The sequence below is a fragment of the Pelobates fuscus genome, chromosome 3, assembly GCF_036172605.1.
Source record: "Pelobates fuscus isolate aPelFus1 chromosome 3, aPelFus1.pri, whole genome shotgun sequence".
NCBI classification, from domain to species: Eukaryota; Metazoa; Chordata; class Amphibia; order Anura; family Pelobatidae; genus Pelobates; species Pelobates fuscus.
In genome coordinates this window covers 193,180,767-193,324,945 of record NC_086319.1, presented here as the reverse complement: position 1 = coordinate 193,324,945, position 144,179 = coordinate 193,180,767, and positions in this window count along the sequence as shown.

The window sequence follows — 144,179 nt, the reverse complement described above, 5'->3', positions numbered from 1 at the left end:
CTGAGATGCCAGATGAGTCCCCACAGTGCGATCGCCATCGTGGGATTGCCGGCAAACATGTAAGTATTATGGACGGTGGGGACGTTCTATGCTGATGGCATAGAACGCCTGCTGTCCTTAAGGGATTCATTTAATTATAATAAAGGTAATGATAATATAGGGTAATTATATACAATAATCATATTGAATTTGTAGAGTAATTGCAAAATAGTAACAAATAATCAAAATCACATAGGGAACCTGGTAACTTGCTTTATTTGACTTTATTTGACTTTAATTTGAAGTTCTGCTAACCTGGAGCTTAGATGCCCTAAACATTAGCTTGCTACTTATTCTGCAGAGCCCCATTGCTAAGTAGGCTATTAAAGGTTAAAGGCACCATAACCACTAGAGCTCTCTGTAGTGATTATGGTGTCAGGCATGGGGGTAACTAGAAATCTCAGTGCTAAGCCTCAGTGCTTGAATCTGTTAAGGTCCCTCCCACTATAGAGCAGAAGTGGCCAATAGGTGGATCCTCAGCTGCTGTACCAATCCCAAGATGCTTTGCCTGCTGTGGATCTGCTATTTAGCCATCTTTGCAGGGTTCTGTTTGTAAACAATATCTGTGAATGGAGGCATGCTTTTGTATGGACTATATTTGTGCATAATGTTAATGTTTGAGTGTAGGGGGTCTGTTTGTGTGTAGTGTTGGTATTTAAATGCAGGGGGAGGGTGTAGTGTTGGTGTATAAATGCAATGTTTTTAATGTAGTTTTAGTGTATGAATGCAGGACTGTGTTTGTGTGTACTGTTGTTGTTTGAATGTAGGACTGTTTGCCACAAACACACAGGGGCACATTGCCATACACAGAAACACCAATATACTGCCACACACTGATGCCCACGGACACATATACACATGGATACACTCCAAGAGATACACACACAGATTGACACAAATACACAGTTACATTGACACATACTGACATCCATGCATAGATTTATAAACACCAACATACACAAACACTGACACACCTGTACAGGGCCGATGCAAGGATTTTTGCTGCCCTAGGCAAAAGTAAATTTTGCCGCCCCCCCCCCCCATGTGACATCACAATGCCCCACCCATATGATCTGCCATGTTAACTAACGCCAGTGCTGCAGTGCCGCCGTGTTTACATTAAAAGGCCTGCAGGGACAGGCTATAGACACCAGAACTACTACATTAAGCTGCAGTGGTTCTGGGGACTATAGTGTTTATTTAATGTGAGGTAAATTAGAGATTAGTGCCACGAATAATATACTAGATTGCCTACTTACAACCAGATGAGGATGATGATGGGCTCTAGCTGCAGTCTTGCTCCACTGGTCTGGTGTAGAACCGGCTCTCTGGAGGCTGTTTGTAACTGTGGTCACAAAAATCAATGTTCTGGGAGAACAAGAAGCAGCTCAATTTTTTGGGGCCCTTTACACAGCTCAAGGTCTGGGTCCCAGGGTCCACCTTCATGTTCCACCAATGAGTTTTTTAACAGGGGGTGGAGTGTGTAGGGGATGTCCTGATATGTGTATAAGAAATGCATTGTGTGAATCTGTGTTTGTATGTGTAAGGGCTGCAAGGTATGTTTCTGTGTATGCACGGGATGCATTGAGTGTGTGTAAGGGGTGCATTAAGTGTGTGTAAGGGATGCATTGTGTGTAAGGGTTCCATTGCTTGTGTGTGCGTATCTGTGTAATGCATTGCGTGTTTTTCTGTGTGCAAGGGGTGCATTGTCTTTGTGTGTAAGGGGTGCATTGTGTGTGATTGTGTGTGTGTGTGTGTGTGTGTGTGATGGATGTAAATCTCTCCCCCCTCCCTTGTCACTCTCTTCTCCCCCCTCTCCCTCCCTTGTCATTCTCTTCTCCCCCCTCCCTTGTCCCTCTCTTCTCCCCCCTCCCTTGTCACACTCCCCCCTCCCGTATCACTCTCTTCCTCCCCTCCATTGTCACACTCTTCCCCCCTCCCTTGTCACTCTCTTCTCCCCTCCCCACTCTCATTCCCCCTCCCTCCCTTGTCACACTCAATTTCTTTCTCCCCCCCGTCAATTTCCCTCCCTGTAAATTTCTTTCTACCCCCTGTCAATTTCTCCCCCACCCGTCAATTTCTTTCTCCCCCCTTCCCTACCTCTGTTGTAGCGTGGCTGAGCTCTGTATGGTTTGCGGGTACAGGGAGCTTTTGTTTCTGTACCCGGCCGGAATAAAAGGAAGTGCACACTCAGTCAGCCCCTCTCCTCATGCTGCGCCCGGGTGGTGCGCCCTCATGGATGGACGCACCAGCCTGGGCAAAGCTGCAGCGCACCAGACTGGGCAAAGCTGACACACATGCAGATCACCCACATGCTTGTCAACTACCCTGACACCTTAATAACAATTCACACCTCAGGGTTCTAAGTGTTCGTCTGGGTGGCCGCTATTCATATGCACAAACACGTGGTGGTGGATAACTTGTTTGCATGAACACAGGCAGCGGTGTTTGGTCGTCGTGTTCATGGAACTCAAATCAGACACTGGAATTCGCGAATACCACTGAACTTCCATAATCGCCCGCGTTCGTTTCCTTGCATCTTAGAAGAGCTCTGTTCGATGAAATAGTTCATTTGGATTAGGTGATCAAGCTCCATGTTACAACACTGTACTATGTTCGGTAGTTTGTTCATTTTTATACTCCTGAAATTTGACTTCCATGGAGAATCCGAACCACTGAACCGATCTGAGTGATTTTTGTATGTGTTGGTCACTCAGATCGTGGCTATCCAAGGATATTACTCTGGTGGGGTTTCCATGTATTTTGGGGGTACTGTTGGGGTGTTTGAGAAGTGTATGTTTTTTCTGTACCTGGAGATAATTGAGTTTGTACAGTTCCTGACTCAATTATCTTTCAAGCTCAGGCTGTTTGTATTATTTATGTGACTGTGCTTCCATTAAATAGATCACTTCCCAGCATTAAGTCTCAGCTAATGTGTGTGGGGGAATGCTATACTCTGCTACAAGAGTTCTAGCCACTGGGAGCTGGATCCTGGACCCTGGTCCATGGTGGGAAGAGGAGGCGAGACTCCAGCCAAGCTGCGGCGGCTAGGGTCTGGAAGTACTTATATTGTCCCAGCAAAGTGCTTATGGTAGCTTGGTGATAACTAGGAAGCACGTTTGGTGGAGGTACCCAGGTGGGGTACCAGGCGGTCCGCGACAGTAGATATGTGCTTTGGGTCATTATTCTGTTGTAGCAGTAAATATGCTCTAATCAAGCACCATCCATAAGGCATGGCATTACAAAATCGAGCGATAGCCTGTCTTTTTTACAATGTACAAATCTTCCACTTTATCACCATCAAAGCACCCCCAGGTCATCATATTGCCTCCACCATGATTGAAAGACTCCTCCAGCATGTTTTTATTTGGTTTGCATCTCAAACATTTTCTTTGTATAAAAATGCTTAAGGTCTCTAGTTTCACAAGTTAGCATAGTTTTGCAAATTATTCTGTTCCTCTAATTACAGCTAGACTATCTCTCCAGGAATGTTCAGCATCTGTTAATTATCACGTTGTAATGCTTTTACAACAGCCTTAGGCATTAATTGGGCTTCCTCTTTGCTAATATCCGTACAGCTCCAACAAAATGGCAATAGCAAAGTAGAAATGGAAGCAACTCTATCTCTATAAGAAGAAAGAGCTTTCTGCTGCTCTTTCTTATATGATACCCAGCTGTGCTGTCTTCCTCAACATAATTCCATTAGGCAAATGAGGCTGTAATTATCACTCACTGTATGGAATATTCTTGCTAATGGAGAACATCTGTGAATAATAACAATGAAATTGGAACCTGAAGTGAGCATCACAAGAACTATTCATCGCCTGAGGTTTTTTCAGCAGAACACAGCACACTAACGCATTGATTCAATGTCACATTGAGCAGACCATTTTCTCAATGATTGTTTTGTACCTGGCTGCAAAGAGTTTCAAAAGCTTTTGTATCATCAAAGAGAGAAATGGTTACTTGAAACTGTAGAACGGTCCATGTTCCAGCTTTTATCAACTTGTAGAGATGCTATAATCTAAGTGTGCTGAGCAGCAAATTATAGGGTACTCAAATTGCCCCCATTGGCACCAATACATTCTGGAAATATATCAGCTATTCTTGGCTTCTGCTTCAGCTGCAAGTTCATTGCACATTAATGATATTCACAGAGAGAAATTGTGTCCATGATACATATCATGTTGGAATCTCTACTTACAGTGGCATTTTGTCAGTGAATATATTTCACCATCAACCCCATAATTGGTAAAAAAAAACAAAACAAAAAAAAACAACAACACAATTTTAGCATAGAAAACACGTCCTCTCAGCATTATCATGGAGCTGCTTAAACTGGTAGCTAAGGCTCAGATATGGAGCAGTGTGTAGTGGGGGCAGGGATATGGCATTTCATATCACTGGTAACTGTCTCTCGAACTTCTCTTCCGCCCTAGATTGCAATCTGTAATAAATGGCATCTGAGGTAGGACTGCCCGAAGGGAAGTAAAGGTTACGGACAAGGGATATTTATGAATTTTACTGTGGTGGTAAGAGGTTGGGCACCTGCATTTTTTAGTGTCTGACTCTGCGTGTGTATTTGACTTTATGTCAGTTTGACAGTGTATGTGTATCTATATATGGCTGTGTGTCTATTCGACACTGTGTACCTATTGTGTGAGAATGAGTATGTTTGGTTGTGTAATAAGTTGAAACAAAAAATGTGGATGAGATCTAAAATCCCAACCACAAACGATGCCGCAACACCAAGTTTTGTAGTATCGTTGGTATCAGCTAGATTCTTAGTGCATAGATAAGAATCCTGAGATCATATGGTTAATGGGGTTTAGATCCTGGTGCTGGACTTTTCCCAATCATAGAAAATATCTTACAATATAAATACAATAGTCCACACTATGTCAGCCCTGGTCACATCCACAGAGCTGATCAGCAACAATTCTCTTCAGCTATTATATTTAAGTACAATTGACTTTCTCACCACTCCACAAATTTCCAACTACTTTAAATTAATATAGTAAACAGTGATTGGAATGCTGCCTAAATTACAAACAACCCTGAAACTCTGTACAAGATATAATGCAACAGTGACAACGTTTTAAGGTTGTTGGTTTTTTTTGTTTTTTTTTGCACATCCTTCATTAAATGCAATTATTTTGTATACAGTTCTGTTAGAAAATGGCATTTATCTGCCTGTCCATGGCTAATATGGATTGCGTTAAAGATTACCTCTGAAATCATTGCCTTTTCCAGAATTGCTCTTTAAAACAGATACATGAAAGCAGAATACAAATGAATCTTTGGGAGTGTTGTCGTCAGCCTGCAGCAGCAGCAGGATCACTTAATGCTCTAATACGTTTTGCATTATCTTAACAGTTGTAAACTGAATACAGAGTACATGCACATTTAATTTGTAAAAATACTTAGTTATTATTCACCCAGCACTTGGCTTCTTCCCATAAATAACTGAGCGACAATGTTATCATTTTATATGCCAGACTCATACAAGTCTTCATTATGGAAGTAATCTCTTGACTATCTGGATTAAAAGAATTGAATTATTGGCACCACTCTGAGACATGACTATGTAGTGGAAAGATAAAATATACTATATTTGTCTGTTTGATTGGAACACACGTAATGCCAACCATTTAACACTGGTTTATTGAACTGAAGTAGATTTACAAAGAAAATAAAGCCTAATATGCATTTCACACAGATGCTTGGTACTTATAGCAGAACTCTAAAACATGGACATTCCAGACTTGATTTCGATAGTTCTGGCAAATGTCATCTAACAACAGATGTAGTACTACATATTGAATACTCCTTCTTAAAAAGATACAAACTATCAGTGAACTAATCCGAAATGTTACAAAATGATTTATATTGATTTATTATATTTATCATTAATTATTTTTTACCTCTTAAATAATTTTTATGGCTGGTTTTACTTCCCCTGTTTTTAACTTTCAAATTATTTGCATCCTGGAGGAAAGTACCTCAACAAATCTAATGAGACCTCTCCTTGGACCTGTCTACAGATAAGTAATAGGCCTTAAAAGTTGATGATTTCACAACTCAAAGCTGGCATATACCATCCTGTTCAGATATTGAGAATTTAGAATTTGATATAAATTTATATTTTTTAATAAATCAGAATAAAAAAAAATCAAACATTTTGACGACCATTACTAACAAAATTAATTCTGCTCTAAAAATACCATGGGCATGTTATAATATGGAGCAAATACATCTTTACACAAAACACTTCTTATCAGAGGCTTACAGGCAAGGTTATCTAAAGATGGTTCTTGATTTTTATAGATTAAGAAATAATCAAATTATTCCTTTTATTAAAATGGCTGCACAAAAAAAAATTCTACAGAGCTATGTAGCAGGGGAATAACAGAAACAAAATTACATTTTGTAAACAACTGCTAAAGGTTAAAACATTTTTGCATATATTTTTTTCAGACTTATAAGATTACATTGCTTGAGCAACCTAGTGCAGCACGAGTTTTAAATTCATTCTTCTTAGTAAAGCCCTTTAACCCCTTAAGGACACATGACGTGTGTGACATGTCATGATTCCATTTTATTCCAGAAGCTTGGTCCTTAAGGGGTTAAACACACTCATCCATACATATTTACATACACATATCCTTTAAGAAAAGAACCAGGTCCCCTTAAACTAGACTGTGACTCGATATTGCACTAATTTCTGTTCCAGTTTCTTGTCTTCTGTAAAACAATGTGTATTATGTCATTAAGGTCAGATGCTTAGTGAGTGATAAGGCCAAATGAGTTTTCAGCTTGGTCACATTAAGCAAACATCAGTCATTGTGTGTTCTCATGTAAGGAAGGTGAGGCACTTAAAATGTCATCCATTCCATCATCTCACTAACAGACACTTGATCTTCAGCTTCTCATATTTATCTGAAAATTACTGCTTGAGATGAGTTAACATTCCATAAATTGATTTAACAAATATGAGAAGGAAATACCTTAAAGTAGTAAAGTAGTACTGTCTCATATTTACCTATTAGACTAGATGCTTGAATTTACAGATGCTAGTATCTTAATACATTTTTTTTAAATCAATTTCTGCAAATTATATCCATTTTTTAGCTCCGCCCCCTGCATACTGAAGTGTGGGTAGCACGTGAGTGTGTAGTGTGGAGGTGTTGGAGAGGTTTTGGAACCATTTGCAGCAAGTTGTGGAGCCATTTGCAGCAAGTTGTGGAGCCTTTTGAAGCCACTTGCAGCAAGTTGTGGAGCCTTTTGGAGCCATTTACAGCAAGTTGTGGAGCCTTTTGTAGCCATTTGCAGCAGGTTTTGGAGCCTTTTGGAGCCATTTGCAGCAGGTTTTGGAGCCTTTTGGAGCCATTTGCAGCAGGTTTTGGAGCCTTTTTGGTGCATCTCAAGAAGTGGAAAGGTAGGGAGCTGAGCTTAGTTGTTTGCATGCCTTTTACTGTGTGTTCTGCTCTCTGGGGATGATTCCCATGCCAGCTCATGTGCTGTGCATGCCTGTTACAGCTCATCTTCTGTGCATGGCTTTTACTGTGGTTTCCATGCCAGCTCATGTGCTTTGCATGCCCGTTACAGCTCATGTGCTGTGCATGCCTTTTACTGTGGTTTCCATGCCAGCTCATGTGCTGTGCATGCCTTTTACTGTGTGTTTTGCATTGTGGGGTTGTTTTCCATGCCAGCTCATGTGTGTGTAAAGCATTTTTTTTTGCATACTTAGTGACAGTGGTGTCATGGCACCCAAGAAAGCAGCGGAAGCTGCAAAGAGGAAGAAGGAGATGATTCTGCTTGAGGACAGGAAAGAAATCATCATGAAGCATGAAGGAGGAATGCGATTGACTGACCTTGCCAAAGAGTAGGGAAGGAGTGCATCCACAATCAGTACAATCCTAAAAATTAAAGAGAAGATTACTGGGATAGATGCAGCCAAGGGAGTCACCAGGGTCTCCAAGCAACGGCCACCTGTTCTGGAGGAGGTTGAGAAGTTGCTCCTTCTCTGGATTGAACAGAAGCAGCATGCAGGGGACTCAGTGACCAAGGCGATCATCTGCGAAAAAGCCAAACCTTGCACGCTGACCTCCTCAAACAACAGCCAGGAACGTCAGCAGATGCAGAAGGCTTCAAGGTCAGCAGGGGGTGGTTCGAAAGGTTCAAGACCAGATCTGGCATCCACAGTGTGGTCAGGCATGGAGAGGCTGCAAGTTCCGATGTTGCTGCAGCTGAGGAATTTGCTACGGAGTTCCTGGAGGTCATAGTTTCAGAGGGCTACCTTCCTTAGCAGGTCTTCAACTGCGACGAGACTGGACTCTTCTGGCAGAGGATGCCAAAGCGTACCTTCATCACAGAAGAGGAGACCTCATTGCCTGGCCACAAGCCGATGGAGGACCGTCTCACCCTCCTGTTCTGCGCCAACGCCAGTGGGGACCTTAAGATCAAGCCCCTGCTTGTCTACCATTCAGAGAACCCACGGGCCTTCAAGAAACTCAAGGTGAACAAGGAGCAGTTGAGCGTTTTGTGGCAGTCTAACCCAAAGGCTGGGGTCACACGCCTCTTGTTGGTGAAGTGGGTCAATGAGGTTTTTGGTCCTGCTGTGAAGAAGTACCTTGTGGACAATAACCTGCCACTCAAGGCCATGCTGCTCATGGACAATGCTCCTGCCCATCCTCCAGGCATCAAGGAAGACTTGCTTGAGGACTTTAATTTCATCAAGGTCATGTTCCTTCCGCCTAACACCACCCCACTACTCCAGCCAATGGACCAGCAGGTCATCTCCAATTTTAAAAAACTCTACACAAGGGAGCTTTTCCGGCGATGCTTTGAGATGACAGATCACTCAAGACTTACCCTCCATGAATTTTGGAGAGAGCATTTTGACATTGTGAGCTGTCTGCAGATTATCACCATTGCCTGGGCTGGGGTCAGCCAGACAAACCTAAATTCTGCTTGGCGCAACCTGTGGCCAGACTGTGTTGTAAAACCTGCCTCCAGTGCTTCTGCACCTGCACCAGAATCAACAGTGTTGGAAATTGTTTCCTTGGGGAGGACCATGGGCCTGGAGGTGACTGAGGAGGATGTCTACGAGCTGGTGGAGGAACACGACTGTGACCTAACCACCGAGGAGCTGGTGGAATTGCAGAAGGAGGCGATGGAGGAGCAGATCGCATTTGAGGAGGAGGAGGAAATGAGTGAGGAACCGCTCTCTTCCACGGAACTCAAGGAGGCATGCCAAATGTGGGTAGACCTACAGACTTTTGTACAGCAGTACCACCCAGATAAGGCTCTAGCCCACAGACTTGTGAGCAGTTTTGACACAGATATCATGTCCCCTTTACGAGGGATGCTTAAAAGGTGCCAGAGGCAGCAGACAATGGAAAGGTTCCTACAAAAACAGCCTAGACATGAAGAAGAACCTGCTTGCGTTAGTGCTGCCCAATTGCCCTCGTCCTCCTCATCTTCCAAAAAATGTTGAAATTGTTTTGCAATTTTCCATGTTTTCCCTGTTGACGTGTGATTTATGTACAGTTGAAGTGTACTGTACCATGTTACCAACAGTCTGCCATGTTTTAAAAGTTGATGTGTGATTTAAAACGTAAAGTTGGATGTTTGAAATGTTATTGCTTGATTAATCATGTCCCTGTACCGTAGTGATGTACCGAACTGTCCGCCGGCGAACAGTTCCCGGCGAACTTAGCTTGTTCGCGTTCGCCGCGGCGGGCGGACACATGCGCAGTTCGATCCGCCCCCTATTCGTCATCATTGGCCAAACTTTGACCCTGTGCCTCTCGGTCAGCAGACACATTCCAGCCAATCAGCAGCACTCCCTCCCTTCCACACCCTCCAACCTCCCTCCCAGCATCCATTTTCGATTCATTCTGAAGCTGCATGCTTAGTGAGAGGAGGGAAAGTTTAGCTGCTGCTGATTAGATAGGGAAATTGATAGCTAGGCTAGGGTATTCAGTGTCCACTACAATCCTGAAGGACTCATCTGATCTCTGCTGTAAGGACAGCATCCCAAAAAGCCCTTTTTAGGACTAGAACATCAGGCTGCTTTTTTTTTTTCCTGTGTAATGTAATTGCAGGTGCCTGCCTGCCAGCTTCTGTGTGAGGTTCACATTGGATACTGTGCCCACTTGCCCAGTGCCACCACTCATATCTGTTTTTACAATAGGTTAAGCTTTAGATTTAAAATATTTTTTTTTTCACTGTAATAGAAGAGCAGTTGCCTGCCTGCCAGCTTCTGTGTCAGGTTGGATGCCTTGCCCATTTGCACAGTCAGTGCCACCACTCATATCTGTTTTTACAATAGGTTAAGCTTTAGATTTAAAAGAAATAATTTGTTTTCACTGTAATAGAAGAGCAGTTGCCTGCCTGCCAGCTTCTGTGTCAGGTTGGATGCCTTGCCCATTTGCACAGTCAGTGCCACCACTCATATCTGTTTTTACAATAGGTTAAGCTTTAGATTTAAAATATTTTTTTTTTCACTGTAATAGAAGAGCAGTTGCCTGCCTGCCAGCTTCTGTGTCAGGTTGGATGCCTTGCCCATTTGCACAGTCAGTGCCACCACTCATATCTGTTTTTACAATAGGTTAAGCTTTAGATTTAAAATAAATAATTTGTTTTCACTGTAATAGAAGAGCAGTTGCCTGCCTGCCAGCTTCTGTGTGAGGTTCACATTGGATACTGTGCCCACTTGCCCAGTGCCACCACTCATATCTGTTTTTACAATAGCTTAAGCTTTAGATTTAAAAGAAATATTTTTTTTTCACTGTAATAGAAGAGCAGTTAGTTGCCTGCAAGCGTCTGGGTGTCAGGCCTACTTCAGCGTGTGCTCTGCAGACCTGTGCCAGCGTGCTTAGACAGTTGCCAATCATATCTGGTGTCTCTTTAGCGTGCTTTTACAAAGAAAAAAGGTTTCCAGTGTAAGCTAATAGCAGCCAGTCAGTGTCCTTCAAGCAGCTCTGTCAGGCCTTCCTTCAGCGTGTGCCCTGCACAACCCTGCCAGCGTACTTTGACAGTTGCCACTCATATCTGGTGTCTCTCTAGCGTGCTTTTACAAAGAAAAAAGGTTTCCAGTGTAAGCTAATAGCAGCCAGTCAGTGTCCTTCAAGCGGCTCTGTCAGGCCTTCCTTCAGCATGTGCCCTGCACAACACTGCCAGCGTGCTTTGACAGTTGCCAATCATATCTGGTGTCTCTTTAGCGTGCTTTTACAAAGAAAAAAGGTTTCCAGTGTAAGCTAATAGCAGCCAGTCAGTGTCCTTCAAGCGGCTCTGTCAGGCCTTCCTTCAGCGTGTGCCCTGCACAACCCTGCCAGCGTACTTTGACAGTTGCCACTCATATCTGGTGTCTCTATAGCGTGCTTTTAAAACCAAAATTTTGTTTCCACTGTAATAGAAGAGCAGTTGCCTGCCTGCCAGCTTCTGTGTGAGGTTCACAGTGGATACTGTGCCCTCTTGCCCAGTGCCACCACTCATATCTGTTTTTACAATAGCTTAAGCTTTAGATTTAAAATAAATAAAAAAATTTCACTGTAATAGTAGAGCAGTTAGTTGTCTGCAAGCGTCTGGGTGTCAGGCCTCCTTCAGCGTGTGCTCTGCAGACCTGTGCCAGCGTGCTTTGACAGTTGGCAATCATATCTGGTGTCTCTTTAGCGTGCTTTTACAAAGAAAAAAGGTTTCCAGTGTAAGCTAATAGCAGCCAGTCAGTGTCCTTCAAGCGGCTATGTCAGGCCTTCCTTCAGCGTGTGCCCTGCACAACCCTGCCAGCGTACTTTGACAGTTGCCACTCATATCTGGTGTCTCTATAGCGTGCTTTTACAAATAAAAAGGTTTCCAGTGTAAGCTAATAGCAGCCAGTCAGTGTCCTTCAAGCGGCTCTGTCAGGCCTTCCTTCAGCGTGTGCTCTCCAGAACTGTTCCAGTGCACATTGCCAATCATATCTGGTGTCTCTATAGCGTGCTTTTAAAACCAATTTTTTTTTCCACTGTAATAGAAGAGCAGTTGCCTGCCTGCCAGCTTCTGTGTGAGGTTCACAGTGGATACTGTGCCCACTTGCCCAGTGCCACCACTCATATCTGTTTTTACAATAGCTTAAGCTTTAGATTAAAAAAAAAAAAAAAATTCACTGTAATAGAAGAGCAGTTATTTGTCTGCAAGCGTCTGGGTGTCAGGCCTCCTTCAGCGTGTGCTCTGCAGACCTGTGCCAGTGTACTTTGACAGTTGCCACTCATATCTGGTGTCTCTGTAGCGTGCTTTTACAAAGAAAAAAGGTTTCCAGTGTAAGCTAATAGCAGCCAGTCAGTGTCCTTCAAGCGGCTCTGTCAGGCCTATAGTGTGTGCACTCCAGAACTGTTCCAGTGCACATTGCCAATCATATCTGGTGTCTCTATAGCGTGCTTTTAAAACCAAAATCTTTTTTCCACTGTAATAGAAGAGCAGTTGCCTGCCTGCCAGCTTCTGTGTGAGGTTCACAGTGGATACTGTGCCCTCTTGCCCAGTGCCACTACTCATATCTGTTTTTTCAATAGCTTAAGCTTTAGATTTAAAAAAAATAATGTTTTTTCACTGTAATAGAAGAGCAGTTAGTTGTCTGCAAGCGTCTGGGTGTCAGGCCTCCTTCAGCGTGTGCTCTGCAGACCTGTGCCAGCGTTCTTTGACAGTTGCCACTCATATCCGGTGTCTCTGTAGCATGCTTTTACAAAGAAAAAAGGTTTCCAGTGTAAGCTAATAGCAGCCAGTCAGTGTCCTTCAAGCGGCTCTGTCAGTCCTTCCTTTAGCGTGTGCTCTCCAGAACTGTTCCAGTGCACATTGCCAATCATATCTGGTGTCTCTATAGCGTGCTTTTAAAACCATTTTTTTCCCACTGCAATAGAAGAGCAGTTGTCTGCCTGCCAGCTACTGTGTGAGGTTCACAGTGGATACTGTGCCCTCTTGCCCAGTGCCACCACTCATATCTGTTTTTACAATAGCTTAAGCTTTAGATTTAAAATAAATAATTTTTTTTCACTGTAATAGAAGAGCAGTTAGTTGTCTGCAAGCGTCTGGGTGTCAGGCCTACTTCAGCGTGTGCTCTGCAGACCTGTGCCAGCGTGCTTTGACAGTTGCTAATCATATCTGGTGTCTCTTTAGCGTGCTTTTACAAAGAAAAAAGGTTTCCAGTGTAAGCTAATAGCAGCCAATCAGTGTCTGTCAAGCGGCTCTGTCAGGCCTTCCTTCAGCGTGTGCCCTGCACAACACTGCCAGCATGCTTTGACAGTTGCCAATCATATCTGGTGTCTCTTTAGCGTGCTTTTAAAACCAAAATTTGTTTTTCACTGTTATAGATTGAATAGCAGTTACTTGTCTTCAAGCGGGTGTGTCAGGCCTACAGTGTGTGCTCTGCAGAACTGTTCAAGTGCACATTGCCAATCATATCTGGTGTCTCTATAGCGTGCTTTTACAAAGAAAAAAGGTTTCTAGTGTAAGCTAATAGCAGCCAGTCAGTGTCCTTCAAGCGGCTCTGTCAGTCCTTCCTTCAGCGTGTGCTCTCCAGAACTGTTCCAGTGCACATTGCCAATCATATCTGGTGTCTCTATAGCGTGCTTTTAAAACCAAAATTAGTTTTTCACTGTTATAGATTGAATAGCAGTTACTTGTCTTCAAGCGGGTGTGTCAGGCCTACAGTGTGTGCTCTGCAGAACTGTTACAGTTCACATTGCCAATCATATCTGGTCTCACAGTAGCTTGCACGCATAGTACCACTAATCCCCCAAAAAATGACAGGCAGAGATAGGCCACCCCGCAGGGGCCGTTGTGATCGTGGTGCTGTGATTCCCTTTTGCCCTAGAATAATGCCCAGTTTTCAGAAGCCACGTACCCTGAACTTGAAAAGTTCTGAGGACATAGTTGACTGGCTAACACAGGACACCCAATCTTGTACAGCCTCCGCTCGGAACCTTGACGCACCATCCTCCTCCAGCTTAGCTTCAGGCACCTCTCAAGATACCACTCACCCGCCTGCCGCCACCACCAAAACTAGCACCACAGCCGCTTTACTTGGTATGTCAGAGGAGTTATTCACACACCCGTTTGAAGAAATGAGTGATGCGCAACCATTATTGCTAGAGGATGTAGATAACAGGGATATGTCTCAGGCAGGCAGCATTAAACACATGGAGGTACGGTGTGATGATGATGATGTTGTACCCGCTGCTGCTTCCTTTTCTGAGTTGTCAGATACAAGCGAAGCGGTTGATGATGACGATGCGTCCATGGATGTCACGTGGGTGCTCGCTCGGCAAGAAGAAGAACAGGGCGAAAGTTCAGATGGGGAGACAGAGAGGAGGAGGAGACGAGTTGGAAGCAGGGGGGGGTCGTCACAAGGAGCTAGTGGCACAGTCAGACAGCATGCATCGGCACCCGGGGTCAGCCCGACAGCACGCCAATCAACGCATGCTGTGTCAACCACCAGAATGCCGTCATTGCAGAGCTCAGCAGTGTGGCATTTTTTTGTGTGTCTGCCTCTGACAACAGCGATGCCATTTGCAACCTGTGCCAAAGGAAACTGAGTCGTGGGAGATCCAACACCCACCTAGGTACAACTGCTTTGCGTAGGCACATGATCTCACATCACAAACGCCTATGGGATCAACACATGAGTACAAGCAGCACGCCTACTCTAAGCCGCCATCCTTCTCCTGGTCCAGCATCTTCAGCCACGTCAACCACTGCTGTCCTTCTTGCCCCCTCTCAACCATCCGCCACTTCGTCTCCCGCCTTGAGCAGTTCCCACTCATCTGCCCACAGTCATGTGTCTGTCAAGGACATGTTTGAGCGTAAGAAGCCAATGTCACCAAGTCACCCCCTTGCCCAGCGTCTGACAGCTGGCTTGTCCGAACTATTAGTCCGCCAGCTTTTACCATACAATCTGGATGAGTCTGAGGCGTTCAAAAAATTTGTAGCTATTGGGACACCGCAGTGGAAGGTACCCGGCCGGAATTTCTTTTCACAAAAGGCAATCCCCAACTTGTACTCGATTGTGCAAAAGGAAGTCATGGCATGTCTGGCACACAGTGTTGGGGCAAGGGTCCATCTGACCACTGATACCTGGTCTGCAAAGCATGGTCAGGGCAGGTATATCACCTACACTGCGCATTGGGTAAACCTGCTGACAAGCAAGGAATGCGTGGCATTGCAGAGGAGTTGGTGACACCGCCACGAATTGCAGGCAGTCCTGCTGCAACCTCCTCTACTCCTCCTACTCCATCCTCTTCCATAACCTCCTCGGCTGAGTCCTCTTGTGCTGCTGCATCTTGCTCCACATCAACGGCACCCCCCCAGCTCCCCAGGTACTATTCCACATCCCGGATACGGCAGTGTCACGCCGTCTTGGGTTTGACTTGCTTGAAAGCAGAGAGTCACACCGGACAAGCACTCCTGTCCGCCCTGAACGCACAGGTGGAAAAGTGGCTGACTCTGCAGCAACTGGATATCGGCAAAGTGGTGTGTGACAACGGAAAAAATTTGATAGCGGCATTGAAGTTGGGCAAGTTGACACATGTGCCGTGCATGGCACATGTGTGTAATCTGATCGTACAATGCTTTGTGCATAAGTACACAGGCTTACAGGACGTCCTGAAGCAGGCCAGGAAGGTGTGTGGCCATTTCAGGCGTTCCTACACGGCCATGGCTCACTTTGCCGATATCCAGCGGCGAAACAACATGCCAGTGAGGCGCTTGATTTGCGACAGCCCAACACGTTGGAATTCAACACTCCTAATGTTCGACCGCCTGCTCCAACAAGAAAAAGCTGTTAATAAATATTTGTATGACCGGGGTGCTAGGACAGCCTCTGGGGAGCTGGGAATTTTTTTGCCACGTTACTGGACGCTCATGCGCAATGCCTGTAGGCTCATGCGTCCTTTTGAGGAGGTGACAAACCTAGTCAGTCGCAACGAAGGCACCATCAGCGACATCATACCATTTGTTTTCTTCCTGGAGCGTGCCCTGCGAAGAGTGCTGGATCAGGCTGTAGATGAGCGTGAAGAGGAAGAGGAAGAGTTGTGGTCACCATCACCACCAGAAACAGCTTTATCAGCATCGCTTGCTGGACCTGCAGCAACGCTGGAAGAGGATTGTGAGGAAGAGGAGTCAGAGGAGGATTGTAGCTTTGAGGAGGAGGAGGAGGCGCAAGACCAAAAACAACAGGCATCCCAGGGTGCTCGTTGTCACCTATCTGGTACCCGTGGTGTTGTACGTGGCTGGGGGGAAGAACATACCTTCAATGACATCAGTGAGGAGGAGGAACGGGAAATGAGTAGCTCGGCATCCAACCTTGTGCAAATGGGGTCTTTCATGCTGTCCTGCCTGTTGAGGGACCCTCGTATAAAAAGGCTGAAGGAGAACGACCTGTACTGGGTGTCCACGCTACTAGACCCCCGGTATAAGCAGAAAGTGGCGGAAATGTTACCGAATTACAACAAGTCGGAAAGGATGCAGCATTTGCAAAATAAATTAAAAAGTATGCTTTACACAGTGTATAAGGGTGATGTCACAGCACAACGGGAATCTAACAGGGGGAGAGGTGGAAGTAATCCTCCTCCCCGACCACGCCGGCAAGGACAGGACGCTTTAAAGACGTGTTGTTGATGGAGGACATGCGGACCTTTTTAAGTCCTATGCATCGCCACAGCCCTTCGGGATCCACCCTCAGAGAGCGACTCGACCGACAGGTAGCAGACTACCTTGCCTTAACTGCAGATATCGACACTCTAAGGAGCGATGAACCCCTTGACTACTGGGTGTGCAGGCTTGACCTGTGGCCTGAGCTATCCCAATTTGCGATAGAACTTCTGGCCTGCCCCGCTTCAAGTGTCCTGTCAGAAAGGACCTTCAGTGCAGCAGGAGGTATTGTCACTGAGAAGAGAAGTCGCCTAGGTCAAAAAAGTCTAGATTACCTCACCTTTATTAAGATGAATGAGGGATGGATCCCGAAGGGACTGACACTGGGCGATACATTCGATTAAAAAAGGCCTGATGAGATGAGCTGCCTTGGGCTAAAAATGGTCCACACGCTGCTGTATTTTAGCTCTGAATGACGTTTGACTTGCGTGACTTATCCGCCACCAACTAGGGTTCAAGCCGCCATGTTTTAGGGCACTTTCTGCCTGTGAAACAAACATCATTTTTTCTGCAACAATACCAAATTTTTCAGGCATGTGTACATGCCTAATTTTTAGGCCCACTGGTGCAGCACTGTGGCTTCAAAAACCAAACCAAAAAAAAATCCTCCAAGATTGCACCAATATACCAGTGGTCTAAGCATCTTCCCACCTTGGCCTAAAAAGGGGAGGTGATTCAACAATTAAAAATCGCTGCCATTTACACGTCCACTGATAGGAGACGCGGAAGGTATTAAACTGATATGAACAATACTAAACTCACCACTCCTATCTGGTGGCACATTAGCTTGCCCGCGCAGTGCCCCAAATTTCAAGTAAGAGGACCGACCAAGCATCTTCTTCCATCTCCCTGTTACATGAATCAATGCCATATCCATAGAAATTGTAGAGAATATCCAGGATAGTTTTACAGGGCCAAATCATGTCGCCTGTTGAAAGAGGTGACCTTGCTCGGGTCCCAGGTGTGTGGTTCCTAAAATGGCTGCCATATACATGTCCTCTGATAGGAGACGCGGAAGGTATTAAACTGATATGAACAATACTAAACTCACCACTCCTATCTGGTGGCACATTAGCTTGCCCGCGCAGTGCCCCAAATTTCAAGTAAGAGGACCGACCAAGCATCTTCTTCCATCTCTCTGTTACATAAATCAATGCCATATCCATAGAAATTGTAGAGAATATCCAGGATAGTTTTACAGGGCCAAATCATGTCGCCTGTTGAAAGAGGTGACCTTGCTCGGGTCCCAGGTGTGCGGTTCCTAAAATGGCTGCCATATACATGTCCACTGATAGGAGACGCGGAAGGTATTAAACTGATATGAACATTTACTAAACTCACCACTCCGAGTGCTGTTATTTATTTAATTTTTTTGTGGTGAGGCTTTACAGGACAGAGTGCTTCTCCACGGGACATGTTAACTCACGGGCAGCTGGCTCATCAAGGAACCAGAGCAGCTTGAACGAGGTGACCTTGCTCGGGTCCCAGGTGTGCGGTTCCTAAAATGGCTGCCATATACACGTCCACTGATAGGAGACGCGGAAGGTATTAAACTGATATGAACAATACTCCACTCCTATCAGTAGGTCCATCCCATTGTGATTTATGCCCCCCACCCACCGCGCAGGGATGGGGGCCGGGGGGGAGGAAAGTAGGCCCCCCCATTGTGATTTATGGCCCCCACCCACCGCGCAGGGGTTGGGGAGGACAGTATCTCCCCCCAGTGTGTATCATGGGCTTTGAGGACAGGTGTCAATCCATACCTGCCAAGTGACCCTATGTAGGGGTAACAGTCCCTATTCTGCTCTGTGTCAGTGTGTATCATGGTCTCTGTGGATGGGGAACAGTCTCTATTCTGCTCTGTGTCAGTGTGTATCATGGTCTCTGTGGACGGGGAACAGTCTCTATTCTGCTCTGTGTCAGTGTGTATCATGGACTCTGTGGACAGGGAACAGTCTCTATTCTGCTCTGTGTCAGTGTGTATCATGGTCTCTGTGGACGGGGAACAGTCTCTATTCTGCTCTGTGTCAGTGTGTATCATGGTCTCTGTGGACAGGGAACAGTTTCTATTCTGCTCTGTGTCAGTGTGTATCAGGGGCTTTGCGGACAGGTGTCAATAAATACCTGCCAAGTGACCCTATGTAGGGGGAACAGTCTCTATTCTGCTCTGTGTCAGTGTGTATCATGGTCTCTGTGGACAGGGAACAGTCTGTATTCTGCTCTGTGTCAGTGTGTATCAGGGGTTTTGAGGACAGGTGTCAATCCATATCTGCCAAGTGACCCTATGTAGGAGGAACATTCCCTATTCTGCTCTGTGTCAGTGTGTATCAGGGGTTTTGAGGACAGGTGTCAATCCATATCTGCCAAGTGACCCTATGTAGGGGGAACAGTCCCTATTCTGCTCTGTGTCAGTGTGTATCAGGGGTTTTAAGGACAGGTGTCAATCCATATCTGCCAAGTGACCCTATGTAGGGGGAACAGTCTCTATTCTGCTCTGTGTCAGTGTGTATCAGGGATCATTAGGATAGGTGTCAATCCATATCTGCCAAGTGACCCTATGTAGGGGGAACAGTCCCTATTCTGCTCTGTGTCAGTGTGTTTCAGGGATTTGACTATCTTTATTCAGATTCAAAAATGACAATTCCAGGAAAAAATTAACAAACATTTACAAGAACATGTTATGCACATCATAGAAACAACGTGAACCTCTTTAAAGCCACAAACTTAAGACAAAAAATACGTACACAAACAATGTGTAAGGGTTTGAAAGAATATTCTGAATCCTTACATGTTTACTTTATCGTTTGTTTGATTTTTGTGAACCATATATAAACTACAAGCAGCGTGAAAACTATAAAAACTCAAGTGGCCATGCTGATCAAATTAAATAGTATGCTTTACACAGCGTATAAGGGTGATGTCACAGCACAACGGGAATCTAACAGGGGAAGAGGTGAAAGTCATCCTCCCCCTCCCACGACCCCGCCATATCTGCCAAGTGACCCTATGTAGGGGTAACAGTCTCTATTCTGCTCTGTGTCAGTGTTACGAAAACCTTATTGACTTATGTGCCTTTAAATGCTATTTTCACCTGTCTGACTTATTTGCAGTCGTTGGTATGGTTCAGCACGAATCCTTTGTGTAAACGTATAGGTGGCCGCCATTTCAGGACTTTGCACGTGTTCGCGGCCATCTTACGTACGACCAGCGGTGTTTGCCAGCAATCGTCTGGAACTAAAAACGGAGACGCACCCAGGCGAACACCGCTGAGACCTCCAGGATAGCATAACTTCGTGCTGGACCTACCGAGCGGCCCACCGTTCGGTAGGACGATTACTCTTCGCAGGGGGAGTACAGCGACCCCCAGGATACCTATGGATGGCAATGGGTTCGTGGAGTTTCACCGTACGAATGGAGACCGACCGCAAGGCCTAAACGTGTGGAACCATTTTCGGCCAGGAATTCTGTGCGGTCGGTCAAAACTTTGAAAACCCATAACTCTCGAACCGTTCATCCGAACGGGTTGGTTTTCGGATATGTTGCTCCCCTGAACAAGATCTGTACAGCGGTGTAGGATTTAAAGGGGTACCCCCTGGTTTTGGGGTACATCCAGAACTTGGTTAAAAATATGTACTGCATAATTGTGTTAACTGTTTATCTGAGGGGAGGAGATGTGTGGGAGGTATCCAATATGTGATTGGTGATTTTATGCCTCCCCCTGGGAGTATCCTTTTTGTATGTAACCACAATAAAAAGCAGGCTGGTCAGCCCAGTCCTCAGTTCTTACTTGACCCTCAAATCGCAGCCTCGACTCGTTTTGTTGGGCAGAAAGGTATCCTAGCTATGCTATAGCTAGTGGGATTATTCTACACTTACAGGACTCTTATGGAATATTAAGGAAAGCAGCTCTCTCCTCTTCAGCAACTAGGAATCCAGACGACTAAGCGGTCCAGCTCTCAGCAAGCCTAAGGGTAACCGTAACATTTGGTGGCAGCGGTGGGATGGCGTCCTAGTGCGAGGAGAAGCAGCTCAGAGACACCGGTAACGTGTGGAGTTGTGCAGCGTCCCTATCTTCAGCAACATAATGGAACCAGCAGTGGCTACAGCAAGCATGGCGTATAGCTACTCCGTACTAGAGTTTGGCACGATGGTAGGGTTGCGCCTGAAGTTTTACGGACCCAATCCAGAGGAGAAATACGTGCGGTTCGTGTGGGACATGGTGACCCGGAACCTACAACACAGGGCGTTGAGGGAAGGCCAGTGGGCACGTTGGGAGAAACTCCAGCCACAGGTAGAGTGGGACGAGGAAGAAACCGAAGTGGCCGGTGGAGATGGGACCGAGGTCTCTCTACCGGCCCTACAGGGATGCTGGGCACCCGGCCCAGATCCCCAGCGGCAGTATGTTTTACAGGGAGGGGAGACAGTCGGTCTCACTCCTCAGCGGCAGAATGGGTTATTGGAGGAAGAGACAACCGGTCTCCCTCCCCAACAGCAACCAGAGGTACCCGAGGTAGAGGACCTCATAGACTGGTCCTGGGAGGACCCCCTGCAGGCAGGTGGAGATGGGACCGAGATCTCTCCACCGGCCCTACAGGGATGCTGGGCAACCGGCCCAGATCCCCAACTAGAGCTGGAGTTACAGAAAGTGGAGAGCATCGACCCCCCCCCCCCAGCAGCAGGACAATGTATTGGGAGGAGAGACAGTCAGTCTCCCTCCACAAAGGCGGAAAGTATGTATGGGAGAGGAGCTTGCTACCACCTCTCCCCAGCAGCGGATCATTGATGTGCAGGGAATAGGGAGCCCAGTCTCCTTTCCCCAGCAGCAGGGCACTGTATTGGGAGGGAGAGACGGAAACTGACGGTGTCCCCATTGTGCCATACGTGCTGGAACTCCGAGACCGAATGGAGCAGCTAGCCAGATCCGTGCAGGCTAACCTCCAGTCGGCCCAGAGAAGACAGAAGGTATGGTACGATCGGGGGGCCCGAAGGAGAATCTTTACCATAGGACAAAAGGTGTTGGTACTTAAGCCGGTAAAGACAGACAAATTGCAAGCATCATGGCAGGGCCCCTACCAGATTGTAGAGAAACGGGGCGACACAACTTATGTCATAGCCAGTTGCCACGACAACAACCTTAGGAAGACGTTCCATGTAAACATGCTCAAAGAATACTTGGAGCGACCCGAGAACGTGACAGCCGTATGTTGTCCTCCCCAGGAAGACCCCGACAGTCTACCCATTCCCGACCTATTAGAAAAGAGTCCCCCCACAGGGATAGTAACCCAGGTTCAGATAGGAGACCGACTTAGCCCCACTGAAAGGGAGCAGCTCAATACACTCCTCCAGGCCAAACACCTCACCTTCTCCCAGAAGCCAGGGTACACTACCCTAACTACCCACCAGGTCGATACCCCCGGGCAAACACCCTTACGCCAGCCCCCGTATCGCATCCCCGAGGCAGTTAGAACAGGAATGAAGCAGGAGATAGATGAGATGCTCCAACTCGGGGTGATTGAGCCCTCCGATAGTCCCTGGGCCTCCCCGGTTGTCCTGGTACCCAAGAAAGATGGGACAACCCGGTTCTGTGTAGATTACCGGAGGCTCAATGAAAAAACAGTGACGGACGCGTACCCTATGCCCAGGGTAGACGAGCTACTCGATCGTATAGCCAGGGGAAATTACCTGACCACTATCGACCTCTGCAAGGGTTACTGGCAGATTCCCCTGGCCCCGGAGGCTATCCCCAAGTCGGCATTCGTCACCCCATTCGGCTTATACCAGTTTAAGGTAATGCCGTTTGGGATGAAGAATGCCCCAGCTACATTCCAGCGCTTGGTGGATAGGCTCCTGGATGGCTTCCAGAGTTTTGCCTGTGCATACCTGGACGACATAGCGATTCACAGTGAGTCCTGGGAGGACCACTTAGCTCATGTAGGAATGGTTCTGGATCAGATCCGGGCTGCTGGCCTGACTCTGAAACCAGAAAAATGTTACTTTGGGATGGCCGAGGTACAGTACCTGGGTCACCGGGTGGGGTGCGGAAAACAGCGACCAGAGCCAGCCAAGATAGAAGCTGTTGCCAATTGGCCCACCCCCATCACTAAAACCCAGGTTCTAGCCTTTCTGGGCACGGCAGGGTACTACAGACGATTTGTACCCGACTACAGCACACTTGCCAAACCCCTGACTGACTTGACCAAGAAAAACTTACCTCGACAGGTCCTGTGGTCTCCCCACTGTGAAAAGGCTTTCCAGGCCCTCAAAAACGCTTTGGTTAATGCTCCTGTCTTGGCGGCTCCAGCTCTTAATAAACGTTTTATCGTCCATACAGACGCTTCCATGTTCGGGCTGGGAGCCGTCCTCAGCCAAGTAGGTGAAGATGGAGGGGAGCATCCAGTTGCCTACATCAGCCGGAAGCTCCTACCCCGCGAAGTCAGCTATGCAGCGGTCGAAAAGGAGTGTTTGGCCTTGGTGTGGGCATTAAAGAAATTGACTCCCTATTTATATGGACAAGAGTTCACTCTGGTCACCGACCATAACCCGTTGGTGTGGCTAAACCGGGTCTCTGGGGATAACGGCAGGTTATTACGTTGGAGTTTATCATTGCAACCCTTCAATTTTACCATTACCTACCGACCCGGGAAACAGAATGGCAACGCGGACGGGTTGTCCAGACAAACGGACCTCAGCCCAGCATAACCAGCGGTCTGGACAGCCTTAGTCTGCCCCGAAAGGGGTCAGACGGTGTCTGCCAGAGTGTTCCACAAAAAGGGAGCACTGTTACGAAAACCTTATTGACTTATGTGCCTTTAAATGCTATTTTCACCTGTCTGACTTATTTGCAGTCGTTGGTATGGTTCAGCACGAATCCTTTGTGTAAACGTATAGGTGGCCGCCATTTCAGGACTTTGCACGTGTTCGCGGCCATCTTACGTACGACCAGCGGTGTTTGCCAGCAATCGTCTGGAACTAAAAACGGAGACGCACCCAGGCGAACACCGCTGAGACCTCCAGGATAGCATAACTTCGTGCTGGACCTACCGAGCGGCCCACCGTTCGGTAGGACGATTACTCTTCGCAGGGGGAGTACAGCGACCCCCAGGATACCTATGGATGGCAATGGGTTCGTGGAGTTTCACCGTACGAATGGAGACCGACCGCAAGGCCTAAACGTGTGGAACCATTTTCGGCCAGGAATTCTGTGCGGTCGGTCAAAACTTTGAAAACCCATAACTCTCGAACCGTTCATCCGAACGGGTTGGTTTTCGGATATGTTGCTCCCCTGAACAAGATCTGTACAGCGGTGTAGGATTTAAAGGGGTACCCCCTGGTTTTGGGGTACATCCAGAACTTGGTTAAAAATATGTACTGCATAATTGTGTTAACTGTTTATCTGAGGGGAGGAGATGTGTGGGAGGTATCCAATATGTGATTGGTGATTTTATGCCTCCCCCTGGGAGTATCCTTTTTGTATGTAACCACAATAAAAAGCAGGCTGGTCAGCCCAGTCCTCAGTTCTTACTTGACCCTCAAATCGCAGCCTCGACTCGTTTTGTTGGGCAGAAAGGTATCCTAGCTATGCTATAGCTAGTGGGATTATTCTACACTTACAGGACTCTTATGGAATATTAAGGAAAGCAGCTCTCTCCTCTTCAGCAACTAGGAATCCAGACGACTAAGCGGTCCAGCTCTCAGCAAGCCTAAGGGTAACCGTAACAGTCAGTGTGTATCATGGTCTCTGAGGACGGGGAACAGTCTCTATTCTGCTCTGTGTCAGTGTGTATCAGGGGCTTTGAGGACAGGTGTCAATGTTAGGTGATTTCTGCCCTTTATGGATTAAAAGCAGACTCTGCATCAACTGTGTAATTTTCCATGGGAGTTTTGCCATGGATCCCCCTCCGGCATGCCACAGTCCAGGTGTTAGTCCCCTTGAAACAACTTTTCCATCACTTTTGTGGCCAGAAAGAGTCCCTGTTGGTTTTAAAATTCGCCTGCCCATTGAAGTCAATGGCGGTTCGCGCGGTTCGCGAACATTTGCGGAAGTTCGCGTTCGCCGTTCGCGAACCGAAAATTTCGGGTTCGCGACAACACTACTGTACAGTATTTATGCCTTTAAAGTGCACTTTAGAAAGATTTTTAAACAGATAAAATACTTTATTTGACTGTTTCTCACCTCCGGAACGCATTAATTGGTTTTCAATGCATTCCTATGGGAAACCGTGTTTCGGTTTACGAATTTTTCGCAATACGAAACGTCCTGGAGAACGCATTAAATTCGTAAACCGAGGTCCCACTGTATATATATATATATATATATATATATATATATATATATATATATATATATATATATATATATGTGTGTGTGTATATATATATATATATATATATATATATATATATTTATATAGATATGTGACTTATTTAAAACAATAAAAAACATTTTAAAAAAAGACAAGTGTCAATAAAGTGCTTTGTGCTAATTATATATGTATATATGTATATATACAGCGTGCTCAAAAGCATGTGTCTTGGCATTGATTTTGAAATTATGACTGACCATGCAAAAAGTTATTTAAAGGACCACTCTAGTGCCAGGAAAGCATACTCGTTTTCCTGGCACTAGAGTGCCCTGAGGGTGCCCCCACCCTCAGGGACCCCCTCCCGCCCAGCTCTGGAAAGGGGAAAGGGGTAAAAACTTACCTTTTCCCAGCGCTGGGCGGGGAGCTCTCCTCCTCCTCTCCGCCTCCGTTCCTCCCCGTCGGCTGAATGCGCACGCGCGGCAAGAGCTGCGCGCGCATTCAGCCGGTCACATAGGAAAGCATTCATAATGCTTTCCTATGGACGCTTGCGTGCTCTCACTGTGATTTTCACAGTGAGAATCACGCAAGCGCCTCTAGCGGCTGTCAGTGAGACAGCCACTAGAGAATTAGGGGGAAGGCTTAACTAATTGATAAACATAGCAGTTTCTCTGAAACTGCTATGTTTATAAAACAATTAGTTAACCCTAGCTGGACCTGGCACCCAGACCACTTCATTAAGCTGAAGTGGTCTGGGTGCCTAGAGTGGTCCTTTAATTGAAGGATAGTGATCAAATGAAGAAATGTATTATCACATAGTTGTTGGCTCCTTTTTAAATCATATATAAGGTGGTGATATCAGACTGGTCCCACCCGAACAGGCAGTCCAGATCCGAAATGTGAGCAAGTTCCCTCTGCACTAGAGATACGGCAACCCTAGACGATCGTTTCAACCTTGTAAATCACAAAGGTATAGTCAATAGCAGTTGAGCTAAAACCAGCTTGAGATCTAAGTGGGGACCCAGCTCCCTCGCATGCCTCTTAGTGATGCCTGAGCCGTAGTGATGTCATATTCCGTCTCGGGCATCAATGCAGTGCACGCAAGGGAGCTGAACAGGGGAGAGCTCAGGGGACAGTGCTCCCTCGTGTATCCTGCAACATCAGCACATGCCAGCTTCAGGGGTTCCCTGAGTTGGCCAGCCGGCCAGCTCCTGGGCCCCTAAGGACAAGAGGCTGGCAAGGCATTTGCCAGGGCGAAAAAGCCACCGCCCTGAAAGTGCCACCCAAGGCAAATGCCTTATCAGACTCGCGGTAAATACACCCCTGCACAAAGGTCGTAAAATGAAACAAATCCGATGGATATGCTATCAGGGACATTATGGATGACAGTGAGCATGACATGAGCACTGCGAACAACATCCACACAACCATTCCACCCATCATGGAGTTTATCTGCAGCTTTGGTCCATTCTATAATACAGTGGTCTCCACACGTGGATTATCCTAGTCACATATGCCATATAACTTTACCATTCCTTACACATTTATAATCAAACCTAAATGAGCCTATAAGTCTTGCAGATGATTAATACAACAGGCCAAAATGCCTCTTTAGATTTCTCAGGTTTATTACAGCAATAAAGCAATTGTACATATTCTATTGTTTCATTTCAAGTTTTATTGTCTTTGAATAATTATCTTTATGGCATCCAGGTTCTTGAAGTCACAATTGTTTGGGTCATTACCCAGGGGTGATTTCACAAATGATAATTGGAAGAAAAATGTCTAATCTAGGATGTATGTCAGCTTCATTGGTTTTATTATAATGATAGCCTCCGATGTTACAGTACTAATTAATGAGAGTCTGATATGTGATTTTTATTATGGGAACTAGAAGGAAATACTATGATTAAAGAACTTATGCGTAATAACCAATGTGTTGTCAACTGTGACCTTTTGTCATTGAAGTCAGTAAAAATGTTAGATCACAATATGGCATGAAATATAAATAGATTTGAGCTCATCTGGTTTTAAAGGTTGTGACAAAACTAATGGTAAGACTGACTAATTACTCAGTTTCTGCAGATTTGATGTTATGCTTTTTGTCATTTTTGTATCATAAAGTAAATTATCAAACTACCGTATATACTCGAGTATAAGCCGACCCGAATATAAGCCGAGGCCCCTAATTTTACCCAAAAAAACTGGGAAAACTTATTGACTCGAGTATAAGACTAGGGTGAGAAATGCAGCAGCTACTGGTAAATTTCTAAATAAAATTAGATCCTAAAAAAAAATATATTAATTGAATATTTATTTACAGTGTGTGTATAATGAATGCAGTGTGTGTGTATGAATGCAGTGTGTGTGTATGAATGCAGTGTGAGTGTATGAGTGCAGTGTGAGTGTATGAGTGCAGCGTGTGTATGAGTGCAGAGTGTGAGTGTGTGAGTGTGTGAGAGTGTGAGAGTGTGAGTGTGTGAGAGTGTGAGTGTGTGAGTGTGTGAGTGTGTGAGTGTGTGAGAGTGTGAGAGTGTGAGTGTGAGAGTGTGAGAGTGTGAGAGTGTGAGAGTTTGAGAGTTGCAGAGCCTTGGTGGGGGGTGGGTGTTTTTTTTTATTATTTAAATTTTTATTATTTAAAAAATATATATTATTATTAATTATTATTTTTATTTATTTCATTATTATTATTATTTTATTATTTTTTATTATTATTTTTTTTTATTATTATTCATTATTTTTTTTCGTCCCCCCTCCCTGCTTGATATATGGCAGGGAGGGGGGCTCTCCTTCCCTGGTGGTCCAGTGGCATTGGCAGTGGGGGGAGAGGGGGGGATGGCAGAGCTGTAACTTACCTGTCCTGCAGCTCCTGTCAGCTCTCTCCTCCTCCGCGCCGTCCGTGCAGCTCCCTCTGTCAGCTCACAGTGTAAGTCTCGCGAGAGCCGCGTCTCTCGCGAGATTTACACTGGGAGCTGACCGAGGTGCTGAACGGACGGCGCGGAGGAGGAGAGAGCTGACAGGAGCTGCAGGAAAGGTAAGTACAGCTCTGCCAGCCCCCCTCTCCCCCGGTCTGTATTATGGCAATGCAAATTGCCATAATACAGACTATGACTCGAGTATAAGCCGAGTTGGGGTTTTTTAGCACAAAAAATGTGCTAAAAAACTCGGCTTATACTCGAGTATACACGGTAGCTTAAAACACTTATTGCTGATTTGCTAATGAAGGTGTTGCACTGACCAGAGCTCGATGACCCATCAGTCTTGATTAATTCAAGGTACCACTGTCAGTCAGGTCAGAAGTATCATATCTAAAGGGTTAAAGAAACTCTAGAAGCATCATAAACACTACAGTTCATTGTAGTGGTCATGGCTCAAAGAGCCCGCAGGCTCCATTTTCTTGGTTGGTGTCAAATTGTTTTCAAGCATTTCTGGTACATTTTTCATTTGAATATATTTAATTCTTTAGTACTATCAGTCTAAAGCATTTACAGTAGGTAGAAACACTGTATTAGCATAAATGATGTCCTTAATTGGTAATTACAAAACCTTGTTGATGCTGAGTGAAGATAATCAGAAAACTGTCAAGAATAAAATATCAAAGCAATTGTACAGAATTCAAAGTAATAAAAACACATAATTAAAGTTAGTAAACTGTGCATCACTGCAGTTCTTTCTGATGGAAGATATTTATCAAGGGGTTGCTCATTGGATCAATGACAATGGAGCAGAATATATCCAATTAATGATTTTACCAGTAGATTATCAAATGTTTGCAAGGAACATTTTTCTTAATTCTATATGTATGTAAAAAAAAAAAATAGGTATATACATTTAGAAACTGAAAATAAAGTATCCCAAAATAGCGATTCCAATAATTAATCTAGGTTCATTTTTAGAATTGAGATTCCAGGACATGAATGTTGACGTGACGTGAGCATGTGAGAGCATAAGCCGCGATGAAATGAAGGAGGCGGAGAGAAGGGAGGAATGAGCCAGTGAGAGGGGAAGCAAGTAGCAAGAATGCGACGAACAGCAAGATGAACATCGGCAATACTCGGGACCTCGAACACCCAGACCGCACAAGCTTTCAGACATTAGAAACTGGTAGAGACTCTGCAGTTAAAGGGACACTTTAGTCACCAGAACAACTACAGCTTATTGAATTTGTTCTGGTGAATAGAATCATTACCTTCAGACTTTTTGCTGTAAACACTGTCTTTTCAGAGACAATGCAGTGTTTACATTACAGCCTAGTGATAACTTCACTGGTCACTCCTCAGATGGCTGCTAGAGATCCTTCCTGGGTCATGGCTGCCTAAAATGCATCCAAACATTCAGTATCTCCTCCCTCTGCATGCAGACACTAAACTTTCCTCATAGAGATTCATTGATTCAATTCATCTCTATGAGGATATGCTGATTGGCCAGGGCTGTGTTTGAATCATGCTGGCTCTGTCCCTGATCTGCTTCTTTGTCAGTCTAAGCCAATCCTATGGGGAAGTATTGTGATTGGATAAAGCTACCACTTCTGATGATGTCAGCAGACTGTTTGTTTTTCTGAGTCTAACATCATGCAGAGTTACAGCTTCAGGCTTGAATACAGTAAGATTTTTACTATATTTATGGAGACATGAGGGGGTCCAGGGGGCTAGATGGTTGTTTTAACACGATAGGGTCAGGAATACATGTTTGTGTTCCTGACCCTATATTGATCCTTTAAGGTCAAAAGATCTAACCAAGGTCGGAACATCTATGGTCGGACATACTGACCAACGAAGAAACACGTGGAAATATTGGATGGCATGTGAGAGAGGCTGAGCAACAAAACGATAAGTGATGCTGGGGAAGGTGTGGGAGCACAGGAGCAGGGGTCATAATATAACTAGAAAGCAGTATAGTTGGTTGGAAATTTATATGGAAAGATAAATATTTTTAAACTTGAAGATAAATATAGGCTAATAGAATATCAACTAAACTGTGAAAAAGGAGAGTGGATGAGTAAGTGGGAAGGTCTCAAAAGAAAGGGAAAAAAAGTAATAGAAAAAATGAGGGGGCAAAAAAACAAAGCATGGTTGCAATAAGTTATCTCCTTTTTTTTGTTGTATATATATTTTTTTCTTTGAGCAATTAAAGAGAGATATAAAGGAATATATCTCCAAAAGGGGATTAAGTGGAAAATATGGAAAAACATGGAAATACCAAAAAACTAAGTAAATCAGATAACTCTAACAAGGGCCAGAAAATAGGTGCCTTTGATTCACCTAAAAGCAAAACTGAGCACTCAGTATCATTAACTGAGTCTGCCCCAAACCAAACACTTGAAACGACTACCTCTGAACCAATCAATTATATTTCACAGCAAACTCTAAATACAGCTCTACAAACTCTCTTTTAAAAGATTAAGGGGGATCTTGATAAAAACATGGCAGAATATAAAGAAGATACTACTGAGAGGGTAGTGGATGCATGGAATAGCCTTCCAGCTGAAGTGGTAGAGGTTAACATAGTAAAGGAGTTTAAGCATGCGTGGGATAGGCATAAGGCTATCCTAATTATAAGATAAGGCCAGGGACTAATGAAAGTATTTAGAAAACTGGGCAGACTAGATGGGCCGAATGGTTCTTATCTGCCGTCACATTCTATGTTTCTATGTTTCTAAGATCTCTCTTAATTAAAATCTACCATTGTCTCATAATCTCATTATATTGAACAGATCCAAACAAAAAATAACGATTTACAAATACAATTGGATACTGCTACTCATACAATATCTAAACTTCAAGAGGAAAATGATAGAGCAAGAAGATAGAACACGCAGACAAAACTTAATATAAGAGGAATCCCGGAAGAAGTTCTAGACCTCTATCCATATGTAACACAGGTGCTTGCAGTATATATTGAGCCAAAGCTCACTGGTCCTGCTCCCATACACTACCAAAACCAGCCTTTCTAACACAATCAACGAGTGGAAGGGTGGAAAAAGTGGGAAAAAGGGAGGGATAGAGAGGGGAAGGGATGGGGAAGGAGGAAGGAGAAGTGAAGGTGAAGGGGTATATAAAAGTTGATAGGGAAAGAAAAAAAAGAGAAGGGCTTTTGAAAAGGGCAGGGAGAAGAAGCAAGGTTTGTCTGTCTTGTCTACTGAGAAGAGGGTGATGAAAGTTCTATATGTCCCTTAAAATTATCACTTTAAATTCACAGGGATTAAACTCTTTGTATAAAAGATCTATCTATAAGATTTATTGATAGAAGATAATGTGGATGTAGCCTTTATAGAGGAGACACATTGGAAATGGGAACAAGAAAAGATGTAGAAATATCGTAAATACCCCCATATTTTTGTGTCTTCTTTAAAAGATAAAAAATAAAGAGGAGTAGCTTTAATTATAACAAATAGACATAAATTTGAATATATATACAACACCAAAATGACCAAGAAGGGAGATATATTGCACTAATATGCCGGATAAATTATATCTTATATACTTTGGTGAATGTTTATGCACCTTCGGAATATCCAATAAGGTTCTTAAATTCTTCTATTGAAAAAATTGAAAATATTCAAAGGGGTCTTCTCATAGTAGGGGGAGCTATGAATTGTATAAGTAATTATGATATGGATACAAAACTAATGAAATGAGCTAGACTTGATCAAAGATTAAAAAATTGGGCTGAATCCTTTTCTACATGTTTGGCCAAACATAATCTATCCGATGTATGGCGGGTTCATCACCCAGTCGATAAGGATTTTACTTTTTATTCCAATTCACATGGGTCTTACTCACGTATTGATTTATTTTTAATCTATGGGGCAACACTAGAGAGTTGTATAACATCAGATATTGGTAATATCACATGGTCCGACCATGCACCAGTGAGGATTAGGATAAAGAATAATCAGCAGTATAAAACCCGTGTGAATTGGAAATTGAATGAGGCGATTCCAGACAACGAAGACAGTAAACAAGAGCTATTAAATCAAGCTAAACGTTTTCTTGAAAGGCACAAAACTAAACAAGGAATAGAGCAGCGCTAAACAAACTAAGAACACTATGATGGGAGGCAGCACACCTGATAATAGGGGAATCCCTCCAACCCCCAAGAAAACTCGAACAAGTCAAACAACAATATACAGGTAGCGCCAAGAAAAATACTCCAAACACAGTAGTATATAATATTTAGAGCAATAAAAGCAATACAAGCAATAAAAAACCCACAGGATATAAAAAGAGTCCACAATAAACCTTGAAAGAATAAAAAATACCAAATGGTACAGCACAGTCTCAAAGGTGGCAATAGATCTTCTAGTGCTGTTATGGGACATTCTTGGTAGCTTCGCTTAATAGTAGTATATAAAACGGAAGCAAAAACAGAGGCAAACCAATAGTGTAATATGGTACTACGTGGTAGGAAAAACGACACTTAGATAAGATGTCAACTCAGATATGGTAGAGCTATGACCAGCTCTAGGTAAAACATTATGCAGTGGTATACAATCCCCACTTGCAAGATATCCCTCTGGTTTTGGTACACAGTAGAATGATGGTAAATCACAACTGGATAACGATGAGGTCGATCATATGGAATGACAAAAAAGCAGCCAATAGTGCTCTCTATATAGATAGGTAATTATCAATAAGGTAAAAAATATATACTTATAATAAAGTAAGCAGACTAAACGCTCTACGTATCAAGCCTGGGTGGTATAATCCCCACCAAGGATTTCTTTGGTTTGTTGTCCACAGTAGGTAATGGGTCCAAATGTCAGGTAAAAGTATAAAAATAAATAATAATAAGTACAAAAAATATATGGCTAAAGGGCAGGTAGTGAGTTAGCCAAAATACTTTATTTAACAACAGCATAAAAACCACAACGCATTTCTCCCCTTTGGGCTTTCTCAAGTGGTAAGAAAAAAAATGCTGTTTTCATCCTTTTATTTGTTTTTCTGGGTCCCATTTAAATTAAAAAAAAAAAAATATAATATTGAAAGTAAAGTAGTTGTAGATATTATACTTACAAAGCATAAATTAAGGAAACATTCAAACAATCTAATACTTTCAACCATCGAACGCCAATTGAAGTCCTCCCCATTTGAAGATATATCAATTAAAATCTGTAAAGCACTGGCTATAGATCAATTTTCAAATCTAATAAATAACAAATTTTAACGTTTAACTACTCAACTAATAATTACAATTTACTGGCAAGCGAAATATTTAATTCTCTCAGAATCAAACATGTTTTGACTTCCATACCTTATACTCAAAATGACAAATATGATACATTTATTGTATCACATACTCCTCAAACTTTAATTTCTAAAATCTCAAAAGTTAAAGTTTCAGAAGAAGAGAACTAAATCCAAATACATAAACAATTGTAAAAAAAAGATCTAAACAATCTATTTCCTCTTTCAGTATGGTTTAAAGCATGGTGCGATACTAGGAAACCAACGCACTGCGTACATCTTCAATAACAGTATTATAAAATTGTACATAGGTGGTATATTGCAAAATTTGATCAGAAAACATGAAAATTATGCTGGAGATGTCACAAAAAAGAAGGAACTCTCATATATGGTGGGAATGTGATAAACGTCTATATATTCAAATCAGCTATCGAAATTAATGATTCATACACTAAACCAAAATGATGAGTTATTGCCCCAAACATTCTTATTACATATATACTTTCCAGACATGCATAAGTACACCAAATATCTTTGTATTAACATATTTCTCTTACCAAGATATGTATTGCTAGATATTGGAAAAAATAAAAAAAATAAACATTGGAGATACCACTCATTGGAGATTCAAAAATATTGTAGATACCACTCTGGCCAGAAATAAAGGCATGAATACAAAATCAAGCTTCATCAGAAAGATATTTCTTTAAAAGCAATAAATATAAGAGTAAGATATATAAGGAAATATGAGCATGCTGGTACATAACCTGTAATAATACCTTGTGAATTTTTTATATAGGGAATTAAAATAAAACTACCCTCTTTAAGTAAGAGAACCTAAGTAATAGTATAGACAGTCGAACCCCCTGGATGACTTCTGAGGTGCTTTTTATGTTATGTTTAGTACTGTGATTTATGTTTATTTTTTTTGTCAGATATGAATGAAGGTGCTATGTTTGGTAATTTATGTAACAAGATGAATGAAAACAAATATATAATAAATTAATAAAGATTTATATATATATATATATATATATATATATATATATATATATATATATATATATATATATATATATATATAAAATGAATCTAGGTTATTTTAAGATACATTTCTAAGCTTGTTCCACATGTGCAAAGGTGTTTCTGTCAATATATAAGTACTTTGTCCATCCTTTAATAATGTCATCTTAATGTTTTTACACATTATGTATTTAATATATACTTAAAGATACTGCATTGTAAACATTTGGGTATGACTACAGGATGAAGATTCAGTTATTACCAAATTAAATTTGGGTTTGTGATAATGGAATGCTGCCCTATAAAATTATTTATAATTGCAGATTACTCTGGCTTTAGTGAAGTATAATACTAAATTTAATAATGACAGAAAGCAAATGTTTTTCCTAATTTCCTTTACTGCACCTCCAAAGCAGCAAACATTAACATAGAAACAAGAGAGTAACCAATTGAAATTCATTTTTAGAGATGATATTTTGATCCATACCCTTCTGGAGGAAATCTGCTGGAGAAATATTTTAGTGGGATCTTGGTTGAGAATCTGGTAGGTATTTTTATCCCCTAAAAACTTGTATACCTCTTACATGCAATATTGTTTGCTCATAATAACAGTTCCCCCCACTTGGCCGTTTCTTTGATCACTAAATTAGCGTTTTCTTTAAGATGTTTTAATGCCTCTCTCTCTTTTTTTGTTACATTGGACTTGAAATTATCTGAATTAACTTAATTTGTTCTTTCCTCAATATCATTATCCAGTTGTCTATCTGACCCATCATTACACCGTTTTCCCAAAAAATGTTTTACTGTAAGTTTTTATTTTAAACTTTTGGTTGTCAAAAAAATTATAATAGGGGTTTGGGCCTGTTGTGGGGGCAAATTTTAAATCATTCTCCAATAATGATAATAATAATTCTTGCATTAAAAGTATATTCCTGAAATGTTAAAAATACCTTCTATCAAAACTTCCACTAGACTATTAATAAATAAGATATGCAAACAAAAACAACAATATATGTGAACACAACCCAGTGAAAAAAAATGAATAGTTCAAAGCAAACCAGGACTTCCCTTAATATTTTTTAGGTGAAGTTTTCCCGGTAAATCCCCGAAGACTTCCTCTTGTCTTCAATAGATATATGCACATAGAGTAGGGGAATATCTGCTAAATACAGACACAATAAAGAAACATAGCGTTTAACTGTGTGGGGACTGACATTGGTATGTAATCACAATTGGTCACTCACAAATTTGTAGAATTAAAACAGCCTTAAGCAGTATCTTTTCTTTCAGTGTCCAATGTAGTGTTGTCCCTCCTCACACGTTCATCATAAAGCAGATGTATGTATCTCAAAAGAGAAGGATATATACAAAGATGTAGTGCACTTCCAGAGTAAAGTAAAAAAGTATTTAATGACTTACATTTAAATATAAAAACAAACAGCTTGTCACCATACGTCCTACGCGTTTCGTCCCAAGTCTGGACTTCCTCAGGGACTTGGTGCAGTAAAGTGCAGTGAAAAATAGCAGCATAATAAACAATCCCCCCTCCCAGTCCTTATATACATCCCCTTTAAGTTGTAAACGTCCATCAGCTGGCTTCCAATTCTCTTTTTCACGGCATGGAACCCGGTGACGTCATCGCGTGCGTTACGCTGTTGAGCCTGGTGACGTCATCGCGTCCGACGTGTGCGTTTCATTTTGCGTTCCACCGACCCGGAAATGGGTCGCGGCCGTTAGTTAGTCTTTCTTGCGATGGTGTGTTAGCTCAAAACATGTGTGAGTGGGTAAAGGAAACCAGGGGGAGAGGAAAACAATTAAAAAACTCCGGATGGCACTACTTACAAGAAATGTAAAATAACATCTACATTTACAATACAGTCTATATTTATAATACAGTCAATATTTGCAAATCTTGCAGATACATTTATTTTTAATGATGAGGTCTATGTAAAGACATATATTATCCGTTCTGCATACATTTCATACACACTTCATTTGATGGAAAAAAAATCAGTATTTACAAAATAGGAAAAAAGTGCAAAACAGATGTCTATATTGCCACTATTTGGTATAATGTCCATCTGTAATGCAATATCCATACATACATATAAATATTAATGTACATACACATAAATATTAATGTGGCTGGTGAAACCCATTTATATCGCACTTCTGTCTCTTTCTACTTAGAGGTAAATGGAATCCATTTATATCTTTCGATCAGATGAATTATTGAATATCACATTGCCTATATTTAGAGTAAATAAGAATTTTGTGGAAAAGGGTTTTTTAAGGGTTTTATTAAATGAAAAAATATATAAAAATAAAAATAAAAATAAAAAAGAAATAAAATAAAAATAAATAAAAATAAAAATAAATATAAAATTAAATTATAAAATAAAAATAAAAATAAAAATAAAAAATAAAATAAAAAATGAAATAACATAGTAAGAATAAAAATAAAAATAAACATAAAAATAAAAATAAAATTAAAATAAAATTGAAAAATAAAAATAAAAATAGAAATAAAAAATAAAATAAAAATGAAAAATAAAAATAAAAATAAGAATGAAAATAAAAATAAAATTGGAAATAAAAAATAATAAATAATAAATAAAAAATGAAAAAATGAATTGATAAGATGAAATTAGAAAATATGTGAGATAAACTGCAAAATATAAAATAAAATATAAAAATAAAAATAAAAATAAAAATGAAAAATAATAAAGCGTATATAAAATAGAAATAAAATATTGAAATAAAATTAAAATGAAAAATTAAAAAAATTAATTTGAAATAAAAAATGAAGATAGAAATGTGATAGGGTCCTTCATTTTTCGAATGAGAGAGGAGTGCTGTGATACCCATACAAAACACAAAAAAACCAACAAAAACCGGAATATCTAACAGGTGATTTGTTTAGTCTTCAAAAAAGCTCCATAAGTCAATATCTAAATTTAGACCCAAGGGTTGGGGTGTTTTTAATTTACTAATCCAAAAAGTCTCTCTTTGGGAGAGTTTTTTGGTCAAATTTCCTCCTCTCCAGTATGGGTCCACCTGTTCTATACCCACGAATGTAAAGCTCTGCCAATCAAATTTATTGCACATGTTGCAATGTAGTGGTACTATATGCTTCATTGATTTCTTTCTAATATTGTTTTGATGTTCTAGTATTCTCTCTTTGAATTTTCGACATGTTCTCCCCACATACAGTTTCCCGCGGGGGCATTGTAGCATATATACCACATTTCTTGTGTTGCAATTGATATTTGATTTTATTTTAAATCTCTCTTTTGTAGCGAAGCTTGTAAAATCTTTTTTTGTAAACATTTTTGATTTTTGCATGCTTTACATGAATTGCAAGGGGTGAAGCCACTAATATTTAGAGTCATACTTTTACGTGGAATTTTCAAAGCATAGCTTGGGGCTAATACATTTTTTAGATTTTTCGTTCTCTTAAAGATGACTGGTGTTTTTTTTGGTAAGACTTTACCTAAAATGGGATCTTTACGCAGAATGTCCCAATGTTTGTTGAGGATCTTTTTTATTTTCCAGTGTTGTGTGTTGTATTGGGTAATGAAGGAAAAGTTGTAATTGTCCTTAGACTGTTTTTTGGGGTTAGAAGCTATCAGATCTCTTCTATTCTTTTTTCCTATTTCTTTAATTTCTTTGTCTAACAATGCTGTTTCGTATTTCTTTGCCACAAATTTGTTTTTTAGATGCTCAGCTTGTTCTCTAAAATCCGAGTTTTTTGAACAATTTCTTCTTACTCGTATTAGCTGGCTTTTTGGTATGGTTTCCAACCATTTATCTTTATGGCAACTTTTTCTATGGATAAAACTGTTACCCTCCGTTTTTTTTAAAAAAGCATTTTGATTGGATTTGATTGTTTTCTACAAAGAGGTTTAAATCTAGGAAATTGATAGTAGTAGTATTTATTTCGTGTGTAAACTTTAAACCATACTCATTTTGATGAATGTAATTTATGAATGATGACAGATCGCTTTGTGGTCCTCGCCAAATTAATATAATGTCATCGATAAAACGCTTCCATAGGACCAGGTTCGCTGCCCAGCCATGCCCACTCCATATGTGGTTGGATTCCCAATCCCGCATATATATTTTATATTTATATATAATTTTATATTTATTTTTATTTTTATTTATTTTTATTTTATTTCTTTTTTATTTTTATTTTTATTTTCATATATTTTTTCATTTAATAAAACCCGTAAAAAACCTTTTTCCACAAAATTCTTATTTACTCTAAATATAGGCAATGTGATATTCAATAATTCATCTGATCGAAAGATATAAATGGATTCCATTTACCTCTAAGTAGAAAAAGACAGAAGTGCGATATAAATGGGTTTCACCAGCCACATTAATATTTATATGCATGTACATTAATATTTATATGTATGTATGGATATTGCATTACAGATGGACATTATACCAAATAGTGGCAATATAGACATCTGTTTTGCACTTTTTTCCTATTTTGTAAATACTGATTTTTTTTCCATCAAATGAAGTGTGTATGAAATGTATGCAGAACGGATAATATATGTCTTTACATAGACCTCATCATTAAAAATAAATGTATCTGCAAGATTTGCAAATATTGACTGTATTATAAATATAGACTGTATTGTAAATGTAGATGTTATTTTACATTTCTTGTAAGTAGTGCCATCCGGAGTTTTTTAATTGTTTTCCTCTCCCCCCGGTTTCCTTTACCCACTCACACATGTTTTGAGCTAACACACCATCGCAAGAAAGACTAACTAACGGCCGCGACCCATTTCCGGGTCGGTGGAACGCAAAATGAAACGCACACGTCGGACGCGATGACGTCACCAGGCTCAACAGCGTAACGCACGCGATGACGTCACCGGGTTCCATGCTGCGAAAAAGAGAATTGGAAGCCAGCTGATGGACGTTTACAACTTAAAGGGGATGTATATAAGGACTGGGAGGGGGGATTGTATATATCCTTCTCTTTTGAGATACATACATCTGCTTTATGATGAACGTGTGAGGAGGGACAACACTACATTGGACACTGAAAGAAAAGATACTGCTTAAGGCTGTTTTAATTCTACAAATTTGTGAGTGACCAATTGTGATTACATACCAATGTCAGTCCCCACACAGTTAAACGCTATGTTTCTTTATTGTGTCTGTATTTAGCAGATATTCCCCTACTCTATGTGCATATTAATAAATAAGTGCAGAAATCTGTCTTACTGTACAAATATGAATATACGCATGTGTTATTATTTACCTTATGTAATATGCCATTTGTAACCATATCATATAATGCAACATAGTAGAACTAAATAGAAACCTGAGAGGTTATCTGAGTTCTGCCTTTGAACAAAGCATTTGAATATACTATGTGTAGCATTGACATTTTATATTACATCTTAGTACAACATTAGCATTCACCTACACACCTATCTTCTCTCATTTCCTTGGTATCTACTCTAAGTTGAATTCTGATCAAATAGCTTATTGCTATCCTCATGTATACATTATGCCCTCAAGTAGTTAATGTTCCTAGACACTAATTGGATCTTTTTTGCATGTATATTTTTTTACATTGAGAATTTTGTTTCAGTACGATACTTTGTCGGAAAACTTGGGTGATACGCAGTCTCCTGCTTTTAAGAGCACTGCTTTTCTAATTATAACCTGATTATTTTTCTATTATGAGAGAAAGAAATAGGAAAAAATGTATTACAATGCATCAGTGGTAGTGCAATCACAAAGCACTGGGATATGCCTACAGAGTAATTATGGCCGGGAACATATCAAGCTACAATATGTGTTTTTGCTATGTAACATTGCTGATTGACATTCTTTTCATGTTCCTGCTTATTAAGGTTTGTTTTATTGATTACACTGCAGCACTATCCTTAGCATTAGTAAGGAAGATGGAAAATAATATTGGAGGACACGCTTTGAAAGATGCATTTGTAAAGAGTTATTTTGAAAGCCATTCAACAATGCACAAAGACTCCATGAGTCCCATTAATTGCAATGAGTGCTAAGATGTAACATGGTTATATTACATTATTTTATTCTCTATTCTTATGATCTAATATTTCATAGACGGCTTATAGGGGTCCTCTAACATAATAAAGTACCAGTAAGTACTTCAATATAACATTAATTTATGCACAGCATTCTATAGTTCTTTTCATGTCATTTATTCTTTATAACCTCTTACAGCTTTATTCTTTTCCATTCACTCTGAGTTCTCCAATGCTCATTCTCTTCTAATTGTTCCAAGTACAGTACCGACTTCAATGCGGATGGATTTACTAGTTGCCAGAAAATAAAAAACATATATCACCAAATGAATAACACTTTGAAGTATAAAAAAAATAAAATATATTTTACTAGGACAATGTATGGGTTGACTTACCAATTCTGGCTTAAATTCAGATTTTTCTAAGTTTTTGGAGATCATATACCTTTCTCTGGCAGGGTCATCTTTGTCAGTTTATGTGTCTACCTTCCGTCTCAGTTCACCTTTGTGGTGTTTCACCAAGCTACTGAAACCTGTGTCTCGTAATACCGGCAACCAGCAATGCATTCTTGTTGTATGTTACCATAAGTAAGATATGAATGTTATTGCAAAAAGATTTGCACTTATTCAGTTAATTATGAATACAGTAACATGCTGTTATCTGGAGGCATTGGTAGACTCTGACGCAGATAGATGGGAATCCAACGCCAAAGTATATGAAATATCTTGAGAATCCAGTGCCAAAGTATATGAAATGTATATGAAATGTCATGATGTCATGATGTTTTGCATTGATGGTGCATTTATGTGAAATATCCGATGATCATGGTGAGACCAGGCTACTGCTGGACTCCTCAAGAGAGAAAGTTTAGCAGTAAAGCATGAATCAACCAGCTATAGCGTTTCCAGAGCCTGCCTCACCATTGGATTTCTGTGAAGCATTTCACAAAAATAGCACGTCAAGTTGTCAGCTCATATTGTGATTGGCTTCTGAGGTGTTCAATTAGCTCAAGGGCCATTACAAAATAGTGCCTTGTTAGAATTAGTGTAAGCTAGGTTTAACTAGCATTACACTAGCAGTAGCACTAGTATTAGGGTTAGTGTTAAATATAACTAGAAAATAAAACAGCTGCCCACACACATGGGAAAATCCAAACACTCCACAATTTTTGTTTTAAAAAAGGTAATGAAAAAGTTGCACATTTATTGAAAAATATAATAGAAATAAATACACATGGCATCACACTGTAACAGCAGCGTAATTTAACAGTATCAAAAGAAAAAAAACAAGTGAATGAGCTACCCACAGCTACTGTTCAGAGAAGAACCATCCAAAAGTGATGCCCTGGACACATTTCACACCCCACCTGGTGCTTTCTCAACATTGTACCAGGTGGGGTGCGAAACACGTCCAGGGCGTCACCATTTTCTGGGGGGTCTTCTTAGGTGGCCTCTCCATTGAACAGTAGCTGCAGGTAGCTCATTCACTCATATGTATAATTGTATTGTTCTTTGGATACTGTGTTATTTTACACATTTGATACTATTTTGTAAATATGATATTGGAACTACCATAGCATACACAAGGACTGCTGTTACAGTGTGATGCCATGTGTATTTATTTTCTATAACTTTTTGCAATAAATGTGCTGCTTTTTCATTACCTTTTTTCATTTGTGGAGTGTTTGGATTTACCCATGTATGCGGACCTCTGTTTTTTCTGGTTATATTTTTGAGTATTTGGAAAGAATTCAGTACCGAGGAGTTAATTCTGAAATTTTATTAGTCCTGATTCAGCTTCACAATCAAATTTATTATTTTTGGAGTTGCGGCAAAGTCTTTTTTGAGTGAGGGATCCCACCTCACCAAATATATGTTATTGTTAAATATGGTTTAGAGTTAAATAGGTGACACAGAGTTCAACAAATAGCTTTTCTATGAAGCAAGCAGAGAGGCATTTAAAAATGCCTCCAATTTCACCCTATAAGTTCCACAAAAATGTAAAGAACACAAATATGAGGTATTTTAAGCTGTAGATACAATAAATTGTAATTTGTTTATGAATAAATAAAAACAAATTATAGTGAAATTTGGCAGAAATTGTTGATGAAATAGCAAAGCTGAAAGACTCAAAATGTCCTAGTTATCTTACAAATTGAATATCATGATCAGGTCAAATGCAATTAGGAGTTATTTTTTTCCAAAAGTGACACAAGCCCTATAATTAAATCAGTGAAAACACAAAGTGATATGTCTGTAATTTGACACTATAACTGTTTAAATATCTGACAAAGGTTTAACTTTGGGGTATTTCTGAATTTTGTAAGAGTAATTAAATTAATAATGCCAATATGTTCTTAGTTAAATACTAAGGGGGTCTATTTTCTAAGAATATATGCTTTTTTATAGCGACTTTGGATTCTGTGACTACTATTCATTTTATACTTTCAGAAGACCAAATGTTGTATATTTTTACCTTTCAAACAATAATTCAAATGAGATTATATTTTATGTCCTCTACTTTCTCCTTAATAAAGAAAACAAAACACAATTCACCCTATAATATTTGCCCTTCATTTTCCCAATGATAAATGATTACATAAAACACTTTAAAAATCAAGACTAATAAATAATTTAGTTGCACTAATTGTATAGAAATGATTATAAGCCAAACAAAAAAAAAGTTACACATTGAAAAAAGAAAAATGTTCTAACCAGAAATTTAAAGAAGGGGCTATTATTATCACCCTCATGTATCTGCTGGGAAAAGTATTTATTTATGTATTTATATATTTAGTTCAGTTATCAGATGTTTCATAATGTGGCCTCTTATTGTAATATTATTTTTTTTTTTTTTTTTTTTTTTACTTTGTTGTTGTTGGTGCCAAGGACTAACATGTTTCTTATTTTGTTACATACTATTTAAATTCACATTCAGTTGTTATTGTTACTCAAACCATTGAACAAGTTGAATGGATAACAGCATTTTTTCTTGAAGCAAACATTTCCAGATCTGGTAGTTACAGTGTCTTATTATCATACATTACATCATCTTATAATCATGCATTTACGTCTATACATTATGTATTAATGGCAGAATGACAATTTAACAACAGTGATTTGTTTCTGTTATAAAAGTAAATGCAATCACAGTTTAGTCAAACCTGATAGCCAACTGTGAAGCAAATTGAATAATAAAAAAGAAATAAATTGTAGCCATTCCATTGCTATATGTGTATTATATAGTAGATGTTTAATGTATCTGATGATTTTTATTAGATTTTTTTATGAAATGGATTAAGATACGACAGTTGCTCTGATTTTTAGGTTGTGTATTTTCTCACCATATTTTTATTTTATTTTCATTTGATTTTATGAAACTACATTTGAGAAATAGACAAAATAGGAGAGCGCAGACCTTAAAAGTAAATAAAACTAAATATCAATAAGAACGTGAGTAAATTCAGCAGCTATACACATATAAAGATCCTTAAAAACTTTACACATAATATATCAACAAAATAAAGTGTCAGCGCAATACTTGAAAACCTAATTTAGGTGATCACTCAATCTGAAGTAAAACACTTATAAATGCGGATTCATGGAAATACTTCCAAGTGCAATAAAATAAAATACAATAAAACAGACCAGCATAAGTGTAGTACTCAAATAATCATAAAAAGTCTTGCTATAGGGTCCAATAAATCTTGGGTGATGATCTTTTACAGGGTTAAGATTAGTCTTGCAGCTATGTCACAGCATCTGTAAGTACATTGTTGCACTGTGGGCTTTTAACCTTGAAATGATACAAAAAGACCTATCATAGCGTAATACTGCAATTTAATAAAGTTAACATACAAAACCCTTCCCCCAAATTAAAGACCCTTACATCAGCAAGTTGTGGTACTCGTTTCCAAGACACCACGATATAAACTTTAAAATACACAGAGGCTTGGCAGCCGTTACCATCAGTGCACACTCCCACCCGATCTCAGCGCTGATAAAATTAATATTCAAACGGAGAGAAGGCTGTGGCTGGCAAACAATGCTGACAGTTAGACGTGCATCCACCTCTGGCAGCAGGAAGCTGTTCACACTTCGACGCGTTTCGCCACATGCTTTTATATGCTCCTGTCTATTTAATTAGTAAAACGTCTGTTTGTTTAATTATTCAATAAAGGGTGTTGTCTATATCTGAACATTCTTAGTCCACAGACAAAACACAATTAACCATTTCAATCATGTTAGGATAAATCCTAAACATTATAACCATAATGCCCATTTATGATTACAAAGATCCTATGGGGCATGAAAGATAAATACAATTATAATAAAAATGTTCAATGCAAAATAGACAATAAATACTTGGCTGGAAACTAAAAAAGTGTGTGTATATATATATATATATATATATATATATATATATATATATATATATATATATATATATATAGCAAAAATGGTGAAAGGAAGAAAGAAATCTAGACATATAGACATATGGTTTCTTTATATTAAAGAAGAAATTGAGGAGTCATCACTAAGGAATATCCCCTGGTAGATTAATAGAGTAATATATCAACATGGATTCTTGTCTAAAATATTTAAAAACATACCAAATATACATATAAATTATATGTGAATATCAAAATTGTAATAAAGATTCATGCTGAAAAGCATCAAATCTTATATATCTTAAAACAAAGTAACCCGAATATAAGTAAAGATAAAAAATAGACCAAAACAATTTTGTTTCTTTTCAAACATGGCTCACTACAAGTGTTAAAAAAAACTCCACCATGGGCGTCATATATAGAAGCTAATTATATAATATTCACAAGTTCAAGATCTACATTCATTCCTGACAGAGCAAATGTTTTCAATCTATAGATCCAGGACATTTCCTGATAGATCAGTTTTTTTGCTAATTCTCCTCCTCTCCAGGGAATATTGACCTTCTCAATACCACAAAATTCTAAACACCCTGGATCACTGGCATGATGTTCCATAAAATACCTAGATACTGAATGTTTACCAAATTTCCTTTTAATATTATAAATGTGCTCATTAAGTCTTGTTTTTTAACATCCTCTTGGTTTGTCCTACATACTGTAACCCACATGGGCAGCTTAAAAGGTAAACAACTTGCTTCGAGTTGCAAGTAATGCATTCTTTAATATTAAAAGATTGTTTAGAAACTGTGGATTGAAAGTTGGCGACTTTTTTATTGTAGGGAGGACCTGTCGCTTTACATATGCTGCAATTCCCACATTTGTAGAAGCCCTTTTCTGAATTAAGAATTTTTTTTTGAGGTTTAGGTGGTCTAAAGCTGTGTACCAATTGATTTTTTTATGGTCGGTGCTCCCCTAAATATAATTCTAGGGTGATCCGGTAAAAAAGTAGGGGATCTAGGGGATCTTTCTTCAGAAGATGCCAATGTTTCGTGATGCACTTCTTAAGGAATTGTGATTGACTACTGTAATTAAAAATTATAGGACAATTAAAACTGTTGTCCTATAGTCTATCTCTCTTAGTTGGATTCAGGAGCATGTGTCTCTCTATATTGTCAACCCTTATGATGGATTGTTGTAGGAGCTCTGGCTCATATTAATTTTCTAGAAATTGAGTCTTAACCTTTTCCAGTTGTTTCTTGTATATTTCAGGGTCTGAACAGTTTTTCTTTATGCGTTGGAACTGTCCATATGGTACGTTAGTCAACCACGGTGGATGGTGACAACTGCACCTTAAAATGAAGCTGTTAACATCAACAACCTTAAAAAAAGGTCTTGGATTTTAAGCTTTGTTCTTCCACATATAGAACTAGATCTAAAAAGTCAACACTAGTTGCACTGAATTTCGAAGTAAAAGCTAAATTAAATAAATTGGTGTTCATGTATTCTAAAAATAGGATGAGTTATCTCTCCTCTCCTTCCCAAATAAAAAGAAATCGTCAATGTACCGTTTATAGAGGACGAGGGTTGCGAACACTCAGTGTGCACTTCCTCTCCGTCCGGCCAGGTACAGGAAACAGAAGCTCATGTACTGCGGACAAGAGAGGAGCTCGGCCCTGGCCACGCTTCCATTCCTTAGAGCTCTCCCCTGCCCCTTAGTGGTCTCTCCTCTCCTCTCCTGTCCATTAATGGTCTCTACTCACCTTCCCCCCTCCCTTAGTGGTCTCTCCTCTTCTCCACCCCTTTCCATTAGTGGTCTCTCGTCTCCCCCTTAGTGGTCTCTCCTCTCCTCTGCCCTCCTAGTGGTCTCTCGCCCCCCTCCTTATTGGTCTCTCCTTCCCCCTTTCCATTAGCTTCCCCCATTCCCATTAGTGGTCTCTCCCCTCTTCCCCTCTTTTGCATTAATGGTGCCTCCTCTCTTTGTGCCAAAACAATCCTAAATTATAAATAAAGAGAAAGACCATAGGCAGGGGCGGATTGACCACTGAACAGCCATGCACTCTCTCTGGCTGGGGAGATCAGATCAGAGATCTCCCCAGCCAGGGAGGCAAAATTGCACAACAAGCCCCTGAAGTGTCCCTCTCACCTTCTGAATGAGACCTTGCAGCAGTCTTGCTGTGTACTAGGTCTCCTCCATCCTTTTCCTGTGCGGAGCTCCGATGTGAGGGGAGTAGGCGGAGCCCAGGGGAAGGGAAGTTACATCACTTCCTGCCTTCTCCTCTCCTCCTTTCCTGCTGAGTGGCTGAAGCAGCAGGTATGTAAACCCTCCAGGCCCCCTCCACCGAACTCTGCCCCAGGCCCCCCTCAACCCCACCTCCCTCAACCCCAGGCCCCCTCCAACCACCTCAATCCCCATCTCTCTCAACCCCCGCCCTCCTCCACCCACCTCAACCCTCATCTCTCTCAGCCTCAGTTCCCCTCCACCCACCTCAACCCCATCTCTTTCAACCCCAGGCCCCCTCCACCCACCTCAATCCCCATCTCTCTTAGACCCAGGCCCCCCTCCACCCACCTCAACCCCCATCTCTCTCAGCCCCAGGTCCCCTCCATCCACCTCAACCTCCGTCTCCCTCATCCCCAGGCCCCCTCCACCCGACCCTGCCCCAGGCCACCCCTCAACCCCCATCTCCCGCCACCCCAGGCCCCCTCCACCCACCTCAACCTCCATCTCCCTCAGCCCCAGGCCGCCTCCACCCAACTTTGCCCCAGGCCCCTTTCTCCCTCAGCCCCAGGCCCCCTCCACCCACCTCAACCCCCATCTCCCTCAGCCCCATACCCCCTCCACCTACATCAACCACATCTTCCTCAGCCCCAGGCCCCCCTCTACCCACCTCAGCCCATGGCCCCCCTCCACCTACTTCAATCCCCAACTCCCTCAGCACCCACCTCAACCCCAGGTCCCCTTTCACCCACTGCATCACTCACTTCAGCCCCAGCCCCCCCCACCCACCTTAGCCCCGATCTCCCTCAGCACACCATCTTCATCAGCATCCGCCTCAGCCTACATCTCCATCAGCATTTGCCTCAGCCCCATCTCCAGCACCTACCTCAGCCCCTATCTCCCCTAGCACCCACTTAAGCCCACCTTCACCCACCTCCCCCAGCACTTACCTCAGACTCCATCTCCACTAGGACCCAGCTCAGCCCACATCTCCCCAAGTACCCACCTCAGCCCTTATCCCCTCTCCACCCACCTCAGCCCCAGACACCCCTCCACCCATTTCCCTTTTACTCACATTAGTCCCCATCTCCCTCAGAATCCACCTCAGCCCCTATCCCACCCTTCACCCTCCTCAGTCTCCATTCCAAATGTGCCAAAGTTTGCCATGAGTTTTTGGAGGGGCCTGCTTGCCAGCCTCCTGCCCTGTTACTATGGCCCCTGGGAGGGAGATGGAGGGCTTATTGAATTTTTAAACCACTTTTTCTGCCCCTTTAATTCCATGGGAAAATGTGCATCTTCCTCTCCCCCTTTTTCTGTCCTATTTTCCCAGGTACACTGCCAGACCAGTTGAAACTGGCAGCCTTGTCCCTCCTCAATCTCTCATCAACCCTCCTGGCTATTGTTTAACCCCCTGGCGATCCAACTGTATTTGTGGGATCTAAGCGCTTTCCAACTGTATCTGAGGATATGTTGGACATGTAGGTTAAACACTGTATTATATGAGTTATGTATTTTTATGTTGTTTTTGTAACAGTTTTTGGACTTAGAGATAATTGGCTTACCCCGGCCACTTAAGCCAATTATCTCCAGGATAGGGGAGAAGGTACCCTCACACACACAGCACCCTCACACACAGCACCCTCACACAAATCACACACAGCACTCACACACACACACATCACCCACAACACCTACAAAACCCTCACACACAGCACCCTCACACACATCACACAGCACCCTCACACAGAGCACCCTCATCCGCACAGCCTAAATCTGTGGAACTGTTTTGGGCATGAAAGCCATGCTTGCGGTCGGTCAAATATGACTTCCATAAAACTTTTGAACCCCTGCTCTGATCTGGGTGATTTTTGGATATGTTGGTCACCGAGATCAGGGCTATCCAGGGATGTAGGATTTATGGGGTAGGATATGTTGCTGTCTTGGGGTGTTTCTGTGTTTTGGGTAAAAACTGTATATTTTCTGCCTGTGATAATTAAGTTAGCCCATTGTGTTCAGTAATTGTATCACAGGCAGAGGGGATGGTTTGTGTGCCTTAGCTGGGAGTGTCTGACTGTACTGTACTGTGTTGATTGGCGGTTGTAACTTTGTGTCCTGTGTACCACAAGGTCCAAGTGGGTGGTAACCTTGTGGGAAAATGTGTATATAAGAAAGTACTGTGTGCTAATTAAAACAGTTCTACTTCACCCTCAATTTAGAGTCCTGTCTCTTATTGGGGGAAACAGCTACAAGGGATTGCGATGCTCTTCATACTCCCTTGGATAATCACTAAGCTCTTTTAAGAGCTTATTCCTGCTTCACTCTCTGGGGAAAGAGAGGTTCACCCACTGGAACCTGGAGCCTTGTCATAGGTCCAGGGTGGGTAGGAGACGGCGAGATCCCAACTAAGCTGCGGCGGTTCTTGGGATCTGTGGTGGTTATGGCCTCTGGTGGAGTGCTTGGAGCCCTCAGGAAGCGCATCCTACAATGGAGTTACCCAGTCGGGGTGCCAGGTGATCCGTTCCACCAAATTCATTCACCTCAGCCCCGTCTCCCCCAGCACCCACCTCAGCCTCCATGCCCGGTCTCCAACAAGCTCAGCCCCATTTCTACTTTCACCCACCCCAACCCCCAATTCACCCTGCACCCACCTCAGAACCTATCCCTCCCTCGTCCACCACAGCCCCTATCCCTCCCTGCACCGACTGTAGCCCCAATACCTTCCAGCACCCAGTATAGCCCCTATCACACCTGCATCCACTGCAGCCACTATCCCCCATGCACTTACTACAGCTCATATCCCCACACGCACACACTACAGACCCTACCCACATGCACAGACAAACTGCAGCCTTTATATTCCCCAGATGCCAACTATGGTCCCTATCCCACACACATACAACAGGCCCTACCACACACACTGCAATACAACCAGCCATCTCCATCCACATACGCAAACCCACCAGAAGCATCACTGTATGCACACAATCCCACAAGCAGCACCCCCAGCACAAATGCCCGGTGGGCCGCGGTGGCCATGGTCCGAGGCCGGCAGGGGAGGTCGCAGGATCTCCCCTGCCGGTCCATGCAGGGCCGGCATGGTCCGAGCGCCGGCCCCGCTGTTTTTCCACATGCGGCTGGGGAGGTAGAGGAGGACCCGGCGGAGCTCTATCTTGCAGCTCCGCCGGGTTCCTCTCGCGAAATCCGGAGTGTTGCCATGGCAACGCCCCCGATCTCGCAAGAGTGAACTCTAGCCTGCAGGCTAGAGTTCACTCACCACTAGGACCACCAGGGAAGGTGTGAGAGTGCCGGTGTCCCAGCCTCCCCCACCCCCTGTGCTGGTCCCCCCCCCCCCAGGCTAAAGATAAGAAGGTTGGGGGGGATATAATGTCTGCTTATTTTATTATTATTATTTTTTTACCCCCCCAAACACACAATCCCTTCTAACATTTACCCACAGCACCCTCATGCACATCAAACACAGCATTTTCACACACAACACTTTCACACACATCACACACAGCACTCACACACACAGACCCACACACACAGACTCACACACACAGCACTCACACACACAGCACACACAGCACCCTCACATGCAAATCACACACAGCACCCTCACACGCAAATCACACACACAAATCACACACGCAGCACCCTCACACACAGCACCCTCACACACAGCACACACATCCCCCTCACACACAGCACACACAGCACCCTTACACACAGCACTCACAGCACCCTTACACACATCACACACAGCACCCTCACACACATCACACACAGCACCCTCACACACAGCACCCTCACACAAATCACACACAGCACCCTTACACACAGCCCCCTCACACAAATCACACAAAGATCACCCTCACACATAGCACCCTCACACACACATCACCCTCACACACACAGCACCCTTACACACACAGCAACCTCACACACACAGCACCCTCACACACAGCACCCTCACACACAGCACCCTCACACACAGCACCCTTACACAAATCACACACAGCACACTTACACACATCACACACAGCACCCTCACACACAGCACCCTCACACACAGCACCCTCACACACATCACACACAGCACCCTTACACATGGCACCCTCACACAAATCACACAAAGAGCACCCTCACACATAGCACCCTCACACACACCTCACCCTCACACAGACACAGCACCCTCACACACACATCACCCTCACACACACACAGCACCCTTACACACACAGCAACCTCACACACACAGCACCCTCACACACACAGCACTCACACACACACATCACCCACAACACCCACAAAACCCTCACACACAGCACCCTCACACACATCACACACAGCACCCTCACACACAGCACCCTCATATGCAAATCACACACACAGCACCCTCACACACAGCACCCTCACACACATCACACACAGCACCCTCATACACAGCACACACAGCACCCTCACACACAGCACCCTTACACACAGCACTCACAGCACCCTCACACACAGCACTCACAGCACCCTCACACACAGCACCCTCACACACATCACACACAGCACCCTCACACACAGCACCCTCACACACAGCACTCACAGCACCCTCACACACATCACCCTCACACACAGCACCCTCACACACATCACACACAGCACCCTTACACACAACACCCTCACACAAATCACACAAAGAGCACCCTCACACATAGCACCCTCACACACACATCACCCTCACACACACAGCACCCTTACACACACAGCAACCTCACACACACAGCAACCTCACACACAGCACCCTCACACACAGCACCCTCACACACAGCACCCTCACACAAAGCACGCTCACACAAATCACACACAGCACCCTGTTGTGGATCAGAATGTTGATCTTTGTTATATTCAGAGGAAGCCCAAATTCTTGTTACAAGTGCACTTGGAGAAGCGAGAATTAGACACCAGACACCTGTTGGTATTCAAAATAAGCCTCTGACGTTTTATTCATCAGCTGGGTTTTATAGATTAAAAAGTAAGTGCTTACATGCAAATACTCTTAGAACAGTAATAGCAAGGGAGTACAGATAAGACATAGGGATGAGCGTCATGTACGCATAACAAATAAGTTTCAAGGTAAGAGAGAACAAAAAGATTAGAGTAGAGACATCTTAGGTGGTGGCTCTCTGCTCCCGGAACTTAGACATATATGGTCTTAAGTGTTGTTCAAGCATCAAGCATTTCCTAATTCCAAGTTAGCCAATTTTAATATAGGATATCATTATATGACACCTATAAGCTTGAGCCTTGGAATCAAGATAAATTCTATAACAATCCCCTCTTTTGATCCAAGGGTCACCCAAATGTCCAAGGTATTTCCAGGCCTGCTAGCCAAAGCCTGTGGGACTTTCATTTATTGCTTCACCATGGTTCCCTTGGACTGAGAGACCACCAGAATCAGCAGAGGAGAGTTCCTTCATTTGCTAGGCGAGGTAACATCATAAAACCTTTCCGAAGTCGGAGCTGGAATGTAAGTTAAGGTACGACAAACAGTAGGTTTACTTTTACATAGAGAGGTTAGTAGACATGTAAAAAATCTAAAGGTTAGAAAAATAGCCATAATGACAAATACAGCTAATAGCAAAAAGTACAAAATTTTCTTAATTAGTAAAGTCAACCATGTTCCTAGCCCAAATGTCCAATCTCAATCCCCAAAGAAGCTGTTATCCTGTTTGATATCCTGTACTAAGTCATGTAAATATTTTATATGTTTATGGATCATAGTGCCATGGTCAGATAGGTTAAAACAGCACATACCTTCAATAGCTTCACATCCTAAGTCATGTTTCATTAGTAAGTAGTCAATGGCTGCTCTATTCTCAAGGATTGCCTTCTTATTTGCCTGGTTGTCCATAAGTAGCTCTTCTAGGGCCTGTGCAGTGGCATTGAAACCTTTTGCAAGGGAACAGGCTACAGCATTAACTACTCGGGTATTATACAGTGCTAAGCCTGGTACTCCTACCAAGGTGTACGCTAGGGCAGAGTATTCGGCTTTGGATAAGAGAGTGCTTTCAGGGTTACAATCTGAAGTAAGGGTGTTTTTAACATCTCTCCTGTCTCTCAGCAGTTTGTGTAGCTGGGTGGTTTTAGTGATTAGGTCAGATTTGGAAAACATGGTCATGGTTAGGCGAGAAATTGCACAGGGACCTCCTGTAATGTTACCTGGGACATAAGCATTAGTAATATTTCCACAGGAGAAAGTCCATCCTTTAGGAAGATAGACATTGTAGTGGTAACTCATAACTTGGTGAGTTTTGGTACAATTCATAGTGGTGCTCAGGGCTCTACAATTCATGGTATTTTTCCACCATGTGGGGCAAAGCAGGGATTCAGTATTAAGGTCTCTTGAAAAAGACCAACATAGTTTAGCGCCTGTCACATTAATTGTCTTCAGGGCTAGGGGGGGGGGGGGGGGGGGGCTTGCCTACCAGTGGGTTGAAGGCATAAGAATATAGTTGTAGAGATTTATGGGGTCTATGGGTATGTAGGTACTTCCTCAACAGTGAGATGGGGGTAGGGACAGCTATAAGACAAGATTCTATGGCGTTTTCAGTACTGAGGAGAGGGTTGAGGCAAAAGGAGGTTAAATTAAAAGCCTTTGCTATCTGCACCATATATTTTCCTGCCATTCATTATTATTTTCTGGTCTCAAGTAAGAGTAGCATATCTGAACAGAGCATAAAATGGTAAAGGATAAGAACAGCTTCATGTTGGTGGATCAGTCGGAGTGACTTGTTTACAGTGACTGGCGTGTATCCACGTGGCTTTTCCTTCTAGTTTTACCGAGGTAGCCGTAGTCAAGAGCACTTGGAATGGACCGTCAAAGCGTGGTTCAAGTCCTTTCCTCACATGCCTATTTATCCCCACCCAATCACCAGGCTGCAGTTTGTGAGTTGCAGAGTCAGAGTCTGGATCTGGAATAGAATCAAAGACTTGTTTATGCACCCTGTCTAATCTTTGGTGTAGGGCCTGAACATAGGCAGTCATACTACCATGCTGCATCTGGAGGGTTTGGGGAAAATAGAGGCCTGTCTTTGGGGCACATCCAAACAGGATCTCAAAAGGGGATAAGCCATGTCTGGAATTGGGGGTGAATCTCATAGAAAAGAGTGCTAGGGAAAGGCATTCAGTCCAGGGCTTCCCTGTGTCTTGCATGGCTTTTGCAATCTTGTTCTTTAAGGTGCCATTTGCCCTTTCTACTTTCCCACTACTCTGGGGGTAATAAGGGGTGTGGAAGGCCTGACTTATCCCTAAGGCTTTCATAATTTCTTGCATTATTTCCCCAGTGAAATGGCTACCTCTGTCACTTTCAATCACTTCAGGTACTCCATATCTACATACCAGTTGCTTCAGAAGCTTACTTGCTGTGACCTTTGTTGTGGCTTTCGACACTGGGTAGGCCTCAGGCCAACCTGAAAAGAGATCAATGCACACCAACACATATTCATACACTCCTACCTTAGGTAGTTGAATATAGTCTATCTGCAGTCTTTGAAACGGGTAAAGTGGCCTTGGTGTGTGCTTACTCGGTGTTTTGACAGCCTGTCCTGGATTGTTTCTAGCACAAAACATGCAAGCTTGGGAGTGTTTAGCTGCTACAACAGTAAATCCGGGTGCTACCCATTGGGTGTTTACTATGCTGTTCATGTGCATCTTGTATAGATGTGTAGGTCCATGGGCAATCTGGGCCATCATGGGGTACAATACTCGTGGCAAACACAGTCTTTTACCTTTTCTCCACATTCTGTCATCATCAGGTTCTGCATCTTGTTTCCTCCAGAGGTCATGTTCTTCCTTGCTTGCCTGTCTTTGTAAGCTCAACAGTATATTGTAGTCAACGGCGTCATCTGTAAGAACAACTTGTAGGAAGGTATTACCTGTAGAGGGATGAACTTGAATTGCTGCTTGCTTGGCAGCTTCGTCTGCTCTGTGGTTTCCTCTTGAAATTTAATCTGTGATCTTCACGTGAGCTGCCACCTTGATGATGCCTACTTGAGTGGGTAACAGGATAGCGTCCATAAGTGCACTCACGGCTTCAGAATTCTTGATTGGAGTTCCTGGTGAGGTGAGAAAATCACGAGCCCGCCATATAGGGCCAAAATCATGGGCTATACCAAAAGCATAGCGAGAGTCTATATAAATAGTAGCAGTCTTACCAGAAGCCATTTTACATGCTTCAGCGAGTGCCTTCAGCTCTGCTCCTGTGTAGAGCAGTGAGGAGCGAGTGGTTCAGCTTTTATTACCTCATGTGCAGAGACTACAGCATATCCAGTGTGGAAATTACCCTACTCATCAGCATATCTGGAACCATCTACAAAAAACTCAAAATCTGCATTAGATAATGGAGAATCAATTAAATGCAAAAAAAACTGCTGTTTCTTGTGCCATTAGTGCTGCTCAATCATGGGGTACCTGGGCATCAGCTAACTCATCTGGTGTTTATTGTGCCATTAGTGCTGCACAATCATGGGGTACCTGGGCATCAGCTAACTCATCTGGTGAAAGTGAATTTACAAAAAGATCAGAAGTACAAGTACCATTCCCAATCCCCTCTTTTAAATCCAGGGGAAGTAATGTAATGGATTTATCACCATTAGTGATGTCGCGAACCTGAAAATTTCGGTTCGCGAACGGCGAACGCGAACTTCCTCAAATGTTCGCGAACCGGCGAACCGGGCGAACCGCCATTGACTTCAATGGGCAGGCGAATTTTAAAACCAACAAGGACTCTTTCTGTCCACAAAAGTGATGGAAAAGTTGTTTCAAGGGGACTAACACCTGGACTGTGGCATGCCGGAGAGGGATCCATGGCAAAACTCCCATGGAAAATTACACAGTTGATGCAGAGTCTGGTTTTAATCCATAAAGGGCAGAAATCACCTAACATTCCTAAATCACAATGGATATGGATTGACACCTGACATTTGACATATTGACACCTTGACATATGGAATGACACCTGTCCTCAGAGCCCCTGATGCACACTGACACAGAGCAGAATAGAGACTGTTCCCCCTACATAGGGTCAATTGGCAGATATGGATTGACACCTGTCCTCAAAGCCCCTGATACACACTGACACAGAGCAGAATAGGGACTGTTCCCCCTACATAGGGTCACTTGGGAGATATGGATTGACACCTGTCCTCAGAGACCATGATATACACTTACACAGAGCAGAATAGAGACTGTTCCCCCTACATAGGGTCAATTGGCAGATATGGATTGACACCTGTCCTCAGAGACCATGATAAACACTGACACAGAGCAGAATAGGGACTGTTCCCCCTACATAGGGTCACTTGGCAGATATGGATAGACACCTGTCCTCAAAGCCCCTGATACATACTGACACAGAGCAGAATAGGGACTGTTCCCCCTACATAGGGTCACTTGGGAGATATGGATTGACACCTGTCCTCAGAGACCATGATATACACTTACACAGAGCAGAATAGAGACTGTTCCCCCTACATAGGGTCAATTGGCAGATATGGATTGACACCTGTCCTCAGAGACCATGATAAACACTGACACAGAGCAGAATAGGGACTGTTCCCCCTACATAGGGTCACTTGGCAGATATGGATAGACACCTGTCCTCAAAGCCCCTGATACATACTGACACAGAGCAGAATAGGGAATGTTCCCCCTACATAGGGTCACTTGGGAGATATGGATTGACACCTGTCCTCAGAGACCATGATACACACTGACACAGAGCAGAATAGAGACTGTTCCCCCTACATAGGGTCACTTAGCAGATATGGATTGACACCTGTCCTCAGAGACCATGATAAACACTGACACAGAGCAGAATAGGGACTGTTCCCCCTACACAGGGTCACTTGGCAGATATGGATTGACACCTGTCCTCAGAGACCATGATACACACTTACACAGAGCAGAATAGAGACTGTTCCCCCTACATAGGGTTACTTGGCAGATATGGATTGACACCTGTCCTCAGAGACAATGATACACACTGACACAGAGCAGAATAGAGGCTGTTCCCCCTACATAGGGTCACTTGGCAGATATGGCGTGGTCATGGGAGGAGGAGGGTGACTTTCACCTCTTCCCCTGTTAGATTCCCATTGTGCTGTGACATCACCCTTATACGCTGTGTAAAGCATACTTTTTTAATTATTTTGCAAATGCTGCATCCGTTCCAACTTGTTGTAATTCTGTAACATTTCCGCCACTGTCTGCTTATACCGTGGGTCTAGTAGCGTGGACACCCAGCACAGGTCGTTCTCCTTCAGCCTTTTTATACGAGGGTCCCTCAACAGGCCCGACAGCACGAAAGACCCCATTTCCACAAGGTTGGATGCCGAGCTGCTCATTTCTGTTCCTCCTCCTCACACAGAGCAGAATAGGGACTGTTCCCCCTACATAGGGTCACTTGGCAGATATGGATTGACACCTGTCCTCAAAGCCCCTGATACACACTGACACAGAGCAGAATAGAGACTGTTCCCCCTACATAGGGTCACTTGGCAGGTATGGATTGACACCTGTCCTCAGAGACCATGATACACACTGACACAGAGCAGAATAGAGACTGTTGCCCCTACATAGGGTCACTTTGCAGATATGGATTGACACCTGTCCTCAAAGCACCTGATACACACTGACACAGAGCAGAATAGAGGCTGTTCCCCCTACAAAGGGTCACTTGGCAGATATGGATTGACACCTGTCCTCAAAGAGCAGAATAGAGACTGTTCCCCCTACAAAGGCTCACTTGGCAGGTATGGATTGACACCTGTCCTCAGAGACCATGATACACACTGACACAGAGCAGAATAGGGACTGTTCCCCCTACATAGGGTCACTTGGCAGATATGGCGTGGTCGTGAGAGGAGGAGGGTGACTTTCACCTCTTCCCCTGTTAGATTCCCGTTGTGCTGTGACATCACCCTTATACGCTGTGTAAAGCATACTTTTTAATTTATTTTGCAAATGCTGCATCCTTTCCGACTTGTAATTCGGTAACATTTCCGCCATTGTCTGCTTATACCGTGGGTCTGGTAGCGTGGACACCCAGCATAGGTCGTTCTCCTTCAGCCTTTTTATACGAGGGTCCCTCAACAGGCCCGACAGCATGAAAGACCCCATTTGCACAAGGTTGGATGCCGAGCTACTCATTTCTGTTCCTCCTCCTCACACAGAGCAGAATAGGGACTGTTCCCCCTACCTAGGGTCACTTGGCAGATATGGATTGACACCTGTCCTCAAAGCCCCTGATACACACTGACATAGAGCAGAATAGGGACTGTTCCCCCTACATAGGGTCACTTGGCAGGTATGGGTTGACACCTGACCTCAGAGACCATGATACACACTGACACAGAGCAGAATAGAGACTGTTACCCCTACATAGGGTCACTTGGCAGATATGGATTGACACCTGTCCTCAAAGCCCCTGATACACACTCTCACAGAGCAGAATAGAGACTGTTTCCCCTACATAGGGTCACTTGGCAGATATGGATTGGCACCTGTCCTCAAAGCCCCCGATGCACACTGACACAGAGCAGAATAGAGACTGTTCCCCCTACATAGGGTCACTTGGCAGGTATGGATTGACACCTGTCCTCAGAGACCATGATACACACTGACACAGAGCAGAATAGAGACTGTTACCCCTACATAGGGTCACTTGGCAGATATGGATTGACACCTGTCCTCAAAGCACCTGATACACACTGACACAGAGCAGAATAGAGACTGTTCCCCCTTCATAGGGTCACTTGGCAGATATGGATTGAAACCTGTCCTCAGAGACCATGATACACACTGACACAGAGCAGAATAGAGGTTGTTCCCCCTACATAGGGTCACTTGGCAGATATGGATTGACACCTGTCCTCAGAGACCATGATACACACTGACACAGAGCAGAATAGGGACTGTTCCCCCTACATAGGGTCACTTGGCAGATATGGCGTGGTCGTGGGAGGAGGAGGGTGACTTTCACCTCTTCCCCTGTTAGATTCCCGTTGTGCTGTGACATCACCCTTATACGCTGTGTAAAGCATACTTTTTAAATTATTTTGCAAATGCTGCATCCTTTCCAACTTGTTGTAATTCGGTAACATTTCCGCCACTGTCTGCTTATACCGTGGGTCTAGTAGCGTGGACACCCAGCACAGGTCGTTCTCCTTCAGCCTTTTTATACGAGGGTCCCTCAACAGGCCCGACAGCATGAAAGACCCCATTTGCACAAGGTTGGATGCCGAGCTGCTCATTTCTGTTCCTCCTCCTCACACAGAGCAGAATAGGGACTGTTCCCCCTACATAGGGTCACTTGACAGATATGGAATGACACCTGTCCTCAAAGCCCCTGATACACACTGACACAGAGCAGAATAGAGATGAAAAATATTTTTTATGTACTTTAAATGTATTTAACGTGTTGATATAAATATTATAAGTTTAATTCAGATTGCTTCCAGAACACTGAAATTGAAAAGCCATACCTTGGCCTATAGAGTATTACAGACTTTCATTGTATAGGAATGGAGACCACATCTGGTTCACTTTAAGAGTAATGTTAAAGGGCTTGTTTATAGTAACCTTTGACCTAAGCTTTGCTAGCCAGTCTCCCTCTGTATTACCATGGATCATATTTCTAAAGGCATTTATTCCACCATGCATATATAACTCCTTTGTGTAGCTTACCGCCAAATATAACGTATGACTTTAATCATAGATTTCAAATGATGCTAAGTCACACCCCTTTTTCTAAGATAGCCACTTATTTTAAAGTAAGGCAATCTTATGTATACTCCCCTCTGTAACTGAATTTTAAACCCATAAAACTGATTGTAGTTTAGAATTCGTGGCCAATACCTTTAACATCAAAAATGGATAACAACTGGAACATTGCTCTCTGTATTGGACAAAGACTGTTAAAGACATATGTTATTACCAGATGGATGATAATTGTTATGTTTGAATAAACATAAGTTAAACTGCAAGATACTTGATTCGATTGTTAAGAAAACTGATATGTGACAAACAAAGATTTCACGGAATGCCAATTTCCTACATTTAATGGTGGAGAATGCGGGCACCAACAACAGCAAACTTTTGATTTAAGCCTGAATTATGACTGCTACAAGCTACAAGAAGATTACAAGAAGAAGACAAGAAACTCACTGAAGAAAAGTTGAAATTGTTCCCTGAAGAAAAAGCTTTAGTACCCGGCTTGCAACAGGAGAAACACAAGTGACTGATACAGCAGGATGGCATCCCAAAAATACTTTATTTAAACATTCAGTTTTACTATGCGAAAATAGAGTTGCGCAGGGTGAAAAATCGTTCGAACGTGGAAATATGCTCAGTACTGACGGAAGAATATGACGATAATAATTGAGATGACAATCTGTATCCTTTTATCCATACTTTATTTATGAAGAAATAAATGTTATGACGAATTGCAGATCGAAGATGGCATTTCGGAGGATTCTCAAGAAATAACTACATATTCCAAAAAGTATTCTTCAATCAGATGATGCGCACACCTGTGGAAATCAAATACTTCAAGGGTATGTGTCTTTAACATGTCTGTAGAAGTTGCTCATATGTATATTGAAACAAATTGTATTAACTGTTAGTTAATTATGGATTGGCAGCAAAAGACTGCTGTCAAATGTAACAGGATCTGTCTGTAAAAGAGTTAATCCTGAAAACGCTATTGTGTATTGAAATGGTTAGACAGATTAACTGGTATTGAGCAAAGCAATGTGGTTAAAAGGGAAAGAAAAAGTTGCATTACTGGCAAAAGGCTTTCTGGAAACTAATGATTCTATAAAGGAATGGTGTCAACTTAAAAAGACCAGTAATTGTTATGTTTGTAATACATCGAAACAAAAAAGAAATGTGTTATTAAAAACAATTGAAAAATATATGTGTTGTTGCAAGGTCTAGTAATTTACCTAGCCCCTAGCTAAACTGTAAATTTCCTTAAAAGTGTTAAAAGAAGGAAATCGCCCCCCATGGCTCTCTTTTGAGAGTGCATTGGATGCAACATTAGTTGAAACAAAAACTCAGACTCTCGGCAGTTGTTGAAAGGTTTAAGTAATGTCAAGGAAATTAAGATTTTAATATAATGAAAGAAATGCTTAAGAATCAGACTGATCTGTTAAATAGAACCCATAAAACAATGTCTCACATGTCCAATATTAGACGTTGTTACTAATTTTGACAATTTGCAAAAATTGTTAGTCTGGGGAATGTTACAGATATTTTGTGGAAAAATCTGAAAGATTTGGATTCTAGTTTGGAAGTAGAAGTTGTGTGAAAAGGGCAGAAGAGAAGAAAAGATATAGAAAAATTGGGAAATTGTGCAAGGAAAAGGGTCAGATGGATACTCTCAGATTAGCCAGATTGATTAAAAATGTGTCTAAATATGATGAGCAGAGAGGACCTTTTTACAATATGAGTGTTTTTGAAGGTGAAATGAATAAACAAAAATTTAGTGATGTGGTAGCCACCAGATGTTGTTTGATCTGGCTGCCAGCCTCATTAAGTGAATGGGTTAAAAATTAACTCATTGATGTGTTGGAGGATAAGGAATGTGAAAAGCCCAGAGTTTAGTTGCAGGAATTGTTTCCAAATATATTGCTAATGGTTGTACGGTGTGCAACTGGTTTGGATAGTTTTGAATTTTCTATTTTTGATTAATTTAAATGGAGAAAATTATGATATACATGTTTGTGCTAATTTAAGGAATAAGGCATGGAATTTGATTACTGACACAAAACAGTTTACTATGTCTAAAGAGTAACACAGGCAGAGTGTTAGTGAATATGTCTCTAGAATATCAGGGTAACCAAATGAGCTAGATTAAGAGATTTTGCTGCTATGGAAATTATGAAATCCTTGCAATTGTTAAAAAGGAAAAACACAGGAATAACTACAATGTTGCACAGACACACTTTTGTCTAGGGATACTTGTGCAGGACTGGCCCCTATTAAAAATGTGTCTAGTGAAGAAGGTAGAAGGAGAAATGAGGTTATTAATTGAATATGGTAATTTTAGAGTGAGGTTTAAGGAAAGACCACAAAATTAACAAAATTACCAGGGTACTAAAAACTATTCGGCCACACCCCAAGATAGATATTTTAGGGTTTTATTAGAGTAATTCTATGGTATGTGTTACAAATCGCTATTTGTAACTGGCCCTTTAAATGAGAAATTGCCCTGCTTCCCTGGATTGTGGAGAAGCATGTTTGCCAGCCTCCTGCCTCATGACTATGGCCCCTGGAAGATTGTGCCCCTGAAAACTTATTAACATTTATTGGGTGTGTATGGCCCTTTAAGAACCGTCTGGGGACATCTTGTAACTTTGGTGAACAATGTCCCTTTAAGACTATGTCCCCAGACCTGTAAAATAACTTGCCTCTGGCTTTCTCCCTCTTGGTTCAGTAAATAGGGCCTACTGAACCAAGTACCACACAGGCGGACCACCCAGAAGTTAAAGTGTGCAGGCAATTTACCTCCCAGGCTGTGAGGTTACTGCCGGTCAATTGCACGTGGCGGCGGCCATCTTGGTTTCCTCGAATGCGGTCAGCGGTGTATGCTACAGTTTCTGTGGAACTGAAATCGGCTACACATTTTGCCGAACACCGCTGACCCTTACCTTCTCCCATACGGAACTTGCAGCTCCAGAGACTAAGTCCCGTTCGAAATGGGACTTAGTCGTTTTTTCGCATGAAATTGACCGACCGCACAGCCCAAATCTATGGAACTGTTTTGGGCAGGAAATTGTGCTTGCGGTCGGTCATAAAAGGACTTCCAGCTAACTTTTGATCCACTGGAGGGATTTGGCTGATTTTTGGAAGTGTTTATGTTTAATGTATGCTGAGTCTGAATATGCAACTTTTATTGAAATTGAATGTATGGTTTTAAAGTTACAGTGTGTATGTGAAAACTGTATTTTTATTGTATGTAATAATTGGTTTAACTGTTTATCTGAGGGGAGGGAACCTGTGGGCTGTACTATGCTGTTATTGGTTAATTTCATCCTCCCCCTGGGAGTGTCCTGTGTGTACCTTATCCTAATAAAAAGCAGGCTGGGTGTTCCAGTCCTCAGACCTCTTCTGACCCTCAATACGTAGCCGTGTCTCGTTATTGGAGGGAACTGCTATATCACACTGGGGATTGCTATGCGCTGCATATTCCCCTGAGCTCTTAATCACTTAGCTCTTGTAAGAGCTTGTTCCGGATACGCTCTCCTGGAGGAGAGGTCTTCCCCACACGGTCCTGGAGGACAGAAGCCGATCCAGGGTGGAAGGAAGACGGCGCGGCGCCAGTTAAGCTACGGCGGTTGTGGAGCCTGCGGTGGTTGTGGTGTCGTCTGCAGTGCTTGGAGTCCTCTGAGAGCGCTAGGAGCATCCATCAACGGAGGGTACTTGGTCGGGGTACACGGAGCTCCGTTACAGTATGCTATAATTGCAACCAATAAGGTCATGTTAGGAGATATTGTCCTAAATATGAAGAAAAAACTTACCCAGTGAAAGGGAAAGAAAATTGAATTTCCCAGACCATAAGAATCTACAGAGAGTGGCAGCTGTAAAAACAGAGCATACATCTTCAACCAACCCCCCCTCACATATCAAATTCATGTGAAGAGTGTATACTGATGTTAAATGCCATTGAAATTCAGCAAGTGAAATCTGCCTAAACCCACCAATAAATAGGGATGTGTAACCCCTAGCTATTATCAGATCTATCTTGCTGATAAAGAAGTGAAGATGGGCGACCATATATTTATGGAAGACTAGAGGGAAATATAACAGAGTTTTATTAGAAACAGGAGCAGGAATGACTCTAATAAAACACGCTTGCCTTTAAAAATTTAAGCATATCAACAAATCCCTTCTAAGTTTTTAATGGAACACATGCACATGCAATTCTATCCACTGATAATGACGTTGAGTTTGAAGGAGGTAAAATAAATTGTGACTTATGGGTCGACCTCTCCTCACACTGTACTATTATGGGAATGGATGTTATCAATGAAAAAAAAAAAGTTGTATGTGGATTTATTAAATTTGGTTTTATGGCAAGCTTTAGGTGAGAGCAAAATAGGTTGAGTGGTTAAACCTAATAATTTAAGATAGTTTAGTCATGATATAACTGTAAAACAGAGTGAAGTGTCACCTTCTATACAACAAGATGATGAGGTTGTACCATATCTTAAAACTAAATACCCCACAGTGTGCTCTAAGTCTAAACAAGATTGTGGGATAGTGAATTTGCAAGTTGTAATTGTAGTTCTAGACCCCCTGCAGTTAAACAATATAAGATCCCAAAGAATAAGAAGAAGGTGTGAATCAGGTGATAAAAGCATTGGTATCTCAAGGAGTGTTGAGAGTGGGTAATTCCAAATGTAAGTCATCATTTGGCTAATAATCAAGCCAATGGCACTTATGGTTTAATTGTAGACACGTATGTGGTGAATAAGTAAATCTCATCAGATATCATGGCGCAAATAGATGCTAATGTTAAGTACTTTCTGTATTGGATATAGTCAATGTGTTCTTTTCTATACCATTCAATCCAGATAGCTAGTATTGCTATGCTTTTACCTTTAAAAATCATCAATATCTGTTCCAGGTGTTGCTACAGGGCTTCCAATCCTCACCAGCTTACTTTCATAAAGCAATGGCTCAAGTATTGGAACCCCTGGGGTATGGGAATAAGATTTTGCAATATGTTAATGATCTGTTAAGTTCAAACAGTAACAAGGGAAGAGCATGAGCAGATACTGTGTGATATTTGTCAAACACTGGCAGATAATGGGTTCAAACTGAACACATTCAAAGTGCAGATCTTGAAGGAAAGATTTACTTTCCTAGGAGTTAATATAGATCCAGAATGTAAAACGCCATGTACAGCAAGGGTTAAAGCATTGCAGCAATTGCCAAGGCCAATGACAGTGTATCATCTACAGAAATGTTTAAGCTTGATAAATGTTAGCAGAGAATTTATATATGATATGGCAGGGATAGCAAAACCCTTATGCAATATGCTAAAATATAAAAGATAAGATCATCTGGACAGGGGAATTTGAAAAGAGTTAAATCTGTTAAAAGATGCTCTCACACAAGCACCTGTGCTAGCTGCTCCCATTGAAACAGTACCATATATTGTTCAATGTTACGCAGGTGTCTCTTCATTAATAGCAGTTTAATGCAAAGGTAGCATGAATCTTTATGAATACTGGGATATTTTTCTAAAATTATGTATCCAGTGGAAAGAGGAATGTTTTCCTGTGTAAAACAGCTCATGGCTGTATGATGGGCTTTAGAAGCAACACAACACATGGCAGGATTTGGACAGATAAATTTACAAACCCCCCAAATATCTAAAACTGTTACAAAATTGTTCTGAGTTAGGAGTATATAGCCAGTTACAAAATAAACCACCCAGGGTAGAAACCAGTAAAAGCTATGTTATTCCTGATTTGATGTCAGAAGGAAATGGAAATATAATCCAGATCTCCTTTTGAGAAGCAAACAATACAAGGGATTTCTAGTTTGTATGTGGAGGAACAAGATTTTATGTTGATGGATCACATCACACAGGTTATGTCATATATGACGATTAAACAAAAGAATTGCAAAGATAGACTGCCACGCCATATGTCTGCTCAGAAAACTGAGTTGGAGTTTGTAAAGAAAATTCTAGAAATAACAGTATATGACCAGTGAATATAATCAGTGACAGCAGTCATGTAGTTAAAGCTTTAACACTTCACCTCCCAATATGGAGAAAAGAGGAATGGTAGATTCTCAGGATAAAGCTTTAAAACATGCAGGTATTCTGGCAGAACTGTTTAATTAGGCAGAAAATAAAGGTTTAACTTGTTGTTGTGAAACAGACTTGTAGATCAGGAATCAAAGGAAACTTTGTTTGAGGAGTTGTAATACTTGGAAAATGTAATGAGTGCAACTGTAAAAGACAAATAACAAATACCCTATAAGATCAGATAGAGAATGGAAGGATGTAGCTTTCAGTATAAAAAGAATGGGTCTAGATACTGAAACTGGCATGTACAGGGTTAAACACAATGAAACACAAACATTTGTACCTAGTGGCTTATTACAAGGGCTGATTGTATTCAATCATCGTACACAGGGCATTTGGGTACAGGACAACTATTTAAGGTCCTGCAAAATAAATTGTATCATCCTAATTTAAAACAAAAAGTGTATAAATATATTGCAGAAGTGTCTCATATGTGCTCAATTAATCCAAGACCTAAATACTAGAAACCAAAATTGCAGAGAGTTCTTTTGGCAAAAAGACCATGGGGCTCTATATAAATTAATTTCTAAATTAAAATAAATAAAAGAAAAATGTATATCCTGCAAATCCAAACTCAAGTGTCACCTCATGAGTTAGTGACATGTAGAACTATGTAATCACTTTCCCTAATAAACCTTTTGTTCCAAGTACATTCAAAGTTACAGCAGAACATGCTGAATAGTTGAAAGTATTACAGAAACATCTATTGTTAGATTTGAAGTTTGCTACTTCAAATGTCGTCCCTTATGGTAAACTATGTTTTAAAGTTGTACAGCGCTACGGAATCTGATGGCGCTATATAAATAAATTAAATAAATATAAAGAAGTAACACAGGGAAATTATGCAGATATGCTTAAGCCAGGTTACAAGGCAATGGTAAATCATTTAAAACACCAGGTCTATGAAAAGCAAGTTGGTCTAAGAATAAAAATTAGGACAAACTGTGTTACAGGTTTAAAAAGCAAACATTGGTACAAAGTGTAATAAATCAATTATTGTGCTTAGTGATCAATGTAAAATAAATGTACTAAGGTATAAGAAATGTACTAATGTATAAGAAATTTACTAATATAAGACATTTACTAATGTATAAGAATAGTAAACTGCCATATGTTTTTCATTACAGAACTAATACTGTTTTACATGGACAAAAACCTGTATGATTTTAAATAAAAGGACAAATTGTTTGGACTTTCAAAGGACATTATGGACTTTCAAAGAGACTGTGCTTGTGGATTCGATTGGAGAGGACAATATTTCATGGACTAAATCAAACCGATTGTGTTTTCTGGTTAATGTAAACTGTATACAATTACACAGCATAATAACTATGATACTGTTATTATTAATGTTAGGTAAAATCAATGCCCAAGGTAAATTAATGAATTAGTGAAAAAATGTAAAGGTAATTGTAACAAGAATTTTGTTCTTAGGAGTTCAGAAATGAAAGGGTTAAAATGACTTGCTTCTCCTTCTTGGAGTGTAAAAAGCAATACAGACAACTGGAAATGGCTGTGTTAAAAGGCCTTTCCTTGTAAACTAATACTTAGATCAATATCAGAGAACAAAATTAAAATCCCATAAGTAATTGGTATAAGTTATTATGATGCAATATTTTAAAATTCATTAAAATAAAGCATCAAAGAGGGGCTTGAAAAATATTTTTTATGTACTTTAAATGTATTTAACGTGTTGATATAAATATTATAAGTTTAATTCAGATTGCTTCCAGAACACTGAAATTGAAAAGCCATACCTTGGCCTATAGAGTATTACAGACTTTCATTGTATAGGAATGGAGACCACATCTGGTTCACTTTAAGAGTAATGTTAAAGGGTTTGTTTATAGTAACCTTTGACCTAAGCTTTGCTAGCCAGTCTCCCTCTGTATTACCATGGATCATATTTCTAAAGGCATTTATTCCACCATGCATATATAACTCCTTTGTGTAGCTTACCGCCAAATATAACGTATGACTTTAATCATAGATTTCAAATGATGCTAAGTCACACCCCTTTTTCTAAGATAGCCACTTATTTTAAAGTAAGGCAATCTTATGTATACTCCCCTCTGTAACTGAATTTTAAACCCATAAAACTGATTGTAGTTTAGAATTCGTGGCCAATACCTTTAACATCAAAAATGGATAACAACTGGAACATTGCTCTCTGTATTGGACAAAGACTGTTAAAGACATATGTTATTACCAGATGGATGATAATTGTTATGTTTGAATAAACATAAGTTAAACTGCAAGATACTTGATTCGATTGTTAAGAAAACTGATATGTGACAAACAAAGATTTCACGGAATGCCAATTTCCTACAAGAGACTGTTCCCCCTACATAGGGTCACTTGGCAGGTATGGATTGACACCTGTCCTCAGAGACCATGATACACACTGACACAGAGCAGAATAGAGACTGTTGCCCCTACATAGGGTCACTTGGCAGATATGGATTGACACCTGTCCTCAAAGCACCTGATACACACTGACACAGAGCAGAATAGAGGCTGTTCCCCCTACATAGGGTCACTTGGCAGATATGGATTGACACCTGTCCTCAAAGAGCAGAATAGAGACTGTTCCCACTACAAAGGCTCACTTGGCAGGTATGGATTGACACCTGTCCTCAGAGACCATGATACACACTGACACAGAGCAGAATAGAGACTGTTACCCCTACATAGGGTCACTTGGCAGATATGGATTGACACCTGTCCTCAAAGCCCCTGATACACACTCTCACAGAGCAGAATAGAGACTGTTTCCCCTACATAGGGTCACTTGGCAGATATGGATTGGCACCTGTCCTCAAAGCCCCCGATGCACACTGACACAGAGCAGAATAGAGACTGTTCCCCCTACATAGGGTCACTTGGCAGGTATGGATTGACACCTGTCCTCAGAGACCATGATACACACTGACACAGAGCAGAATAGAGACTGTTACCCCTACATAGGGTCACTTGGCAGATATGGATTGACACCTGTCTTCAAAGCACCTGATACACACTGACACAGAGCAGAATAGAGACTGTTCCCCCTACATAGGGTCACTTGGCAGATATGGATTGAAACCTGTCCTCAAAGAGCAGAATAGAGACTGTTCCCCCTACAAAGACTCACTTGGCAGGTATGGATTGACACCTGTCCTCAGAGAACATGATACACACTGACACAGAGCAGAATAGGGACTGTTCCCCCTGCATAGGGTCACTTGGCAGATATGGCGTGGTCGTGGGAGGATGAGGGCGACTTTCACCTCTTCCCCTGTTAGATTCCCGTTGTGCTGTGACATCACCCTTATACGCTGTGTAAAGCATACTTTTTATTTTTTTTTGCAAATGCTGCATCCTTTCCGACTTGTAATTCGGTAACATTTCCGCCACTGTCTGCTTATACCAGGGGTCTAGTAGCGTGGACACCCAGCACAGGTCATTCTCCTTCAGCCTTTTTATACGAGGGTCCCTCAACAGGCCTGACAGCATGAAAGACCCCATTTGCACAAGGTTGGATGCCGAGCTACTCATTTCTGTTCCTCCTCCTCACACAGAGCAGAATAGGGACTGTTCCCCCTACCTAGGGTCACTTGGCAGATATGGATTGACACCTGTCCTCAAAGCCCCTGATACACACTGACATAGAGCAGAATAGGGACTGTTCCCCCTACATAGGGTCACTTGGCAGGTATGGGTTGACACCTGTCCTCAGAGAACTTGATACACACTGACACAGAGCAGAATAGAGACTGTTACCCCTACATAGGGTCACTTGGCAGATATGGATTGACACCTGTCCTCAAAGCCCCTGATACACACTCTCACAGAGCAGAATAGAGACTGTTTCCCCTACATAGGGTCACTTGGCAGATATGGATTGGCACCTGTCCTCAAAGCCCCCGATGCACACTGACACAGAGCAGAATAGAGACTGTTCCCCCTACATAGGGTCACTTGGCAGGTATGGATTGACACCTGTCTTCAGAGACCATGATACACACTGACACAGAGCAGAATAGAGACTGTTACCCCTACATAGGGTCACTTGGCAGATATGGATTGACACCTGTCCTCAAAGCACCTGATACACACTGACACAGAGCAGAATAGAGACTGTTCCCCCTACATAGGGTCACTTGGCAGATATGGATTGAAACCTGTCCTCAAAGAGCAGAATAGAGACTGTTCCCCCTACAAAGGCTCACTTGGCAGGTATGGATTGACACCTGTCCTCAGAGAACATGATACACACTGACACAGAGCAGAATAGGGACTGTTCCCCCTACATAGTGTCACTTGGCAGGTATGGATTGACACCTGTCCTCAGAGACCATGATACACACTGACACAGAGCAGAATAGAGACTGTTCCCCCTACATAGGGTCACTTGGCAGGTATGGATTGACACCTGTCCTCAGAGACCATGATACACACTGACACAGAGCAGAATAGAGACTGTTACCCCTACATAGGGTCACTTGGCAGATATGGATTGACACCTGTCCTCAAAGCACCTGATACACACTGACACAGAGCAGAATAGAGACTGTTCCCCCTACATAGGATCACTTGGCAGATATGGATTGAAACCTGTCCTCAAAGAGCAGAATAGAGACTGTTCCCCCTACAAAGGCTCACTTGGCAGGTATGGATTGACACCTGTCCTCAGAGAACATGATACACACTGACACAGAGCAGAATAGGGACTGTTCCCCCTACATAGGGTCACTTGGCAGATATGGCGTGGTTGTGGGAGGAGGAGGGCGACTTTCACCTCTTCCCCTGTTAGATTCCCGTTGTGCTGTGACATCACCCTTATACGCTGTGTAAAGCATACTTTTTATTTTTTTTTGCAAATGCTGCATCCTTTCCGACTTGTAATTCGGTAACATTTCCGCCACTGTCTGCTTATACCAGGGGTCTAGTAGCGTGGACACCCAGCACAGGTCGTTCTCCTTCAGCCTTTTTATACGAGGGTCCCTCAACAGTCAAGAAAGCATGAAAGACCCCATTTGCACAAGGTTGGATGCCGAGCTACTCATTTCCCGTTCCTCCTCCTCACACAGAGCAGAATAGGGACTGTTCCCCCTACCTAGGGTCACTTGGCAGATATGGATTGACACCTGTCCTCAAAGCCCCTGATACACACTGACATAGAGCAGATTAGGGACTGTTCCTTCTACATAGGGTCACTTGGCAGATATGGATTGACACCTGTCCTCAAAGCACCTGATACACACTGACACAGAGCAGAATAGAGACTGTTCCCCCTACATAGGGTCACTTGGCAGATATGGATTGAAACCTGTCCTCAGAGACCATGATACACACTGACACAGAGCAGAATAGAGGCTGTTCCCCCTACATAGGGTCACTTGGCAGATATGGATTGACACCTGTCCTCAGAGACCATGATACACACTGACACAGAGCAGAATAGGGACTGTTCCCCCTACATAGGGTCACTTGGCAGATATGGCGTGGTCGTGGGAGGAGGAGGGTGACTTTCACCTCTTCCCCTGTTAGATTCCCGTTGTGCTGTGACATCACCCTTATACGCTGTGTAAAGCATACTTTTTAATTTATTTTGCAAATGCTGCATCCTTTCCGACTTGTAATTCGGTAACATTTCCGCCACTGTCTGCTTATACCGGGGGTCTAGTAGTGTGGACACCCAGCAGAGGTCATTCTCCTTCAGCCTTTTTATACGTGGGTCCCTCAACAGGCACGACAGCATGAAAGACCCCATTTGCACAAGGTTGGATGCCGAGCTGCTCATTTACCGTTCCTCCTCCTCACACAGAGAAGAATAGGGACTGTTTCCCCTACATAGGGTCACTTGGCAGATATGGATTGACACCTGTCCTCAAAGCCCCTAATACACACTGACAAAGAGCAGAATAGAGACTGTTCCCCCTACATAGGGTCACTTGGCAGGTATAGATTAACACCAGTCCTCAGAGACCATGATACACACTGACACAGAGCAGAATAGGGACTATTCCCCCTACATAGGGTCACTTGGCAGATATGGCATGGTCGTGGGAGGAGGAGGATGACTTTCACCTCTTCCCCTGTTAGATTCCCATTGTGCTGTGACATCACCCTTATAGGCTGTGTAAAGCATACTTTTTTATTTATTTTGCAAATGCTGCATCCTTTCCAACTTGTAATTCGGTAACATTTCCGCCACTGTCTGCTTATACCGGGGGTCTAGTAGCGTGGATACGCAGCACAGGTTATTCTCCTTCAGCCTTTTTATACGAGGGTCCCTCAACAGGCACTGTGGTGGAATCTCGGTAAAAATAAATTTAGTAGGCCGAGATTCCCACGTGGCATGTGTACGTGCATATGCTGACGTATCGGTCAGTTGGTTGCACGTGGCAAGATACGATCAGTAGTGTACGGAGCATGTGCGAGAATACAGGATGTAGTATTCCCCTCCTCCATTGTGCTGGACAAGCCATGCGGTCAAGCAGGAAGTTAATTCTTATTTGTTTTGATTGGTTAAGAAAATGTGCGGGTGGAGCTTAATATGGGAGGAGTTATATGCCTATATAAGGAGCCTGCACTATTGTCCGGGGCTCAGAACTTGTTGTATTTTGGTGACATTAGTCCCTCTGAGTCCCGATCGGTGAACCGAATAAAGAATCTCTTCCTTCCTGAAGAAACCTGTGTCCATCTCTCTGTGCTTGGCTTCCGTCAGTTTCTCCGGTATCAGCACAACATCATGAAAGACCCCATTTGCACAAGGTTGGATGCCGAGCTGCTCATTTCCCGTTCCTCCTCCTCACACAGAGAAGAATAGGGACTGTTCCCCCTACATAGGGTCACTTGGCAGATATGGATTGACACCTGTCCTCAAAGCCCCTGATACACACTGACACAGAGCAGAATCAAGACTATTCCCCCTACATAGGGTCACTAGGCAGATATGGATTGACACCTGTCCACAGAGATACACAATGACACAGAGCAGAATAGGGACTGTTGCCCCTACATAGGGTCACTTGGCAGATATGGATTGACACCTATCCTAAGGATCCCTGTTACACACCGACACAGAGCAGAATAGAGACTTTTCCCCCTACATAGGGTCACTTGGCAGATATGGATTGACAAATGTCCTCAAAGCCCCTGATACACACTGATACAAAGCAGAATAGAGACTGTTCCCCCTACATAGGGTCACTTGGCAGATATGGATTGACACCTATACTAAGGATCCCTGTTACACACTGACACAGAGTAGAATAGAGACTGTTCCCCCTACATAGGGTCACTTGGTAGATATGGATTGACACCTGTCCTCAAAGCCCCTGATACACACTGACACAGAGCAGAATAGAGACTGTTCCCCCTACATAGGGTCACTTGGCAGATATGGATTGACACCTATCCTAAGGATCCCTGTTACACACTGACACAGAGCAGAATAGAGACTGTTTCCCCTGCATAGAGTCACTTGGCAGATATGGATTGACACCTGTCCTCAAAGCCCCTGATACACACTGACACAGAGCAGAATAGAGACTGTTCCCCCTACATAGGGTCACTTGGCAGATATGGATTGACACCTATCCTAAGGATCCCTGTTACACACTGACACAGAGCAGAATAGAGACTGGTTCCCCTGCATAGGGTCACTTGGCAGATATGGATTGACACCTGTCCTCAAAGCCCCTGATACACACTGACACAGAGCAGAATAGAGACTGTTCCCCCTACATAGGGTCACTTGGCAGATATGGATTGACACCTGTCCTCAAAGCCCCTAATACACACTGACAAAGAGCAGAATAGAGACTGTTCCCCCTACATAGGGTCACTTGGCAGGTATAGATTAACACCAGTCCTCAGAGACCATGATACACACTGACACAGAGCAGAATAGGGACTATTCCCCCTACATAGGGTCACTTGGCAGATATGGCATGGTCGTGGGAGGAGGAGGATGACTTTCACCTCTTCCCCTGTTAGATTCCCATTGTGCTGTGACATCACCCTTATAGGCTGTGTAAAGCATACTTTTTTATTTATTTTGCAAATGCTGCATCCTTTCCAACTTGTAATTCGGTAACATTTCCGCCACTGTCTGCTTATACCGGGGGTCTAGTAGCGTGGATACGCAGCACAGGTTATTCTCCTTCAGCCTTTTTATACGAGGGTCCCTCAACAGGCACTGTGGTGGAATCTCGGTAAAAATAAATTTAGTAGGCCGAGATTCCCACGTGGCATGTGTACGTGCATATGCTGACGTATCGGTCAGTTGGTTGCACGTGGCAAGATACGATCAGTAGTGTACGGAGCATGTGCGAGAATACAGGATGTAGTATTCCCCTCCTCCATTGTGCTGGACAAGCCATGCGGTCAAGCAGGAAGTTAATTCTTATTTGTTTTGATTGGTTAAGAAAATGTGCGGGTGGAGCTTAATATGGGAGGAGTTATATGCCTATATAAGGAGCCTGCACTATTGTCCGGGGCTCAGAACTTGTTGTATTTTGGTGACATTAGTCCCTCTGAGTCCCGATCGGTGAACCGAATAAAGAATCTCTTCCTTCCTGAAGAAACCTGTGTCCATCTCTCTGTGCTTGGCTTCCGTCAGTTTCTCCGGTATCAGCACAACATCATGAAAGACCCCATTTGCACAAGGTTGGATGCCGAGCTGCTCATTTCCCGTTCCTCCTCCTCACACAGAGAAGAATAGGGACTGTTCCCCCTACATAGGGTCACTTGGCAGATATGGATTGACACCTGTCCTCAAAGCCCCTGATACACACTGACACAGAGCAGAATCAAGACTATTCCCCCTACATAGGGTCACTAGGCAGATATGGATTGACACCTGTCCACAGAGATACACAATGACACAGAGCAGAATAGGGACTGTTGCCCCTACATAGGGTCACTTGGCAGATATGGATTGACACCTATCCTAAGGATCCCTGTTACACACCGACACAGAGCAGAATAGAGACTTTTCCCCCTACATAGGGTCACTTGGCAGATATGGATTGACAAATGTCCTCAAAGCCCCTGATACACACTGATACAAAGCAGAATAGAGACTGTTCCCCCTACATAGGGTCACTTGGCAGATATGGATTGACACCTATACTAAGGATCCCTGTTACACACTGACACAGAGTAGAATAGAGACTGTTCCCCCTACATAGGGTCACTTGGTAGATATGGATTGACACCTGTCCTCAAAGCCCCTGATACACACTGACACAGAGCAGAATAGAGACTGTTCCCCCTACATAGGGTCACTTGGCAGATATGGATTGACACCTATCCTAAGGATCCCTGTTACACACTGACACAGAGCAGAATAGAGACTGTTTCCCCTGCATAGAGTCACTTGGCAGATATGGATTGACACCTGTCCTCAAAGCCCCTGATACACACTGACACAGAGCAGAATAGAGACTGTTCCCCCTACATAGGGTCACTTGGCAGATATGGATTGACACCTATCCTAAGGATCCCTGTTACACACTGACACAGAGCAGAATAGAGACTGGTTCCCCTGCATAGGGTCACTTGGCAGATATGGATTGACACCTGTCCTCAAAGCCCCTGATACACACTGACACAGAGCAGAATAGAGACTGTTCCCCCTACATAGGGTCACTTGGCAGATATGGATTGACACCTATCCTAAGGATCCCTGTTACACACTGACACAGAGCAGAATAGAGACTGTTCCCCCTACATAGGGTCATTTGGCAGATATGGATTGACACCTGTCCTCAAAGCCCCTGATACACACTGACACAGAGCAGAATAGGGACTGTTCCCCCTACATAGGGTCACTTGGCAGATATGGATTGACACCTGTCCTCAAAACACCTGATACACACTGACACAGAGCAGAATAGAGACTGTTCCCCCTACATAGGGTCACTTGGCAGATATGGATTGACACCTGTCCTCAAAGCACCTGATACACACTGACACAGAGCAGAATAGAGACTGTTGCCCCTACATAGGGTCACTTGGCAGATATGGATTGACACCTATCCTAAGGATCCCTGTTACACACTGACACAGAGCAGAATAGAGACTTTTCCCCCTACATAGGGTCACCTGGCAGATATGGATTGACACCTGTCCTCAAAGCCCCTGATACACACTGACACAGAGCAGAATAGAGACTGTTCCCCCTACATAGGGTCACTTGGCAGATATGGATTGACACCTATCCTAAGGATCCCTGTTACACACTGACACAGAGTAGAATAGAGACTGTTCCCCCTACATAGGGTCACTTGGTAGATATGGATTGACACCTGTCCTCAAAGCCCCTGATACACACTGACACAGAGCAGTATAGAGACTGTTCCCCCTACATAGGGTCACTTGGCAGATATGGATTTACACCTATCCTAAGGATCCCTGTTACACACTGACACGGAGCAGAATAGAGACTGTTTCCCCTACATATAGTCACTTGGCAGATATGGATTGACACCTGTCCTCAAAGCCCCTGATACACACTGACACAGAGCAGAATAGAGACTGTTCCCTCTACATAGGGTCACTTGGCAGATATGGATTGACACCTATCCTAAGGATCCCTGTTACACACTGACACAGAGCAGAATAGAGACTTTTCCCCCTACATAGGGTCACCTGGCAGATATGGATTGACACCTGTCCTCAAAGCCCCTGATACACACTGACACAGAGCAGAATAGAGACTGTTCCCCCTACATAGGGTCACTTGACAGATATGGATTGACACCTATCCTAAGGATCCCTGTTACACACTGACACAGAGTAGAATAGAGACTGTTCCCCCTACATAGGGTCACTTGGTAGATATGGATTGACACCTGTCCTCAAAGCCCCTGATACACACTGACACAGAGCAGTATAGAGACTGTTCCCCCTACATAGGGTCACTTGGCAGATATGGATTTACACCTATCCTAAGGATCCCTGTTACACACTGACACGGAGCAGAATAGAGACTGTTTCCCCTACATAGGGTCACTTGGCAGATATGGATTGACACCTGTCCTCAAAGCCCCTGATACACACTGACACAGAGCAGAATAGAGACTGTTCCCTCTACATAGGGTCACTTGGCAGATATGGATTGACACCTATCCTAAGGATCCCTGTTACACACTGACACAGAGCAGAATAGAGACTGTTTCCCCTGCATAGGGTCACTTGGCAGATATGGATTGACACCTATCCTAAGGATCCCTGATACACACTGACACAGAGCAGAATAGAGACTGTTCCCCCTACATAGTGTCACTTGGCAGATATGGATTGACACCTATCCTAAGGATCCCTGTTACACACTGACACAGAGCAGAATAGAGACTGTTTCCCCTACATAGGGTCACTTGGCAGATATGGATTGACACCTGTCCTCAAAGCCCCTGATACACACTGACACAGAGCAGAATATGGACTGTTCCCCCTACATAGGGTCACTATGTGCCTTTTTTTTGGTTTGGTTTTTGAAGCCACAGTGCAGCACCATAGGGCCGAAAAATAAGGCATGTACACATGCCTGAAAAATTAGGTATTGTTGCATCCGCTGCTGTAGCAGCGGCCATAAAAAATTGATGTTTGTTTCCCAAGCAGAAAGTGCACTAAAACATTGCGGCTTGAACCCTAGTTGGTGGCGGATAAGTCACGCAAGTCAACAGGCATTCAGAGCTAAAATACAGCAGTGTGTGGACCATTTTTAGCCCAAGGCAGCTCATCTCATCAGGCCTTTTTTAGTCGAATGTATTGCCCACTGTCAGTCTCTTCGGGATCCATCCCTCATTCATCTTAATAAAGGTGAGGTAATCTAGACTTTTTTGACCTAGGCGACTTCTCTTCTCAGTGACAATACCTCCTGCTGCACTGAAGGTCCTTTCTGACAGGACACTTGAAGCGGGGCAGGCCAGAAGTTCTATCGCAAATTGGGATAGCTCAGGCCACAGGTCAAGCCTGCACACCCAGTAGTCAAGGGTTCATCGCTCCTCAGAGTGTCGATATCTGCAGTTAAGGCGAGGTAGTCTGCTACCTGTCGGTCGAGTCGTTCTCTGAGGGTGGAACCCGAAGGGCTGTGGCGATGCGTAGGACTTAAAAAGCTCCCGTTGTGCTGTGACATCACCCTTATACGCTGTGTAAAGCATACTTTTTAATTTATTTTGCAAATGCTGCATCCTTTCCGACTTGTTGTAATTCGGTAACATTTCCGCCAATTTCTGCTTATACCGGGGGTCTAGTAGCGTGGACACCCAGTACAGGTCGTTCTCCATCAGCCTTTTTATACGAGGGTCCCTCAACAGGCACGACAGCATGAAAGACCCCATTTGCACAAGGTTGGATGCCGAGCTACTCATTTCCCGTTCCTCCTCCTCAGTGATCTCAATGAAGGTATGTTCTTCCCCCCAGCCACGTACAACACCACGGGTACCAGATAGGTGACAACGAGCACCCTGGGATGCCTGTTGTGGTTGGTCTTCCTCCTCCTCGTCAAAGCCACATTCCTCCTCTGACACCTCTTCCTCACAATCCTCTTCCAGCATTGCCGCAGGTCCAGCAAGCGATGCTGATAAGGCTGTTTCTGGTGGTGATGGTGACCACAACTCTTCCTCTTCCTCTTCACGCTCATCTACGGCCTGATCCAGCACCCTTCGCAGGGCACGCTCCAGGAAGAAAACAAATGGTATGATGTCGCTGATGGTGCCTTCGGTACGACTGACTAGGTTTGTCACCTCCTCAGAAGGACGCATGAGCCTACAGGCATTGCGCATGAGCGTCCAGTAAAGTGGCAAAAAAATTCCCAGCTCCCCAGAGGCTGTCCTAGCACCCCAGTCATACAAATATTCATTAACGGCTTTTTCTTGTAGCAGGCGGTCGAACATTAGGAATGTTGAATTCCAACGTGTCGGGCTGTCGCAAATCAAGCGCCTCACTGGCATGTTGTTTCGCCGCTGGATATCGGCAAAGTGCGCCATGGCCTTGTAGGAACGCCTGAAATGGCCACACACCTTCCTGCCCTGCTTCAGGATGTCCTGTAAGCCTGTGTACTTATGCACAATGCGTTGTACGATCAGATTACACACATGTGCCATGCACGGCACATGTGTCAACTTGCCCAACTTCAATGCCGCTAACAAATTTTTTCCGTTGTCACAAACCACTTTGCCGATATCCAGTTGCTGCGGAGTCAGCCACTTTTCCACCTGTGCGTTCAGGGCGGACAAGAGTGCTTGTCCAGTGTGACTCTCTGCTTTCAAACAAGTCAAACCCAAGATGGCGTGACACTGCCGTATCCAGGATGTGGAATAGTACCTGGGGAGCTGGGGAGTGCCGTTGATGTGGAGCAAGACGCAGCAGCAGAAGAGGACTCAGCCGAGGAGGATATGGAAGAGGATGTAATAGGAGGAGTAGAGGAGGTGGCAGCAGGCCTGCCTGCAAGTCGTGGCGGTGTCACCAACTCCTCTGCAGAGCCAAGCATTCCTTGCTTGGCAGCCGTCAGCAGGTTTACCCAATGCGCAGTGTAGGTGATATACCTGCCCTTACCATGCTTTTCAGACCAGGTATCAGTGGTTAGATGGACCCTTGCCCCAACACTGTGTGCCAGACATGCCATTACTTCCTTTTGCACAATCGAGTACAGGTTGGGGATTGCCTTTTGTGAAAAGAAATTTCGGCCGGGTACCTTCCACTGCAGTGTCCCAATAGCTACAATTTTTTTGAACACCTCAGACTCCACCAGCTTGTATGGTAAAAGCTGGCAGGCTAATAGTTCGGACAAGCCAGCTGTCAGACGCTGGGCAAGGGGGTGACTATCTGACATTGGCTTCTTACGCTCAAACATGTCCTTGACAGACACATGACTGTGGGCAGATGAGCGGGAACTGCTCAAGGCGGGAGACGGAGTGGCGGATGGTTGAGAGGGGGCAAGAAGGACAGCAGTGGTTGACGTGGCTGAAGATGCTGGACCAGGAGGAGGATGGCGGCTTAGAGTTTGCGTGCTGCTTGTACTCATGTGTTGATCCCATAGGCATTTGTGATGTGCGATCATGTGCCTACGCAAAGCAGTTGTACCTAGGTGGGTGTTGGACATCCCACGACTCAGTTTCTTTTGGCACAGGTTGCAAATGGCATCTCTGTTGTCAGAGGCAGACACACCAAAAAAATTCCACACTGCTGAGCTCTGCAATGACGGCATTCTGGTGGTGGACACAGCATGCATTGATTGGCGTGCTGTCGGGCTGACCCCGGGTGCCGATGCATGCTGTCTGACTGTGCCACTAGCTCCTTGCGACAACCTCCCCCTGCTTCCAACTCGTCTCCTCCTCCTCCTCTCTGTCTCCCCATCTGAACTTTCGCCCTGTTCTTCTTCTTGCCAAACGGGCACCCACGTGACATCCATGGACGCATCGTCATCATCAACCGCTTCACTTGTATCTGACAACTCAGCAAAGGAAGCAGCAGCGGGTACAACATCATCATCATCACACCGCACGTCCATGTGTGTAATGCTGCCTGCCTGAGACATATGCCTGTTATCTACATCCTCTGGCAATAATGGTTGCGCATCACTCATTTCTTCAAACGGATGTGTGAATAACTCCTCTGACATACCAAGTAAAGCGGCTGTGGTGCTAGTTTTGGTGGTGGCGGCAGGCGGGTGAGTGGTATCTTGAGAGGTGCCCGAAGCTAAGCTGGAGGAGGATGGTGCGTCAAGGTTCCGAGCGTAAGCTGTAGAAGATTGGGTGTCCTGTGTTAGCCAGTCAACTATGTCCTCAGAACATTTCAAGTTCAGGGTACGTGGCCTCTGAAAACTGGGCATTATTCTAGGGCCAAAGGGAATCACAGCACCACGACCACGATGGCCCCTGCGGGGTGGCCTGCCTCTGCCTGTCATTTTTTTTTGGATTAGTGGTACTATGCGTGCAAGCTACTGTGAGACCAGATATGAGTGGCAATGTGCACTGGCAGAGGTTGGCAGAGTACACGCTGTAGGCCTGACACACCCGCTTGAAGACAAGTAACTGCCATTCAATCTATAACAGTGAAAAACACACCAGATATGAGTGGCAATGTGCACTGGCAGAGGTCTTTTTTTCTTTGTAAAGGCACGCTATAGAGACACCAGATATGAGTGGCAATGTGCACTTGCAGAGGTTGGCAGAGAACACGCTGTAGGCCTGACACACCCGCTTGAAGACAAGTAACTGCTATTTAAAAACAGAAAAGGAGAAAGCCTATATTTGACCATGTAACTTTATACAACCCCCATTAAACCTGCACATGGGGACTGTTGTACACATGAAACATTGCAGAACACAAATATGTGCATTCTATTGCAGTAAAAACTAGCAGTGTTATAACACTCACAGTTAAAATGCCATGCAGAGCGACTGGAGAGAAAAATCCTCTTGGCAGCAGCATTCATTATAGCTTGTAGCATGGCAGTATGGTGTCTGGAGAGACCAATTAGGATAGAATTACAGTAGTCAATGCATACAAAAGCATGAACCAGCACCTTAGTTAATACATCTCTAATTGCAAAAAAAACAACTAACTATAAAATGTTAAAAGACAGTGACAGGCATATGCCAAACAGAGCTGTAAGAGGGCATATAATGCTTCACTTGGCAGCAATTCCATTTATCAGGCAGGATGAATGTCATTGCTGCCTTAGTTGATTGAAACTGCACTGCTGGTTCTCTCCACTATCTGACAGCACGCTTCACAGTTTTATTATGAGGTAGAATTTATATAAATGGTGAGCACTCTCAGTTAATATACATTCTTGGAAGGGTGCAAGTAACCTCGGGATCCCTATACCATATGTAGCATCAATTAAAAGATAATCCTCCAGCACACCTTCTGAATAGTTGTAATCCTTTATTCTCAGTGCATAAGAAAAGACAACATTTTGGCTAAAGTAGTATTTTTGCATTTTTTTTAAGAGGAACTATCAGAGGTGATCATACAAACATGTACTGGTGGTTGCTACATCTAAGTGCTGCTTCAAAGTGTGATATTGGAGATAAACTGGCAGTATTCTGAGGTATACAGGAGGAAAAAAATAAAAAAACATTTTAAGATTTGTTTGCTTTAAATTATTCACCTCATTAAAATGGTAGACTTAGTTCAGTGTAATAGTTGTTATGCATTTGTTTCACGTACCACTTTTTGGAGATTTGTATGGTGTCTAATCTGTAGACAGTTCTCTATATTGCATCAGGAGATTGTATTCTTGAAGTCTGAGATTTGTAAATTATCTGGTAAACAAACTCTGGCTGGAATTGCTGAAAAGCCACTGCCGCAAAGACATACTAGGAATGGCAGATGGATTACTGTAGGATCTGGTAGACTTAGAGTTATGGATAAAAGGCATATTGCACAGTCTGTTTTTCTGAATTAATTTTCAGCACTTTCAGAGTGTAATGGTGTTAAGGAGTCAGACTCAGGCACCAAGTGTAGTGGTGTTATGGAGACAGGCTCAGGGACTGAGGGTAGTGGTGTTGTGGAGACAGGCTCAGGCACCAAGTGTAGTGGTGTTGTGGAGACAGGCTCAGTCACTGAGGGTAGTGATGTTGTGGAGACAGGCTCAGGCACTGAGGGTAGTGATGTTGTGGAGACAGGATCAGACACTGAGGGTAGTGATGTTGTGGAGACAGGCTCAGACACTGAGGGTAGTGATGTTGTGGAGACAGGCTCAGACACTGAGGGTAGTGATGTTGTGGAGACAGGCTCAGGCACTGAGGGTAGTGGTGTTGTGGAGACAGACTCAGGCACTGAGGGTAGTGGTGTTGTGGAGACAGGCTCAGGCACTGAGGGTAGTGGTGTTGTGGAGACAGGCTCAGGCACTGAGGGTAGTGGTGTTGTGGAGACAGGCTCAGGCACCAAGTGTAGTGGGGTTGTGGAGAAAGGCTCAGGCGCCGAGTGTAGTGGTGTTGTGGAGACATTTTCAGGCACTGTGTGTAGTGGTATTATGGAGACAGGCTTAAAGACTATGGTGAGTCCTAATAGAAAGCAGTTGTTGTTGGGGGATTCTATCATAAGAGGTGTGGAGCTGGACAATGCTGGTCTTGTGAGATGTCTTCACAGAGCTACTGCTCACAGAGACGGGAGACGTATTTGTAATATTGTTAAGCGAGCAAAGCAGGAAGGGGAATTGGATGTACTTGTCCATCTAGGCGACAAATGGCTTGCAATGAGGTTTCAGAGGTAAAGGAAGTTTTTAGTGTTTTTGCCAATGATATACGGCAGGTTGCTTCCACACTGTCATTCTCAGATGTTCTGCCTGTGCATAACACACAGAACGACAGGCGGGTGTGCATTAGGGACTTTAACTTGTGGCTTGGTGAATGGCGCCAGGAGCAAGGATTTGGCTTTGTTTCTCATGGTAGCTCTGTTTGGAATGGAAATAAACTGTACAACAAACATGGTTTGCATCTTACTCAAAAGAGAACAAATGTTCTCAGTGAGCAGTTCAGAGGTTTTGTCAGGATTTATTTAGACAAGGGTGGCGGGGGCAAAAGGGTGATAAAACATCAATCCAATTCTCCCCCAAAACAAGAACAGAAGGTGCCTGTAGCAAGTGTGTTAAAAATTATGAGCTTAGAGTCATGTCTACAAATGTTTGCAGTTTAGGGAATAAGATTCATGAACTTGTGTCTATAATGGCAACTGATAATGTAGATTTAGTCGCTGTTATTGAGACATGGTATAATGAGAGAAAAATTACTGGGACATCGCAATACCAGGGTGGCCCTGTATGTAAAGGATAGCATAAAATCTAGCCTAATAAAAGGTAGTGAGGTGAACATAGAGTCCATTTGGGTTACATTAGAATTTGGTAATCACACAGTAACTCGTGTAGGTGTGATTTTTAGACCCCCAGGACAAATAGAAGAGTTAGATAATCTACTAGTTGAGGAAATAGCTAAAATGACAATGAAGGGGGAAGTTAACCTCACAGTGACTTTAATCTTCCTGATGTGAATTGGAAAACCAAAATAGCTGCTCGTGCCAGGAGCACACATATTCTAAACTCTCTACTGGGATTGTCTCTAAAACGTAGTTGAGGAGCCAACTCGTATGGAGTCCATACTAGATTTAGTGTTAACAAATGGAAATTTAGTATCAGATATTACTGTAGGTGAAAGTTTAGGATCCAGTGATCATCAGTCAGTGTGGTTTAATATAAGAACAGGAAGAGGTTCTATTTCAACTGTCAAAAGTAAAGACAAATAAGTCAATGGGACCTGATGGAATACACCCAAAGTTATTAAAAGAGCTTAATGGTGTACTAGCAAAACCAATAAAAGATTTATTTAAGCAATCATTGTTAACAGGAATAGTCCCAGAATATTGAAAGTTAGCGAATGTTGTGCCCATTCACAAGAAAGGTAGTAGGGAGGAGTCGGGCAACTACAGGCCAGTAAGCCTTTCTTCAGTAGTGGGGAAAGTAATGGAAACCATGTTAAAGGATAGGATTGTTAAACATCTAAAATCACATGGATTTCAAGATCAGAGACAACATGGGTTTACTTCAGGGAGATCATGCCAAACTAATCTTATTAATTTTTTTGATTGGGTAACTAAAATAATAGATCAGGATGTCAAATGTATTAGAACAAGCCAGGTGAAACTACAAATGGTAGAAATAAACATAAATCAGTACAGGATTGCATACAACAAAGAAACAATGATCAATAATACAGGATATGATAACAATAACTCACTTTTTAAGCTCTCTAAGGGGTGATGGCTAGGGATGAGAAGAACATGATTTGCTGCTTACTGTATCTTCCCAAGATGGAGGCTGATACACTTCCTATACAAGTTCTGCCCATAATGCTGTGCTCTCTAACAACTTTATTTAAACCTCCTGAGTTACAATATATGCACAACTAGAGCTATACCAAAAAGGAACAGTAGATGGCGCCTGAGCTCTACATAACTAGCTGGTGTAAGTAAAGGAACTAGTGATGTCCCGAATGGTTCGCTGGCGAACATAGCGTGTTCGCGTTCGCCACGGATGGCGAACATATGCAATGTTCGGTCTGCCCCCTAATTGTCATCATTGAGTAAACTTTGACCCTGTACCTCACAGTCAGCAGACACATTCCAGACAATCTGCAGCACACCCTCCCTCCCAGACCCTCCCACCTCCTAGACAGCATACAATTTATATTAATTCTGAAGCTGCATTCATTTTTTTTTGTGTTTGTGTTTATTATACATTATTCTCCATAGCCAGTAACCTGTGTTTATTATACCTTATCCCCCCATAGCCAGTAACCTGTGTTTATTATACATTATCTCCCCATAGCCAGTAACCTGTGTTTATTATACATTATCCCTCCCATAGCCAGTAACCTGTGTTTATTATACATTATTCTCCCATAGCCAGTAACCTGAGTGTAATATAGAGATACTGTGTGTAATACAGAGATACTGAGTGTAAAACAGGGATACTGTGTGTAATACAGGGATACTGTGTGTAATACAGAGATGCTGAGTGTAATACAGGGATACAGTGTGTGATATAGGGATACAGTGTGTAATACAGAGATACTGTGTGTAATACAAGGACTATTGGAGAGGGGCAGTAAATGTAATATAATAGAATTAAGGAAGGAAGACATGGAGAGGGGGGCAGTAAATGTAATATAACAGAATTAAGGGAGGAAGACATGGAGAGGGGGGCGGTAAATGTAATATAATAGAATTAATGGAGGAAGACATGGAGAGGGTCATGGCACTAAAAGACTGTGTCCACTCCGGGCAGCAGCCAGCTGACCCGTGTGAGTCAGGCTGGGGCTGCCGGGAGTGGACAAGGGGGAGATATGTGGCGGGACATCGCCACTAAGCGCCATGTCCCCTGAGTATTCAGAGGTTTGGTTTTATATTTTGTGTCTCCAATATGTACTGTGATGGTTTTCCCTTTTGTATGTCTTGCTATTACTGCATTGCAGAACATTTAAAAGTTGACAGTTGACAGTTGACAGTTGACAGTTAACTCCTGGAGCCGTGAATAAAAATTGCCAGTTGACTCCCAGGCTATGTGTCGTGTGGTCCTTGGGAATGGGAATTATGCTGTGTGTCCTGCCTTCTGTATGATGAATCCTGAGTACCAGCAGAGAGCCCTTGGATTAACCCCTGCCGCTCCGCTACAAGGCTCCCATTGGCCTACGTCATTCCAGCACCTCCACACACGAACGTTTTAGGGGCGTAGGCATGACGTGGGCCAATCACTGGTGTAACAGTAGTGTACATTAAAAAAAAAACTAGAAATTTGACTGTGAAATAATAGCAGTCAGTTTCCTTCACACATGTGTGTTTCAGGGCCTGCCAGGGCACAGTGTCACACCAGTGCAACTCATATCTGGTGTAACAGTAGTGTACATTTAAAATAAAAATACAGGGGCCTGTTGTCACCTTTCGGCGACTCTTGGTGTTGTACGTGGCTGGGTGGAGGAAGAGACCTTCAATGACATCAGTGAGGACAAGGAACGGGACATGGCTAGCTTGGTATCCAACCTTGTGCAAATGGGGAGTTTGCGGTTGTGCAAATGGACTGTTTGGGGTTGTTTGCGGTGCGTTAAACGGGGAGTTTGGTCTGTCACTGTGAAGCGGGCGTAACCCTTACACTACCTGATCGATACAACATCATACCTGATGTTCTAAAGCACGTTATTCCAAACAATTTAGGAATGTTAGGTGATTTATGCTCTTTATGGATTAAAACCAGACTCTGCATCAACTATATAATTTTCCATGGGAATTTTGCCATGGATCCCCCTCCGGCATGCCACACTCCAGGTGTTTGCCCCCTTGAAACAACTTTTCCATCACTATTGTGGCCAGAAAGAGTCCCTGTGGGTTTTAAAATTCGCCTGCCTATTGAAGTCTATGGCGGTTCGCCTGGTTCGCCCGTTCACGAACATTTGTGAAAATTCGCGTTTGCCATTCGCGAACAAAAAATTTTATGTTCGCGACATCACTAAAAGGAACCAAACCTGTTATTCTAAACAACAAAAAACAAATATACTGAATAAAGTCTGGAGGACAGAACAGCAACCAATAACAAACATCCTACAAAGCCAGAATCAAATAACTTTTATGTCTCACAGAATACCATACATTAGATACAGTCACTATTTCTTAGTGACAACTTAAATGTACTTGTAGCTGCTTCACTAAACAGTGAAATGTGTGGGCTGAAAGCTGATTTGCAAGAAAATTCTGTTACTTTTCCAAAGTATATTTTGGACAAAACCATGAAGTTCATTTTCTCTTAGCTATATTTCATTGTTTAGTAATTAATCGCCTTGGATTACAATTTTTTTTTAAAATTTCTTTGTAGCTGCGAACCAATCTTTTAGTCTGCTTTGTACTATCTCAGAAATATAAAATGCATTATTCAGATGGTACGTGATTATCTGAAGAGACAATTATCATCTTAAATGGGAACCCTTGTTATAAGCTTAAATTTTGAGCTATTACTTCTCTTTATGTAGAATGTCTAGAGTGATTTCAAAGCTTTCCTGCAATGATAAAAAATAAGTGGTCAAAACTAACCATTAATGTTAAAGAAAGGCCATATTACATTCTGAATTTAAGAAATTGTTTCAGATGTTAAGTAGCAGCGTAATAGCTTTTTATGTATTTTATTTCCATATTTTGACAAGCCCATGGCTATTCTTTGTAGACAAGTGTTGCTGAGCATGGAAAAAAAGATGTAACAATGCTAAGAGCTGTGAAAAAAAGACTGTTATTTGGCTTACAGGACCCAAGGGGAGATGTACATCTGTTGCAATTAATATTCTTCATTGTACTTACTTAGTTTTGTCAGAATAAGCATGGTTTGTAACAAAACAAAAAAAAAAGAAAACAATATCCTCAGACTGGAAACAGCATTTTTATGGAGATGAGCTTAGACCACAAACATCATTAGAGCCATATCATTTTAATTTTAGTCTGTTGTAGGATGTAATTTTAGCAATATGAAAAACAATGGACAAATAAGACTTAACCTATAAGTGCTTTATACACAATTCACCTCCAAAATGGTGAACTAGCTTGCAGCATACAGTGGTGTATTTTGGATTTGTACTGCCCTAGGCACGACTAAATTCAGACACCCCCTAGTCTTAATTTGCCCCACCACTTTGTGTCAAGACCACTTTTTTCACTGACAGATACACACCCTCATTGATAAATACATTGACATACACTCACTGATAGATACATAGTCATTGGTGCACACATACAGTCATTGGCACACCCACTGACAGGCACACACTCTCAGATACACATACACTAACATACACTCATTGACAGCCACACACTGACACACACTCACAGACATACACATCCTCACTGATTTGACACACTGTGACAGACACACACACATTCACTCACTCACTCACAGACACACACTGACAGCTACACACACTCACTGACAGCTACACACACTCACTAACAGGCAAACACACTCACTGACAGGCAAACACACATTCACAGACAGACACACACACTCACTGACAGACACACACACACACTCACTGACAGACACACACACACACACTCACTGACAGACACACACACAAGCAAATTTTCTCATATGCTCACCAATTTTTCATATTTATTGAGAGCTGGAGTGCATCCTGTCCCTGACTGCTGCAGGGCTGGTTGGCCAAGCTGACTGGGCTCCTTGCTGGGCTGCTGGCTGTCCTGGTTGTGCTGGCTGTGCTGGCTGGGAGGGTGCTCAGTGGAGGTGGCGAGGGAACTGAGCTCTTCTTGGTCTGCTCCCTCACACACTGCTTAGTGTTGCCGGGAGCGGAGTGAAGTCATATTCTGGCTCCCGGCATCCCAGAAGGGCGATCGATGGAGCAAGAAGAGTTAAAGACAGTGCTCTCTCCCCACCTGGCTAGAATATTAGCAGTTTAATGCCTTTGGGGGGGGGGGTGGACTTAAGGTAGCCAGCCAGCAAGGCATTTGGCTAGGCGCTTAGGGCAGCATTTTTTGCAGGCCCCTGAAAGTGCTGCCTTAGGAAAATGCTTTGTTTGCCTGCGATAAACACAGCCCTTGCAGCATACAGAACTTAGCTTAGGTGAGTACAATCCAAAGTCTCAAAGAACATGCCAGTATTTCTTCCGGGGAACAGGGCAAAGATATTCTATGTGATGACTAGTTTCGCCGTGGATTTGACTTCCTCAGATCCCCCCCCCCCCCCCCCCCATAGCAAATACTGGCTTATTCTCAGTGACTCAGATTTATACTAACCTCAGCTAAGTTCTGTATGTTGTTAGTTTGTACACCATTCATCTGTAAAATTGGAGGTGAATTGTGTAGCTGTCCTGGTTCTCTGTCAATTCAGAAGCGTTTGTCAAACTGTATTCTAAATCTAAAGACACTTGCCAAACTGTATGCTGAATTCAGGGGTAAATTGTGAGCTGTTCTGGTTTTAACTATTTTAAATAAAGGTTATTTCTTACACAACCATACATGTGGATCTAGTTCATTGAGGAGCTGCATTGTTCTGAGCAGTACATAACTGCTCCCCATCTGTGAGTGCTATCCTACCACCCCTCACTCTAGCATTTCCTTTTAAAATTTTAAACTCTTTTACACTGTTCTTTTTCTTTTGTGTTTTTTTTTTATAATTGAAGTTTATTGTTATTGTTACATTCAGTTAATACATCTGCGATATTTCACATCAACATTGTCACATCCTTCAGTATATAAAGTCAAGTGCTAGGTCAAACATCCTGTCATACATTATTTCATACAGTGTTCTGTATATTTTCCCTGGTGTTGTTGTGTACCATAATGACCATAATGACAGGCAAATCTATACTCGTCAATCGATAGAGTTATGCGGTAAAGAGTAGGGGGGGGGGGGAATACCCTCTCTCCTATCTGCTTAATTTAGGTGTGGGGCCTTCTTTGTGTTCCCCTTCGTGGGGGTAGAGAGTTAGAAGTGAATGTGAGATAACTCCATAGCCGGAGTTGTATTTTGGCAGATGAACGTAGTTGATGCCTGTTCGTGGTGCGTAATTTAAACAAAAATCAAGAAAATATTAAACAAACATAAACGTTAACATTCTGAGATCCAAACAAGAGAATGCTGGTAATCAGTGGCGTACTAAGGGTGGGGTGGGGGGGGGGGGGGGGGGGCGGTCCGCCCCGGGTGACATCAGGCAGGGGGGTGCCACCAGGGCTGGCCAGGCTTTTAGTTCAGTGAGCTGTGTGGCTGCACCGGTTGCCATAGCAGCAAGGGCGCCGGGCAGCCGACACAGCTCACACGCATGGGGCTGGGAGCAGGAGCAGGAGGTCTGCACAGAGATTTGGGGGCGGAGCTAGAACGACCGTGGGGTCGGAGCCAAGCCAGATGTGGGGGCAGATCTAAATGCTCATACTGCTGCACACAGAGGGGAAGCAGGAAGGAGTCCCTGCTTCCCCAATTCCAACACAGCAGGGAGTGGACTGAATCCATTCCTCCTCCAGCCCAAGCTTACTATAAGTGAGAGTGTGTGCTGTGTGTAACTGTGATTGTGACTGTCTTTGACTTTGTGTGTGATTGCCTGCCTGTGTGTGTGACTGCCTGTGATTGTCTGTGTGACTGTGTGCGTGATTGTCTGCCTGTGATTGTCTGTGTGACTCGGTGTGAGTGATTGTCTGCCTGTGTGTGTGTGTGTGACTGTCTGCGTGTGTGTGTGTGTGTGTGCGTGACTGTCTGCCTGTGATTGTGGGTGTGTGAGTGACAGACTCTGACTGTCTGTGTGTGTGTGCGTGCGTGTGTGTGTGACTGTCTGACTGTGTGTGTGTGTGTGACTGTGCCTCTGATTGTGTGTGTGTGTGTGTGACTGTCTGTGATTGTGCTGTGTGTATGTGTGACTGTCTGCCTGTGTGACTGTCTGCCTGTCATTGTGTGTGTGTGTGTGTGTGACTGTGTGTGTGTGACTGTGTGCCTGTGATTGTCTGTGTGACTGTGTGTGTTTGTGTGTGACTGTCTGCCTGTGATTGTGTGTGTGTGTGTGAGTGATTGTGACTGTGATTGTGTGTGTATGTGTGCATCTGACTGTGTCTGACGGTCTTCGCCCTGCAGTGAGCCAGCAGCCAGGATATGATGTCATTGCGGCCTCGGCGTCATTACAGGGTGTGCGATGGACCTGTGCAGAAAAAGCACAGAGATCCCAGCAGCAACCACTGACCACCTGGGACTGAGGATCCACTCCAGCCCTTCTAGAGCAAGGTAGGGAGGCTGGGTGGACCTCTTGATTATTAAATGTGTGTATGTATGTAATGTTTGTGTGTGTATGTGATTGAGTGTCTGTGATTGTATGTGTGTGGGTCAGTGATTGTGTTTGTGTATATCTGTGATTATGTGTGTGATTGTGTGTATCTCTGCGTATGTGTTTAGTAGATAGCTCTCTTATTTCCTGTCCTTAAATATTGCAATCCCACATAAGGATAACAAATAAGGGATTTATCTACTAAACAACTGAAAATAAGAAAAGTGCGTTTTCTTTTATCCTTTAGCTGTTTAGTAGATCATTCCCTGAATTGGTGCCCGTAGGTGAGATTTCCATATTTAAAGATACCGAATGAGGGTGCTGTTTAGCAGATAGCACCTTATTTGGTGTCCTTAAATATGGCAATCCCACAAAGGATAGCAAATAGAGGAGTTATCTGTTAAACAAAGATTGAAATTAAGAGGTGTCAGCCAGCCCACAACAAGAAATCTGGGTGGCTAATGTGAATTATATGCAAATGTGTAGTCAGATGCCAACATGCAGAACACAGCATGCTGACATCAGACAGCCAATGGCAGCATATTACCCCATCCCCTAGTGAGAAGTTTTACTGCTCCCCCTCCCACTCCTGTTTTGACTGTGGTATCTTATGTGCACCCCCCATATATATTGTTCCTAGAGTCGTCACAATGTCTGCATGTGTGTCAATGTGTATCTGTGTGTGACTGTGTGTGTGTATGTCCGTGTATGTGTATATCTGCAGACATCTAAAAATCTCGCCCACACTACACACAAATACACACATGCATTTCAACGTCAACACTACATACAAACCCCACCATTATATATAACCATACCACTGCATTCAAATACCACACAACACACAAATGCATGCTTGCATTCAAACGCCAACACTACATACAAACATACTGCTACATTCACTCACATATACTCCATACATTGTGGCAAATCCAGCCACTGTACATTGTATGTTATGTATATATAATGTTATGCATACGTGTATACACCTTTACGAACCAAGCGTATGTATTCTGTGTAACATGGTTCAAGGAAATCCTAGCGTTCATATGCTGCCGGCATACGAAAACCGCCAGCATTCATGTAATTAGTGATGTACCGAACTGTTCGCTGGCGAATAGTTCCCGGCGAACATAGCGTGTTTGCGTTCGCCACCGCGGGTGAACACATGGGCGGTTCGATCCGCCCCCTATTCGTCATCATTGAGCAAACTTTGACCCTATGCCTCACGGTCAGCAGACACATTCCAGCAAATCAGCAGCAGACCCTCCCTTCCACACCCTCCCACCTCCCTCCCATCATCCATTTTAGATTCATTCTGAAGCTGCATGCTTAGTGAGATAGGGGAAAGTGTAGCTGCTGCTGATTAGATAGGGAAATTGATATCTAGGCTAGGGTATTCAGTGTCCACTACAGTCCTGAAGGACTCATCTGATCTCTGCTGTAAGAACAGCACCCCAAAAAGCCCTTTTTAGGGCTAGAACATCAGTTTTTTTTTTTGTGTAATGTAATTGCAGTTGCCTGCCTGCCGGATTCTGTGTCAGGCTCAGTGGATACTGTGCCCATTTGCCCAGTGCCACCACTCACTCACTGGTGTCACAATAGCTTGCTTGACATTTAAAAATATAATTTTTTTTTTCACTGTAATAGATTTAAGAGCATTTAGTTGTCTGCCAGCTTCTGTGTCAGGCTCAGTGGATACTGTGCCCATTTGCCCAGTGCCACCACTCATATCTGGTGTCACAATAGCTTAAGCTTGACATTTAAAAAGCAAAAAAAAAATGTCACTGTAATAGATTGAAGAGCATTTAGTTGTCTGCCAGCTTCTGTGTCAGGCTCAGTGGATACTGTGCCCATTTGCCCAGTGTCACCACTCATATCTGGTTTCACAATAGCTTAAGCTTGACATTTAAAAATAAAAAAAACTTTTTTCACTGTAATAGATTGAAGAGCATTTAGTTGTCTGCCAGCTTCTGTGTCAGGCTCAGTGGATACTGTGCCCATTTGCCCAGTGCCACCACTCATATCTGATGTCTCTGTAGCGTGCTTTTACAAAGAAAAACAGTTTTCCAGTGTAAGCTAATAGCAGTCAGTGTCCTTAAAGCGGGTGTGTCAGGCCTTCATTCAGCGTGTGCCCTGCAGAACCCTGCCAGCGTACTTTGACAGTTGCCACTCATATCTGGTGTCTCTGTAGCGTGCTTTTACAAAGAAAAAAAGGTTTCCAGTGGAAGCTAATAGCAGTCAGTGTCCTTAAAGCGGGTGTTTCAGGCCTTCAGCGTGTGCCTTGCAGAACCCTGCCAGCGTACTTTGACAGTTGCCACTCATATCTGGTGTCTCTATAGCGTGCTTTTACAAAGAAAAACAGTTTTCCAGTGTAAGATAATAGCAGTCAGTGTCCTTAAAGCGGGTGTGTCAGGCCTTCCTTCAGCGTGTGCCCTGCAGAACCCTGCCAGCGTACTTTGACAGTTGCCACTCATATCTGGTGTCTCTATAGCGTGCTTTTACAAAGAAAAACAGTTTTCCAGTGTAAGCTAATAGCAGTCAGTGTCCTTAAAGCGGGTGTTTCAGGCCTTCAGCGTGTGCCCTGCAGAAACCTGCCAGCGTACTTTGACAGTTGCCACTCATATCTGGTGTCTCTATAGCGTGCTTTTACAAAGAAAAACAGTTTTCCAGTGTAAGCTAATAGCAGTCCGTGTCCTTAAAGCGGGTGTTTCAGGCCTTCAGCGTGTGCCCTGCAGAAACCTGCCAGCGTGCTTTGACAGTTGCCACTCATATCTGGTGTATCTGTAGTGTGCTTTTACAAAGAAAAACAGTTTTCCAGTGTAAGCTAATCGCAGTCAGTGTCCTTAAAGCGGGTGTGTCAGGCCTTCCTTCAGCGTGTGCCCTGCAGAAACCTGCCAGCGTACTTTGACAGTTGACACACATATCTGGTGTCTCTATAGCGTGCTTTTACAAAGAAAAACAGTTTTCCAGTTTAAGCTAATAGCAGTCAGTGTCCTTAAAGCGGGTGTTTCAGGCCTTCAGTGTGTGCCCTGCAGAACCCTGCCAGCGTACTTTGACAGTTGCCACTCATATCTGGTGTCTCTGTAGTGTGCTTTTACAAAGAAAAAAAGTTTTCCAGTGTAAGCTAATAGCAGTCAGTGTCCTTAAAGTGGGTGTTTCAGGCCTTCAGCGTGTGCCCTGCAGAACCCTGCCAGCGTACTTTGACAGTTGCCACTCATATCTGGTGTCTCTGTAGCGTGCTTTTACAAAGAAAAAAAGGTTTCCAGTGTAAGATAATAGCAGTCAGTGTCCTTAAAGCGGGTGTGTCAGGCCTTCCTTCAGCGTGTGCCCTGCAGAACCCTGCCAGCGTACTTTGACAGTTGCCACTCATATCTGGTGTCTCTATAGCATGCTTTTACAAAGAAAAACAGTTTTCCAGTGTAAGATAATAGCAGTCAGTGTCCTTAAAGCGGGTGTTTCAGGCCTTCAGCGTGTGCCCTGCAGAAACCTGCCAGCGTACTTTGACAGTTGCCACTCATATCTGGTGTCTCTGTAGCGTGCTTTTACAAAGAAAAAAAGGTTTCCAGTGTAAGCTAATAGCAGTCAGTGTCCTTAAAGCGGGTGTTTCAGGCCTTCCTTCAGGGTGTGCCCTGCAGAACCCTGCCAGGGCACATTGCCACTCATATCTGGTGTCAAAATTTTGTGCATTTAAAACCAAAAAACTTTCTTCACTGTTTTAGATTGAATAGCGGTTAGTTTTCTTCAAGCGGGTGTCACGCCTACAGCGTCACTCTGCCAACCTCTGCCAGTGCACATTGCCACTTATTTCTGGTGGCACAATAGCGTGCATTTAAAAACATATTTTTTTTTCACTGTTATAGATTGAATAGCAGTTAGTTGTCTTCAAGCGGGTGTCAGGCCTCCAGCGTGTACTCTGCCAACCTCTGCCAGTGCACATTGCCACTTATTTCTGGTGTCACAATAGCGTGCATTTAAAAACATACATTTTTTTTCACTGTTATAGATTGAATAGCAGTTAGTTGTCTTCAAGCGGGTGTGTCAGGCCTACAGCGTGTACTCTGCAGACCTCTGCCATTGCACATTGCCACTCATATCTGGTCTCACAGTAGCTTGCACGCATAGTACCACTTATCCCCCCAAATATGACAGGTAGAGGCAGGATACCCTGCAGGGGCCATCGTGGTCATGGTGCTGTGATTCCCTTTGGCCCTAGAATAATGCCCAGTTTTCAGAGGCCACGTACCCTGAACTTGAAATGTTCTGAGGACATAGTTGACTGGCTAACACAGGACACCCAATCTTCTACAGCCTCCACTCGGAACCTTGACGCACCATCCTCCTCCAGCTTAGCTTCAGGCACCTCTCAAGATACCACTCACCCACCTGCCGCCACCACCAAAACTAGCACCACAGCCGCTTTACTTGGTATGTCAGAGGAGTTATTCACACATCCGTTTGAAGAAATGAGTGATGCGCAACCATTATTGCCAGAGGATGTAGATAACAGGGATATGTCTCAGGCAGGCAGCATTACACACATGGACGTACGGTGTGATGATGATGATGTTGTACCCGCTGCTGCTTCCTTTGCTGAGTTGTCAGATACAAGTGAAGCGGTTGATGATGACGATGCGTCCATGGATGTCACGTGGGTGCCCACTCGGCAAGAAGAAGAACAGGACGAAAGTTCAGATGGGGAGACAGAGAGGAGGAGGAGGAGACGAGTTGGAAGCAGGGGGTGGTCGTCGCAAGGAGCTAGTGGCACAGTCAGACAGCATGCATCGGCAGCCCGACAGCACGCCAATCAACGCATGCTGTGTCCACCACCAGAATGCCATCATTGCAGAGCTCAGCAGTGTGGCATTTTTTTTCTGTGTCTGCCTCTGACAACAGCGATGCCATTTGCAACCTGTGCCAAAAGAAAGTCGTGGGAAGTCCAACACCCACCTAGGTACAACTGCTTTGCGTAGGCACATGATCGCACATCACAAATGCCTATGGGATCAACACATGAGTACAAGCAGCACACAAACTCAAAGCCGCCATCCTCCTCCTGGTCCAGCATCTTCAGCCACGTCAACCACTGCTGTCCTCCTTGCCCCCTCTCAACCATCCGCCACTCCGTCTCTCGCCTTGAGCAGTTCCCGCTCATCTGCCCACAGTCAGGTGTCTGTCAAGGACATGTTTGAGCGTAAGAAGCCAATGTCAGAAAATCACCCCTTTGCCCAGCGTCTGACAGCTGGCTTGTCTTAACTATTAGCCCGTCAGCTTTTACCATACAAGCTGGTGGAGTTTAAGGCATTTAAAAAATTTGTAGCTATTGGGACACCGCAGTGGAAGGTACCCGGACGAAATTTCTTTTCACAAAAGGCAATCCCCAACCTGTACTCGATTGTGCAAAAGGAAGTAATGGCATGTCTGGCACACAGTGTTAGGGCAAGGGTCCATCTGACCACTGATACCTAGTCTGCAAAGCATGGTAAGTGCAGGTATATCACCTACATTGGGTAAACCTGCTGATGGTTGCCAAGCATGGGATGCGTGGCTCTGCAGAGGTGTTGGTGACACCACCACGACTTGCAGGCAGGCCTGCTGCCACCTCCTCTACTCCTCCTACTCCATCCTCTTCCATAACCTCCTCGGCTGAGTCTTCTTCTGCTGCTGCGTCTTGCTCCACATCAACGGCACCCCCCCAGCTCCCCAGGTACTATTCCACATCCGGGATACGGCAGTGTCACGCCGTCTTGGGTTTGACTTGCTTGAAAGCAGAGAAACAGGTGGAAAAGTGTCTGACTCTGGTTTGTGACAACAGAACAAATTTGTTGGCGGCACTGAAGTTGGGCAAGTTGACCCATGTGCCGTGCATGGCACATGTGTTTAATCTGATCGTACAACGCTTTGTGCATGAGTACACAGGCTTACAGGACATCCTGAAGCAGGCCAGGAAGGTGTGTGGCCATTTTAGGCGTTCCTACACGGCCATGGCGCACTTTGCAGATATCCAGCTGCGAAACAACATGCCAGTGAGGCGCTTGATTTGCGACAGCCCGACACGTTGGAATTCAACACTCCTAATGTTCGACCGCCTGCTCCAACAAGAAAAATCCGTTAATGAATATTTGTATGACCGGGGTGCTAGGACAGCCTCTGGGGAGCTGGGATTTTTTTTGCCACATTACTGGACGCTCATGCGCAATGCCTGTAGGCTCATGCGTCCTTTTGAGGAGGTCACAAACCTAGTCAGTCGCACCGAAGGCACCATCAGCGACATCATACCATTTGTTTTCTTCCTGGAGCGTGCCCTGCGAAGAGTGCTGGATCAGGCCGTAGATGAGCGTGAAGAGGAAGAGTTGTGGTCACCATCACCACCAGAAACAGCCTTATCAGCATCGCTTGCTGGACCTGCGGCAACGCTGGAAGAGGATTGTGAGGAAGAGGAGTCAGAGGAGGAATGTGGCTTTGACGAGGAGGAGGAAGACCAACCACAACAGGCATCCCAGGGTGCTCGTTGTCACCTATCTGGTACCCGTGGTGTTGTACGTGGCTGGGGGGAAGAACATACCTTCATTGACATCACTGAGGAGGAGGAACGGGAAATGAGTAGCTCGGCATCCAACCTTGTGCAAATGGGGTTTTTCATGCTGTCGTGCCTGTTGAGGGACCCTTGTATAAAAAGGTTGCAGGAGAACGACCTGTACTGGGTGTCCATGCTACTAGACTCCCGGTATATGCAGAAAGTGGCTGAAATGTTACCAAATTACAACAAGTCAGAAAGGATGTAGCATTTGCAAAATAAATTAAAAAGTATGCTTTACACAGCGTATAAGGGTGATGTCACAGCACAACAGGAGTCTAACAGGGGAAGAGGTGAAAGTCATCCTCCTCCTCCCACGACCACGCCGGCAAGGACAGGACACTTTAAAGACGTGTTGTTGATGGAGGACATGCGGAGCTTTTTAAGTCCAACGCATCGCCACAGCCCTTCGGGATCCACCCTCAGAGAACGACTCGACCGACAGGTAGCAGACTACCTCGCCTTAACTGCAGATATTGACCTGGGTGTGCAGGCTTGAACGGTGGCCTGAGCTATCCTAATTTGCGATAGAACTTCTGGCCTGCCCCGCTTCAAGTGTCCTGTCAGTGCAGCAGGAGGTATTGTCACTGAGAAGAGAAGTCGCCTAGTTCAAAAAAGTCTAGATTACCTCATCTTTATTAAGATGAATGAGGGATGGATCCCGAAGGGACTGACAGTGGGCGATACATTCGACAAAAAAAGGCCTGATGAGATGAGCTGCCTTGGGCTACAAATGGTGACCCTATGTAGGAGGAACAGTCCCTATTCTGCTCTGTGTCAGTGTGTATCAGGGTCCCTGAGGACAGGTGTCAATCCATATCTGCCAAGTGACCCTATGTCGGGGAAACAGTCCCTATTCTGCTCTGTGTCAGTGTGTATCAGGGTCCCTGAGGACAGGTTTCAATCCATATCAGCCAAGTGACCCTATGTAGGGGGAACAGTCCCTATTCTGCTCTCTGTCAGTGTGTATCAGGGTCTCTGAGGACAGGTGTCAATCTGTGGTGGAATCTCGGTAAAAATAAATTTAGTAGGCCGAGATTGCCACGTGGTATGTGCACGTGCATATGCTGATGTATCGGTCGGTTGGTTGCACGTGGCAACGATACAATCAGTAGTGTAAGGAGCATGTGCAGGAATACAGGATATACGAGTATTCCCCTCCTCCATTGTGCTGGGCAAGCCAAGTGGTCAAACAAGATGTTAGTCTTTATTCTGTTGATTGGGTTAGAGTACATGTAGGTGGAACTGATTATAGGAGGAGCTATATGTCTATATAAGGGACCTACACTGTATGATCAGGACTCAGATTTTAGCTGTTTTTGGTGACATTAGTCCCTCTGAGTCCCGGTCGGTGAATCGAATAAAGATCTCTTACTTCCTGAAGAAACCTATGTCCATCGCTCTGTGCTTGTCTTCCGACAGTTTCTCTGGTATCATTTGGTGCAATTGGCCGGGAATCTCATCGTTCAACGGTAGCTGAGAAACAGAGGCATGAGAAGGTCTATCTTTGCCCACGCTCTCTACGGCTGCACCCCTGAACTTTTGCGTGGACCTCCCTTTGTCTCGGCGCCACTGGTATGTTGTCCAGGAGATCATCGGCCTCTACGTAGTAAGTGCTGGGGTGCCCCCGTCGATGAGTGTGAACTCAGGTTCAGGAACGAGGAGGTAAGACGACTACTGTTTTAGACGGTGGACCCACTAGGGGTATTGGATACCGATTGTGCGGTAGGCCCATAAGGGGTTTGTATCTGGAATTGTGTATGGAATTGGCCCCCTCAGTAGAGGGAAGGAGCGAAGGCGTACCACTCGTAATTAAACGCCCAGTAGTCAGCCCGTTTAATCCTGGTTTGGAGTCAGGCTGGGTCCTGTGTAAATAGCCCAAGACAGACACTGGTGTCTTGTCTAGACTAGCGTATCTAGGGTGTATATTTCGTTAGCTAGGTTGGAGGGACCGGGTTGACTAAGCGGAGCCTGTTGTATATTCTGTCCGCTAGATCTCAACCTATCTTGGCTAAGTGGGAAGGCGTGTAAATCTGGAACCCACTAGACTATTCCGCCCTCTAGTTCGCTATATGTGGTGCTTGGGCAGCGACGGCTAACCAAAACAGATGTAAATAGTTTTAGGTAGTCCCTCGAGGTACTGGCCAATAGATTAGTTGGGAAACTGTAAATGTGTTAAAAGTTATTGTAGTAAAGTGTATATCTTGCTAGATAGCGTGAGCTCTGCTGTCTGGCGAGAGTGTAAGTAGTGTGTAACTGTATCATAGCGCACGGTACCATAACCATGTATTATAATTACTGATACTGTAAATAACCACTAATAACTGTCGTTCATATTGTATGTTTAACATCATAACCACTACTAACTGAACTTTGACTTTAAAAATTGTACTTTAACCAATGCTAACCGTACTATAACTACTGTTTGTAAAGACGATGTTACTATGGCATGTTATAGACGGGTAATTTAAATACTGAGAATTATAACGTGGGTGATTGTATAGTTTCACCAAAAGGTACAGTAATAGTTATTTAGTGACTGGTGTAACAGCTGTGTGTGTACGGGAATTCCCTGTATGTTTTGTTGTGTACGTTTGGCCTAGTAACCGTACCACGTGGTGCTGTTGCCAAGGGGAACGGGTGTGACCGTTGGAAGTGTGTTTGTTTTGCTTTTATTGGAGACGACGCTCCGTTGCTAAGTATGGGTGCGTCGGATTCAAATATCATTGATCCCTTAGAATGCATGTTAAAGAACTTTAAAAAGGGATACAATGTACATGATTTTGGAGTAAAAATGTCCCCAACATGCCTGACTACTTTATGTAGTAGGGAATGGCCTACCCTGGTGGCTGCATGGCCTCCACGTGGTAGTCTTGATCCTAATCTGGTGCAGCGCATACACGTGGCTGTATCGGGTAGGCCTGAAATTTACGGCCAGTTTCCGTATATAGATTGTTGGAAGTGGGCCGTAGATAACTTGCCAAAATGGATCAGGGTATGCAACGAGGAGCAATGTCGCCTCCTGTTGGCCAGAACGCGTTTGTCCACCAAGGCCGTGATTACGCCCATTCTGGACACACCCCCTGAGTCAGAGATCCCCTTGCCACCCCCTTACTCCTCCTCTACAGGAAGAGGAAGAGGAGGCGCTGCTAGTTATACTACTCCCCTTGCTCCGTTGTCTCCACCTACCCCCTCCTCTAGCTCAGAGTCTAGCCCACTTGCTTTAAACCCTCCCCTTCCGGTACCTACCCCTATTAACCCCACCTATCCGGATTTGGCGTCATTTCTGATTCCTGGTCAGGCTCCTCCCAGCCCGGCCTGGAATATTCTACTTACTGATCTTCCCTTCAGTAAAGAAAAAGCGTCCCCTTCCCCTCGTCTTACTACCCCTCGACCGGAACCCATAACTGACCTTCCTCAACGAAGCCCCGTACTAACCCGACAACTGACCGGTACCCTCCAACCCCGACATTATCAAATGCCTCTCCGACTGACACCGGGCCCGACACATATTAACGGTGAGGGCCAGTTACAACATGCTGATCCCGTATTTGTCTATGTTCCCTTTACCACTACTGATTTATTCAACTGGAAGACCCATAACTCCTCCTACACAGATAAACCTCAAGCCATGACAGATATGATTACCTCTATAATCCAGACGCATAATCCCACTTGGGCTGATTGCCAGCAATTACTTATGACATTGTTTAATAACGAGGAAAGAACTCGGATAAATCAGGCGGCAATTAAAGCGCTTGAAGAAGTGGCCCGTACTCAAAATCAGGCCAACCCGGCAGCATGGGCCGCAGCCCATTATCCAAACACAGATCCAAATTGGAATGTTAATGGCGCAGATATGGCCCGTTTAAGAGCTTACAGGGACGCCATTATTGCTGGCATGAAAGCCGGAGGAAAAAGGGCGATCAATATGTCAAAGACGGCTGAGGTATTGCAGAAATGTGATGAGTCGCCCAGTGCCTTTTATGATCGATTATTGGAGGCATACCGGTTGTATACCCCCTTTAATCCAGAGGCTCCTGAGAATTCCCGGATGGTTAACTCTGCCTTTGTCAGCCAGGCCTATGGAGATATAAAGAGAAAATTACAAAAGTTAGAAGGGTTTGTAGGGATGTCTATAACTCAACTAATGGAGATAGCGAATAAGGTTTATATGAATAGGAAGACAGAGACGAAAAAGGAAGAAGAGCGAAAGATGAGAAGGAAAGCTGACATGTTAGCAGTAGCTATCGCGGGTGTAGATAGAAGGGAAAAGGAAGTGTATAGGGAAACTGAGAAAAGCGAGAATAAGTGGAATAGGGAGCCTTTAAGTAGGAACCAATGCGCATACTGTAAGGAAGAAGGGCATTGGAGAAGTGAGTGTCCACTGAGGGAACAATATGAGAGAGATAGAACAAGGGAAGGATATAGTAATAATTATAGAGGCAGAGTGAGAGGAAGAGGAGGCCCTGGAGGAAATGGTGGGAATAATAGAGGAAGCAATCATGGGGATAGGTATTACCCAGCAGCGCAGAGACCCCGAGAAAGAGAAGATAGAGACTTTGTGGGTTTGGCTGACACTGTCATGGAGGACTATTGATACCGACCGGGCTCCATCCCCCTTGGCCGAGCGGAGCCTATGGTCGATGTAGCATGATCGACACTGGTGCTGAACATTCTGTGGTGACTAACCTAGTCGCTCCTCCTTCAGGAAGAACTATCACTGTAATAGGAGCAACTGGGAGGAGTGCTGCTAAACCGGTTCTTAAAAGTCGACTCTGTACACTGGGAGGCCACGCAGTAAAACATCAGTTTCTTTACATGCCTGAATGTCCAGTCCAACTTCTAGGACGAGATTTGTTATCGAAGTTACAAGCACAGATAACATTTCTGCCTAACGGAATGATATCCTTGAAGTTTAATGGACCCTCAGGTATAATGACAATATCAATACCGAAAGAAGAAGAGTTTATACAGTGTTGACCAGCCAAAACCCTAGGAGTGATGAATCCTTGTTTAATATACCAGGAGTGTGGGCAGAGAGTAACCCACCAGGACTTGCTTGCAATATCCCACCTATACGGATTGAACTAAAACTTGGGGTTTATCCAGTGAGCCTAAGACAATACCATATTCCCCAAAAGACAAAGAAGAACATACAGTCTTATTTGGATAAGTTCATAAGGTATGGTATCCTAAAATTCTGTACTTCCCCCTGGAACACCCCATTGTTGCCTGTTCAAAAGCCTGGGACAGATGAGTATCGCCCTGTGCAGGACTTAAGAGCAGTCAATGATGTGGTAGTAAGTATACATCCAGTTGTGCCCAATCCATATAACCTGCTTGCCTTAATTCCGGGTGGGGCTACTTACTTTACAGTTTTGGACCGTAAAGATGCCTTCTTTTGCCTATGAATTGCTACAGAAAGTCAGTGTATCTTTGCATTACAATGGGAAAATGCTGTAAAGGGCTCGAAATGCCAGATGACTTGGACAAGATGCCCCAAGGGTTTAAAAATTCACCTACCCTATTTGGATCAGCATTAAGTCAGGACTTACTAGACTTTAAGTCCATTCCAGGAGAATGTGTACTACTACAATATGTAGATGATTTGTTGATAGCGGCAGTTACAAAAGAGATATGTCAGCAAGCAACATATGATCTACTGCACATTCTTTGGACGGCAGGATACAAGGTGTCCAGGAAGAAAGCTCAGTTGTGTCAGCCAACTGTCAAGTATCTGGGATTCCATATCTCTGAAGGTCAAAGGATAATGGGGCCTGTAACGGAGCTCCGTGTACTCCGACCGAGTACCCTCCGTTGATGGATGCTCCTAGCGCTTACAGAGGACTCCAAGCACTGCAGACGACACCACAACCACCGCAGGCTCCACAACCGCCGTAGCTTAACTGGAGCCGTGCCGTCTTCCTTCCACCCTGGAATGAACCTCCAGCATTCAGGACCGTGTGGGGAAGACCTCTCCTCCAGGAGAGCGTATCCGTAACAAGCTCTTAAAAGAGCTAAGTGATTAAGCTCAGGGGAATATGCAGAGCATAGCAATCCCCAGTGTGATACAGCAATTCCCTCCAATAACGAGACAAGGCTACGTTTTGAAGGGTCAAGAAGAACTGAGGACTGGGACACCCAGCCTGCTTTTTATTACAAAAAGGTACATACAGGACACTCCCAGGGGGAGGATGAAATTAACCAATCACTGTCAGGATCGGGACAGGGATCCAACACGCAAAGTACAAACAGGTACAGGGTACGTATACCGGTCCTTAGAATGGCCGGGCTAACGTACAGAGAGTATAGAGAATGGTCAGAGACAAGCCGAGGTCGAGGGAACGAGAAGACAGGTAAGCGAGGAACAAGCCGGGTCAAGGATAACGGAGGTAAACAGAGTAAGGAAACAAGCCGGGTCGAAACCAAAAGGATAACTGAGAAACACCAGAGCACTGTGTGACTAGACAGGCTAGAACCACGACAGGGCAATGAGCAACAGGGCGAAGTATGTTTAAATACCCTGGCTAGAGAGGATAGACACGCCTCCGACGAAACCTGATTAGTCTGTCTCGGACTGAGTGACAGGTCGTTCCGGATTGGCGTGATGACGTCGGCCTCCGGGCACCATGCTACAAAAGGAAGAGACTCCCTCGCGGCCGGCGTTTGTGTGACCGGGTCGACCGCGAGGAACAGAGGAAACATGGCGTCCGGACGGATGAACGTCTAAGTCTCTACCTCTCTCGGAGGTAGAGACTTCAGGTACCCTGACAGTACCCCCCCCCTCAGATACGCCCACCGGGCGGAAAGAACCGGGACGAGATGGAAAGCGAGAGTGATACGCCCTGCGGAGACGAGGAGCATGAACATCCTCCTGAGGTACCCAACTCCTCTCCTCAGGACCGTATCCCTTCCAATCGACCAGATATTGTACTTTCCCCCGGGAGATACGAGAATCAATAATAGAGTTAACCTCATACTCCTCCTGACCCTCCACCTGAACAGGACAAGGAGGGGCTGTTGTGGAGGAGAACCTGTTACAAATAAGAGGTTTCAGCAACGACACATGAAACGAGTTAGGGATGCGTAAGGTATCAGGAAGAGCTAGACGATACGCAACTGGATTGATACGAGACAACACCCTGTAAGGTCCAATATAACGGGGAGCGAACTTCATGGAGGGCACCTTTAAACGGATGTTCCTCGTGCTCAACCATACCCTATCACCCGGAACAAAGAGCGGAGCCGCCCTTCTACGTTTATCAGCATGTTTCTTAACCAGCATAGAATTGTGCGTAAGGATTTGCCGAGTTTGATCCCACAACTTCCTCAAATTAGCAACATGAACATCAACCGACGGCACCCCCTGGGAAGGAGAAGCCGAAGGAAGAATAGACGGGTGAAAGCCATAATTCATGAAGAAGGGGCTTGAATGAGTAGAATCGCAAACGAGATTGTTGTGTGCAAACTCTGCCCAAGGAATCAAACCGACCCAATCATCCTGGTGTTCGGAAACAAAACATCGCAAATATTGTTCAATTTTCTGGTTGGTACGTTCAGCAGCTCCATTAGACTGAGGGTGATAGGCAGAAGAAAAGTTCAATTTGATACCAAGTTGCGAACAGAAGGACCTCCAAAAACGGGAAATAAATTGGGAACCTCTGTCAGACACAATTTGAGAGGGTATCCCATGTAGGCGAAAAATCTCCCTAGCGAATATCTCGGCCAATTCGGGAGAAGATGGAAGTTTAGGCAGAGGAATGAAGTGTGCCATCTTAGTGAATCTGTCAACCACGGTGAGGATAACAGTCTGTTTTTTAGAGATAGGTAGATCGACAATAAAGTCCATGGCCAAGCAGGACCACGGCTTCTCTGGAACTTCTAAGGGGTGCAGGAATCCACAAGGAAGCGTATGAGGTTGTTTGGTCTTAGTACAAACCTCACATGCAGCGATGAAATCTTTAGTATCCCTACGTAAAGCAGGCCACCAGAAATCCTTAGAGATCAACGCAAAAGTCTTGCGAATACCAGGATGTCCCGCCATCTTGCTGTTATGGAAACACTGCAACAGTTCCAGTTGAAGAGCAGGAGGAACGAAATGTCGACCCACAGGAGTCTGTCTAGGTGCTAAATGTTGTAGCTTAACGATCTCGGCCAGTAACGGAGAATGAATCCTGAGATTCGTATTAGCAACAATATTGCATTTCGGAACTATAGAGGAAAGAACCGGCTCAGGTACAGTAGAAGGTTCATACTGGCGAGATAAGGCATCGGCTTTAGAATTTTTTGAACCAGGTCTATAAGTCAGCACATAGTTGAAGTGAGTCAGGAATAAGGACCAACGAGCCTGCCTAGAGGACAGGCGCTTAGCCTCCCCAATGTAGGACAAGTTCTTGTGGTCCGTCAGGATAGTAATAGGGTGTAAGGTTCCCTCTAATAAATGTCTCCATTCCTTTAAGGCTTTAATGACTGCTAAGAGTTCTCTGTCGCCGATGTCATATCTGCTCTCAGGGCCCGAAAGTTTCCTAGAAAAAAAACCACATGGGTGCAATGGTTTATCTACCCCCAATCTTTGTGACAGAACCGCCCCAACTCCTGTCTCAGAGGCATCGACCTCGAGCAGGAACGGTAAGGTCGTATCCGGATGGACTAGTATAGGAGCAGAAGCAAAAAGTTCTTTGAGACTCTTGAAAGCAGCTAGAGCATCAGTAGACCATGTCTTAGTATCCGCCCCTTGTTTGGTCATATTGGTGATGGGCGCAATAATAGACGAGTAGCCCTTAATGAAGCGTCTATAATAATTAGAGAAGCCAATAAATCTCTGAATAGCTTTGAGTCCCTGAGGCAATGGCCAATCTAAAATAGACTGGAGTTTGTCAGGATCCATCTTAAAGCCCTCCCCAGAAATCACGTATCCAAGAAAGTCTATCTGGGTCTGGTCAAAACTGCATTTCTCAAGTTTACAGTACAAACCATGTTGTAAAAGTTTGTGTAATACCTGTCTGACTTGTCGATGGTGGGTCTCAATCTCTTTAGAGTGTATGAGTATGTCATCCAGGTAGACAATAACACAATCATGTTGAAATTCCCTAAGAACTTCGTTAATCAAATCTTGGAAAACTGCAGGTGCGTTACAGAGACCAAAAGGCATGACCGTATACTCATAATGACCATAGCGGGTATTAAACGCTGTCTTCCACTCATGGCCTTGCTGAATTCTCACCAAGTTGTACGCCCCTCTGAGGTCCAACTTGGTGAAAATCTTAGAGCCCTTTAACCGATCAAAGAGTTCTGTAATCAAGGGGATAGGATAGGCATTCCTGATGGTTATTTTATTCAACCCTCGATAATCGATACAAGGTCTGAGTGACCCATCCTTCTTCTTAACAAAAAAGAACCCAGCCCCGGCAGGAGATGAGGATCTCCTGATAAATCCCTTGTCTAAATTCTCCTGAATATACTCCTCTAAAACAGCATTCTCTTTAGTGGATAGAGGGTATACATTGCCCCTAGGAGGCATGGTACCAGGTAATAGGTTAATTTTACAATCAAAGGACCTGTGTGGAGGTAGAGTATCAGCGTTCTTTTTATCGAATACTGCCTTTAAGTCCATGTACAAAGGAGGTATCTGTCTCTCTTTAGGCTGGGTAGTAGTGTCAGGTGTGTAAATTACAGCCAAAGGGGATACCTTCTGTAAACACCTCTCCTGACAACCCTGACCCCACGAGAGTATCTCCCCTAACTCCCAATCGATAGTAGGGTTATGTCTCTTTAACCATGGATACCCCAGGACTATGGGAACGGAAGGGGACGAAATAAGCATAAGAGATATACTCTCCTCGTGTAAGATACCAACAGACAGGCTCATGGATATAGTCTCATGAGTAATAACAGGCTCGAGTAGTGGTCTACCATCAATGGCCTCAACGGCCAAGGGGGTCTCTCTTAACTGGGAAGGAATAGTGTGCTTAGTGGCAAAGGCTTGATCGATAAAATTCTCAGCAGCGCCGGAATCTATCAATGCCACGGTCTTAAGTACTTCCTTCTTCCATGTTAAAGAAACTGGTAGTAAAAGCCTGTGATTTTTGTAATTATGCGTAGAGGACAAAATAGAAACACCCAAGGCCTGTCCTCTAGAGAAACTTAGGTGCGGGCGTTTCCCGAGCGAACAGGACAATTCAGGCGTAAATGACCTCTGACTCCACAATACATACACAATCCCTCCCTTCTCCTGTACAGTCTCTCCTCTTCTGAGAGATGAGTATTGCCTATCTGCATAGGTTCAGGAATCAGTGAGGTATTGGACTCAGGACTTAGAAATGCGGGTGCTAATTTAAAGGCAGGTCTTAGGTTCCTCTCTCGAGTGTTCTGTCTTTCTCTTATACGTTCATCAATACGAGAAATGAACGAAATTAAGTCCTCTAAATTCTCTGGTAGCTCCCTAGTAGCAATTTCGTCAAGGATAACATCTGATAACCCGTTCAAGAATACATCCATATAAGCCTGTTCATTCCACTTAACTTCTGACGCCAGAGACCTGAACTCTAGTGCATAATCCACTAATGTTCGGTTCTCCTGTCTCAGGCGCAACAGTAATCTGGCTGCATTGACCCTTCTACCAGGGGGGTCAAAAGTTCTTCTAAAAGCAGCTACAAAGGCAGTATAATTGTATACCAACGGGTTATCGTTCTCCCATAATGGGTTAGCCCATCTCAGAGCTTTCTCAATGAGTAAGGTGATAATAAACCCAACCTTTGCCCTATCGGTAGGATAGGAGCGAGGTTGCAATTCAAAGTGAATGCTGATCTGGTTTAAAAAACCACGACACTTCTCAGGTGACCCACCATAACGTACAGGTGGAGTAACACGGGAAGAGGCACCTACAGTAGCTACCTCTAGGCCTGAACCTACAGAGGAAATAGGAGTAGGACGCGTCTCCTCTGGAGGATTATTAGCACGAGACAACAATGCCTGTAGTGCTAAGGCCATTTGGTCCATTCTGTGTTCCATGGCGTCAAACCTGGAATCAGAGGAACCAACCTGACTGTTTGTACCTGCAGGATCCATTGGCCCTGTCGTAATGTCAGGATCGGGACAGGGATCCAACACGCAAAGTACAAACAGGTACAGGGTACGTATACCGGTCCTTAGAATGGCCGGGCTAACGTACAGAGAGTATAGAGAATGGTCAGAGACAAGCCGAGGTCGAGGGAACGAGAAGACAGGTAAGCGAGGAACAAGCCGGGTCAAGGATAACGGAGGTAAACAGAGTAAGGAAACAAGCCGGGTCGAAACCAAAAGGATAACTGAGAAACACCAGAGCACTGTGTGACTAGACAGGCTAGAACCACGACAGGGCAATGAGCAACAGGGCGAAGTATGTTTAAATACCCTGGCTAGAGAGGATAGACACGCCTCCGACGAAACCTGATTAGTCTGTCTCGGACTGAGTGACAGGTCGTTCCGGATTGGCGTGATGACGTCGGCCTCCGGGCACCATGCTACAAAAGGAAGAGACTCCCTCGCGGCCGGCGTTTGTGTGACCGGGTCGACCGCGAGGAACAGAGGAAACATGGCGTCCGGACGGATGAACGTCTAAGTCTCTACCTCTCTCGGAGGTAGAGACTTCAGGTACCCTGACAATCACCTACATGGTACCACCCCCACGTCTCCTCCCCTCAGATAAACATATAACTTAATTATAGCATACAGTAAAAATACAGTTTTCACACATACACTGTAACTGTAAAACTATACATTCAATCTCCATAAATTACATATTTAAACTCAGCACACTTCAAACATAAACACTTCCAAAAATCTGCCAAATCCCCCCAGTGGATCAAAAGTTAGCTGGAGGTCCCTTTATGACCGACCGCAAGCACAATTTCCTGCCCAAAACAGTTCCATAGATTTGGGCTGTGCGGTCGGTCAATTTCATGCGAAAAAACGACTAAGTCCCATTTCGAACGGGACTTAGTCTCTGGAGCTGAAAAACGAAGTGTAGGAGAAGGTAAGGGTCATCGGTGTTCGGTAAAATGTGTAGCCGATTTCAGTTCCACAGAATCTTTAGCATACACCACTGACCGCGTTCGACTGAACAAAGATGGCCGCCGCCACGTGCAATTAACCTGCAGTAACCTCACAGCCTGGGAGGTAAATTGTCTGCACACTTTAACTTCTGGGTGGTCCGCCTGTGTAATAAGCCCTATTTACTGAACCAAGTGGGAGAGAGCCAGGGGCAAGTTATTTTACAGGTCTGGGGACAAAGTCTTAAAGGGGTATTGTTCAGCAAAGTCACAATATGTCCCCAGACGGTTCTTAAAGGGCCATACACACCCAATAAAAGTTAATAAGTTTTCAGGGGCACAATCTTCCGGGGGCCATAGTCATGAGGAAGGAGGCTGGCAAATAGGCTTCTCCACAATCCAGGGAAGCAGGGCAATTTTCCATTTAAAGGGCCAGTTACAAATAGCGATTTGTAACAGGGCCTGAGAGAAAAGAAGCTGTATGACAAATACCAACACCCAAGAATAGAAGACAAGTGCGAGAGTTCTTGGGGGCAGCAGGCTTCTGCAGGATATGGATTCCCAGTTATGCGATATTGGCGAAACCCCTTTATGCAGCTATAAAAGGCACAGAACACGATCCCTTCCTGTGGACCATCAAAAAGCAGAAGGCATTTGAGCATGTTAAGAAGGCATTGATGAGCGCCCCAGCATTAGGTCTACCTGATCATACACGTCCATTGTACTTATATGTACACGAGCAAAGAAGGATGGCTGTGGGAGTACTGACACAGTACTTGGGATCATGGCAACGACCTGTTGCATATATGTCTAAACAACTGGATGCAGTGGCCAGTGGTCTTCCACCTTGTCTAAGAGCCGTAGCTGCCGCCGCCCTGCTGGTAGCCGAAGCTGACAAGCACACTCTGGGACAGGAACTCTACGTGCGAGTCCCGCACGCAGTACAGACGTTGCTAGACTATAAAGGCAATCATTGGTTTAGCAATAGCCGTATGACTAAGTATCAAGCCATGTTATGTGAGAACCTTGAGAGTGCATCTTGAAACTGTCAATACCTTGAACCCAGCTACCCTTTTGCCACAACCTACTGAGAGTCAACATGATTGCCTGGAGGTGACGGATGAAGTGTTCTCAAGCAGACTGGACCTTCGTGATTTTCCCATCCAGAACCCTGATGTGCAGTACTATACGGACGGCAGTAGTTACGTGAAAGAAGGGATTCGCTACGCAGGATACGCAGTGACAACCATAGACAAGGTGATAGAAGCTCGGCCATTGTCAAAAGGAACATCTGCACAGAAGGCAGAATTAATCGCACTCACAAGAGCGTTACAATTGGCTGAAGGATTGAGGGTAAACATCTATACAGACTCAAAGTATGCGTTTTTAACTACTCATGCCCATGGAGCCTTGTATAAAGAAAGAGGACTACTGAACTCAGAGGGTAAAGAAATCAAGTACGCAGCTGAGATATTACAACTATTGGAAGCCGTATGGGAGCCGAATGAAGTTGGTATTATACATTGTCGAGCGCATCTGAAAGGTGATGGTGATGTGGTGAAAGGAAATCGGATGGCAGATAATGCAGCCAAGCGTGCCGCTGAATCGGGACAACAGGAATATGTGGAGTGTATAGCTGCTCTCATACCGACCACTCTGTCTCAGTGGACTCCAGTTTATACAGCTCAAGAAGAAGAGTGGTTAAAGACTGAAGCTGGAAAATATTTGGAGAATAATTGGTATCAGTTAGAAGATGGAAGGATAGTTATTCCAGCATCGCTAGATGTAGAAATTGTCCAGAACTATCACAATGGGACACATTCCGGGAGAGATAGTATGGAAGAATCTCTTAGTAAGCATTTCTACATACCAAGATTGTCCAACTTGACTCAAGCCATTGTACGAAGATGTGTGTTATGTGCCAAAAACAACGCAAGGCAAGGTCTAGTGAAACCACCAGGAGTCCAGTACATGGGAGGGCTCCCTATGTCTGATCTCCAAATAGACTACATGGTAATGCCTAAATCCGGCGGACATCGTTACCTACTAGTAGCTGTGTGCACCTACTCAGGATGGCTAGAAGCATGTCCCACTCGTACAGAGAAAGCAGGAGAAGTTGTGCGATTTCTGTTGCGGGAAATAATAACCCGATATGGACTACCATGTTCTATAGGATCAGATAATGGTCCAGCCTTTGTACACCAGTGCCTACAACAACTTACTCATATGCTTGGTATTAAGTGGAAACTTCATACGGCATATAGGCCTCAGAGTTCTGGGAAAGTGGAAAGGATGAACAGAACTATTAAGAGCCAATTAGCAAAAATGTGTCAAGAAACCCAACTCAAGTGGAATGTTCTTTTGCCAATAGCTCTGTTGCGCATTCGTAGTACACCTACCAAAAGGATGGGTCTCTCACCTTTTGAAATTATGTATGGGCGTCCACCTCCCATACTTAGTAACTTAAGGTGGGATTTGAGTCAGTTGGGAGAAGGAATTACCCGGCAGCAGGTTGTAGAGTTGGGTAAGACTATGGAGGAGGTACAGAAATGGGTACAAGATAGGTAACCTGTGAATATTTATCCACCTGTCCATTCTTATCATCCAGGAGACCAAGTTTGGATAAAGGAGTAGAACAGTGTACCGTTGGGGCCAAAGTGGAGGGGTCCTTATGTTGTTCTTTTGTCTACCCCAACAGCTATAAAGGTGGCCAAAGTGATTCCGTGGATTCATCACTCCAGGGTTAAACCAGCAGCAGCAGATTCTTGGCAGGCTACACCAGATCCTGAGAATCCCTGCAAGATCCGGTTGAAGAGAGTGACCCAGTTGGATTGAAAGTGATTTTTGAGAAGAGTTCTGTTACAAGGGAACATCAACAAAAATCTACAAGTAGGTGTTTTGACGGCCACAATAAAGCCTGACCACCTGCCTACGTTTCATAGCCAGAGTGTCTTGAAGGGATCTCTGTGAAGGAAAGTGAGGATCAGAAGGACTCCATTCCCTGCAGCCCTCATACCTGGAAGCTGAGGTGCCATCGCACGGTCGAAGAGTTAGGAAGAAGATGTCAGGAGTGATGTGTTTAATAATGTATTTATGTGTGTTTTTAATTATTCAGGAAGGTAGAGGTACAGACACACCAGGCTGTGAGGTTTGCATTAAGACTACGAAAACCGGCAATCGCATTCCCCAGACCCTTATTTGGCATTCCCAGTATGAGTGTAAAGGACATGTATCTAAATTGGCATAGATTATAGTGTATGCCATTTAGGAGCAGGAGAACCTAAGTGTTTTAGCCCTGAGTATCAACCCCGTACAATTTGGTTGACTATTCGGAATGGAGACTCACAGGGGACCCTGATAAATAAAACCATACTAGAAACCTTACATTCTCCAGGTGTTTTGCTATTTGATGCATGTAAGGCGATATCAGGTGGTAGAAAACCGTGGAATGTATGTGGCGATCTTAAATGGGAAAGAATGTATGGGTCTAATGATATGTATATTTGCCCCAGTAGTAAGTATAAATATATAGATCCAAAATGCCCAAATAAAGAATAAAATTATTGTCCGTATTGGTCCTGTGTGGGGGCAACCTGGGGACAGACAGTAGATAAGGATATGATCATCACTAAGTTGCCTACCAAGCCATATTGTAAGTCTAGGGAGTGTAACCCAGTCCATATACTTATCAATGACCCAGAACTATTCATAGATAGGTTTGGGAACTTATTTGGGTTCCAGATATATGGAACAGGTTTGGATCCTGGGACAATATTATTTATAGGAATAGAGACTGATACAGTGGCAAGCCAGACTCATCAGGTCTTTCATTCCTTCTATGAGGAGATGAGTGTGGAAAATAAGATCCCCCATAATGCGAAAAACGTATTTATAGATCTAGCCGAAAGCATTGCTGGTAGTCTTAATGTAACCAACTGCCATGTGTGTGGAGGTACTAATATGGGAGACCAATGGCTATGGAAAGCAAAGGAGGTAATGTATTCCGGTTCTGAGACAGTTGAACAGTTAATATCTTCTCAAACTGATTATCAAGTGAGTGTTAGAGGTAAATCTGAGTGGCGATTAAAGACCTCCATTATATGTTATGTTTGCATAGCAAGGAAAGGAATAATGTTTAATACATCTGTAGGAGAATTGACTTTTCTAGGGCAAAAAGCTTATAATGATAGTACAAAAGATACAACTTGGTGGTCAGCTTCAAATGTCTCAGAACCACCTAATCCGTTTGCAATTTATACCAGTTTAAAGGATGTGTGGTTTGACCTATCTGCTACATCTAGTTGGAAAGCCCCAGCAAATTTGTACTGGATCTGTGGTAAGAAAGCCTATTCGGAGTTACCACAGGACTGGGAATGGGCATGTGTATTAGGTATGCTCAAACCATCCTTCTTCTTGTTGCCAATTGAAACAGGAGAGACTTTGGGAGTTAAGGTATATGATGTGAATCATAGAAAGAAAAGGGGACCCCTAGAGATAGGTACCTGGGAAGATAATGAGTGGCCTCCCCAGCGTATTATAGATTATTATGGGCCAGCTACGTGGGCAGAGGATGGTACTTATGGATACAAAACCCCAATATACATGCTTAACCGTATCATAAGATTACAGGCAGTGGTTGAGATAATTACCAATGAAACATCACAAGCGCTTAATCTCCTAGCAAAGCATAACACTAGGATGAGGACAGCCGTCTACCAGAATAGATTAGCCTTGGATTACCTATTGGCAGTAGAGGGAGGTGTATGTGGGAAGTTTAATCTAAGCAATTGTTGTCTTCAAATAGATGATGAAGGGCAAGCAATAGCTGAGCTTACTAGCCATATGGTTAAACTGGCACATGTGCCTACTCAAGTATGGAAAGGGTATAATCCGAGTAGTTGGTTTGGTAATTGGTACGAGCAGCTTGGAGGACTCAAGGCACTGGTAGGTGGAGTCATGCTAATCTTGATGCTGTGCCTCCTCCTGCTGTGTCTGATTCCTTTGGTAGTTAGGTCTGTGCAGTGCAGTATAGAGAATATAGCAGAGAGAAAGGCCTCTGCACAGATAATGGCTGTTTGCAGGTACGAGGCTTTAAATCAAGGAGAACACATACAGGAAGAGGAATGCTGAGGGGTTTGTATCTCTAGAGAGTCGCAAAGTCTAGTCTGGTTTATGGCAACTTGAGGTGTAAGCAAACCCTGATTAAGTGATGCATCTGGGATTATGAAATATCAGAAGCATCAAAGGGGGGAATGTGGTGGAATCTCGGTAAAAATAAACTATAACTATCTGCCAAGTGACCCTATGTAGGGGGAACAGTCCCTATTCTGCTCTGTGTCAGTGTGTATCAGAGTTTCTGAGGACAGGTGTCAATCCATATCTGCCAAGTGACCCTAAGTCCCTATTCTGCTGTGTGTCACTGTGACCCTAAGTCCCTATTCTGCTGTGTGTTTTACTGTGTATCAGGGTCTCTGAGGACAGTTGTCAATCCATATCTGCCAAGTGACCCTAAGTAGGGGGAACATTGCCTATTCTGCTGTGTGTCAGTGTGTATCAGGGTCTCTGAGGACAGGTGTCAATCCATATCTGGCAAGTGACCCGATGTAGGGGGAACAGTCCCTATTCTGCTCTGTGTCAGTGTGTATCAGAGTTTCTGAGGACAGGTGTCAATCCATATCTGCCAAGTGACCCTAAGTCCCTATTCTGCTGTGTGTCACTGTGACCCTAAGTCCCTATTCTGCTGTGTGTTTTACTGTGTATCAGGGTCTCTGAGGACAGTTGTCAATCCATATCTGCCAAGTGACTCTAAGTAGGGGGAACATTGCCTTTTCTGCTCTGTGTCAGTGTGTATCAGGGTCCCTGAGGGCAGGTGTCAATCCATATCTGCCAAGTGACCCTATGTAGGGGAAACAGTCCCTATTCTGCTCTGTGTCAGTGTGTATCAGGTTCTCTGAGGACATGTGTCAATCCATATCTGCCAAGTGACCCTATGTAGTGGGAACAGTCCCTATTCTGCACTGTGTCAGTGTGTATCAGAGTTTCTGAGGACAGGTGTCAATCCATATCTGCCAAGTGACCCTAAGTAGGGGGGTCAGTCCCTATTCTGCTGTGTGTCACTGTGTATCAGGGTCTCTGAGGACAGGTGTCAATCCATATCTGCCAAGTGACCCTATGTAGGGGGAATAGTCTTGATTCTGCTCTGTGTCAGTGTGTATCAGGTGCTTTGAGGACAGGTGTCAATCCATATCTGCCAAGTGACCCTATGTAGGGGGAACAGTCCCTATTCTGCTCTGTGTCAGTGTGTATCAGGGGCTTTGAGGACAGGTGTCAATCCATATCTGCCAAGTGACCCTATGTAGGGGGAACAGTCCCTATTCTGCTCTGTGTCAGTGTGTATCAGGGTCCCTGAGGACAGGTGTCAATCCATATCTGCCAAGTGACCCTATGTAGGGGAAACAGTCCCTATTCTGCTCTCTGTCAGTGTGTATCAGGTTCTCTGAGGACATGTGTCAATCCATATCTGCCAAGTGACCCTATGTAGTGGGAACAGTCCCTATTCTGCGCTGTGTCAGTGTGTATCAGAGTTTCTGAGGACAGGTGTCAATCCATATCTGCCAAGTGACCCTAAGTAGGGGGGTCAGTCCCTATTCTGCTGTGTGTCACTGTGTATCAGGGTCTCTGAGGACAGGTGTCAATCCATATCTGCCAAGTGACCCTATGTAGGGGGAATAGTCTTGATTCTGCTCTGTGTCAGTGTGTATCAGGTGCTTTGAGGACAGGTGTCAATCCATATCTGCCAAGTGACCCTATGTAGGGGGAACAGTCCCTATTCTGCTCTGTGTCAGTGTGTATCAGGGGCTTTGAGGACAGGTGTCAATCCATATCTGCCAAGTGACCCTATGTAGGGGGAACAGTCCCTATTCTGCTCTGTGTCAGTGTGTATCAGGGTCCCTGAGGACAGGTGTCAATCCATATCTGCCAAGTGACCCTATGTAGGGGAAACAGTCCCTATTCTGCTCTGTGTCAGTGTGTATCAGGGTCCCTGAGGACAGGTGTCAATCCATATCTGCCAAGTGACAACATGTAGGAAGAACAGTCCATATTCTGCTCTCTGTCAGTGTGTATCAGGGTCTCTGAGGACAGGTGTCAATACATATCTGCCAAGTGACCCTATGTAGGGGGAACAGTCTCTATTCTGCTCTGTGTCAGTGTGTATCAGGGTTTCTGAGGACAGGTGTCAATCCATATCTGCCAAGTGACCCTAAGTAGGGGGAACAGTCCCTATTCTGCTGTGTGTCAGTGTGTATCAGGGTCTCTGAGGACAGGTGTCAATCCATATCTGCCAAGTGACCCTATGTAGGGGGAACAGTCCCTATTCTGCTCTGTGTCAGTGTGTATCAGGGATCCTTAGGATACGTGTCAATCCATATCTGCCAAGTGACCCTATGTAGGGGGAACAGTCCCTATTCTGCTCTGTGTCAGTCTGTATCAGGGTCCCTGAGGACAGGTGTCAATCCATATCTGCCAAGTGACCCTATGTAGGGGGAACAGTCCCTATTCTGCTCTGTGTCAGTGTGTATCAGGGTCCCTGAGGACAGGTGTCAATCAATATCTGCCAAGTGACCCTATGTAGGGGGAACAGTCTCTATTCTACTCTGTGTCAGTGTGTAACAGGGATCCTTAGTATAGGTGTCAATCCATATCTGCCAAGTGACCCTATGTAGGGGGAACAGTCTCTATTCTGCTTTGTATCTGTGTGTATCAGGGGCTTTGAGGACATTTGTCAATCCATATCTGCCAAGTGACCCTATGTAGGGGGAAAAGTCTCTATTCTGCTCTGTGTCAGTGTGTATCAGAGTTTCTGAGGACAGGTGTCAATCCATATCTGCCAAGTGACCCTAAGTCCCTATTCTGCTGTGTGTCACTGTGACCCTAAGTCCCTATTCTGCTGTGTGTTTTACTGTGTATCAGGGTCTCTGAGGACAGTTGTCAATCCATATCTGCCAAGTGACCCTAAGTAGGGGGAACATTGCCTATTCTGCTGTGTGTCAGTGTGTATCAGGGTCTCTGAGGACAGGTGTCAATCCATATCTGGCAAGTGACCCGATGTAGGGGGAATAGTCCCTATTCTGCTCTGTGTCAGTGTGTATCAGAGTTTCTGAGGACAGGTGTCAATCCATATCTGCCAAGTGACCCTAAGTCCCTATTCTGCTGTGTGTCACTGTGACCCTAAGTCCCTATTCTGCTGTGTGTTTTACTGTGTATCAGGGTCTCTGAGGACAGTTGTCAATCCATATCTGCCAAGTGACTCTAAGTAGGGGGAACATTGCCTTTTCTGCTCTGTGTCAGTGTGTATCAGGGTCCCTGAGGGCAGGTGTCAATCCATATCTGCCAAGTGACCCTATGTAGGGGAAACAGTCCATATTCTGCTCTGTGTCAGTGTGTATCAGGGTCCCTGAGGACAGGTGTCAATCCATATCTGCCAAGTGACCCTATGTATTGGGAACAGTCCCTATTCTGCGCTGTGTCAGTGTGTATCAGAGTTTCTGAGGACAGGTGTCAATCCATATCTGCCAAGTGACCCTAAGTAGGGGGGTCAGTCCCTATTCTGCTGTGTGTCACTGTGTATCAGGGTCTCTGAGGACAGGTGTCAATCCATATCTGCCAAGTGACCCTATGTAGGGGAATAGTCTTGATTCTGCTCTGTGTCAGTGTGTATCAGGTGCTTTGAGGACAGGTGTCAATCCATATCTGCCAAGTGACCCTATGTAGGGGGAACAGTCCCTATTCTGCTCTGTGTCAGTGTGTATCAGGGGCTTTGAGGACAGGTGTCAATCCATATCTGCCAAGTGACCCTATGTAGGGGGAACAGTCCCTATTCTGCTCTGTGTCAGTGTGTATCAGGGTCCCTGAGGACAGGTGTCAATCCATATCTGCCAAGTGACCCTATGTAGGGGAAACAGTCCCTATTCTGCTCTGTGTCAGTGTGTATCAGGGTCCCTGAGGACAGGTGTCAATTCATATCTGCCAAGTGACCCTATGTAGGGGAAACAGTCCCTATTCTGCTCTCTGTCAGTGTGTATCAGGTTCTCTGAGGACATGTGTCAATCCATATCTGCCAAGTGACCCTATGTAGTGGGAACAGTCCCTATTCTGCGCTGTGTCAGTGTGTATCAGAGTTTCTGAGGACAGGTGTCAATCCATATCTGCCAAGTGACCCTAAGTAGGGGGGTCAGTCCCTATTCTGCTGTGTGTCACTGTGTATCAGGGTCTCTGAGGACAGGTGTCAATCCATATCTGCCAAGTGACCCTATGTAGGGGGAATAGTCTTGATTCTGCTCTGTGTCAGTGTGTATCAGGTGCTTTGAGGACAGGTGTCAATCCATATCTGCCAAGTGACCCTATGTAGGGGGAACAGTCCCTATTCTTCTCTGTGTCAGTGTGTATCAGGGGCTTTGAGGACAGGTGTCAATCCATATCTGCCAAGTGACCCTATGTAGGGGGAACAGTCCCTATTCTGCTCTGTGTCAGTGTGTATCAGGGTCCCTGAGGACAGGTGTCAATCCATATCTGCCAAGTGACCCTATGTAGGGGAAACAGTCCCTATTCTGCTCTGTGTCAGTGTGTATCAGGGTCCCTGAGGACAGGTGTCAATCCATATCTGCCAAGTGACAACATGTAGGAAGAACAGTCCATATTCTGCTCTCTGTCAGTGTGTATCAGGGTCTCTGAGGACAGGTGTCAATACATATCTGCCAAGTGACCCTATGTAGGGGGAACAGTCTCTATTCTGCTCTGTGTCAGTGTGTATCAGGGTTTCTGAGGACAGGTGTCAATCCATATCTGCCAAGTGACCATAAGTAGGGGGAACATTCCCTATTCTGCTGTGTGTCAGTGTGTATCAGGGTCTCTGAGGACAGGTGTCAATCCATATCTGCCAAGTGACCCTATGTAGGGGGAACAGTCCCTATTCTGCTCTGTGTCAGTGTGTATCAGGGATCCTTAGGATACGTGTCAATCCATATCTGCCAAGTGACCCTATATAGGGGGAACAGTCCCTATTCTGCTCTGTGTCAGTCTGTATCAGGGTCCCTGAGGACAGGTGTCAATCCATATCTGCCAAGTGACCCTATGTAGGGGGAACAGTCCCTATTCTGCTCTGTGTCAGTGTGTATCAGGGTCCCTGAGGACAGGTGTCAATCAATATCTGCCAAGTGACCCTATATAGGGGGAACAGTCCCTATTCTGCCCTGTGTCAGTGTGTATCAGAGGCTTTGAGGACAGGTGTCAATCCATATCTGCCAAGTGACCCTATGTAGGGGGAACATTCCCTATTCTGCTCTGTGTCAGTGTGTATCAGGGTCCCTGAGGACAGGTGTCAATCCATATCTGCCAAGTGACCCTATGTAGGGGGAACAGTCCCTATTCTGCTCTGTGTCAGTGTGCATCAGGGTCCCTGAGGACAGGTGTCAATCCATATCTGCCAAGTGACCCTATGTAGGGGGAACAGTCGCTATTCTGCTCTATGTGATTAGTGTGTATCAGGGATCCTTAGGATAGGTGTCAATACATATCCGCTAAGTGACCCTATGTAGGGGGAAAAGTCCCTATTCTGCTCTGTGTCAGTCTGTATCAGGGTCCCTGAGGACAGGTGTCAATCCATATCTGCCAAGTGACCCTATGTTGGAGGAACAGTCCCTATTCTGCTCTGTGTCAGTGTGTATCAGGGTCCCTGAGAACAGGTGTCAATGCATATCTGCCAAGTGACCCTATGTAGGGGGAACAGTCCCTATTCTGCTCTGTGTCAGTGTGTATCAGGGTCCCTGAGGACAGGTGTCAATCCATATCTGCCAAGTGACCCTATGTAGGGGGATCAGTCCCTATTCTGCTCTGTGTCAGTGTGTATCAGGGTCTTTGAGGACAGGTGTCAATCCATATCTGCCAAGTGACCCTATGTAGGGGGAGCAGTCCCTATTCTGCTCTGTGTCAGTGTGTATCAGGGTCTCTGAGGACAGGTGTCAATCCATATCTGCCAAGTGACCCTATGTATTAGGAACAGTCCCTATTCTGCTCTGTGTCAGTGTGTATCAGGGTCCCTGAGGACAGGTGTCAATCAATATCTGTTAAGTGACCCTTTGTAGGGGGAACAGTCCCTATTCTGCTCTGTGTCAGTGTGTATCAGGGTCTCTGAGGACAGGTGTCAATCCATATCTGGAACAGGGGGAACAGTCCCTATTCTGCTCTGTGTCAGTGTGTATCAGTGATCCTTAGGATAGGTGTCAATCCATATCTGCCAAGTGACCCTATGTAGTGGGGACAGTCCCTATTCTGCTCTGTGTCAGTGTGTATCAGGGTCTCTGAGGACAGGGTCAATCCATATCTGCCAAGTGACCCTATGTAGGGGGAACAGTCCCTATTCTGCTCTGTGTCAGTGTGTATCAGGGATCCTTAGGATAGGTGCCAATCCATATCTGCCAAGTGACCCTATGTAGGGGGAACAGTCCCTATTCTGCTCTGTGTCAGTGTGCATCAGGGTCCCTGAGGACAGGTTCAATCAATATCTGCCATGTGACCCTATGTAGGGGGAACAGTCCCTATTCTGCTCTGAGTCAGTGTGCATCAGGGTCCCTGAGGACAGGTTTCAATCCATATCTGCCAAGTGACCCTATTTAGGAGGAACAGTCCCTATTCTGCCCTGTGTCAGTGTGTATCAGAGGCTTTGAGGACAGGTGTCAATCCATATCTGCCAAGTGACCCTATGTAGGGGGAACAGTCCCTATTCTGCTCTGTGTCAGTGTGCATCAGGGTCCCTGAGGACAGGTGTCAATCCATACCTGCCAAGTGACCCTCTGTAGGGGGAACAGTCGCTATTCTGCTCTGTGTTAGTGTGTATCAGGGATCCTTAGGATAGGTGTCAATACATATCCGTTAAGTGACCCTATGTAGGGGGAACAGTCCCTTTTCTTCTCTGTGTCAGTCTGTATCAGGGTCCCTGAGGACAGGTGTCAATCCATATCTGCCAAGTGACCCTATGTAGGGGGAACAGTTGCTATTCTGCTCTGTGTTAGTGTGTATCAGGGATCCTTAGGATAGGTGTCAATACATATCCGCTAAGTGACCCTATGTAGGGGGAACAGTCCCTTTTCTGCTCTGTGTCAGTCTGTATCAGGGTCCCTGAGGACAGGTGTCAATCCATATCTGCCAAGTTACCCTATGTAGGGGGAACAGTCGCTATTCTGCTCTGTGTTAGTGTGTATCAGGGATCCTTAGGATAGGTGTCAATACATACCGCTAAGTGACCCTATGTAGGGGGAACAGTCCCTATTCTGCTCTGTGTCAGTCTGTATCAGGGTCCCTGAGGACAGGTGTCAATCCATATCTGCCAAGTGACCCTATGTAGGAGGAACAGTCCCTATTCTGCTCTGTGTCAGTGTGTATCAGGGTCCCTGAGGACAGGTGTCAATCAATATCTGCCAAGTGACCCTATGTAGGGGGAACAGTCCCTATTCTGCTCTGTGTCAGTGTGTATCAGGGTCTCTGAGGACAGGTGTCAATCCATATCTGCCTAGTGACCCTATGTAGGGGGAACAGTCCCTATTCTGCTCTGTGTCAGTGTGTATCAGTGATCCTTAGGATTGGTGTCAATCCATCTCTGCCAAGTGCCCCTATGTAGTGGGGACAGTCCCTATTCTGCTCTGTGTCAGTGTGTATCAGGGTCTCTGAGGACAGGTGTCAATCCATATCTGCCAAGTGACCCTATGTAGGGGGAACAGTCCCTATTCTGCTCTGTGTCAGTGTGTGTCAGGGATCCTTAGGATAGGTGCCAATCCATATCTGCCAAGTGACCCTATGTAGGGGGAACAGTCCCTATTCTGCTCTGTGTCAGTGTGTATCAGGGTCCCTGAGGACAGGTGTCAATCCAAATCTGCCAAGTGACCCTATGTAGGGGGAACAGTCCCTATTCTGCTCTGTGTCAGTGTGTATCAGGGTCTCTGAGGACAGGTGTCACTCCATATGTCAAGGTGTCAATCCATATGTCAAGGTGACAATATGTCATATGTCAGGTGTCAATCCATATCCATTGTGATTTAGGAATGTTAGGTGATTTATGCCCTTTATGGATTAAAACCATCAACTGTGTAATTTTCCATGGGAGTTTTGCCATGGATCCCCCTCTGGCATGCCACAGTCCAGGTGTTAGTCCCCTTGAAACAACTTTTCCATCGTTATTGTGGCCAGAAAGAGTCCCTGTGGGTTTTAAAATTCGCCTGCCCATTGAAGTCTATGGCAGTTCGCCCGGTTCGCGAACGTTTGTGGAAGTTTGCGTTCGCCGTTCGCAAACCGAAAATGTTATGTTCGCGACATCACTAGTCTCGAAGTATAGGTAGTAGTGGCCGCAGGGTCCTGCACCACTCAATGGTGCCTTTGGTGATGTCTGGGAACAGGGATAGCATTGTCCCCTCCAGGTGTAATGGGGTCTTCTCTCCGGCAGCTGCCATTAAGAGCGTTTTGTCCTGTATGGCCTGGAAGCGGACGATCGTGTCCGTGTGAGCGGAGGCCAGTGCAGAGGCTGGCTTTGGCAGCGGGAACATGCAGTCAAGTCAAATTGCCTTGGCCTGTTTGGGCGGCAGCATGGAGCCTATCATGCACCTGATAAAATGAGGTAATTCCGTTAGGCCAACAGTGTCTGGAATTCCGCGGATCTCGAGGTTATAACACCTCCTTCGTCCTCAAATGTGTCAACCCTGCTGCTGGTGGCTTGCTGCTGTTTTTGAAGTGTGATTAATGTACTCTCTATGGAGTCAAGTCTTTGATCTTGTGAGTTCGCTGTGGCTTCCAGCAGGGTGATCCTGGACGTGACACCTTCTATGGCATCCCTGATGCCGGCCATGTCCGCCGCTATGTTCCTCCGTAGCTCAGCTAGCATGTCTTTTAGCTGCGTGGCTCCTGGGTCTCCAGTGTTGGTTTGCTGGGGCTTAGGTTTGGCTGGTGGGGCGCTCACTGCCTCCACTCCCCACTCATAGGGCTCTTCCTCCAGCGCCATTTTGCCCACACCAGGACCTGCAAGCGGAGCATCATTTCCCCAATATCCTGGCCGGGGGGGGGGGGGCTCTTGTCCGCTCTGGCTTTCTTGTTTTGCATCTTTTCCTTAATTGTGTTCCAAGCAGTTGTATACTGCAAACACAGATTAAAAGGAATCCATGTTTAAAATGGAATGAGGCAAAAATGTGATTCTTTGTTAAACTAATTTGCATATGCCCACCCAGAATCCTTTGCGGTTGTAACATCACTGCAGATTTGGGATTTCTGTGGGAAAAGCAAGTCTTATGGCTTGACTGGTGTGCAGATTTTTGTTTAACATTGTATTAACTATCCAGACTTCAGGTGGAAGGGGTTTTCGATCACAATTATTCCCCACCATAATATATATATATATATATTTTTTTTTTTTTTTTTACCATTTAAGATTTTAGTTTATTAATACAATAAAAGATGGGGAAATACAGAAGGGAGAGGGCAGGGCAACATGCAATATATCACAAGCAATACCCAGGTACAGGCCACATTTAAGATGATTACGTGATTTTATTAACATACATTGTATACCACTGTAATTAGTAGGTGTGAGCAATTAGAGGAAAGACAGGGTGTGTACAAGCTAAACCCAGTGTACCCAATGTGAAGGACTTTTATGCAATTGCCTATATGCTTCAGTTTAATTCTCTCCCTGCTATTTTAATGTCTGTGTGTTATGTGTAAAAGGTGACTTTATGTATTTTAAAGTGTTTTATGTCTTTTTGCAACCATGTGCTCAATGGAGTCTGCCTCTAGCCCTGGATAATTGGATTACTTTCCCCTTTGTCTCCAGGATAGAGGCCTCTGTAAAACCTGTTTAAACCAGATTGCCATGCTGCCAGTAAGGGACAAAGGATACTTTTACTAACTTTTGAACCCCTGGTCTGATTCATGCCATTTTTTAATATATTGTTCCCCTGAATGGATTGATTGTGAATATGTAATTTTTATGTGAATGTGATGTATGGTTTTAGAGTTATGAATGTTAGGTAAAAAGTGTGTTAAACTGTAAATGTTCTGGCCAGCAGATAATTGAGCTATGTATATTGCTAAAACTCAATTATCTAGTCTGGCCCAGAGGAGGAGTTTTGTGTTGCATAAATTGTGAGTTTGATACCAGAGAAACTGACGGAAGCCAAGCACAGAGAAGTGGACACAGGTTTCTTCAGGAAGGAAGAGATTCTTTATTCGATTCACTAACCGGGACTCAGAGGGACTAATGTCACCAAAAAACAGCAAAGTCTGGCGGAGCCTGGCAGCCAAGCAGCTCAGTCGCACACTAGATGAGCTCTGAGCCAAAAAAGCAAAAACCCAAGAAAAATCCTGAAACCAAACCACCATATGCCTGCTTTAGAGCCCTAGAGACAAGGACATACCACCACAGTACTGCATAAGCAGAGCCGAGATCAAAATCGGCAGGTTGCAGCCAGGGGATCGATCCGAGGCCTACATGCGGCCTACACACACGGCGCGGAGGAGGCGGCCGCTCCTTCAGCCGACTGTTGCCCACATCGCTGACGGTCTCCCCGGCACACTCCATTCCCCCCCCCTGCCGGAGAGGGTTATCCCGGCACAAGCAGCCCATGGCCCAGGACTGGGGCAACACGCTCGACTTACCATCGACAACATCGAACCCACGAGGCACAAGATGGCGGACGCCGCACATCACCCAGCACTGGGGCTCCCACTGCCCCCCCTTTCAGAACGGCTCGACCGTCTGCTCGCAGATTTCTGGGCCAAGCTCGCTACCAATGGGGATGCCCCAGAGGAAACCCCACTGATAACTACCCCACGAAGCTCCAGCAGGCAACCCGCGACTGTTAACCGGGCCTCAGGGGAGAACTGGAAAGCGGGAAGCCGGAGGAGAGCGAGTAGATGGCGGCCCAAGCAACTTACCCGCCGACCGGTGGTGAGTCACCCAAATGCCCAACGGGGACTCACTCCGTGGTCGCCCCCTCGGAGCACCTTGCATCTCTGGGTGAGCACTGACCAGGGTGGGAGAAGGCACCAGACTGGAAGACCCCTAGCTACCTGGCATGAGCCGGCACGGAGCAGCACCCTTACGAGACAGCAGAACCACACGGGAATCCCCTGCCATACACGACCTGATGCACTGTATGCCTCCCGCCCACACAAGCCCGATCAGCAACCCAGGGGACCCCGATATCGAGAGCCGAACACAACCAAAAGGGGGACCAGAAGCCTGAACGGAAGTCTGGGGGGCGCAGGCTGGATAGCCCGAACTTCATCACTGCCGCAGAGGGGAATAGGCTGAAACGGATGTCAGACACCAAGCCAGTGACCAGGGGCACCCGACACGGACGCAGCACAACATATGAGGTGGACTGGTACTCCCTAAACTTGTGTTACCATCTGAGCTCTCCTGGACTACAAATCATCAGATAAGCATATTGAAACAAAGAAACAAAGTATATACACTAAGAAAATACACGTATACTGTGATAGCTCCAGGTGAACTTCACAATCACCTGTGGAAATGTATAGCAAATAGACAAAAGTGGAAACCACCCAGAATACGTATATTAGATAGAATACAAAGGGACAACCTGGTATAGGTCAAATATCCTTGAATGGAATCTGTGTGAAAATTGAAAAAACTTTCATAGCGTAAAAAGGTAAATATAAGTAGTGTTTAAAGTGAGATTAGAAATGCACTCACAAACAAACGATTATTCAGGCCTTTCACCCTCTCAGGGGTAGTGTGATGAGCAAAGATATCCTCCGACACGATATATGTGGATGTAAAAAATGCAATATAGTGAAGTATGTTTTAGAAATATATAAATTCACATTTATTCATTGCACTTACAAATTAGCAGCATAAAAAAGGCATCTCTCCATAAACATATGGAACTCCTGGTGGTGATAGTCGAGTATCCACAATCCAGAGTCAGGGAGAAGATACAGCATTCAAATAAAAGTAAATAAAAACAAATATAAATACATAAGAAGTTCTGTAATATCCAACGCGTTTCGTCCTATTGGATGAAAGTCCGACATCCAATAGGACGAAACGCGTTGGATATTACAGAACTTCTTATGTATTTATATTTGTTTTTATTTACTTTTATTTGAATGCTGTATCTTCTCCCTGACTCTGGATTGTGGATACTCGACTATCACCACCAGGAGTTCCATATGTTTATGGAGAGATGCCTTTTTTATGCTGCTAATTTGTAAGTGCAATGAATAAATGTGAATTTATATATTTCTAAAACATACTTCACTATATTGCATTTTTTACATCCACATTAATCGTGTCGGAGGATATCTTTGCTCATCACACTACCCCTGAGAGGGTGAAAGGCCTGAATAATCGTTTGTTTGTGAGTGCATTTCTAATCTCACTTTAACCCCTTAAGACCGCAGCCAAATGTACAAGTTGTGAACCAAAAAAAATGTAAACAAACCACAGATTTTGACTATATGTCTGTTCAACAATAATTTACCTCTTTCCTATTAAATGCACCCACACTTATTATATATCATTTTGTTCAGGGGAAACAGGGCTTTCATTTAACATCAAATATTTAGGTATGGAACATAACGTAATATGAATAAAATATAAAAAAATGAGAGAAAATATGATTTTTTTTAAATTTTCTTAGTTCTATGTGACATTCTAACTGTGAATGTCATAATACTGTTTGCTTTTACTGCAATAAAATACACATACCGTATATACTCGAGTATAAGCCGACCCGAATATAAGCCGAGGCCCCTAATTTTTCCCCAAAAAACTGGGAAAACTTATTGACTCGAGTATAAGACTAGGGTGGGAAATGCAGCAGCTACTGGTAAATTTCTAAATAAAATTAGATCCTAAAAAAAATATATTAATTGAATATTTATTTACAGTGTGTGTATAATGAATGCAGTGTGTGCGTATGAGTGCAGCGTGTGTGTATGAGTGCAGTGTCTGTATGAGTGCAGCGTGTGTGTGTATGAGTGCAGCGTGTGTATGAGTGCAGTGTGTGTGTGTATGAGTGCAGTGTGTGTGTGTATGAATGCAGTGTGTGTGTGTATGAATGCAGTGTGTGTGAGTGCAGTGTGTGTGTATGAGTGCAGTGTGTGTGTATGAGTGCAGTGTGTGTATGAGTGCAGTGTGTGTATGAATGCAGTGTGTGTATGAATGCAGTGTGTGTATGAATGCAGTGTGTGCAGGGCCGGTGCAAGGATATTTGCCCCCCCCATATGTCCTGACCTCCCCTCCTCCTCCCTCAGTGGTCCTTACCTCCCCACCCCCGTGTTCCTTCACCCCCCTCCCCCAGTGGTCCTGACTCACCCCTCCCCTAGTGGTCACTACTTCCCCCTCCCCTCCCCTAGTGGTCCTTATCCCCCCCTCCCTCCCATAGTGGTCCTTATCCCCCCCTCCCTCCCATAGTGGTCCTTATCCCCCCCTTCCCTCCCATAGTGGTCCTTATCCCCCCCCTCCCTCCCATAGTGGTCCTTATCCCCCCCTCCCTCCCATAGTGGTCCTTATCCCCCCCCCTCCCTCCCATAGCGGTCCTTATACCCCCCTCCCTCCCATAGTGGTCCTTATCCCACCCCCTCCCTCCAATAGTGGTCCTTATCCCCCCCCCCTCCCTCCCATAGCGGTCCTTATACCCCCCCTCCCTCCCATAGTGGTCCTTATACCCCCCCTCCCTCCCATAGTGGTCCTTATCCCACCCCCTCCCTCCCATAGTGGTCCTTATACCCCCCCCCCCCTCCCACAGTGGTCCTTATACCCCCTTTTTTTTAATTATTTTTTTTATTATTATTATTTTATTTTTTTATTATTATTTCTTATTTTATTTTTTTTTCGTCCCCCCTCCCTGCTTGATACATGGCAGGGAGGGGGGCTCTCCTTCCCTGGTGGTCCAGTGGCAGTTCAGTGGGGGGGAGAGGGGGGCTGGCAGAGCTGTACTTACCTGTTCTGCAGCTCCTGTCAGCTCTCTCCTCCTCTGCGCCGTCCGTGCAGCTCCTTCTATCAGCTCACACTGTAAGTCTCGCGAGAGCCGCGGCTCTCGCGAGACTTACACTGGGAGCTGACCGAGGTGCTGAACGGACGGCGCGGAGGAGGAGAGAGCTGACAGGAGCTGCAGAACAGGTAAGTACAGCTCTGCCAGCCCCCCTCTCCCCCGGTCTGTATTATGGCAATGCAAATTGCCATAATACAGACCTTGACTCGAGTATAAGCCGAGTTGGGGTTTTTCAGCCCAAAAAATGGGCTGAAAAACTCGGCTTATACTCGAGTATATACGGTATTTGTATTCAGCGATGTCTCACGTGTAAAACAGTACCCCCTATGTACAGGTTTTATGGTGTTTTGGGAAGTTACAGGGTCAAATATAGCATGTTACACTTTTCAGTTTTTTCACATTGAAATTTGCCAGTTTGGTTACGTTGCCTTTGAGACCGTATGGTAGCCCAGGAATGAAAATTACCCCCATGATGGCATACCATTTGCAAAAGTAGACAACCCAAGGTATTGCAAATGGGGTATGTCCAGTCTTTTTTAGTAGCCACTTGGTCACAAACACTAGCCAAAGTTAACGTTAATATTTGTTTGTGTGTGAAAAATGCAAAAAACTAACTTGAAAGCCAATTTTGGCCAGTGTTTGTGACTAAGTGGCTACTAAAAAAGACTGAACATACCCCATTTGCAATACCTTGGGTTGTCTACTTTTGCAAATGGTATGCCATTATGGAGGTAATTCTTATTTCTGGGCTACTATACGGTCTCAAAGCCAATGTAACCAATCTGGCGAATTTCATTATGAAAAAACTGAAACGCAAGCCTTATATTTGACTCTGTAACTTTTGAAAACACCATAAAACCTGTACATGAGGGGTACTGTTATACTCAGGAGACTTTGCTGAACACAAATATTTGTGTTTCAAAACAGTAAAAAGTATGACAGCAAAAATATTGTCAGTGTAAGTGCCGTTTGTGTGCGAAAAATGCAATACATTTCACTTTCCCTGACGATATCATTGTTGTAATAAATTTTAAGGTTTTGAAACACAAATATTTGTATTCAGCGATGTCTCCCGAGTAAAACAGTACCCCCATGTACAGGTTTTATAGTGTCTTGGAAAGTTATAGGGTTAAATATAGTGCTAGCAAATTAAATTCCCTATACTGTCGGCCTGGGTTGTTAGGCAGGTCCTGCAAATTGTAATTAATAAAAGGACCTAATTATGTAAAATTATTACATAAATATATATGTAAAATTATTATATATACACGTGTGTGTATATATATATGTATATATATATGTATATAATTTTTTTACTATTATTTTTTATTTATATATAGTTATACATATAGTGATGTATACGTATATACTTGGGTATATACATATATATATTTTGTTCTACGTGTATTTTGATATATATATATATATATATTAATATCAAAATACAGTCAGAACGAAATTACACACATATATATTTTTAATTTTTTTTTTAATTTATTTTTTTTTACGTATTTACATATTTTTTATTATAATATATATATATATATATATATATATAATTATAATTATGTATATATTTAATCAATATCCTTCTACGTGTATTTTGATATTAATATATATATATATAATTATATATATATTATATATATATATATAAATATTAAAATACACTTAGTGTATGTGTAAATGTGTGCGTATATATATATATATATTATATATAGATCATATATATAATATATATATAAATGATGTAAGTGTATTTTATTTTTAACTTTAATTTTTATTATTTTTTTACTTTAAGGGGTTAATAGGGGAGGAGAGGGGCAGAGACAGTGTCAGCCAGTGATTTTACATCACTGGCTGACACACAGGATCAGTGATCACAGTGACAGGCTGTCACTGTGATCACCTCCTGCAGATCGCGGTAATTGGCCACAGGGGGAGTGCCTGGGTGGCCAGGCATGCCCCCCACCGCGATCTGCAGGGGGATCCTGATTGGAGTTACTATGGGTCAGCCAATAGGCTGACACATAGTAACTCTGATCGCAGTGACAGGCTGTCACTGCGATCAGATCGCAGGGAGAGGCTGTCTCTGCATTCAGATCGCAGAGACAGCCTCTCCCTGCGATCAGACTCTGCAGATCGCGGTCACTGACCGCAGGGGGACTGCCTGGGGGGCCAGGCATGTCCCCCGACCGCGATCTGCACAGTGAAAACGCGGCCGGCTCCATGTGTCAGCCGATTTTAAAATCGGCTGACACATGGTAAATACCGATCGCAGTGACAGCCTGTCACTGCGATCGGAAGCTGCAGACCGCGGTCCCCAGGCACAGGGGGGCTGCCTGGGGGGCCAGGCATGCCCCCCGACCGCGATCTGCAGCGGCCATGTGCCGCCGGCCACGTGGGGCTGAAGACCGCCCAGGACGTACCATGCCGTCCTGCGGCGTTTAGAGCCGCCCAAATAAGGACGGCATGGTACGTCCTGCGGTCTTAAGGGGTTAAACACTACTTATATTTACCTTTTTACGCTATGAAAGTTTTTTCAATTTTCACACAGATTCCATTCAAGGATATTTGACCTATACCAGGTTGTCCCTTTGTATTCTATCTAATATACGTATTCTGGGTGGTTTCCACTTTGCTCATCAGATAAGCATAGCCTGGGCACAGCGTGGCAGATGCCTATAACTATTCTTAGTTAGCATATTTTCCCTGAGCATACTTTATGACTAAGCACACTAGTTTTGCCCTAGTTAATCGTATAAATTGCATGTCCTGATAAGCAGAGTAGGGAAGCATTATGGGAAAGCGATATCAATATATACAACTTGTGTAGCAACATCTTATGCCTAATTAGCCTGAACCCAGCTCAGAATAACTGCTTAACCAGGCTGTGTGTCCCATAGCCTGTCTATTTCTCTGTTATTTCCATGCCAAGTCAAGCATAGATTGTATTTCATATGTTTTTCATCAGTTTTACTCTTGTTTCTTTTACTTTAACGCTGACGGTACCACCGTATAGTTCGAAGCTACCTTCATAACTACTACTCAATACAAGTTCTTAACCCTTTGGAAAGCGTACTTAATAATAAAAAAATGAGGCTACCAATCGTAGGAGATGTACTACTGTGTTACAATGATCCCACTATGTACAATTACTATGCATCCCCTCCTCTTTATTCTGTATCCCATTTAACTTCTGCCTCAATAAAAGAAAGATTGACAAAAAAAAAACAGCAAAGTCTGAGCCCTGATCATACAGTGTAGGTCCCTTATATAGGCATGTAGCTCCTCACATAATCAGTTCAACCTACACATACTCTTATCCATCAACCGAATAGAGACTAAATTCCTGTTTGACAACAATGGAGTCTGCCTCTAGCCCTGGATAATTGGATTACTTTCCCCTTTGTCTCCAGGATAGAGGCCTCTGTAAAACCTGTTTAAACCAGATTGCCATGCTGCCAGTAAGGGACAAAGGATACTTTTACTAACTTTTGAACCCCTGGTCTGATTCATGCCATTTTTTAATATATTGTTCCCCTGAATGGATTGATTGTGAATATGTAATTTTTATGTGAATGTGATGTATGGTTTTAGAGTTATGAATGTTAGGTAAAAAGTGTGTTAAACTGTAAATGTTCTGGCCAGCAGATAATTGAGCTATGTATATTGCTAAAACTCAATTATCTAGTCTGGCCCAGAGGAGGAGTTTTGTGTTGCATAAATTGTGAGTTTGATACCAGAGAAACTGACGGAAGCCAAGCACAGAGAAGTGGACACAGGTTTCTTCAGGAAGGAAGAGATTCTTTATTCGATTCACTGATCATACAGTGTAGGTCCCTTATATAGGCATGTAGCTCCTCACATAATCAGTTCAACCTACACATACTCTTATCCATCAACCGAATAGAGACTAAATTCCTGTTTGACAACATGGCTTGCCCAGCACAATGGAGGAGGGGAAATACTCGTATATCCTGTATTCCTACACATGCTCCTTACACTACTGATTGTATCGTTGCCACGTGCAACCAACCGACCGATGCATCAACATATGCAAGTGCACATACCACGTGGCAATCTTGTCCTAGTAAATTTATTTTTACATTCCCCCCTTTGATGCTTCTGATATTTCACAATTCCAGATGCATCACTTAACCATAGTTTGTTTACACCTCAAGTTGCCATGAACCAGACCAGACTTTGCGACTCCCTAAAGATACGAATCCCTCAACATTCCTCTTCTTGTACTAATTCTCCCTGATTTAGAGCCTCATACCTATATATAGCCATTATCTGTGCAGCAGCCTTTCTCTCTGCTATATTCTCTATAATGCTCTGCACAGACCTAACTACCAAAGGAATCAGACATGGTAGGAGAAGGCACAGCATCAAAATTAGCATGACTCCACCTACCAATGCCTTAAGTCCTCCAAACTGCTCATACCAATTACCAAACCAACTACTTGGATTATACCCTTTCCATACCTGGGTAGGCACATGCGCTAGTTTAACCATATGGCTAGTAAGCTCAGCTATTGCTTGCCCTTCATCATCTATTTGAAGACAACAATTGCTTAGGTTAAACTTCCCGCATACACCTCCCTCTACTGCCAATAGGTAATCCAAGGCTAATCTATTTTGGTAAACGGCCGTCCTCATCCTAGTATTATGTTTCGCTAGGAGATTGAGCGCTTGCGATGTTTCATTGGTAATTATCTCAACCACTGCCTGTAACCTTATAATACGGTTGAGCATATATATTGGGGTTCTATATCCAAAAGTACCTTCCTCTGCCCACGTAGCCTGCCCATAATAATCTATAATACGCTGGGGAGGCCACTCATTATCTTCCCAGGTACCTATCTCTAGGGGTCCCCTTTTCTTTCTATGATTCACATCATATACCTTAACTCCCAAAGTCTCTCCTGTTTCAATAGGCAACAAGAAGAAGGATGGTTTGAGCATACCTAACACACATGCCCCTTCCCAGTTCTGTGGTAACTCCGAATAGGCTTTTTTTACCACAGATCCAGTACAAATTTGCTGGGGCTTTCCAACTAGATGTAGCAGATAGGTCAAACCACACATCCTTTAAATTGGTATAAATTGCAAACGGATTAGGTGGTTCTGAGACATTTGAAGCTGACCACCAAGTTGTATTCTTTGTATCATCATCATAAGCTTTTTGTCATAGACAAGTCAATTCTCCTACAGATGTATTAAACATTATTCCTTTCCTTGCTATGCAAACATAACCTATAATGGAGGTCTTTAATCGCCACTCAGATTTACCTCTAACACTCATTTGATAATCAGCTTGAGAAGGTGTTATCTGTTCAATTGTCTCAGAACCGGAATACATTACCTCCTTTGCTTCACAGGGCCATTGGTCTCCCATATTAGTACCTCCACACACATAGCAGTTGGTTACATTAAGACTACCAGCAATACTCTCGGCTAGATCAATAAACAAGTTCTTAGCTTTATGGGGGATCTTATTCTCTACACTCATCTCCTCGTAGAAAGAATGGAAAACCTGATGAGTCTGGGCTGCCACAGTATCGCTCTCTATCCTTATAAATCATATTGTCCCAGGATCCAAACCTGTCCCATATATCTGCAACCCAAATAAGTTTCCGAACCTATCTATAAACTGTTCAGGATTATTAATAAGTATATGGACTGGGTTACACTCAGGGGCGGGCTGGGCCGGGGGGCAGGGAGGCAATTGCCCCCCAGGCCGCCCGAAATTCTTTTAGGACCGGCCGCGGTGGGCCGGCCCTTTAAATGCTGCAGCCGCCTGAGCAGAGCGCTCAGACGGCTGCAGCAGCTTCTCCCCTCCCTCCCCTCCCCTGTAGCGTGGCCGAGCTGCTTTCCGGTCCGTGGTCCCGGCCGGAGTGATGGGAAGGTGCACACTGAGTGTGCACTTCCTGTCAGTCCGGCCGGTTACAGGAAACAGAAACTCCTGTTCCGCGTGGAGTTTCTGTTTCCTGTAACCGGCCGGACTGACAGGAAGTGCACACTGAGCGTGCACCTTCCCATCACTCCGGCCGGGACCACGGACCGGAAAGCAGCTCGGCCACGCTACAGGGGAGGGGGTAAGAAGAGGGGAGGGAGGGGGTGAATAAGAAGAGGGGAGAGGGTGGGGGGAATAAGAAGAGGGGAGAGGATAAGAAGAGGGGGGTTAAGAAGAGGGGAGAGGGGGATAAGAAGGGGGGGAATAAGAAGAGGGGGGTAATAAGAGGGGAGGGGGGGTAAGAAGAGGGGAGGGGGGTAAGAAGAGGGGAGGGGGGTAAGAAGAGGGGAGGGGGGTAAGAAGAGGGGAGGGGGGGGAATAAGAAGAGGGGAGGGGGGGGGAATAAGAAGAGGGGAGGGGGGGAATAAGAAGAGGGGAGGGGGGGAATAAGAAGAGGGGAGGGGGGAATAAGAAGAGGGGAGGGGGGAATAAGAAGAGGGGAGGGGGGAATAAGAAGAGGGGAGGGGGGAATAAGAAGAGGGGAGGGGGGAATAAGAAGAGAAGAGGGGGGGAATAAGAAGAGAAGAGGGGGGGAATAAGAAGAGAAGAGGGGGGGAATAAGAAGAGGGTAGGGGGGAATAAGAAGAGGGGAGGGGGGAATAAGAAGAGGGGGGAGTAAGAAGAGGGGAGGGGGAGAGTAAGAAGAGGGGGGAGTAAGAAGAGGGGAGGGGGAGAGTAAGGAGAGGGAAGTAAGGAGAGGGAGGGGGGAGTAAGAAGAGGGGAGGGGGTAAGAAGAGAGGGAGGGGGGAGTAAGAGGGGAGGGGGTAAGAAGAGAGGGACGGGGGAGTAAGAAGAAGAGAGGGAGGGGGTAAGAAGAGAGGGAGGGGGAGTAGGGAGAGGGGGGAGTAAGGAGAGGGGGCAGTAAGAAGGAGGGGAGATACGAAAAAGGGGGAAGAAGAGGGGGAGGGGGAATAAGAAGAGGGGGAGGGGGGAGTAAGAAGGAGGGGAGATACGAAAAAGAAGGGGGGGGAGTAAGAAGAGGGGGAGTAAGAAGGAGGGGAGATAAGAAAAAGAGGGGGGTAAGAAGAAGAAGGGGAAGTAAGAAGAAGAGGGGGAGTAAGAAGAAGAGAGGGGGAGTAAGAAGAAGAGAGGGGGAGTAAGAAGAAGAGAGGGGGAGTAAGAAGAGAGGGAGGGGGAGTAAGAAGAGAGGGAGGGGGAGTAAGAAGAGAGGGAGGGGGAGTAAGAAGAGAGGGAGGGGGAGTAAGAAGAGAGGGAGAGGGAGTAAGAAGGAGGGGAGATAAGAAAAAGGGGGGAAGAAGAGGGGGAGGGGGAATAAGAAGAGGGGGAGGGGGGAGTAAGAAGGAGGGGAGATAAGAAAAAGAAGGGGGGGAGTAAAGAGGGGGAGTAAGAAGGAGGGGAGATAAGAAAAAGAGGGGGGTAAGAAGAAGAAGGGGAAGTAAGAAGAAGAGGGGAAGGGGAGTAAGAAGAGGGGGGAGTAAGAAGGAGGGGAGATAAGAAAAAGAGGGGGGAAGTGGGGGAGTAAGAAGGAGGGGAGATAAGAAGAAGAAGGGGGAGTAAGAAGAAGAGGGGGGTAAGAAGAAGGGGGAGTAAGAAGAAGAAGGGGGTAAGAAGAAGAAGGGGGTAAGAAGAAGGGTGAGTAAGAAGAAGAAGGGGGTAAGAAGAAGGGGGGTGTAAGAAGAAGAAGAAGAAGGGGGAGTAAGAAGAAGTAGGAGGGTTAAGAAGCTCGAAGGGACAGCTCTATAGGACAGGGGGCAAGACAGGGAGCTCTTTCACACTATGCGCACACACACACACACACACACACACAATGCATCCCTATACATACACAGAAACACAACATGCTTCCCTTACACACAATGCATCCATTACACACACACACACACACACACAATGCAACCCCCACACAAAGACAATGCATCCTTTGCACACATACACAGAAACAGACAATGCAAACACACACACACTGCTTTTCTTACATACACACAGAAACACAATGCATCTCTTACACTCAATGCACACACATACAGACACACACCTTGCATCCCTTATGCATACAAACACAGATTCACACAATGCATCCCTCACACACAACCAGAAACACATAATACATCCCTTATACACAAATACACACTGCTTCCACTACACACAAACACACTGCATCACCTGCACAAACTGGTATCCCTATACACTACATACCATAAGCACACATATTAGATAACACAGAACACATCCCCTACACACTCCACTCCCTGTGAGCGAACTCATGGGTGGGTGGAACATATAAGTGGACTTATGAGTGGGCCTTATGGGCATACTCACCGTCAGGCCCTGGGGCCCAGACCTTGAGCTGTGTAAGAGGCCCCCAAAAAATGGAGCTGCTTCTAATTCTCCCAGAACATTGAATTTTGTGACCACAGTTGCAAACAGCCTCCAGAGATCCTGTTCTACACCAGACCAGTGGAGCCAAACTGCAGCACATCATCATCCTCATCTAATTGTAAGTAGGCAATCTAGTATATTATTAGTGACACTAATCTATAATTTACCTCACATTAAAGGGACACTATAGCTTAATGAAGTGGTTGTGGTGTCTAAAGCTGGTCCCTGCAGGCTTTTTAATGTAAACACACACTGTGTGCAGCACTGGCGTTAGTTCATATGGCAGATCATATGGGTGGGGCATTGTGATGTCACATGGGGGGGGCGGCAAATTTATATTTTGTCTAGGGCGTCAAAAATCCTTGCACCGGCTCGGATCCTGGGCAGGTGCACCAGTCTACTGGTGACTCACAGGAGGGGAGTTCACTGATTGCACTGCACTCTCCTCCTGCCCAGACCCGTCTTGACCGCAGTGCAAGTGCCCTCTGCCCTCTGCCCCTAATTTACAGTGGCTCACACTCACAACAAGCAGTGCCTGGAGCCCTTTGCAGAGACGGAAACAAAGAGGTTCTGCGGCAGCTGGCCGTCCTGCAAGCATTACATTAAACAGCTGTTCCCCATGCAGCCACAGGTGGCCTTGTGCTGGGAGACTGTGATTACTCTTCACTTCCTCCCAGCCTACAGAGCAGCGCATGGGGGAGAGAGAGGAGGAGGCATGATTTAATCTTACAATAAATCCTCTAAGCAAACCTTTATAAATTTGGGGGGATCAGCTCTGTTTCCACAGTTTATTGGTGCCTGATGTCTGTATTAATATTGAGGGATGTCTAAGTAGTAACGTCAGTGTGTGTCAGCAGGGCCAGCCGTTGGGGTGGGCAAGCTGTGCGGTCACGCAGGGTGCCATGACAACAGAGGCACCCGGCGGCCAGCACAGCTCACAAGTTGGGTACACCAGCATATTTAATTTAAACGATTCGCTGGTGGTCCACTGGTGCGCACCAGCAGTAGGTGCAGTCAGATCATATCCTCTCCCTCGTGGTTCCAGCGCTCAGTTAGTGAGTCAGAGCACAGGCTCAGAGATTCTCAGCCTATGCTCTGACAACATTGAAAGTCAGAGCCGTGAACGAGTGGGTATGGCAAAGAGCTACTGATTAGCATAACATCAATATCAGTTATAAAGCCAGAAAAAGGTGGGCATGGATGGTGAACTGATTTGGTGGCGCAATGGGCCACTTGACTGGTTTTGCCCCCCAGGCCTAAGGCTGCCAGCCCTCCCCTGGTTACACTCCATAGACTTACAATATGGTTTGGTAGGCAACTTAGTAACAATCATATCCTTATCTACTGTCTGTCCCCAAGTTGCCCACCCTACACAAGACCAATATGGACAATAATTATAATTCTTATTTGGGCATTTTGGATCTATATACTTGTTCTTACTACTGGGGCAAATATACTTATCATTAGACCCATACGTTCTTTCCCATTTAAGATCCCGACATACATTCCACGGTTTTCTACCACTTGATATCGCCTTACATGCATCAAATAGCAGAACACCCGAAGAATGTACGGTTTCTAGTATTGTCTTATTACTTATTACATTTCGAAGGGTCAACCAAATTGTACGGGGTTGATACTCTGGACTAAAACACTTAGGTTCTCCTACTCCTAAATGGCATACACTATAATCTATACCTAAGTATCTACACTTATATACATATCCTTTACACTCATATTGTGAATGCCAAATAAGGGTCTGGGAAATATGATTACCTGTTCTTGTAGTCTTAATGCAAACCTCACAGCCAGGTGTGTCGGTACCTCTACCTTCCTGAATAATTAAAAACACAAATATACACATTATCAAATGCATTTCTCCTGACATCTTTATCCTAATTCTTCGTCCCTGCGATGGCATCTCAGCTTCCTGCATGTAAGGGCTGCAAGGAATGGAGTCCTTCAAGTCCTCTCTTCCCTTCACAGAGGTCCCTTCAAGACACTCTGGCTATGTAACGTGGGTAGGTGGTCAGGCTTTATTATGGCCGTCAAAACACCTACTTGCTGATCTCTTTGTTTACTCTTGAAGTCCCAATATCTCCTCGTCACTCCGACTGAGTTACACGCTTTAACCGGATCTTGCAGGGATTCTCTGGATCTGGTGTAGCTTGCCAAGAATCTACTGCTGCTGGTTTAACCCTGGAGTGATGAATCCACGGAGTCACTTCAGCCACCTTTATAGCTGTAGGGGTAGACAAAAGAACAATATAAGGACCCCTCCACTTTGGCCCCAACGGTACACTGTTCCACTCCTTTATCCAAACTTGATCTCCTGGATGATAACAATGGACAGGTGGATAAATATTCACAGGTAATCTATCTTGTACCCATTTCTGTACCTCCTCAATAGTTTTACCCAACTCTACAACCTGCTGCCGGGTAATTCCTTCTCCCAACTGACTCAAATCCCCCCTTAAGTTACCAAGTACAGGAGGTGGACGCCCATACATAATTTCAAAAGGTGAGAGACCCATCCTTCTGGTAGGTGTACTACGAATGCGCAACAGAGCTATTGGCAAAAGAACATTCCACTTAAGTTGAGTTTCTTGACACATCTTTGCCAATTGGTTCTTAATAATTCTGTTCATCCTTTCCACTTTCCCATAACTCTGAGGTCTATATGCCGTATGAAGCTTCCACTTAATACCAAGCATATGAGTCAGTTGTTGTAGGCACTGGTGAACAAAGGAGAAAACACACAAGGTTAACCGTCAATATCTATATAGCACGCAGTACCTTAGGTTTACAAGTGTCCCTTATAAACACTCAAAAACCAGTGACAAGAAAAAAGAAAGAAAACCAAAGGTACAAAGTAATGTGAATCACCAAAGTGATAATGTATAAATAAGTATTATACAAACTGCAAATACGTAGAAATATATGAATTCAGAATAGTATCTGCAAAAAATATATAAACACTACATAGGGTAATATTGTAAGAAACCACTGAGAAATATGGGTGGTAGAGAACTCACAAAAATAAGTTGAAATCAGGCATATCTCCTTCTGTATTGCGGAACTGGACAATAAGAGAGACCTCCAGCGATGAATCTCAATATGAGATGGTAATAAATCTTCTAATGCACTCCGAATAAAGAAAGAAAATAGATAGTGACTCCGAATAAAGAAAGAAATTAGATAGTGACTCCGAATAAAGAAAGAAAATAGATAGTTTCTCCGAATAAAGAAAGAAAATAGATAGTATACCCACTGTCCACAGTTTCAATGGGACACATTGATAGTTATCGGAATAGATAAAGTAGAAAAACATTGGAGAGGAGGAAATATCGAAACTCTACTAAATACTAAGGAGGCCCAATGGATTTTCAATTTAAAAACTTTAAAATTTGGTTTAAACCAAGAAATAGACCTAGCGGGTTTAATCTGAATAATAGGAATAATTTTCACATCGTTCTTTTTTCCCCCTTCTTATTCATATTTTTCTTATTTTTCTTCTTCCCTCCATCCTTATTATTAATATTATTATTGTTTATTTTTATATTTATTTTTATATTTGACGACTAATTGTTGTTTCTTATTACAGAAAGGTTTCTCAAAAATATACTTCTTATTTTGATGGAATCATATAATATATTATTCGAATTTGTAAGATATTGAGCACCTTGGGATTATTCATTTTACACTAATCATACATTTTGAAGAATTATGGTGTATACCTTTAAATATCAAATTCTCTAAATATCATAAAATTAAAATTTTATAAATATATTTTTTTCAGCTTATTCAAATTTTTATATTCATTTATTCCCGTATACTTTCTCAAATATCCATATTCATATAATGGATTTACTTTATATAATAATTTTTATTAATTTTTTATTAATTCTAAGAGGATATATAAATTCATAATATATCCATACTCAATATATAGAGAGATATATCTATTCCAATATGCTCATGATCCAAGCATTTGTATATGTATATAAGAGGTTTTATGGTGATGTCATCTGTTTCACTACTATCACAGCTAATTTCAGCTGCTGTTCCCCAAAGTATACTACTGTTTTTTTTTTTTACCCGTTCGTAACACCGGAAGTGACGTCATACGGAAGTCACTTGCGTTCCACAGTGGAACGCACACCCATATCGCCGATTTTTTGGAGGTTCTGAGTGATATTTAAAAGTCATCCCCAGCCATTTATACATGCATGTAATAGGTTTTATGGAGGTGCTGTTTGTATTATTACTATAGCTAGTTTGAGCTGCTGTTTCCCATAGTACATTTCTTCTTATATCTGTTTGGAAGACCGGAAGTGACATCATACGGAAGTGATTTGCGTTCCATAGTGGAACGCACGCCCACACCGGCGATCGTTTGAAGGATCATCTGAAGGATATTTAAGAGGAATCCTACCCCTATCACAGCCATACATCCCTGAGGAAGTCCATAGAAGGACGAAACGTGTTGGAATTGTTTTATTTGTTTTTTATACCGAACTTTTATTTTGTATATTGTTTGGTGCTGCTACCATTGTTCCTGATCTTGTATCCTGATTGGTTCAGTTGCTGCCTATGAAAACCACCCAGTGTGGAGACAAGCTGATTTTACTCTGACACTTTGTAAGTGCAATATATGCAATAAAATTGTTAATTTTTTATACTATCTGCACTATCTATTTTCTTTCTTTATTCGGAGTGCATTAGAAGATTTATTACCATCCCATATTGAGATTCATCGCTGGAGGTCTCTCATATTGTCCAGTTCCCCAATACAGAGGGAGATATGCCTGATTTCAACTTATTTTTACTCTACCACCCATATTTCTCAGTGGTTTCTTACAATATTACCCTATGTAGTGTTTATATATTTTTTGCAGATACTATTCTGAATTCATATATTTCTATGTATTTGCAGTTTGTATAATACTTATTTATACATTATCACTTTGGTGATTCACATTACTTTGTACATTTGGTTTTCTTTCTTTTTTCTTGTCACTGGTGAACAAAAGCTGGACCATTATCCTATCCTATAGAACATGGTAGTCCATATCGGGGTATTATTTCTCGCAACAGAAATCGCACTACTTCTCCTGCTTTCTCTGTACGAGTAGGACATGCTTCTATCCATCCTGAGTAGGTCCACACAACTACTAGTAGGTAGCGAAGTCCGCCGGATTTAGGCATTACCGTATAGTCTATTTGGAGATCGGACATAGGGAGTCCTCCCATATACTGTACTCCCGGTGGTTTCACTGGACCTTGCCTTGCGTTGTTCTTGGCACATATCACACATCTTCGTACAATGGCTTGAGTCAAGTTGGACAATCTTGGTATGTAGAAATGCTTCCTAAGAGATTCTTCCATGCTATCTCTTCCGAAATGTGTCCCGTTTTGATAATTCTGGACAATTTCTACAGCTAGCGATGCTGGAATAACGTTTCTTCCATCTTCTAACTGATACCAATTGTTCTCCAGGTACTTCCCAGCTTCAGTCTTTAACCACTCTTCTTCTTGAGCTGTATAAACTGGAGTCCATTGAGACAGAGGGGTCGGTATGAGAACATACTCCTGTTTTCCTGATTCAGCGGCACGCTTGGCTGCATTATCTGCCATCCGATTTCCTTTTGTTACATCACCATCACCTTTCAGATGCGCTCGACAATGTATGATACCAACTTCTTTCGGTTCCCACACGGCTTCCAGTAGTTGTAATATCTCAGCTGCGTACTTGATTTCTTTACCCTCTGAGTTCAGTAGTCCTCTTTCTTTATACAAGGCTCCGTGGGCATGAGTGGTTAAAAACGCATACTTGGAGTCCGTGTAGATGTTCACCCTTAAACCTTCAGCCAATTGTAACGCTTGTGTGAGTGCGATTAGTTCTGCCTTCTGTGCCGATGTTCCTTTTGACAATGGCCGAGCTTCTATCACCTTGTCTATGGTTGTCACTGCATATCCTGCATAGCGAATCCCTTCTTTCACATAACTACTGCCGTCCGTATAGTACTGGACATCAGGGTTCTGGATGGGAAAATCACGAAGGTCCGGTCTACTTGAAAACACTTCATCCATCACCTCCAGGCATGTTGACTCTCAGTAGGTTGTGGCAAAAGGGTAGCTGGATTCAAGGTATTAACAGTCTCTAGATGCACTCTCGGGTTTTCACATAACATAGCTTGATACTTAGTCATGCGGCTATTACTAAACCAATGATTGCCTTTATAGTCTAGCAACATCTGTACTGCGTGCGGGACTCGCACGTAGAGTTCCTGACCCAGAGTGAGCTTATCAGCTTCGGCTACCAGCAGGGCGGCGTCAGCTACGGCTCTTAGACAAGGTGGAAGACCACTGGCCACTGCATCCAGTTGTTTGGACATATATGCAACAGGTCGTTGCCATGATCCCAAGTACTGTGTCAATACTCCCACAGCCATTCTTCTTTGCTCGTGTACATATAAGTTGAATGGGTGTGTATGATCAGGTAGACCTAATGCTGGGGCGCTCATCAATGCCTTCTTCACATCTTCAAATGCCTTTTGCTGTTCGGGGGTCCACAGGAAGGGATCGTGTTCTGTATCTTTTATAGCCACATAAAGAGGTTTCGCCAATATCGCATAACTGGGAATCCATATCCTACAGAAGCCTGCTGCCCCCAAGAACTCTCGCACTTGTCTTCTATTCTTGGGTATTGGTATTTGGCATACAGCTTCTTTTCTCTCTGGCCCCATTATCCTTTGACCTTCAGAGATATGGAATCCCAGATACTTGACAGTTGGCTGACACAACTGGGCTTTCTTCCTGGACACCTTGTATCCTGCCTTCCAAAGAATGTGTAGTAAATCATGTGTTGCTTGCTGACATATTTCTCTTGTAACTGCCGCTATCAACAAATCATCTACGTATTGTAATAGTACACACTCTCCTGGGATGGACTTGAAATCCAGTAAGTCTTGATTTAAAGCTGATCCAAATAGGGTAGGGGAATTTTTAAACCCTTGGGGCAGCCTTGTCCAAGTCATCTGGCGTTTCGAGCCCCTTACAGCATTTTCCCATTGGAATGCAAAGATA